We start from the raw sequence: 144,179 nt of genomic DNA, 5'->3' as shown, positions 1-144,179 counted from the left end.
ATGGAAATGGCTGTATGTTTTAGTAAGTCTGGTGGACGCCTAAGTTTTATTTAGCATTCGAAGCACAAATACTTAACCACTATCTCAGTAACCCAATAATATCATGGCTAACTTCCATTACATTTAGGAACAGGCAAACTACGTCTCATAAACTTGCATGCTTTACATGTTATGGGCCTTGCATATTTCTGACCTCTTGTTTAGCTGAAATACAGGTATTGTGAAAAGGCGTTCTCCTTTTCATCATAGCTTTACACGCCCACAAGGACATATTACAATAGGAAACAGATCTGGGGCCTGCTGAAGCTAATGGCAAAATTATTTCCAGTTTCATTCACAGAATGAGGACACGTGGTAGTGCCTTCGCTAGTAAAAAACTTCCACCTGATGTCAAGTGTCATTGCATTTGAAATTACCGATGCCAGTAAATATGCTTATGCTCAGACTAAAAGATATGCAAATACCTCCTTTTGACTTCCGTCATACAAAGCATTCTCATTGGAATTACCTTCCTGCATCTTAGTCTAAGGATTACCAATATTACTCTTTCACCACAGCACTGCTCCCTGTAGAAACTAGTATTCAGTCTCAGTGGGAAAGGAATTAGGCAAAACACCAATTTTGAAAGCCCCACCTGCTTCATAGAGTTTATTGATCATTTTGCAGAAAAAATTATTTTAATCACTAAAAATATATTCTAGTGGTTTAGCTTTGTTAAGTTTATTAATATTTCCCAATACACTTAATGACTAAAATAAAATGGGAATAAATACACTTTTCAATCCGTCAGTACTGACACTGTACCTGGGGACTGGACTTACAGGACTACAGAGTATGCAACTATTTATGTCACCTTCAGAGAAGCAGATGTAAAAAAGGGCTGAAACCAGAAAATCTTTACTGGGAATAACCCACAACAAAACAAATGTCATAATAAGCTATAAATACATACATACATATATACACAAATACATAGTCCTTCATGTGCAGGAAGATAAGTCAATAATAAAAATATTGGAAAAAATAATTCCAAAGCAAAATGAACACCTTCCCCAAAATGTTTTGGTCTGGTGCTAACAAGGTTATTGGGGGGAGGGTGGATAAAAACATTCAGCATCTGAGAAGCAAGAGCTCTTCATCTCTTTTAGCACTGTTTTCCCAAGATGCTCACATCATGACACAAGATTGTAGAGATACTGAAGAGAAGTAAAACTCCTGGAAGCCTTTTCAGAGACCTCTTGTAAAATTACAGCATGATTATATTACCTCTTAAATTAAAAAATGTTTCTTACAAAGTTCAGCCTAACTGTCAGAGTTGCCAGGATTAGATCTGGGACCAAATGTATTATGACTAAGCTCAATGCTGTATAAATATTAGATCCATTATTCAAATAGCCCACAGGACACCGCAAGCTTGACTTTACATTGACAAAAACTCCCCATGAAATATCTTTCCTGGGTTTTTTCCCTAGTAAGGGTTGTGGCATGGGCCCCGATCTGAGCTGAAAGAAAATGTGAACAGCAGGTTCCTGTTAAAGAAGTTATATCATGTATGTAGCCTCAGACAAAAGAAATCCAGTGTTCGGGTTTTGTGAGTTATTAACAGCAATCTGCTCTGTAATTGTCGGTGAAATAATCTCATCGACACATACAAGTTAGGAAATAGAGGTCTCATTAACAAAGCCTCTAGCCTTTATTAGATCATATAAATAACCAAGAGAGTCTGCAAAAGATCGATTACAGCCTTTAAACGTTTACAGAATCAGTGTTTAATTAAGACAATTTTAATATGCAAATCAAGCCTAATTATCATCATTTGTTAATGTTAGTCTGCCCGGGCTCTAAATAGCTTCAGCTGCAAATATGGTAACAGTATCATATTTTTGCTGCTGTTTCTTTTTTTTTCCTGGGAAGAACCGCAGAAGAAACAATCAAGTTATGCTACCATTACATACAAAGACTTTCAAAACCACATTTCCATTTACCATTTGGAGATGAAGGTCAAAAAAGTGCTCAGCGTAGCATAAAATCTAGCTGAAATGTTATGCATTTCTTCACCCACTATTTTGTAGATTGCTTTAATTAATGCATTTCCTTCAAAGTAACCAACCCCTCCGGGAGCTTCTTTTGATGAAAATCTGCCCTTGTCCAATGCAGTTATTGAATAGATGGGATTCTAACACAGACCATTGTCGCCGAGGAGCTTATTTTGGGACTTCTTTTCTTCCTACCTCCTCCACCCTGGGAATGGTAGGTAATCTTCCTATGCTGAGAAGCCACAGCATTATCGCAAAGCCCCTGGAAATTAAAGTGTGAAGCAAACAAGAGAAGAACACAACCTTCAGCAAGGTGTGCAGGGATGGGAGGAGAAGACAGGGAGGAATACAAAGCAGCAGGGGAGAAAACTAATGTATGTGTTCTGACTCTTGACGAAGTAAAAGTAAAGCCTTGAAGCCCCCGTAAATTTGTTTTGGGAAGGAGGGTGGGGCAGCTGCAACACAATACTCGTAAAAATCATTACCTTTTCCCGACACTGCTGTGCTCCTGCCACCACAATGAGCTGCACAGATTAAAATGAAGAAAGAGAACCACTCACCATTGGGTGGTATTGATTTGTTGTTGAATGCTTACACATTGACAGCAGGGGAAACATGAAATGTTACTGTTTATATCATTTTACAATATAGAGGGTCACTTCTTTATTTTTCTTTGCCATTATGTTTTCTTTCCTCATATTCCCAACACTTTGGACCCTGTAGCTGCCAAGCCCTCAGCTGGTTGACGGTAAAAGAAAAGCTTTCCACTTTTACTTATTCTGTAATATATTTGGTATTTCTAAGTAAATGAAGACATAGAAGAAAAAAAAAAAAGAAAAGGACTTGCAGTTACAATAGGCAATGAGTCTTTCAAGACAGAATGAATGAAAATGTAATAATCAGAGTAGAAATCAAATACAAGAGACAACTTGAAAAGCCATTAAAATGGGAGCAGAGTGGCTTTCACCCAGCATCTTGACTGACTAGTGGCTGAAAGGACATCATACCAAAACTGCATTTGGGTACAGCGCAGAGCCATGGTTGGGTAGACATCTGTCAGGCGACCACTTCCCAGCTCCTTTTTGAAAGGTCCTCTGGAGATGTACCTGGCTTTGGAGAAGGGGTGTGTTCAGTAAAACCTGTGCACGCTGTTGCCGTCACAGCAAGTCCACACAGAGGCTGAGCTAAGCTAGCGGACAAATTTGGGCTAGGGAACAAACCCTTATATAGCAGGAGTACCTAACACTGCAGGCAATGAAGAATCAAGCTATGGAATATAAAGCTGTTGAAGGGACTGCTGAGACAGCTGGCAGGTGCTGAAGCTGGATTTATAGCGTGTTCCCACCGAGAGCTGTGTGCAAAGGCACAGGGTTTCTGCACAGACTAATAATGACTGTGGGAGCTGCTATTGTTTCTGGGTGAATATCTGAACCTGAGAAAACCACACAAATTTGAACTAACCATACATGAAATGAACTAACCATACACCTACAAAGTTTCTTTTTCTAAAGCTCTCTATTAACTGTAATGAAAAATGTTGACACTTTCCTCCTTTTTCTTCATTAGATAAAATGGCCGGTATTTTCACAGGACATATGGAAGCTTGAATTTCAATGGAACTTTGTGTAATGAGTGAAACAAGTATGTTTTCAGGAAATACCTGCAAACCCAAGAGCCGGCAAGAAAGACTGGAAAATAAATGCAAAGTAAGGCATGTCTAGTAGGCTTAGCGGAGAAGTTTTGTATTCAGACACAGTATACACATACAGATACGCCACTGAGCTCTGACCTACGCCACCAGGACTAGGACAGGGAAGGAAAGAACAGAGGAGTACTTCAGAAGTTCAGTTCATTCAGTCATTTACTACAGTGCTGCAATACTGCGTTGGCTGGTTTGGCCCAGTGGGTGTTTTCCTAAAAGGGGAAGTCCACAGCGCTGATTAACTTCATACAGAGAGTAAACTGACAGCAAAGGGAAGTGAAATGACCGAGGCAATACTTGAGCCACTAATGTGCAGCCGAGGGTTCACAGTCATTTTCCAGGCCACCTTCACGCTACTTGCTAACACTGGATAAGAGACAGTCCTTTCTACCCCAGCTGAAGCTTCCCAGACCATGGGAAGTGCTGTGCCCCATTGTACGTGCTCCAGTTTTCCAATGTAGTTGCACACAAGACCAGTTACTTCTGAGGAAGGTTCTCTTAAGGAACAGGTGGTTACGCTGTCCATAAATATAATTTCATATTCTCAAGACTAACCTTGCTATCCATATTAAAAATATATGAAATATATTTTACGTTTGACACATTGTATGGTCTCATTATGCACATAAATGTCCATTCACTTTTGCATCCTGCTAAAGTCTTGGCCTTACTGTCACAAACCTGCCTGCAGCTCCAGTGATGGAAAGTTAAAAACATTCCCAAACTCCCTTCTATTTCTCTGAGTGTTGTCATGTGCACTGAGCAAGATGAAAGAGTACCTGAGTCAGACAGAGATCTGATAACTTCCTAAGATATATAGACATATCTCAGAAAGCAGATATTACTGTCAAAAACCAAAGAGTTTTAAAAAAATTAATTAAAAAAAAATTATCTGCATTAGACATGCACATCAACAATCCTGCTCCATAACAACGTTCAGGCATCTACCAAATTAAATTCTACTTCTTTTGTAGTGACATTCTCAGTGTTCAATCATTTGAACATCCAAATTTCAAGAACATTGTTATAAGAATTGTCATAAATAAAAAGTACCACTTACACAACATTTTACACCCTGGAACAGACTGAGCCTCTCTTGAAGTCTTAGTCACCAATGGGAATTTTACCACATGGAGAAAAGGAAGTACGCTGGCATACATGGCTGAAAGCTGTGGGAGGAATCCTGACACTGCGTTTAAGCAGAGCAGGGCAAAACATTTCATTCCATTTCTCAGATACAGTGAGCACTCAGCATGACCCTTGCCCTATTATATGTTTTGCAGGTGAAAATTTTCAACCACATGATTTCAGTTATGAAAGGATGTTTGTCTTTTCAGAAGACACCATTATATCTTTTTAAAATTAAAAATGCCATTTTAATTTTTTTAAAATGCTTTAAGTGTGATTTTATTATAAATCCCCAACAAATATAAAACACTCTTTTCTTTTTTGCTCATTCTCCTTTCTTGTCTTCTTATCACTAGGACAGTATAAGTAGTTAATCCTAGATCTGAGAAGTAGAGCTCTTTCATTAATTTTATTGGGTTTGTGATTTTTCAATTTAAGCCAGATCTTTCCTGATTATTGAAAGAAAGACAAGGATTTTTTTTTAATTAGAAAAAATATGCAGTAACAAAAAGAAGCTCAAAAGGAAAACACATGAAGCGCTTTAAATGCCAATAACTTGCATTCCATTCCTGCAAATTTTCAAATAAGATTTTAAAATCTCAACCAAACTACTTTGGTTTTGTTTGCAGCTAGCTCCGCTGGGCTTGTGTCCTTCTCAACTGGATTCCCTGCAGGGAATTTGCAGGAAACGGGTTGCCCTGGGCTCCCCCACAGCAGTGCAGGCTGGACCAGGTTTGCGATCCCTGATGTAGCAAGGTTCTGCCCTTTGTGCAAGCCGTGGCACTGTACAGCAGGGTCACTGCAATGACATGGCAGATCTAGTGTCTGAGCTCAAAAATAAATTCATGCCCTTGCATGTCTTCAAGCCACATACAGAGCATCTCTTATCCATGGTAAGAATATATGGCCAGAATAGCCTCTCAGGTCTCATCGGGATGTATATCTACCCACTGTACAAGACAAGATGGCACAAGAAGCATTGCACTATGAGATATGCTCATTTTCTCTTCAGTGAACTGAACTGCAAACAAATGACTCAGAAACCAGCATGAAATGAGGACGTATCACCAATGGGGTTTTATAAACATTATTTGTTAGAAGTAGTAACTCTCTTAACAATATATGACCCATGACTAATTTCAGGGGGTCAAGGTGATCTTTGCCCTCCACTGTGTAGAGTATTATTTTTTTCTAAAGAAGTTCAGAGGCTAATGAATAAAGTGTCAGCAAAGAAGAAATGAGACTAAGCAAGAAAATACTCGTTCTTGGGCTCTGCTATAAATAATGCTCTCATTAAAATTCTGCCTTGGAAGAAAGGCAAGTCCATTAGTCTAGGAGCTAATTTTTACTGGCTCCTTAGATGTATGCATATTAAAAATTCAGCTTTTATAATTGCCAGCCATCAACCACCTAGTCAGTGCTGTTCTTGGAGTTTTTAATTATTTACTTCATTTGCATAGACACTCCAATTTATGATCAACCATTTAGTTATCAAGGGACAGTTTTAGTAATTCCTCTTTTACATTTTTATTTATTCCTTTTGTATCCCTAGCAGGAGCCTTGCCTGAGTTGTGTGGCAGTAGGACATGCCCACGCCAGCACCTGCAGCCTGCCGCTGCGACGCATAGCTGCGCTTCCCCGCACCTCCTCTGTCTGCCACACCTATGGTGCAGCTACGCGGCATCTGCTGAGCTCCCACATCCTACCTCAGAGTGCCACAGCAGGGTGCAAGGACAGTGCTCCTACCCAATACCTTAACCTCTTCCTCCTCCTCAGCTGCTGAAGGCTCTTGCCTAGCACTGGGCCTCAAGAGAAGGGAAGAGCTCACACTTGGGAACGTGCTGCCTCTTTGCTACGAGTGCTCTGGCACTTTGCCCCAAAGCTGTTCTCTGCATTTTCAGTTTGGGGCTGTTCCCTCCTCCTCCCACAACCTTGCTTTGTTGTCTGAGGATAGTACTGCTGCAAAACCTTTTCCAGTACCGCCCTTCCTCAATACAAACAGGTCCCAACCTTTTCTATTCATACTTCTAAGCAGACAGTTCATGTTTCTCCTCAAAATGCTGTCTGCCCAGCTCCTTGGGCACACAAAAAGGAGAGGAAACATAGGAAGACAGAGGCTTTGAAAAGAATCAGTTCTGCAGTTGCACAGCAGCACGGCTGTCCCCCCACTCCCCCCTAAGCACACACCCTGGGCAGCCAGGCTGCGCTACAACCACTAATGCACGCTTCAGCTGGACATTGACCCCCTGGGCACCAACGGCCCAGAGACAGCAGTGAATCTTGAACAGCCAACCAATTTTTTGTTCGTCCTTAAAAACAACTAAATTATCGAACGAAAGACATGTTATCTGTCTTCAACGTTCAACGGCAGGCTCCAGCAACAATGGGAATGATTGATCTGTAATCCCTGGCGTCAGTGTGCTCCTCCCCGGGTACCATCTCTGATGGCATTTTGCAGACAGGATACCAGACAGCAAATGCAAAGGGAGCAAAGCAGCCTTGCCTGGCAGGAAGGGAATTGATTACCAATCCCTCTTTATGCCAGGCAGAATTTCTTCGCTGCAATTCATACTTTTCAATGGGCTGTCTACAGACAGCCTCCAGATGGCTTTGGGGGGAAGTGAGGGCAATGACACTAGAGATTACAAATCAATCACTATTATAGAGCCTTTTATTTGGTAGAAGCTTCTGAACAGAAAACAGATACCAAAAATATATAATACGTCCTGATTTTTTATTTGCTGTTTCCTTTCCTTAAGCTGTTTTATGTCCTCTTTTCCTCCTGACACCACTGCTTTTCTCTTCTTTCACTGCTTTTCCTTCCATCTTCTTTAGTACATATTTCTCATTTATACTTGATTTTATCCTTCTATCATCTTTCTCACTGCTAACCTACCCCATCCATAGTTACCTCATATGAAAGTAAAACATGATCTTTCTGCTCTACGCTGTTGTCTTCCCTTTCTTTCACACCCAGATCCTTCTTCTCAAAAAATGGGACAGTAACACTGACAGAGAATGGAGCAAGGTCTACCTAATTTTTATTGTCTTGAAGCCATCTTATATATCATTCTGATTGCTTTTGCTCATAGCAGTATGTTGGGTTTAGTATGATAGGATCCATGCAATACGGAGAGAAGGTAACAGCGAGTCTGGCAAAAGATGATTGTAGCCCCTCAGCCGCATTATAAAACATCCAGAGAAAGCTCCCCATAGATCAGGGTACACCCATGCCTCTGCGCATTGAAGCCACGGCTGCCATATGTGACACTTCTCATCAGTGCATTCATTTTACAAGCGAGATCATGGGCAGAGTCTAATCCAGCCAGAAGAAATCAGAATATAGTTATTCCAAAGCTTTCACATGAGAACAGCCCTGAACATCCAGCACACAGGTCTGATTGTACTCGCTTTTGTGCTTTCTTTCAGATTTTACTTCATGTCCTCTTATCAACAGAAGTGTTGTCAACTGGAACAAGCGAGGTAGGTATTGACAATATCTTTGTGTTTGGGGGAAATAAAGACCTTATAAGCAATACACCTGATCAAGATACAGGTCAGTTTAAATAAATCAACTGACGTGCATTTGGTAAAACAAATACCAGAAGCGTTGAAAATCACCTTTAAAAAGCTTTGACTTACAGATTCAAAACAACTTGATGTCCTAAAACGTTAACAAGTTTAGATTTAAGTATATTTTTAGAAACTGGAAAATACATATAAATTGTTGAAGAAGAATATTTCAAAATTGTGGTGACACTGTAGTTTGGTTGGTAAGAACAGAGATTTTATCCATGTATTGATACACAGAAAGTTTTCAGACTATTGAGTTTTCATCCTAATTGAAGTAGGAAGGGTTTTTTTTCAAAATCTCAGAAATATGCTCGATTATTAAAACCCCACTTCCACCCAGGAAGGATGTCACTTTATTGTTGTTCAGAGATCCAAAATTAGGGGGGAAAACTTGGACACACACCTCTCAGAACCAGCATTTTCCCTGTGCGAAACATCCCCTACAAATTTTCAAGCACACCAGCTATTGCAAGCGACACTTCTGAGTTATGACAGCACTGCTGTAAGGCAGACTACACAACTCAGGTCAAGTCAGTCATGTTCTACCATCAGATGAATTACTTCAGCCAGAGAGTAGCGCTTCTGTAATAACACAAGAGCACAAAGCAGTGGGCTAAAGACTGCAGAGGAAACTCTTTCCAGCGGGGTATGAGAGTGCCATGAAAACAGCATGGCTTATACAGCAAAGAGTGAAGCAGAGATTTGATGCGTCTTGCTAAAGAAACCAACACCGTGTCCCTCCTCATCTCATTCAAACTCTTTAGAAACACAGTGAGACACTGGAGGATGTGTTTGTTCCATTTTGCTGTATCTCCAGTTGCGCAGTACTATGCTGAAGTCAAGAAGTGAAAAGAAAAAATTTAAAAAAAAATTTAAAAAGCCTGCATGACTCATTTTATGCATCTAATACAAGGTATGAGGGTCCACATTTCTATTTATGATAAAATTTTTACAATGTCAATTCTCGTCAGACATACTTGGGCTCCCCAGCAGAGCAGCTCTTTCGTGCAGCCCATGCCAGGACTGCATGCTCCAAGGTCTGTGCTCTGCCCACCACAGAAGCCCTTTCAGGGGGCCAGCACTGAAACCCCCCTTCTCCCTCCAGGGGATAAAGAACATTTTCACTCGGATTATGTCTAGCATAAAAGAGAACCTTGTAAAATAAATTTCCACAGAAATATTTGGGTCAAGCAGCATTTTATTATTAAATTCTCTTTCATCAGATAATTTTCAAACAACTTTATGAGAGATTTTGTGTTTAGGTTTGTAACACTTTCTTGATCTCTATCATCATTTGGAAAACTATATACAACAATAATTGTGTTTACTCTATTGATTCAGCTATTGGAAATCTTGAGATTTTGACAAAATATCTCTTTTTATTATGCTATTTCTGACAGCTGAATATTGCTGAAAATAAATATCAGGCAATTATTTTACTATACTCTTACTGCACATTACTTCAGAAGATTTTTCTAAAGAGCTAAAGACAGAACCAATTTATCTAAACAGAATTATTTAACACCAGTATGGATTAGCATTATATAGTCAGGTAGGCAGAAATTATGGATAGAAACTGCAACTGTTTTTCTACTTCTTGTCTTAAATTAAGAACAAGAGGGCTGCTCTAGAATAAGTCAAAACATTGAATTTTATACCAGAAAGAACACGTCCTCCTTCAAAATCTCTGGTAAATTGGTGATGCTCATAAAGCAATTTGGTGATATTCAGAAAGCTTATATTATTAGATACTATTTGCAAACCATGTTACCTGCATCTGAAGGCTTGATGGTCTCCTTTAAGCTCATATACACAAGGGGAGAAGATTTATAGGAAAAGAGAACATTTTTTGTGTTGTTTTTTTTTTTTGTCTGTGAATGCTGTGTGTAAGCCACCGTTTTTCTGAATCTGTAATTTTTATGCCTCTATGTTAGGCAGATGTTTATCTAAATCATTTTAATCTCTGTCTTTTCTGTTTTAGACATATTTAGTATTAAGGGATGCTCCCTGAATAACAGCATACATTAAAAGTTAATTAAGAGGAAGTTAAAGGAGAAGGAAAGTAATTACTTTTTTCGTACCCCCAGCAGACATTTATTTCATTTTGGCAGGTTAAAAATGAGAAAATTTGGAATAAAGGTGTGAAAATTGGCAATACATATTTTTAGGGAAAAGCTTTATTACCCATTTCCTTACATACTAATTAGGAAATGCAATCCACTTGCTAATGTTGAGTGAGACTAGTAAGTAATATAAGTTGCTTCATTAATTTAATAACCAAACTTTTCAAAAGTAGCATGTCTAAGTCAAACAGCAGGCAGTTATGGGCCATCATCATAAAGACAACCCGTTTTTGAACATTACGCTAGTAGACAATATTTACTGTTCTTTTAGTTATTACAAAGTGTCAAATAATAATGTCTTTATAATTTTAGGTTTAATACAGCTATTTATTTTTGACTACTGATTAATGTTTCTGAGAGCAAAATATATCTAGACAAATGTGTGCCCATGTACTCCCCACACACTCATAGACATACTTTAACTTGCAGGTACACCTTCAACAATTGTTCAACTTTCATTTAGAGCAAGTCACACTCTATTGGAAATACTAGGATCTAAATTAAAAGTAAAATCTTGATAACAATATGCACATTTTTCCTCCAGAGAAAGAGTAGTTTCTGGTTTTAAAACAAAAACCAGAAGTAATAACACAAGAATGTGACAAAGAAAAAAAATATCAGTCTTAGCCACAGCAAAGCTGCTCTATTTAAAGTAGGACAATTATTCCTCTAAAATAAAGCCTCAAGCTCCAAAGATGTTATGTGCCCTGATGCCAGGTCTCAGAAAGGCTGTGCTGGAGAGGAGTGCATGTGTGCCCTTAAGGTTGATCAGCTGCGTGGTGTCCTCAGCCAGCCCTGGCAAGGCAGTCCCCCATGGGGGAATGGCATCCCTCTCCCTGCCTATGCTCGATTGAATCCAGCTGAACTTCATCATCATGGGTCATGTCTGCTGCTGTCGGTGGCAGGGGAATTTGAGACATGAGGTTCTGCATTATTCAGAGAGGAACTGACAACGGGCTAATTTTTAATAACATGATTAAAAGGCAACCAAAAATGGGAATACTTTGCAAATTCATGGTAGATCCTGCAAAACCCATTTTCCAGATTTGGAAAGGAAAGATTTTAGAATGAACCAAATTCACAAAAACCCCCATCCCCAAACCAATATTATTCAAATATTATTCCCGAGGTACAGGCTCTGAGACAGGTGGACATGCTACCTGTATTTCCAAAAAGCATCGAGTCCCAGCCTCAACTTTCTAGGGTTCCATCTCAACTAGTAAAACCAGTTGCCTGTCATTACTGGATAAGGCTGGAAAGCTGGACAGGTTTGGCAGCAGGATTGGGGTGGATCTTGCAGTGCAATGTGCAGAGGGTCCCACCTCGCCTTACTTTAGTCCTGACCACTCCTGCTTTTCTGTGGACTCTTGCTAAAGCAACTCTTTGTTGCTTTTGCACAAACCTAATATAAAATAGGAGAGATTTGAATAAGAGGAGGACTGTGGCACAGTCATATCAGCATACATCACCGAGTACCTCCTTTCCCATGCTGAGCTGAGCTTGTTCACAGTGAAAATTGGACCATTGATATTTATTCTCGTCACCGACAGGGGAAGATTACGTACAAAGGCTTTGTCACATTGCTAAATTTTGCATCTCGCCTATCAGTTTTGTCCCAGTGTTTCCAATCTGTGTGTGATAAATGTCTTCTTTCTGAAAGATTATTGCTCTTCTATAAAACATTTCTGAGGAGAAAAAGAGGGGAAAGAAACAATCAGCTGAGGGACTGGCATGTAAAATACTATCATTTGCAAAACACTGGTATGAAACCCACTTGGAGGCACAGAAGCTAGGCTTGAGCCACAAAAGAGGAATAACAGGAATGCAATAATTACGTATTTATTTTTAGAGAAAATTAAAAGCTAAATAAACTACAAAACCAGTGTTTACCAGTAAATCCTTTCTGTCCTAAAAACCACGCTGAGTGATGCAGGAACAGTCAGTTCTCAGGGGATCAACTGGTGGTACCTTTTTGGCAGTGTTTCCTTCCTCCTGCGTTGGTGCCAGGACACTTTAGGTGCTGAAACAACTGCTTTTAGTAGTGCTGCAGCAAACTATTGCCAGAAATCTGAACGTGAGAGACAACAAAGCTGCCGCTGAAGCTTGTTTTTCTGCCCTACCTCTGAAATCACCTCACAATCAAGAAGGGCTCTGAGATTGCACTCCTGAAAAGAAGCTGACAGAGCTCATCCTGCCAGGAAAGCAGGACACAAAGCATCCAAACATGGCATGTGTGAAGGGATTAGTGCGCTCACGATTGGATTTGGCATGGGATAGTGTGACTGGGATTTATGGTAGGGATCAGGAATTGCATGCTGACTGCTTTGATATATGTGCATCCTTGAAGTATGCCTAATTGTTCTAAGAAAACAAAGGAGATACCATTAACCACAGGAGGAAGAAACACAACCAAAAATTCTGTAAGAGATCCCACAGCACTCTGAGGAGGAGCTTGTCTCCAGGCAAAGAGCCTGGGCAAATGTTACAATGCAAGAAAACCCGGTCGTTAACTAGAATGAGGCAGCAATTCACACCACTGATTGGAATACTGTCCTGTTGTTAGGAAGTCCAGATCAGCACGGTGACGGAGACAGACCTCTTTTAGTTCCTTCACATAAATGACAGCATGTAATTAGCACTGCCATCACTGTATTCATTGCTGCAGAGCTGGGACACTTGGGGTTCTCAGGGCAGCAGTACAGACAGTTCTCCACAAAGTGAGTCACCACTAGTTTTGACAATTTCATTATTACAACGCCGTCACATTACCTTGTCTGAAAGACAACAAAAGACCATACATTCCTATTTCTATAGGCAATACGAAATTTCATCAGGGTAGTCTAGTGGAGGAATTTTAAATAGAACTGTACAACACAAATTAGGTGCTGCCTCATTGCTTCTCCTCTCCAATAGCCCGTGCTAATGTCTCCTCACATCCACATCAGTAGTATACAACACCTGAAACTCCTTCTCGGGACAACAATTTTTCATTCCACCTCCACCATTCTAGCAAGCAAGTCTATCTCTCATTTGCATCAATTTAATCCTTTCTGCAGAATAACCCAAAAGACAGGAGTGGAGAAAAAGATTCCAGAGACAGAGAGAATTGAATATGTTTGTATTTTAGGACTTCAGCTGAATCATCTTTAGATCATTAGTACAGCACGCTGTGATATGGCAAGACTTATTTTTTAATGTGTTTTTTTCATGCCCTATACTGTAGTCTACATGAACAAGAAAGGATGAAAGGGTAGATGGAAGAGAGGTGAAGTGATATGCCTGCTACACATAAGAAAATTCCTGGCTGTGTGAGGAAGAGAAGCAGCATCTCCCAGATTTCATATCAGTTTCACAATAGACCAACCAGGCTGCCTCTTAACATAAAATGTCCTCAACTGTTTATCATGCTTATAAATATGGAAACTGAATTCAATTATAATCAAAGAGTTGAATTTTGGCCTTGGATCATAAAACCTGAACACTTCTCTGTGCTGTTGCCTTGAGGGTATCAGAGCATAAAACTGTTTTAAACCTGTGCCTCCCTGCCAGTGCTCTGTACATTAAATATGTACTACAAAAATTCTATCATATGGGAAATATTTGAAACATGAGTTGCCACTGCAAACTTCCACTATCCATCGACGCTGCATGGGGCATCCTACTCAAAACCAATTTGACAGCCTGCAGCTTCTCCTTCAAAACCAGGACCCTCAACTATTTTGCAGATGACATTTAAAATTGACTACTTGAGCTTTCTTGAAGCAGCAAGAAAATATTTTTTAAGCAAATATCTTGCAAGCTCCGAAATTCCAATTTTTTGAACATACAGCTGAAGTCATCCCACAGGCCTACCTGTTTCTCAGTTCAAGCCATTTTACGGACAGTATCTCTTTTGCTATTATGACAAGGACATGTGGACAGGAAGTCTAAAGAAGCCACCCACTGAGGCAGTGGGGAACCAGAATGGCAATAAACCTATTCACAAGCTGTAGCGGTTAGGAGGGACTAATCTATGCAAAGCAACAGACTGATTTACCACCAATGCTTTGATTCAGTATTTACCAAACTGGAAAGCTATTTATTGGAAATATATCACTTACTTCACAATGTTACTTTTAGTAGAAAGCAAATGGATTTGTAAGGTTTGGGGGCTTGTTTTTTGTTTTGTTTTGTTTTTTTTTTAATAGACCTCTTTGAGAATCTGTAGGCACAGTCACCATGTCCTCAGACTTCTGAAACTTAAGTTCTTACAGCTATGCCTGGAAGGGACAGTGGAATACACGGTTTGATATACAACAGCTCATGCTTGGAGTAGAGAGTCTAGTGTAGTCTTTGAATTTGAGAAGTAAAAACCCATCACAGCATATTCTGTGTAGACGAGTGTGTCCAGATGCCTTACTTTAACCTGACAGAACAGCAGCTGTGTACCTAGTAGCACACAAAAACAGCTCATGGGGAATCCAGATAAAAGGAAAGATAACAAACTATCCACTCCTTTTATTCAGCATAACATGGCAGAGCATTTTAGGTGTGCAGGTGGGGAGGCAGACATGCTGATCCACTAAGAGGACCTTTCATAAAAAGTTCACCTCTATAATCTGCTTTCCTTAATTAATAGGTGAAGAAAAAGATTCCACAATTCATTCTGGAAAGGAAAAAGAGCATTTAAGATGCAACACCTTTAACTTAACAGACTACCAGATTTATCTATTTCTCGTACAACCTGATGGCATAGTAATCTTCCCCCCCATTGCCACATCAAGAACAGGATTTGGTTCTGAGCAAATGTGTTGAAGCCAAATCTAGCTGTAGCAAGCACAATTACTATCTAGAGAAAGTGTTTACAGTTGCTGTGCACAGTAACTATTCATGGGAGCTCAACTCCCCAAATGTCTACAAAGCTCACAATATTAGACAACTTCCAGATACCCCTGACATGTATTTCTTTGATGTACATGCTTATCTGAATTCTGTCTCCCATGGTTTAATGAAATTCCCTGTGCACAGGAATACATGTGTTCTACAGGCACAGGAGGAGATGAATATGGCAGGTGTTTTCTTAGCAAATTTCCACATCCATGCTTAAAAGTTTGGCTTAGTTTCCAATTAGCTTGCGTGTGCAAGCTGTATGCTCAACTACATATATAACAGGCTCCAGAACAGGCTGTCTTCATACCTATGAGCTATCACACCAATTAGCTACTTTTGCAGTGATATTTAAGCTAGACTTTTAATCCTGAAAGATTTGTGGCAGAGGGCGAAGAATTTGTAATACAGCTTTCATCTCAAATGTGTTTCTTTCCCGAGCTTGTCAGGACATGATAGCTAAATTTCAGAGATGATGCAAAAGCTGTGACTGATTTTACTTCATATAACATTATGAGCACCTTGTGAAAAGCCCAGAGCACAGAATACAGTCGGTACAAAACTCAGTAGTTCTCCGTTCAGGGGAAGGCGAAGAGTGCCTGGCTGTGTACCTTGCTTATGAGTGACTATTTTTTGCTCAGAGATTCCAAACTTTCTATCAGTTCTTAAATCCTCCAGTGTCACCTCTTCCTTCTGCTCTGCCAAAGGTGACAGTATTAAGTGGTCTTTTGAAAACTTTCTGGCCAACACCTTTTGTGCATTCCTCCCTGCTACGTTTCACACCTATAGATATCCATGGGCCAACTTGACTGACCTCTAAAAATGTCCCCTTCTCATGCCTGTAAAAAAGTTGCTAATAAATGGTCTGTGTAGTACAAAGCATTGTTTATCATGTTAAATAATAACATAATGGTTTCACTGAATTTTTGTGCTCTTTTTGGCTGAAGCTTGTGGGTTCTGCCTTGATTATCAGCTGTCTAGAGGAGAAGCATGTTATGGCTATGTAACTTCTACCCCTCTTCACACAACAGAGGTTTGGTCTAGATGAAGAAGTGCTAATATAATATCAACTAAATAAATTTAGCTATTATTTTTAATTAATTTAGGTATTGTGTGGCCAGTGGTAATCTGGCAGGAACATTATTACACACATACACAGACTAAATTGCTTTTTTACTAATGACTCATTTGTTTTATCCTTGCCTCTTTCAAAAAAGCGATTAAGTTGAAAATGACCTTTTGAAGATTGTACTTGTGGACCGATCTTTTCATTTTTAATTACTTACTTTGCTTTAATTATTACATTAGGAACTATTAAGAAAGCAGCCAGCTTCATAATCAATAATTTAATTAGAGTTTTAGGACCAAGAAGTCAATGCAAATGTTATTCTGCAGTCAGGCCTTTCCCAAAGCCGTTGAAAGAACTTTACTCCCAGTTTGTTTCAAAGTGACACAGGCGACATAAAAATTAAATTCATACTTACTGCAATATATCATGCACGCACATTATAGATGTACACAGGCAGCTGGTAAGAGGTTCAGATTCAGGTCAATCTATTTGCTGCCCAGACAGGAATACAGCCTGCTTCTCTCACTTCATTTCTAAATAATCAGTGACACAGCCAAATGCCATTACACTGCACACTCTGACAGAACCCACTCCTTGTATGGCACGCCAGGAGCCACGCTATCTAAGCGTTTACTGAAATCTATAGCCAGACTTTTCCCCTGGCTAGAACTTCAGATATTTTAAATTTATTTATTTATAGCACTCTAATTATTACTAATATTCTAAGACAACCAGCAGCAACTGAAAACTGTTCCACTCTAATTTTACAGCTGATGAAATCTGATTCAATCAGTAGTGAATTTGTACCCTCCTCCATCCCGCTGTTGCCTCTCTGCCTGCCCTTGCAAGTTTACAACACATCAGCGCCAGTGATACATCACAGGAAGCTGTCAGCAGAGCTGTGAATTGCATGGCCTGCTGCCTGGAGTATGGATGTCCCTCATTTGTAATTATAGGCATGTGTTTCACATGACTGCATCACCCCAAAATGCCCTGCCGAGAAGCAAGCCCCTAGCTGGTAAGGCATGAGTAAACAGAACCTAGTGCACTGAGACACACATGGCCAAAAGCACCTCCCCACTACCCATCATTAGACTAGGGGGGGCCATCTGGGGAATGCGAGGGAAACACGGCACATGGATGAAAGAGATCCCTGAACGGAACAGGAGCTTTGGTGAAAGACGCAAAAGCTTGCAGAGGGGAAGGGTGGCTGCAGTGACCTGCTAGGAGGGAGGGAGGCAGGCAGTCAGGCGTGCTGGGAGGTTTGTGAGCTTGGCAGCAAACAGGAATTCAAAGGCAGGTACACCGACAGCTTGCTAGGGAAAGATCAGAGGACTGCTCTGACCGTAGGAAAGGCACCAAGACTCACTCAAAGACACAAAGAAAGTTAAAACCAGGCCAGGGTGCACTGCAAGAAGCCATGCCTGAAGGGTGCAATGGCACTTCTAGCTACAGGAAGAAACTCAGGCAGAGTCCTTGGGGAAACCACAACTGTACAGCAACAGAAGCAACAGACTGCAGAGGACCCTGCTACTCTCTAGTAGCAGCTTAGATGACTGTGAACACCATGATGAAAAGTTGTTATTTTAACTAAATAACTACATCCCTGGCAAGATAAAGCCATTTATACATTTCACATGAATTAGGAGTCAAGCTGGATATTAAGCTTTAACATACAGAACTGTCCTGTCTTCTTGAAGGCTCCTCCTTGAAATGAATTAAGAATACAGCTTTTCTACATTGTGGAGACAAGGCAGAGGAAGACGTGTTAAAAGGGGCTGCCTTCCCACTGGCAAAAAGACTCTGACATCCAGTGGACAGGACCAGGCATGTCAATGAACAGTAACAGCTTTATAAAACAATAATTATAACCTCTTAAGAGCCACTAATTCACCTGGACCTTTGTAGAACAAGGTAACTTATCTGATCTAAAATGTTTAGAGTCTAATTTCAACCTAGTTTAACACTGGAGAAAGCCCATGAGATCAACTGATTATACAGTTTGCTAAACTTTGGGTTTAATGGTTTTATTTGGGAGCAAAGTCAGGAAGGCAGGGAAATGGAGGGACAAGTCAGTAATGGCAGGCCGAATGAAAGATCTGTCAGAGTTTCAGTCTGAGGGTTATTCTTGGGAGAACAGCCAAATACAGCTTGAAGGGTAATGCTTTTTCTGCTTTGAAGGAAGAAAAAAAACCCACCCCAAACCCACAGCAAAACGTCAACGTAGGATACTTTCCCGCTTGCATTTGGGTCAACTGATCTAAATCGCATGGTTATATGATCATTATTTGAAATATTTTCATCTGTCTTTTTCCACAGAAGTTGTTTTGGAGAAAAGTCAGAATGTATAATTTTTAAAAATTACAGTGAGCATATCAAGCTTTTTTTCAATTATTTTTCAAGATTAGAAAGAAATTAAAAAGTTTTTCCTCAGCCATATTTTTGATTTTGAAAAAATTGGCACTAAGTCTCTAGGAAAGCATCCCAAGCAGATTTAACATAAACCTTTTCAAGTTCTGCTTTTGTCTTTCGTGATATTACTTCTTGGAGAAAACATAATCTGTATTCATAGCTATTTGTTCTTGATTTTATATTTTATTGTGACACATAAATTCCTTTTCATATTAAGACAGGGAGTTTTAAAATATAAACCCATTATTTACAAACACATATAACGGAATCAGGAACACAAAACTTCTTACAGTTCATGCCAGGAACTGGACTTATCCTTGCATGTGTTTTACAGCAAATTAATTCAATTACACTAGGAGATTTGAAGTTTGCATGGAAGAGCTCTTCATCTCCTATACTGACGACTTCAATCTTTGACTTACTTTTGAAGAGGATTGACCTGAACCATAAACTGCCTGTCAAAGATTTCTTTTTTAAACAACTCATCCTGTCTATCCACTCAGCTCTTGAATTCATTCCTCAGGAGTTCAAAGGGGTTCAAATAAAACTGACGAATCCAATACCCTGAGGATATTCTGACTGATAATTTTGTGTCTAAGGTGTTTACTCGGGGATAAATCAACTGGACTTGGCCAAAAATGTGAAGACGACCAGATGGGTTTTCAAAATATCTCCCTTTGGCTGCTCTATGCCTGTCTCATATGCCTGATTCTTAAATACTCTTGACATTTTTCCTGAATTTGCCTCGTGAATGTTCGCTCCAAATGAACACCGGCATAAAAGCCCCCACCACAGATAGGCAGCATACCTACAAAGATCTGGGTGTTCCCACATAATTTAAAACTACTGACAAAAAAGTTCTGATAAAATCCATATTGACAGATAATTTACATTTCACTGGAAGAAACAAAAATAGAACAGGCTATTTCAGGGAATTACTAATTAGAAAATTACTAAATTCTGACAATTCTGACAAAAACTGAAAAATAAGTGGCCTAAAATATAATTTCACTGGAAGAAAGACAAAAGGTTAGCTAAGGAAATTACCAGTTTGGAACAACTCCACTGAATTTAATCAAGGAAGAGTTAAGTAGCTTTCAGGTACCATCCAGTTGCAACAGGAACCACAGCAGGGTTGCCCCATGCCACAGACATCACGTGGGGGCGGAAGATGGGCTTACTGTGAAGAAAAAAATGGCAAGACTGGAGCTTAGATCTGCATTGTTGTAATTATCCTACATCCATATGAAATACGTAAGCAGCTAAGCCCTCATCATTAAAATGCCGCACCACAGCTGGCAACCTTAGCAGAGAGCTCAAAAACTGCTGTATGTAAGTATTTATTCTCTGTTAGGACAGTGTGAAAAGTCCTTTTAAATAGCCACTGTCCTTAAATGATCTGTATGCCTTAAATCGGATGCCTTCCAGAAGACTGTAAAAATGCAAATCACGCCACTCCAAATGCTTGGGGATTTACTCTGCTATTTCTTTGAACTCACAGACAGAGCAATTCAGGATCTAAAAGTCTGTGGAGCAGACCACAAAAAGCCAAGAAAGAAAAGTCCCAGGCAGCATCCTACCACTTCCACCTGTAACCACTCTGTACAAGGGTGGCAGGGTTGCTGTGGACCACAGGAAAGGTGGTGCCTGATAGCAGGGCTGAGCGCTGAGCACTCACTGCCACTTCTCCTACCAGATGGGGCATTTATTTGAGTTGCCTGCTGTTTCCCAGAGACCTAATTGCATGGAAACTTAAACTCTATCAAACCTTGGCTAACATTCAGAAGCCATTACCGGAAAATGATAAGCAGACATCATGAGTACAGAACTCTCAATTTATTAGGAAATAATGCTTTAAAAGGGGATGTACATAAGACCCTTTTTTATCCCATGTCATATTTAAAGAAAAAAATTCTGCCCTAAAGGAACACCCAGCTGCCTCTCACTCTTTTCACTAACACTTCTTCCTAATGTCTTTCTCTGAGTGCAATGGGGTCCCAAAAGTCCAGCCTCCCCTACTATAAAGTGTGGCTGTACCACACTCATGAACCATTTCCAGGGGCTAAGAGGGAACTAATTTCTTCATGCCCATGAAGAGATACCCCTATATTAGCCTGAAAGGAGGCTCTGCCTGGATTCCTAACTCCCCACCTTCGCTTTGGGGCCCGGAGAAACTTCACAGCAGGCTTTGAGGAGTATGATGGCCACAGCCAGGTTCTGGCTCGATGAGAATGAGTTATCAATATTGGGAGCTATTTGCTGCTGTTAAGGCAGGATTTTGGACAATCTCATTCTGTTTTTTCCTTTTTCCTCTGAGATGCCTGTATTTATATTTGAGATGCATGTATACGCTGAGGTGCCTGCATTATTTATCAAAGACCACACTACCTTGGAGCTTCTAGCTTTTGATTGTGCTGTTCAGCCCACGAATTACCGTCAAAGATAAAATTTGATGCATAGAGCTAGAACTTGCATCTGGTCACTGTTCCACTGCTCTGTCTTACCCCTATTTAAGTCATCTTTGTCCCAAATAGTAAAAAGCTGACATGCTTGATGCTTTCCTATCTGGATGTCAGCAATATTAGTTTGATAGCGAGGTGGGAATGGGATCCTTTCATTTGTGTTACATGCTAGCAGTCTCCTGCAAAAGGAATGCAGAATCACTAGGCAGTATTGCATAAAGTCAGGAATATATCCTGGATAATTCAAAAATTAAACTACAAGCACTTGAATATCAGTGATCAGTAGAGACCAAAATGGACAACGATTATCAAACAATATCTCAAAGGCTTAGTACTTCACAAAATCAAACAGAAAACCAGCGCATTGTATGAATCTAACTTTTTACAGAGCTGTGCATGTGCTGAACTTTATTCACAAGAATAGAACCACTGATGTGAATGGACTGTCCAGTTAAGTACACACTTGCCAGACATGTTCCTTAGGGCATTACTACTGAACGCTGACTTCTAAATGACAGTCACTGCACAACTTTTTAAAAAATGAAATATCCAGTTACAGAACCTGACATTTCAAAAATCAGAAAGCAGATGAGATAGTTACTAAATCAATAAGTTTCAAACATGTAGAATGAAAAATGTGAGTACTCTTCTTTCCTCTATTTAATTATTTAAGCGTATAAATATTTGGCATTTTATCTGTCTGAGAAAGAGCAAAGATTCAGAAAAATCTGACTAGCCCCAAGAAATTATTCATCAGAACGTGGGAGATGCAGATGAGTGGCAGACCACTTATCATGAGAAGAATTAACTCAGGCAGGTGAACCTGCACTCTTGTGGTCTCATGTTCTTTTGCACCTCTCACATTTATCATTGGACACACTTTGCAATTCATGAGTAGAGATGCTCGCTCTGATGTGTCAGTGAGAAAGTATTCTGGTGAAAAGCCAGAATATGCTTGTCTTTCTATGAAACTGGTATAAAGAGAAATAAATTCTGCAGCTTATCTTGGCACAAGAGCCATCAGCTTTACTGGCAAAAAATTCCTACCAATGAATTGCAGCCTCAGCCTCATACATCTTATCTACTGGGAGTCTGGCACTGTATGAGGATGGTTCCCATCCAAATCCAACACCAGCTCCGTATTTTCTCCCAGAATATTTGGCAAGAGCCATATGTTCTAAATACTATTCATCCTCCTATGTTCTCATTTCCCTATAGGCAACATATATATCTTACTTTTAAAATTATAGTCAGTGCGCTGTAGATTTTTCCAAACCACTAGATATGACCCTATGTTACCCAGAAAAAAAAAAGAAAAAAGAAAAAAGAAAAAAGAAAAAAGTCATGTTATGTGTTTCAGAAGTCTGAAGGCTGCATTATAGCTTCAGCTTAGTAGTTACAAAGATTTATGTTCCATTCTGCCCCAAATCCACAGCTCATTGTCCATTCAACTTGCACTGCTTTGACTTACAGTTCTCTGCATCCATTATCTTTAATAATAAAGAGCTGACTAAAGTTAATGATTGAAGAGCAAGATGTGATTAATAATACGAATCTAATTTATGAGAAAACAAACTGGAGTATGATTTTCATGTTTCATTAAAATTATCTTAAATGTACTCCTTAATGCTAATTGATCTCACAGAGGTGAGAAAACATCCCGTTCCAAATTAATGGGAGAAAACCATTCATCTTCTTTCTGGAGGGAACAGTTAATATCATTCAGTATTTAGAGGGAGATAGCATCTTCACAGTCATTTCACCACTTAAAGTGATGTGTCAGCGTGGGCACATATCTGGAATCTGCAAGATTTCCCACTGAATAGGGAAACAATTCAACAGAATAAATACACAACAAAATGCCACATACAATGTTCGCTTTTCGCGAAAGATCTTTGGTACCTTAGCAAAATTACCCAAAGCTGAAAAACAGTGCTGGTGAATGAAAATTGAGCAGGCCTTTTTCGTAAGTTTATCAAAGAAAAACTCTTTTATAATTCTGTTAATTTGCTATGAACAGGAGATTACTGAGACATTTGCAAGATAAAGTTCCTTGCAGAAATGTATTTTTCCACTGAGTTTTTAACTTTTGTTTGTATGTCAGTATTTTTTTATCTTTTTGAATTATTAATATTTAAATATCAAATATTCTTACAAACCAATGCATTTAAGAATAATGAGTTTTGACTGGCGTCATTTTAATTTGCTGTGCTTTATGCCCCGGACTATTATTAAATGACCTTCTATTCAGTTTGTTTCTATGATCCATAAATAGGAATTATCTAATGAACATCTCAAATATTCCACCGTCATCTTCATGTCAGTTTTTCTTATCTTATGCTTGTATAGCTGTGATGACAACACCTATTAGTACAGAGCAACAGCTCTTTGCCTCCTTCCTCTCAAATCCCTTCCATGAATGCAACTTTCTCTATTCTGGGCTGGAATCTTGTATCTTTACACTGTCTGAAAAATGCAAAGTGACCATAATATCAACTGAAGTAGCAACTTGAGAATTTCAAGAGTTGCTCTATGAGAAATACCACAACAGCAGCAATAATTATTGACTGTTGTGATGAAAGAGAAGAAAATTCCTCTTGCCTCATTCTCATATTCTACTTGAATAGGATTTATATATTTGGTCTGCAGAGCAGCAGGGACAAATACACTCTCCAACGTACTAAATCCATTTATTCCTACACCAAAGAAAGAAGGTAGAGAAGAATAAAGGAAGAGATGCAGAGTTTCTGACACTACCTACAGTGATAAATCATGGAGAAAATTATACATATTCCATGCTAAATCAGCAGTGAGTTCTGGCGGAAGGTCCCTTCTAGAGGAAGAACTTGATGCAGCTTGTGTTTCTCCTATGGCTTTTTTCCTCATTTCCTGTGTACGGAACTTAAAGCACGTGCCAGCATTTACAAAAGATGCCTGACAAAACTGACCTTCAGCTGCTCCATCTATTGAACTGACAGAGCACAGCGTTCAGCAATGCAGTCTTCCAGACCCCGACCACCAGTTTCTAAAAACAGCAACACCTAATTAAGTCTACCTGTTTATTCAGTGATCTCGGTGCATGTCCATTTGTTGCACTGTGAGGACTCTGTCATTTCCGATGTCAAGGAAATGTTATGGTGATATTTTTGGTCAAAAGATAATAGCTGTGTTAGTGAATATTCTATGGCCACATCACCCTTTGTCATGGTTTAGCTGGCAACTCAGACCCACACAGTCGCTCGGCTCACTCCCCCACCGGTAGATGGGGGAGAGAATCAGAAGAGTAAAGTTCGTGGGTTGAGATAAGAACAGTTTAATAATTAAAATAAAACAACAACAACAAAAATGCAATGGAAAGGAAACAATGAGACGCGTGAAACCCGGGGGGCAGGGGGGAAGGGAATGAACCACCGAAACAAACCGCACATGACACAGCCACTCACCGCCTGCTGACCCAACGCTGTGCCTCCCCGAGCCGCAACTGCCCCCCCTTAATGGGGTCACATGGTAGGGAATGAACATCCCATTGGCCAGTCGGGGTCAGCTGCCCTGGCTGTGGCCCTGCCCCTCCCAGCCCCACCGCCACGCGGCAGAGCGCGGGAAGCTGGAAAGGTCCCCAACCACCACAGGCACCACAGCGAAGAGAATTAACCACTTCTCAGCCAAAATAAGCACGTTCTCCACCTCTTATTCCATACCATCTACACCCATGCCCAGGACCCATACAACCTTACCAACCACCACCCCTCCCCTTCCCATCCTTTAACACAATGCACAGACATCATTCCCTTAGTTCATGGACCTTCCCTGTAAAATGTCCATTAAAATGTCCATTGAGTTCACCCAGTCCATGACTCTGGGCCCCGTCCGTTGTACCAGTCTTTCAGGGTGGGAGAGATGGTGTGTGTGGTGTTGGGTTGCTGCATACCGAGTCAGTCATCGTTCCATCACTGCTGCACTTTGCTTGTTTCATAGTTGATCTTCCATGGATTGGGAGGTTTGTACTATGATATCATTGATACAACACAGAGATGACACACAATATTATATAGCAATTTGCATTGTGCCATTCAGTTCATTGGCTGTTTTCACCCAAAATCCAATCCCCTTGAGGCACACAGCGGATTCCTCCATCCTCCCGCATCACCCACCAAGTGTACCCAGGTCCTCGAGCAAAAGCAATCCCACGAATGGGTTTGCCTTTGCCTGAGGCAGGAAGGACCCAGACTGTTTTGCCCAGCATATTTTTTGTGTGCCCTACAGGGACTCTATCCCCTTCCACAGTATGTAGGATTTCTGACAGGGCAGGGCCAGCTCAGTTGGCAGAACCCCTCGTGTTGACTAACCACATGGCTTTTGCTAAATGTGTATCCCAGTGCTTGAATGTCCCACCCCCCATTGCTCTCAGTGTAGTTTTTAACAGTCCATTGTACCGTTCAATTTTCCCAGAGGCTGGTGCGTGATAGGGGATGTGATACACCCATTCAATGCCGTGCTCTTTCAGAAATGAGTCCCGTTTTCTGACTCAGTTCTCTCTGGGGTGCCATGTCGCCACAGGACTTCTTTTTCGGGACCCAGGATAGTGTTCCGGGCAGTGGCGTGGGGGACAGGATATGTTTCCAGCCAGCCAGTCGTTGTTTCTACCATTGTAAGCACATGGCGCTTGCCTTGGCGGGTCTGTGGGAGTGTGATATAGTCAATTTGCCAGGCCTCCCCATATTTATATTTCAGCCATCGTCCCCCATACCACAGAGGCTTTACCCGCTTTGCTTCCTTGATTGCAGAGCATGTTTCACATTCGTGGATAGCCTGTGCAGTAGCGTCCATGGTCAAGTCCACCCCTCGATCACGAGCCCATCCATATGTTGCATCTCTCCCTTGATGGCCTGAGGTGTCACAGGCCCACCGAGCTAGAAATAGTTCACCCCTATGCTGCCAGTCCAGATCCACCTCAGCCACTTCAATCTTGGCAGCCTGATCTACCTGCTGGTTGTTTCGATGTTCTTTAGTGGCCCGACTCTTGGGGACATGAGCATCCACACGACAAACTGTCACAACCAGTTTCTCTACCCGGGCAGCAATATCTTGCCACAATGTGGCGGCCCAGATAGGTTTGCCTCTGCACTGCCAGTTGCTTTGCTTCCACTGCTGCAGCAAGCCCCACAGGGCATTTGCCACCATCCAGGAGTCAGTATAAAGATAGACAACTGGCCACTTTTCCCGTTCAGCGATGTCTAAAGCCAGCTGGATGGCCGTTACCTCTGGAAACTGGCTCGATTCACCTTCTCCTTGAGCAGTTTCTGCTACTTGTCATGTAGGACTCCATACAGCAGCCTTCCATCTCCGGTGCTTTCCCACAAGGTGACAGGACCCATCAGCAAACAGGGCATATTGCTTCTCATCTTCTGGCAGTTTGTTATACAGTGGGGCTTCTTCAGCACGTGTCACCTCCTCCTCTGGTGATAATCCAAAACCTTTGCCTTCTGGCCAGTCCACGATCACTTCCAAGATTCCTGGGCGACTGCGGTTTCCTACTCGAGCCCGCTGGGTAATCAGTGCAACCCATATACTCCATGTAGCATCAGTTCAATGATGTGTAGAGGGGATGTTTCCTTTGAACATCCAGCCCTGCACTGGCAGTCGGGGTGCCAGGAGCAACCGTTCTTCAGTACCAACCACTTCTGAAGCAACTCAGACCCCTTCATATCCTGCCAATATCTCTTTTTCGGTTGGAGTGTAGCGGGCTTTGGACCCTCTGTATCCCCGACTCCAAAACCCTAGGGGCTGACCTCGGGTCTCCCCTGGTGCTTTCTGCCAGAGGCCCCAGGTAGGGCCATTCTCCCCGGCTGCAGTGTAGAGCACATTTTTTACATCTTTCCTGCCTGGAATGGCCCAAGAGCTACTGCATGAACTGTCTCCTGTTTAATCTGTTCAAAGGCTTGTCGTTGCTCAGGGCCCTTTTGAAATCATTCTTCCTCTGGGTCACTTGATAGAGAGAGCTTACGATCAGACTGTAATTTGGAATATGCATTCTCCAAAAACCCCCAACGCCCAAGAAAGCTTGTGTTTCCTTTTTCCTAGTTGGTGGAGACATGGCTGCTATTTTGTTGATCACATCCACTGGGATCTGATGACGTCCATCTTGCTATTCGATTCCTAAGAACTGGATCTCCTGTGCACGTCCCTTCACCTTACTTTGTTTTATGGCAAAACCAGCTTTCAGGATTTGGACTAGTTCCTCTCCTTTCTCAAAAACAACTTCTGCTGTGTTGCCCCACACGATGATGTCATCAATGTATTGAAGGTGTTCTGGAGCTTCTCCCTGTTCCAGTACAGTCTGAATCAGTCCATGGCAAATGGTAGGACTGTGTTTCCACCCATGGGGCAGTCGATTCCAGGTGTACTGGACGCCCCTCCATGCGAAAGCAAACTGTGGCCTGCACTCTGCTGCCAGAGGGATTGAGAAGAATGCATTAGCGATATCACCTGTGGCATACCACTTGGCTGCCTTTGACTCTAGTTCGTACTGAAGCTCGAGCATGTCTGGCACAGCAGCACTCAACAGTGGATTGACTTCATTCAGGCCATGATAATCTACTGTTAGCCTCTACTCTCTGTGAGATTTCCACACTGGCCATATGTGACTGTTAAAGGTTGAGTGGGTCTTAATGATGACTCCTTGGCTCCTCAGTTGGTGAATGAGTTCATGGATGGGAATCAGAGAGTCTCTGTTGGTGCGATACTGCCACCGGTGCACTGTTGTGGTGGCGATTGGCACCTGTTGTTCTTTGACCCTCAGCAACCCCACAACAGAAGGGTCCTTTGAGAGGCCAGGCAAGGTAGACAGCTGTTTAATTTCTTCCTTCTCCAAGGCAGCTACACCAAAAGCCCACCTGTACCTTTTTGGGTCCTTGAAATACCATCTCCTGAGGTAGTCTATGCCAAGGATGCACGGAGCCTCTGGGCCAGTCACAATGGGGTGCTTTTGCCACTCATTCCCGGTGAGGCTCACTTTGGCCTCCAATACAGTTAGTTCTTGGGATCCCCCTGTCACTCCAGCAATGCTGATGGGTTCTGCTCCTATATAGTTTGATGGCATTAAGGTGCACTGTGTGCACTGTTGTCCACTAAAGCTTTATAATCCTGTGGGTCGGATGTGCCAGGCCATCGGATCGTCCAGTAAGCCCGGTTACCCCTTTACTCCACCTGGCTGGAGGCAGGGCCCCTCTAGTCCTGATCAAGGCATTTGCAACTCACTTCCTGTAAATGTGAATCAGGAGTCTCTCTATTAAGCTCAGAAATAAAATCAGAGCTTCTGCTCCTCTGTCTGGGGACCTGCTCGCTGGAAACTGGAGCAGCAGCTTTCCTGGAAGAACCTCCCTGAGTGATTGTTCTTCCTTGCAGTTCATATACCCGTGCCTCTAAGGTCGAGGTAGGTTTGCCATCCCACCTCATCATGTCCTCTCCATGGTCATGCAGGTAGAACCATAGGGTGGCCTGTGGTGTGTATGCTCTCCTTTGAGCAAAAGAATGCTTATTCCTAATGGCTGAGACACTACTCTGTAGGTGGGGAGCAGGACATATCTTCTTTAAGTTGCTGGACCTCTTAGGACAGTTTCTCCACAGCAGAGACTAGTGCGGAAGAGATATTTGTTTCATAATGCCGGAGTTTATCAATCACCTCCGCCACTGTTGGTGCCTTGTCCCCTCTCCAGGACATTACTGCCAATGAGTCTGCATACGAGGATTGTGCGCTCCGTACAAACTTCCGCCACATGGGTCGTGCACACTTGGCTTCATCTGGATCTTTGGATGACCGTTGATCGTCCAGGTCACCATAAATCACCTCAAGCACAGCTAATTCCCTTAGATATTGGATGCCTTTCTCCATAGTTGTCCATTTTCCTGGGCAATATAGAACATCATCTTTGAAGGGATACCTTTCCTTTACTCTGGTCACGAGTCGCCTCCAGAGGCTGAGGGCTTGTGTTTTTTTTTCCAATTGGTTTGTCAACGCCCCCTTCCCCAGAAAGGGATCCCAGTTCTTTGGCTTCTTTTCCCTCTAATTCCAGGCTACTGGCCCCATTATCCCAGCATCGGAGCAGCCAGGTGACAACGTGCTCACCTGAACGACGGCTGAAACCTTTTCGCATATCTCGCAACTCACCCAAGGATAGGGATTGGGTGGTCTCCGTTTCATTTATGACTTCTTCCTCCTCTCCCCGTGACAGCCCTGGTTCTTCATCATCCCGATCTTAATGAGTTGACGTCTGCTTCACATATTTCTTCTTGTGTATGGGGTGACAGATACTGGCATGGGTTGATTCTCTGAGTCAGCTCCAGTACTTGTCATGGGGGTTTGAGTGGCCGCAGTGCCTATTGTCAGGGCTGGAGCGACCACAGTGCCTGTCACTTTGCCTTTTGGTCCAGAGACCTTCTCTTCCCCCTGAGAGCACTGAATCCTGTTGAGCAGGGCTCAGTACACATGGGCCTGGCCCCAGCACATTGCAGTTTTCTGTGTCTCTCTGGAGTTCCCAGCATAACAACATACTTTCTCCAAATATTCTACTAGCTTCTCAGGATTCTGCACTTGTTCAGGGGTGAAACTCCAAAACGCTGGGGGTGCCCACTGCCCTAGGTATTTGCCCATGCTATCCCACATGCCCTGCCACTCGTAACTGTCAAGCCTTGGGGCAGATCTCTGGGTGATATTCTTAAGTTGCTTAGTGAAAATCAAAACAACATGCCCAAAACCTAACAATAAGTATATCTTAACTACCCAAGGATGTTCAAGATACAAAAAGGTTGTTGTAATAAAGACAGAGGCATCATAGAAAAAAGTTGCAAAGACACCATTCTGTATTTCCTCCATATAAAATCTCTCAGAGGAGGAGGTATAATAGCTAATGGCCTCTATGAGGTGGTATCCAAAGTACAGAAACGGTTTCAGCAAAACCCCAAATACGAGATAAAACTGAAAACCAGTGTTTGAATAATAACTCCTGTAAGAAAAACATCACTAATCACAGCAGAACACAGCAGACCAAGCAAACTAACACTAATCTTTAACACAAACTGCAAAAATGAGAACATGGTGCCGTGACCAGCAGCTGTTATTATCTCCAGCGCTTGAGCCCCACGTTGGGCACCAAAAAAGACTGTTGTGGTTTAGCCGGCAACTCAGACCCACACAGTCGCTCGGCTCACTCCCCCACCGGTAGATGGGGGAGAGAATCAGAAGAGTAAAGTTCGTGGGTTGAGATAAGAACAGTTTAATAACGAAAATAAAACAACAACAACAAAAATGCAATGGAAAGGAAACAATGAGAGGCGCGAAACCCGGGGGGCAGGGGGGAAGGGAATGAACCACCAAAACAACCTGCACATGACACAGCCACTCACCGCCTGCTGACCCGATGCCGTGCCTCCCCAAGCTGCAACTGCCCCCCCTTAATATACTGGTCATGGGGTCACATGGTAGGGAATGAACATCCCATTGGCCAGTCAGGGTCAGCTGCCCTGGATGTGGCCCTGCCCCTCCCAGCCCCCCGCCGACAGAGTGTGGGTAGTGGGAAAGGTCCCCAACCACCACAGTGAAGAGAATTAACCCCTTCTCAGCAAAAACCAGCACACCCTTACTTTCTCTTTTGATTTTACATTGGCTTTCATTTTTCTCACACCATACATGCCATCCTGTTGCTTGAATTCAAGAAAGACCAAGAAAAAGACTGCTTACCGTTCTGGCATCCCAGAGAGATAAAGTCTTGTCAGCAGAGCTAGTGAGAACAGAAGAAACTCAGTGCTATTGACTAAATCTTCATGGCCACACATCATATATCTGCATCTCACACTGCAAAAGAAAATAACAGAAATACAGCACTTGCCATTCAGAATAATAAGAACAAGAGATGAGTTTAGGTCAATTAGTAATGCAGTTTAGATACCTTTCCTAGCTACTTTTTAGAAGAAATGAACATTGACATGCTATTCATCACCCAAGCACTACACCACAGAGAAAATAAAAACCCCAAAGCAGTTAGTGTTTGCTTCCCATTAATGAAGTCTATAGTAGGAAGGTAAAAAGAAATGCAGAAGAGGGTTTTAAAAGATAGATTGAATTGCAAGGAACCACAATGAAAGCACCACTTTATGTTTCCTGGGTGCATCCTCAAAAGTCTTGTTGATGTAGAATTTAAAACAAACATGGATGAAAAGGTAGGACAGGGACAGCACCATTTCCTTTTTAAAGGTATCTTATTTCTTTTTGCCTGCAAAGTGCCTAAGAAATCTATAGCACCATGCCAACATGCACCCTGAAGAAAGCCAGAGAGTGCTGGCAGCCTGACTTTCTTCTCAAGGTCTGCAGAAAGACTTCTAGAAACCAAGTGATGTCTGGGAGTTCTTCACTGAGGGTAAAGTCTTGTCACTGTGGACACCCAAGAGGCCTGTTCCTTGAAGAAGAGGTCTCTTACTATGGATGAGCCCCACCAGTAGCCATTAGAAGCTGTAAGTTCTTAGAGGAGATGTGAGGAAACAGAGGTGAACCCAAAGCCTGAAGGTCTTTACCATGAACTGACCACAGCTCAGATGGAATTACTGTGACATGGTTCTGGAAGTTCTTTCAAGGCTGAAGACTTCCAACTATTCTGCCTTCTGCCAGCTGATCAGCTATGAAGTAATACCCTACAGGTTCTTGTTTTGCTTTCTTATGTTTTTGTTTTCTTATCTTTTAATGAGTTAACTTCTGAAACAACACTATTGATCCTTCTCAGTTCAGGGTATGAATCTGATACAGATCTGATACAAGGTGGGAAGCTTTTCCTGTTGTAAAGAATAGACACACAACCACTACGACACTGCTGTAGAGAATCAGTCCTCTCACAAAACAGCTGAAGTTGGCTATATAGTTATGATCTTATAAAAGTTTTTTGGCTTCTGTTTTTTCTGCATGCACACCAAAGAACGTTCCTTAAACTGGAGTCCAGGAGAAGAGAAGGAAGAGCCCAAGGGTGCCTCACCAGGACAACACAGAACATGACAAACTAATCCGGAATTACTCAAACTGAACAGAACAGCAAAGACTTAACTCCTACACAAGCATGTCAAGAGGGGAGACAATTGAAATGAACCGGCGTTCGCCACTCATGGCTTTATACAGGAATTGCCTATGCTGATATGGGCTTCAGTCTATGATTTTGTTAGATATACATGAAACTTCATGAATTTGCAGTGTTTGTGTTGTTATATCCTGTGAAAACATACAGGTAGGTGAGTAACTATGGAAAAACGTAATCAATGTAAAGTCAGTAGCAGTTCTGTCCTCTTTCTTCAGCTAAGTCAAAAATAGTATGAAAAAATAAAAGCCAACCACCATCATAAATTATTACAGCTTTCAGCGAGACCTCTGAATTTTATTCCCTGTCCGTGTGATTCTGACAGTAGAAACACACCTTCCCTGAGCTGGCTGCTGAATATATCATTGGGGCTTGCAAATTAGATGACTGGGTGGCTCTTAACTGAGAAATTTCTTACAATATTTATTAAGGAAGCTGTCAGCAGGGGGAATTAAAGATGTGATTTTTTTTTTCTTTTCTTCCTGCCTGTATGTCACCAGAAGAGTCTTGGAGCTCTTGAAGGTTTCGTATCAACAGCACAGAAGCTCACTATCTGCAGATCAGATATAAGCCAGTAGAGCTAAAAGGTTTTGAAGGGCACTACCCCTGATCACTGATCTAACAAAGGGACTTCCCAGACCTATTTTGTTGCCTTTCTATTTCCAAGACTGAAATGCTGCGCTGAGCTGAACGCTGAGCGTGTCCCTGCAGAAGGGATAGCAGAAGGGAGATATGTTGTTTCTAAGTCGAAATATTATCCAGGAAATATATTTTGAAGGAATATTGGATTCCACTGGCATTCTTTTAGAGAATCTATGTTTTTCCATTACAGATAATACATAATACTGTTCAGTATTATCTGTTATATAGACCACATGTGTGATTTTATCACAAGGAGTCATTTTAAACTAGTTACAAAGTATTGTGGCTGTTAGAGCTCAATGCACAAGATATTCATGATCACTTGATATACAACAATAGAATAATTTCAAAAATTTATTGTTTCACAGTCTCATAGTAATGCTTTACACCACAGAATATGCCTTTCCCATCTCAGATCATATACTTTTATTTGTGTATAGGTGTGCTATTTTTTAAAAGTGACCAATAATTTCCTGCTTGCCTGTTACGCTGTAAGGACTTCCAGTTGCTGAACAGATTCTGACAAGAAAATCCTGCTGCTGTGTATTTTTGTGGGCACTTATTAGTTTTGAAAACATAGACAACTTTACATACCCCAGTATGACAGTGTTCCACCTGAAGAAAAGGTGATATTTTCCTGTAATAACAGGATGCATCTATATCCTTTTCAAAGGCGGGGGAGAACATCTTCAACCTGCTTGAGGGAGCTTGGGGTGAAAGAACATAGGAAAAGTAAGGAAAGTAACAGAAAAAAGAATATTTTGTTTGTGAGTCACTGACATAAGACACGGACCATCCCAGGCAGACAGGCTGCAAGAACAGGCTTGTGAGAGATTAATTAGGTGCCAAGGCAGGAAGGCCCATTCAGAATCCCTTAGCAAGGTGAAAATGGACTAAAGTGATGGATCATGACAGCAGCAGAAGGGAAGGAAATGATTTGTATTTTTCTATCAAGAACATAAACACCCAGACCTGATGCAGTTGTCTGTCTCTCTCCTCACCACTTCCATATCACTGTGTACTGATGAGTGAGCTCGGGCTCTCAAGATTTAATTTACCACTCTGGTAACTGACTGACTGATATTTCTAAGAACCTCCAACTGCTACATTAAATAAACTCATCTTTCCTTCCAGCTGAGATATAATTTCAGCAAGACTGCCTTGTATACACGCTACCTTTTGGTCAGAAAAGGGAACATTTTATTTAGGTCTTCTTTTTCCACAAAAAAGTAGTTGATAGGAAGGGTAGAGCATCACCCTATTTTTCATGGGAGCTCATATTTTTATCCAGTGGTTCGAGTTTATCTACATTATAACAAATCTGTAGCAACACTCATTATCTAAGTTTTTTGCTTATTATGAACACAGCCTCATGGATATAAGCTTCACCATCTCTGAACATTTTTAGTTCAGAATAGAGAGGGACTCATCTGTGAATACTAGGTTAGGCACTTGCAGTACTCTTATTCCTTACAGAGACAGAGAAAGGGGTCCTGTATAAATTATGCCATGGTACAAATACTGCACAGTAGTTCAGTATTTTGCAGATTGCATTCTGAACCTCACCTCAGACACCGATTCCAACCCTTATCCTTTACCTGTGTAATTACTACTTTTTCAAAGTAAAACATCAGTTAACACATTTTCTTGACTCATGACTAATTATCCTCAGCATTCTCCTTTTCTGTATAAAGTCAATTTCCCTTCCGTTAAATCCAGGTGAGGTAATGGTGTCCATCAATAAATCAGCCTTTATTCTATCTCACCAGGTTTCGATTTTTCTTAGCAGGTTCAAACAAACATGGACAAACTGTTATAAGAAGCACACCTATACCATGAATGTTGGCATTTAAATTAATCATACCATTATCGATACCACTAGCTCAACAGTGATGGGAAAATTCTACTTGCTCAATTTTGAGAGACTTCTCTTCTGGGAATTGCATTCCAGAATGGTTCATTCAAATTCAAAAGGGCTTTCAGTAAAATTGCATTGAAAACAGAAGATATGAAATACTTCCACTTACATAAGACTTTGCTGAATATTAACAGGCTGCCACCTCTATACTAATGTACAATAGCAACCAAATAATGCACTACTTAGATATTTCATCAACTGTACAATAACTGAAAAGAAAATGCAGACAGTGGGTAGAATTCTCTTACCCTGTATACTATCCTACCTACACAGATGGGGTTAAAACTCAGTAAGGACAACAAGCTGGCACACCCTGATGGGAACATTTTACAATTGCCTGGTACATATTTATTGCTAAAGACTATACAGGGCACAAAGCATTGGACAGCCTGCAGTGCTCCACGCCAGCTTAGTACTCATTTCCAAAGACACACAGCAAACCAGAGCGACAAGTGAGATTACATGTTGCCAACTCTATTGCTATTTAAAAGTGTTTTAAAAAAACCCACAGAACACATGCTTACTAGCAATCCTAAGAAAACAGGACAAGCTCTTCCCCCTTTCTTGATTTTTTTTTTTTTTTCCTAAAGCATGTGGTTTCTATGTTCAGCTCCAGTTGGAAAAATTGGGGGGTGGGGGGGTGACACCATTTCAATGATTAGTTAGGTAGTCATAGCTACTTATTTTATTGCTGTGCCATATTAAATCTCATTTCAAGCATGGTAATTAAAAGCACCTATACAGCCAATTGAAATTAATGAGATTTTAAGCATGCACTTTTGAGTCAGTGCCTCTATCAACTATCTTTTTACATGCCTTCCAAAGGAAGACATTAAATGCACAAACACTCTCAAACTGTACTATCTTTCCCAACAGCTACTCTCTCAACTCATCCCACAGAACAAACACTAAACTAAACCCTTTCTCACATCTATTGAATAACGTTCTTCCATGTAACCTGCAATCATCAGCAGGTAAAATGTCAAGGTAAATTACACCAGAAAGTCACCTGCTGTGAAGGTAGACACAATATTTCTGAGCAAGTTGTGTAAGGTCACACAACCACCAGTGATATAATTGTAACAGTTAAAAGGAGCATACTTCTAACAAAACCAAATCCTATCACTTTCCCATTATATGGCTTTATCTCCAAAATGTGTTTAAATTAGGCATAGAACTTTTCTAGCCAAGATCAGTGGGCAAGTATAGCAAATGGGCTGGCTTAAGGCGTTAAAATGCCAGTTTGTTTTATGCTGTTATAAATGCATCCTATCATATCTTTACATTTTATGACCTCTATTTTATTTCTAGGTAGCTTCACATATGACACATCCAATTATTCATGTCAAGAGTGTAAAACTACCAGTATTTCAGTAAAAAGTGCCTACCATCATTTATGACAATGATTTTTTTTCCTTGCACCACTATTTCAGTAAATGTAACACATTTTATGACATTGACATGTGGGGACACTTCCTCTATAGCGGACATTTGTCTCTGAAAAGATACGTGCCAGCATGATGCTGTCAGTATAAGCCACTTCGTTCAATTATTGCTTATCTTCAATAAAATGAAGCTCTTTTCAAATTGTGAACATTCATTTGTGCCCTCTTTCAAACTGGTGTTTGACACTTTGAAAATGAAGTGTTAAAGTATATGCTACTACTGTTTGTGTGAAAATCTAAACAATTCTTCTCAAATATTTATATTTAGGAAGAAAATACAAATTAAATCTTTCTCTGTGTAATTTATCTTAACACTCAGCAATCATGGAACTTTTTAATCGTGCAATCTCAGTGCTCTGCAAAACAAAGAGCAGTGCCCCAATTTAAAAGAAGCAATAAGTTAGGGTTTCTGTAGCAAAGGTCAGTTTGCAGTTACTTCTGACTTATTAAATCATGTGAAATCACTTTATATTGTGGGTTTCAGATAATTTTAATTGCTACACTTTTTAAATTCACTGTGAGCAGAAGCAGGATTAAGTATTAAACCTTTCTGTCATCACTCACATCAGAGGCTGCTTTCAGCTCAGCCAGGTAAGGCTGGCTGAATCAACGAGCATGGTGTGTAAGTCCTGCTCCCACTGGAAGCAACACAAGGTTTGCCATTGATGTCAGTAGGAGCAGGATCAGATCCAGGTTTATCACCACAGGAGCCTGACAGCTCATGCTTTTGGTCTAGTGCACTGTAAATTGACCATGTAAAAGGAAACTGATCTCTGAAGCAGTATGGATTTAACTGGTAAGTTCAAAGGTGCAATTCTTTCCCTTCCTCCAACCTTTTCCTCCTCCTTCTGCCAAAAGCAAAGGCTTAACAACTAGGAAGGCTTAGCCAAGGAATGAAGAACTCCAAACATGATATAAATGTTTTATTAATATTTTCTAGGTATATAAACAAACATTACTCATCTGACTCGCAAGTTTACAAGTCTGCAATAAAATACTGTTACATCCTTCTCTTAGACCTCCTTGAGAAACATGAGAACTTAGGAGTCATAATCTTAAAACATGGAGCTTCTGAAATAGATCAAATTACTTTTAATTAAAATGACATTTGACAACTTTAATAGTTACATTTTTGTCTTGCTCGATAAGTTTTGAAGGGCTGTAGCTGTTTATTTTTCCTAATGCAGATTTCTCCTCTGAAATTTAGCAAAGTTCTTTTCCCCTTGCTTTTCCCCTTTTCTCAGGAGCTAACTGAGCATGGCAGTTTTCCTTTAACACCGATTTATAAAGACTCAACCAAACCGTCACCAGCCCTGCTTCAGTTCCTGTTGAAATCAGTAATAAAAACTACAGTGATTTAGTAGCTGAACAGATACCACCGTGCTGCAAGTGGGAACTGTCACAATCCTCTTCTGGTCCTGCTTGCATAAGGAACACCTTCCCGCACAGAGCAGGCTTCTGTGCTCACACAGGATGCAACTCACCTTCAGGTAAGCCCATAGTCCGGACTGAATTTGTCTAATATATTGCAAGCCCTCCCTTTTAGCAAAACTCTAAGAGAAAAACTGAAAGGCAATGTCTGAGCATGACTGGCCCTTAACTTTGGATCTCATTTTATGAGGTCCGAGCACACTGAGGGCTCCCCAGCCCAGTCTAGTCCCAGATATTTTGGGGTTCAATCTTGCAAGCACCATGTAAGTGTTAAAATCTACCTACAGGAGGGATGTAGGCCAAAAGCAAGTCCATTATAGTGTGCCCATTAGCTTGTGTTTAAACCTTTTGTCCAACTCAAAATACAAATATGGGCTTCTATGGTGCCACCTCCACTAGTGGTGCACAGCCTTACTACCATTTACGCATTTGTGAGCTGTTAACAAGCTACTCAGTCAACAGCAACATCCAAACAGAACATGAAAGCTATTTTGTTGTGTTGCATTGGAAATTCATTTCATCTCCAGGGACCTTGCCTCCTTACATATTTTGCTGTTCTAAAAATTACTTTGTCCTGTTTCTATAACTTGAAAGAGCCTCTTGGCATACAATGCCCAGAAAGGGAAAATTGAACATACCTGAGAACATAAAAAATACAAAAAAGCACATACACAACAGAAAAACAGGGCAATGTATTACATTAAATGAAGTCTAATAGCTTGAACTTCAGATGCAGCAAGGTCTAATAGTGAGGGACATTTGGCGAAAACTCCCCTAATAAATTTATAATTAACCAGCAGAAAGCAATGCTCCAGTCAGATTTCTATTCTGCAGTGAAATTAGATAACAGCCAAATAATCACAGTCCTTGAAATAGTGTTCTATAAATGCAGAAGAAAGAGGCAGCAAAACTTCATGCCTTACCTTTGGGATTAAAATGTTTATTTGTCTCAGTTCCTTGTAATTTATGTAACAGAACATGTATTACTGGAAAAGTAGCCAATTATAACACCATATTAATTTTTCTGGAAGAGCTTTACTATACATATTTTAGTAGAAGCTGTGTATTTATTGAGTGTCTGGAAACTTCCACTACTAGTGAGATACTGATCAGCTTATTAATACATATCACTGAGAAAAAAATACTCCCAGACAAAAAGCCCAAAGGCAAAGTTTTAAGGACACACTAGTGTTGGACATAGATTTGACTGCCTGATGCTAGCCTGAGAAATAATAAGAACCATTCTTCTCTACCATTGATTACTGAGCATGTTTCTGTACAGAGCACACACAGATAGTGGTTGGTCAGGTTTTACAGAACAAGACTTTCACAGGTACCACATTTGGTTAGAGCTATCTAGCAAAAGCAGACAAGAAAGAAATATAAACAGTTACATTATCTTCTTTCAGTGATTTGAATACTACTCAAAATCAGGATCTATTCTGATAAACATTGAGAATAACAAGTATGCTTAACGATGGCTTTATATGTTTTTTATGAGTGAAAAGCGCAAGTTTCTGAATTAATAACGTTCTACTTAAGCTTTCACTAGAAGGTGTGAAAAACTAACAGTGTATGCCAATAATCTATCTTCTTTCTTATTGGCTTGAAACATGAATAATGGATCTGCTCATAATAATACTGAAGGTTTAGCCTCGTAACATTTTACATTTCTTTGAAGAAGTGAAGTGTTGTGTAAGGAGTACTATTATGTATATTATTTTCTGTTTCCAGATAAAGGGTTTTTGGTGTGAAGCTTACCTTTTTTAAAAGGAAAGATAAAACAATAAGGTGTAAAATCTCTACTTAAGAATGGTTTAGAGTCTTTTTGTTCTAACCTTCCCCGTTAATGGTATGATTTCATGTCAATATAATTAAACTTATATAATCACAGTGTGCACCCAAAAGAAGTGTCATTGTATAAGAAACACGGTATCCACAATTACAAGATCAGATTGATTTCTAAAGCAATATAGTGACGCTGTAGAATCCCTTACAGATGCTATCTGGAACTAAGCATGTCTTTAAATGTAAGTATTTTCTTAAATGTTCAGCTGAACCAGGACCAGAAGATGCATCACTCTGCCAAACTTAGCCTAAAAATAGCAACAGAAATTAGTACTTCCACAGCTGTCTCAGACACACCAACAAGCAATCATCATGAATTGAAAGAACCATTTTTTCATGTGTAGCTGTTCTGGATCGAGTCACAGTAGTAAGGGAGGCCAGAGAAGCCTGAATGCCTCGGCAGCTCACCAGGTCCACCCTAAGAGCAGAAAAAAGGTTGCAGTTGCCAGGTCTGTCTTCTGGAGGGCAAGGAATACGTTTATAACATTGCAGTCAGTTCCAAGAGAGCAATTGCCAAGATTAAAGGTTTTGCAATATAGCACATATATTTTTATACCAGATTGTAATATATTCTTCATTACTTTTTACTCTGTAGGCTCAGTTGAACTCTGTACCTTGTCAAGGTATCTTTAAAATCTCACTAGTCAACACCTAATTGTTGGCAGCACCAGGCATCTTTCAGCTCATGGCAACAGCTGTTGCAAAAGCTCACTTTCCATTGAAATTGGCCTCCAAATCAACTTTGATAATTTATTTCAGCTATTTTAGTTTGAACAGAAGCATGTTACTTTTAGTGCAAATTTTTCAGAAGTGAGATGCATTTTTATATGCTTCAGCTTTGGATTACTTTCCTTTTGAGAAGGGCTGTTTTTTTTTCCCAAGGTTAGAATCAGGTCAATAAAAATGCCTTTGAAAGCCATGGGACAGGAACAAGATTTAGGCATTTATATCCAAAAACTAGATCTTAATAAGCACTCTTTCCAAGCAACCACCTTGGTCGTATACAAAACGACTGTCTTGTAAATATCAGTAAAGGACTGGTGTCTGGGAACGGTCTAAAGTATTGTTATCCTGACAATATTTAGCATTTTGTAATCTGTCAGAAACAATGAATTTGTTAACACTAAGGATCTCAACTTAGCAGGCATTCCCAGAACATCTGTAACATATGCCTATGGGATTTGGGATTTGGACCCCAAACAAAGTGCATTGGTATGAACTCCTAACGTGATGCAGGAGTGCGTGCCCTAGATTCCTCAAATTTCCAACTCTAGGTTTAGTTCTTCCCTCTGCCCCAGAAAAGCCAACACATATGTATTAAATCATCCATTCATGGCTATAACTTTCTAACCTTTTCTCTGAGTCTGACTATATGATGAAAATAAATTCAGTCAGCTGAAGAAAAAAATTTCTCAAGACCAATGGTCACAGCACTCAGAGTGACAAGATCTGAAGCTGTCCCCCGCCAAGACCGGCTCTTATATTTCATAGTTATTGACTGAAATGCCATTTCAGTCCTTAGGACAGGAACTAGAACACAGTCTTCTCTTCCTCTGAGATTCCTGGTTCTCCCTCACAATATACAGAAAGCATAATCATCTATCCCAGAGTTACTGACATCAATCCAGGGGCAAGGTGCACTCAGGTTCAGAAAGGTGCATGGTGATGCTTATATTATTTTCTGACTCTAACCCTTGCTCAGCACTTTCTGCAAATCAAGCTTCCTTAAGGGATTTTTTTTTGTTGTTGTTGGACAGTTAAAGACAGGAGCACCAGAAATCACTTATTGAAAACCATAGCCTTATTTTATTAAACAATTATCTCCTACTCCCTCAAGGCATATGGGTACTAGATAATCAGATAAGCGCAATCTCAGTAATAATAAAATAGATCTAAACCATTTAAGCAGACATTAAACACTGCAGAACTACTAGGAGCATGTTTTCTGCTCAGCAGTTCTGCAGCCAAATAAGCAAAGTCTCAGTCCCTGGTGACAGTGGGTTATCCTCAATTATCATATCAGCTGACATCAGCATTGAACCAATGTACTGTTTTCGCAGTCAATACAGAAGCTGCCATGTTTTTATAGTTTTTGACCTTTTTTTTTTTTAATACAAAAACTTTACAGGGAGGAGTTAGCCTTTTCTGGCTAACTCTGAACAACTAAACCCAGATGTCCCTGGATTTCATCCAAGATCTTACTGCTGTTGATTATGAAAGATAACAGATGGATCACCGCCATGTGATTTAATTTTTTTGCGTGTGTATATTAATGCTTATGTTAGAACTGTTCTATTCAAACAGGTTATTGTACAGTTTTAGGCTTCTGCTCTTCAAATAAAATATTGGGAAAAGGTGAGCCATCTAAACTGAATATTCAGATCTCTGTTATGGTGCATTTCAAGCACCCTGAAGAATTTCTTTGTAATTTCTTTTATTGTCTTCCTTTTCATCACTTATTTCTCTCTGCTACTTGATTAGGTTGGTAGATACATGGCATCATATCCACAACTATTGACTGGTCACACATAATACAGAAAATGAGAAATGTGAAAACAAAAAATAAAATTTGAAATATCTTTACACTGGAAGACCAGATAAACTTACTATGCTACACTGGAATGAACAATTTCTGTTGAATCCTGATATCTTACTGTGAAGGTAATTTAATCTATTTCTCCTGAAAAGTCACTGACAAATGTAATAAATAATTGCTTTTCATAGGATTTTAAGTCTGTAACAGTATATAACAGTACATTTTAAAAAAATGCTACTCCTGTAACACTAAAGTCTAAAACACCTTGCCAAAGCCTACTCCGAGTTCATCCCGTGGAGATCTATCATACCACATTCTCTATAACTTTGTACATTTAGGATGAGATTTCCGAACTTTCCTGACAATGCCGTGTCTCAGATTCATATAGCCTTTGGGTGTCTACATAATCAATTAGATCTTTAATGGGATTTTCAAAAGTGATAATGTGCTCGCTCCAACAGATTTTCAATCAACCCTTCAGGCACTTTTAAACACCCAGCTCTTCATGCCTATCAAATGAAGGGAGCCCACCCTCCAACATCTGCTTAGGTGAGAACTTTGTTACGTGACTTTACCAGAATTAGGCAGAAGCTGAGAAGGAGATGATTTGTCTCACTGAAGAACAAGAAGTGACTCTCTCAGGGCTTCTGTTTGCTAAGACTAGACGTTACTCTGCATGAAGGATGACCTAGGTTTTCACTGTTTCTAAAACAAAATCCTTGCCTTCCTTCCAAAAATAACCGCTGTTGTAAAACTACTGACGAAAGTTAAAAAATGAACAAGAACTATATAGGAGACCAGCAGAATAAATCTAAAGAACTCAACTACATACACACAGATTTTATACAACTGACTTAATTCAGCTATCATCCCTCAAAAAAACCCCAAACAAACAAACCCAAAAACCAGCCCCACCCCTACAAAACAAAACAAAAAACCCAAACAAGAACTCCACCATTAATTTACCTCAGAATCCTTTTGGTGGTTAGTGATGAAATGCCATATAAGATAGAAAAAACAGTAATAGCACTTCACAATTTAATTTCACCAGCGGCCTTTTTTTTTTTTTTTTAATATGATATTAGATTGACATCTCTATATCTTAATCCCGACCCATATTCAGGAAGACTCATGTAAGCAACACGGGTAACTTACAGTGTACGACGCACACATAAAGGGACTTCTGCAAGCTGTGTTCACTGAACATTACACACAAAAGCGTTAAGCACCAAAACTATACGTACACCATGAATGATTCTACCAGAAGCTGTCTTACTGTTTTCTGATATATAAAAGAAAAGCCTTTTTTTGATAAAAAAAAGTCAGATAAACAAAATCCTAATGTCTTAAATTCAAAAATGCAATGGCAAATGAATGCTAGAGGCCCCTCTTTATTTATTACTATATTGCAAACGAGGGACGTTAGTCCTTCTCATTTTTCAAATAAAAAACTATTTTATTGGAAAAAACCCAACAGTCAGTTGCAATAGTGCAGAGAACCACGACAGCCTGGGCCAGTACTGTGGTATTGTAAATTAGTATGCAGTTACACAGAATATTAATGGATGGGTTTAATCTACAGAGTGCAGATTCACTGCATAAAAAGCAGTGTTACTCTTGTCATATGTTAGTTTATTTTTTCCATATTTTAAATTTACTGAAATTCTTTTAGACCTATTAAATGAGCAAATCCTTTTTGAAAACAGTACAACATGGCTGAAATGCAATAAATATAAGCACTTTAATATTTAAGTGAGGAAAATGAATTTCAGTGTGTTTTCAAATTGGTTTTCTTCAGTGCAGAGTTTCTTTATTTGTCCAAATAAAATGGATTTGAGTGGGTGGCAGCTTTAAGGAGATATGCAGCACCGTTCGATGGCTTTGTGAACTTGGGAAGATATTATGAATAATGGATTTGCTGTGCTCTTAGACACGGAGCCGCAACAAAAAAACCAATATCATTCTAGGTTCTCTAATAATCAGCTGCCGGAGTAAGGAATGAAAAGCCTGCCCTACTGATTTAAGCTACAGGTGCTAGCATTTTTGTTCAGATCGTCATAGCGACTATGGGACTGGCTCTGTTTTCAGCAGGAAAACTACTCAAACACAGAGTGTGAAGGGCTAAGTTCCAAATTCCACCACTCTGCTTCTTTCTTCTTACAAGCCCATGTTTATCTTATACCTGTCCCCCTGCTCCAAAATAGAACTGGAAAGGGCTGTATTTCCCTCTGTCAACAGCTGGAGGAAAAACTTGAAACACATGCACAATATAAGAATACTGGTTTAGTTTCCTCCTTTTATAGATCTGAACATATACCCCACTTCTCAAGGGGAGAGAGTCCTTTGCTTTATTTAGTAATTAATTTTTAAAAATACTTAAATCTTGTTAGCAGATTACTCACTCTTAAGCATGAATGGAAACAACATCCAACAATTTTCAATGTAGACAGATTTGACCAAAATAAATTTGAGAAGTGTAGTTCTCAGTCCTTTTGAAAAGAATCTGCTCTCAGTCCGATAGAAAATCAGAACAGTTTTGGACATCTAATCCATTCCTAACAGTGTGCAAGATTTCAATGCTTGACACCACAGGACTGAAAAATGCAGCAACTTCTCTGAGAACTCGACACTTCAGAGTAGGAGGAGGTAAGATACCTACCTACTGAGGTGGGATGATCTTATGCTCATTTTCTTCCCAAACTTGCAAATGCAAAAACTGTTCACTTTACATGCACAGGCACATAAAGTAGTTCCTCATATGAGTATGTCTAAAACCATATTGAAGAGAGGCTAAGTGATCAGGGTCTCAAATTCTGGTCCCAAAAGCCCAACTGGTGTATTTAATAACTAACAGATCAGTACTTGCCAAGATTTTAATACTGGCATTGTTCTTCTAGAGGTTGTGACATCATCTTATCCTGTTGGTAAACGTATCGCCAGCAGGTCACTACTAAAATCTTCAGCTGCACATAGCAACGCTTAGTTTATACTACTGTTGTAGGTGCTGAATATGTAATCAAAGTATTGTCAAGTCTTGAGTGATAACTTGATAAGAATTAAAGGTTGACACACTTAGAATTAGGTTTTTGTCAAGCCACAGTGCTAACTGCTAGTTTCACACCTAGTATTGTATACTGCGTCCTCAAGCCCTTATTTTCAACTTAACTTTCCAAACACAGTTAGCTCAGATCTGTATTACCTATATTACTATGAAAAAAATTCTGATCTAAAAATGATCTATGAAAAGGGCTTTTTAACTGGTAGAACAGAACTGCTGAAGATCACATACAGTATTTTTATTTTTTTCTTAGAACTTCAGAGAGAGATACAAGCATAACTTCAACTGTGTTCACATTGAGCAGCTAACTGGCATGCCCTTTATGCAACAGAAATGGTACATGACTATCTGCTCCGTATTAAATAATTCACAAGTTTTATTGATATTTTATTGCAGTCTCAATATTAAGACTCTATTACCTAGAATTTTGTTTTGGTGACAGAAATGTGTTTGAAAGAGATACTAAAATATAAAGAAATTCATCAGGTTTTCATCAAATGGATAATTCCAATACATATTTAATAGGTTTCCCACAGATACACATGCCTTTGCAGGCTCTGAGTTCAGTAAACAGATGCATAAAAATTGTCTTTCAGATGGTGAACTGATTCCTAGCTGGGAAAGATATTGGCCAGCCTAGAATGAGATTTTAGCGTGATGTTGTGTCTCAATTCACATCAGAAAACCTACTCTGAATATTGGAAGTGCAGAAGGGAAGTTGTCAACATTTTTGTTTTTTTCATCCTGATCTTCACTTCCATTAAGGCAACCCCCCTCCCCACCCCCCATAGTTTCATGAGAAGCATCAGACTGGCTTTGTAAACAGTTCAAAGGCTTAACCACTTGTGGATATAGGCTTTATAGCTTTCAAAGTCTACTCTGAAGATTCTGAGATCAGGCTCAAAGAAAAATCCACACAAGGTACCAAAGAAATTGTATTATATGTATGGTGTCCTACCATTTAGGGAAATTTAAGATTTAGGACAGAAATGAGCCCCAAGGCTTTTAAAAACTGTCACTGGGAAAAGAAACTACTGTTGGGCTGAAAATTATATTCATTCACATTTTAAGAATGTACAAACACAATTCCATGTCTTCCAACTTCAATACAAGACCCAGGAGAACCTTTTTGTAAGTTAAGACGTAATTGTTTAAGGATTAAGATGAGACTCGTGTTCATATTCCAACTGAAGCTAATCAAAGATGAACGTAGTTTGCTCTAACAGGGTACACATGGTAGACAACTAGAGTTCCAGCATTTAGAAGAGAAAATAATCTGGCAATACAAGATTTTGTGTGAAGTCTGAACCCTTAAAAAAATAAAAAAGAAAAAAAGAAAAAAAGAAAAAAAAAAGACAAAAAGAAAAAAAGAAAAAAGGATAGCAGAAAAAATTAAACCCCCAAAGCATCACACACACCCCTCTGAAGACTGCCTGGAGCCAGAGGACAAGAATTCAAACAACAGGAATTTATATGTCTAAAGGCATCCATTACAGCAGACTTTTAATTTGCAATCAAATGACCAACTCATCGAATTCAAACTAGAAGGCATTAGCAGCTGAAAATAGTTCAACATCCAGGTGGATATACCTATCAAAGTACTGCTGCTTATGAATAGTAAGAGGCATTCCTGTTCTTGTTAATTCACTGGAGATATAAGCAGGGAAAAAATCTACAATTACATGTGTTGCAGCACACTGTGATTTTGCACTTCAACACATATCACAGACTATATGTGTAATATTTGGACAAACTGGTACTGACAGGATATGGTTGTGATGATTGAAATACATCATTTTAATGAACTGTTGTCTTCACTGAATTCTATAATAATATCTGACAGCTTCCACTGCTGTATGAATTACTCTGTTGGTACAATTCATTTTTGTTTTGGTTGGTGATACCGTAAGACAGTATTTCTAGGAAAACAGGTTAGGTAAAGAAAAGAGTGCCAGTAATGAGTGAATGTAACATGAAGGAGAAAGAAAATGGCTGGATAATGAGCCTGGATACATAGTGAAAAACTATACTATGACTGAAAATGTGCTGAATGTCTGCAGTGCTGATCCTTTGCATTCGAATACTGATTGTAGGACAGTGGAAACACCCTGTCAAGATCTGAACAATATTTTGCAGAAGCCGTAGTTATACCTGCACACTTGTAAATAAGACAAGGAATTCAACTTGCACGTTGTCAAAGAAGAAAAAAAAAACCCTGAGCCTACTACAGTATACAAGATCAAAGTGGACTAAGTTTTCTGGACCTGCCAAGGTGGTTTGGTTAGGATTTGATGGAAGGAAGCCTAAACATTACCTTCATAATTCATCCTGCTCCTGAACTAGCTGTCAAGGAATCTAGGAGGCGTTTTGACAAGGTAAACCAAGCAGAAAGGTGTCCACCTTACAGAAGATCACTTTACCTCAGCAGTTCAAACAAATAAAGCATTCTGCTGTCCAAGAGGAATCTCTCAGCAAACCATACATAATTTAGGAAATTTGTGCATCCCTGAGCTGACAACTGGAACATAAAAAAAAAAACCCAACCGCATCGAATAAGTTTTTCCATACCATATTGGATGCTGATATAATGGAAGCAAGGAAACTGATGAGATAAGAAAAGGATACAGCCTTTTATGGAAATCAAGTGCAACTCTGCTATGTTTCCATAAAAGAAGGTGGAAATCTTAGGTAGGTAACTGATTGTAGAGTTCAGATAAGCCTACTAGAAATATTTGCTGAGAGAACTCAGACATTTTAGAAAGCAGCTCCACTCACCACACCCTAATTTTTAAAAAATATAGTAACTTGATTCCCCCCCCCCGTACTCAAAAACTGCTGTACATTTCAAGACCAGTAGCAGAAACCAGAACGCAAAGCTGTTACATTTCTGTCTTTTCAACACGTTAGAAAATAACTAAAAATATTTTTGACATTTAAAAAAAATACTGTCATTTAACTACTAAGAAATTCAAATATGCTTTTTATGTACAAGCTAAATTGCCATAGACAATTCCAGTAAAAACCGCTGAGAACATTCATTTATCTAGACCAGTAGCCAACAACCACCAATACAAACATTTCAGTGGAAGCTACACAATTCCTGTCGTGTTTAACAGTGTAAGTCCATGGAGACATGTTTCTACTGTGTCCTAAATGGCAATCAATTTATGTCACATAGTGTGTCCCTAATGGTGATTAGTTTATGTCAGAGTCTTTGTAATATCGCTAATGGCAAATGCTTTTAATTTCTCTAAGTATACATGTGCGTTGAACATTGCTATGCAACTGCAAACAAGTCCAGTGTTGCTTTACCACTGCATCCTTTAAGTGACAAAGAAATAATAATCATATAAACATGTTTCTCATTAAAATATATTACTGCTAAAAATCCAATTCTGATTTTTCTTCCTTCTCACCTTGTAGGAAAGTTTGAAGACAATTCATTTTGACATTTTTCAACGTTGCCAAGGAATGGAGAGTTTGGGGTTTAATGATGGCTTTAGTACCAACTGACTCTATTGCCTTGAGTAAAGCACTTCACCTCTTTGCTTGGTTTCACCAAATGGAAATACTTATATCACTTCCCCGTTCAGACACTCCATGGGAATTAGGTGACTCATCTGTTTTTTTGGACTTGCAAATATGTGACAATATTAAACATTTCTCATTATTAATGCCTGTTGTCTTGTACTAATTCTGTAATGTGATTTAAATAAGTTTACAATACCGAGTTCAAGCTACACTTAAGTTTTGTATTTCAAGGTTCATGTTTTTCAGTATTATGAAGATTAAGCCATATTTTCCCCTTATCCAAAAATCTATGCTTTGGATATAATTTTTTCCCCTGATAATTCACATCTTCAAATTGATTGTTACAATTGGCTCTCTGGGAATTATAACAGCTAGGTTTTAGACTTTCTTTGGTCCTGAAAAATGTGTTATGGAACTCTAGCATAATTATAAATTTGGAGACCTGGTCATGGGCCTCATTTTGATTTGAGGGATTAATAGCAGGCTGTCTCTCTAGTACTCCTCAGAGGATTCCAAAGGGAATTCTCCTTTATCAAAATGGCAAGCATTTCCTGATGTGCTGTCAGGACAGACATTACAAACTACCCAAAGATGGTCCTTCCACAGTTCTTCTGAGTTCTTCTACCAGCCTTCTAATTTCCTGGAGGAATTTGTCTATTCTGAAAATAGATTAGCTTCACTTTTACTGGAATCAATTAAACATGGTACCTGGCCAGAACAGCTTGTGGCTTCTGTCCCACTGAAAAGCGAGTCAGATAAGTGTCATCTGAAAAGAGGTATTTTGACAGGGTCTGGATACACACCCTCATTCTGATTGAAAATGTGAAAGTATGGCTCCATTCTGAAACTGGACGATCTTTATGAGTTTCTTCAAAGGAGATTTTATAGAGTCCTGATACAGATACATTTGGTGTAGTGAAAAATAACTACAAATCTGATAGTAAGTATTTCATTTAAAAGCTGTCCATTGCCTAAGGGAAAAGGAAGAAAAAGAAACAGAGTATGAATGTAAAAGATGCCAAGAGAAGTCAGGCTAAACTCTGCCTTTTCACACCGCTCTGATGGTACAAAGCAACTCATTTGACTAGCCAACTTGGCAATTTAAGCAACATGAACTAACTTCTTTACTGAGAATACAGAAAAAAAACCAACCCCAACCTCAACCAAAACTGTAACAGCAGTGTAATATCACCCCGACCATGTCTTGCACTGCACACTGTCAAGATGTGTTAATAATAAAAAATGTGCAGTGTCATCATTGCATTGTGCCATTTCAAGGAAAGCTATAGTTGATTAGGGCCTTCTAATTAAATGATAAACAATATCCATCCAAGCTTTAAATCTTTAAAATGCATACTAACCCTAAATTTCCCAAAATTAAAATGCTTCTTATGAGAACAAATAAAACTACAATCAGCAGTTATAAAGTGGAGAGAAGTTGTAACAGAAGCTAAGAATCTCAAGGTAGGCTTAAGACCAAACAAAGGAATTATTTAAAAAAACTAGGAATTAATTTGTGTCATATACGTCTGACACTAGCTAAAGAAGTGAAAATTCCCAGTCTTGTTTTAGAAAAGGAAAAGGTGTCAACAATTACTTTTGTATGCATTTGGAAATAAGTATAAGAATATATTAATACCTTAGTAACAAGACACTACATTAGTGGTTGTACAGGATAATTAACAGTGTTCATGATAGATTAGTGTCTTTTTTAATTTGCACCTGAACAAATGCACCAAAGGATGGTAGCAATGACTGAGGACTGATGTACACGAGTACATTTTCCAGAATTTTAAAATAAAATTTTCATTATGACAGAAATTTCAGGGAGCTATACAAAAGTTACTGTATTAAATGAAAAGGAAAACAAATAAGGGATAGCTTAAAAAGCAGCAAACAGAAAGCAGCAATGGCTCCAATTTGCGGACATTTATTTATTCACCCTGAGGTCTGCTGCAGGACAGTACAGAACTGCATTCCTCTGTGGCCTAATTCTGCCATATTTTGCAGTACTGAAAGAAACCAGAGAAAAATGGAGAACTGGCCCAATGACTATATAATGGATAAATTGGACAAAAAAAATTCTGAATGTTCTGACTTTGATGGAAATAATTTCACAGGCTTAAAGCATAAATGACAATGTTTGCATTTAACATACAGTCTACAGCATATGTTTGCAAAACTAAATAACCGCCTGTGTTTACATGAGATATATGATGTTCAGTTTGATTTGCATATCAGAGATCAAGCTGTAAATCTCTGACGATATTTACAGTTGGATAATTGAAATTAATCCTGCCAAAATGACTTTGACAGTCCTGAATTTATGGTCTGAGAAAACAATCCTGGAACTGTTTGCTGAGCTATTAACATGACTGGCTATATATTTTCAATCTGAGCTATGCGCTAAATAAAATCCTATTCACAAATTATAAGCCTCTTCCTTCCTTCCCCCACTTCGCATTCAGGTTGTTTCCTATAATCACTACGAAGATGGGATAACCTCGAAGACAGGAGACATGCATGTGTTTTGCTGGTTTTGTTTTTCATGTTTTTCTAACCGTGGCAGGTACATTACCTATCCTTTTTTTCCCCCACCTGTAGATGCTATGCCTTCTTCTTTGTAATTTCCTTTAAAAGCACCCAATTCTCCCAGCAGAAAGTATCAAGAAGTTCCAACACCAGAACTCAGACTCCCCCAAATCCTTCAGTAACTTGGAACGTGGTTGCATCTCAGCATGTAAGGGTGTCTTCAGGGAAGATGAAAGGTGCTTGGATTTTTGTTTGTTTGTTTTCATTTTGTTTTTTAAGCTCAGATAGTATCTTTAAGTAGAGGGCACATCAGTTTTCAAGGAGAGGAACACTTAACTACAAAGCTAACTCACATCATCCTACTGGTAGGAATGCCATTTGTGGCTAGATATATGACAGAAACTTCCAACATACAAAGAAAAATGCTTGTGGATAACATCCATTTAAATAAAAAAATCAGCAGTAGTTTCACCTAGTAAAACAAAACCCAAAAAAGTAGCAGGCTGAATTTTCTTATCATTGGCAAAGAATTACATAATTTATTAAAACTGTTGGCAGCCTTTTCCTCTTTAAGAGATGTTGCACCTTGTATTCTTTGGACTCCAATAATGGATTTGATGATTGTCGTGGTTTAGCCGGCAGCTCAGCCCCACACAGCCGCTCGCTCACTCCCCCACCGATAGATGGGGGAGAGAATCAGAAGGGTAACGCTCGTGGGTTGGCATAAGAACAGTTTAATAATTAAAATTAAAAGAAACAACAGTAGAAATGCAATGTAAAGGAGAACAACGAGAGGCGCAAAGCCCCGGGGGAGGGGGAAGGGAGGGGAGAGGGGGAACGAACCGCCGAAACAAACCGCACACGCCGCAGCCGCTCACCGCCCGCCGACCCGACGCCGCGCCGCCTCCGTGCTGCCACTGCCCCCCCCAATATACTGGTCATGGGGTCACATGGTATGGAATGAACCTGCCATTGGCCAGTCGGGGTCAGTCGCCCCCACCATGGCCCTGCCCCTCCCAGCCCCCCCCCCCGCCACGCGGCAGAGCGTGGGAAGCTGGAAAGGTAGCCGACCCCCAGTGAGGAGAATTAACCCCTTCTCAGCCAAAATAAGCACATTCTCCACCCCTTATTCCATACCATCTACACCATGCCCAGGTCCCATATGATGCAATACAACCGTACCAACCACCACCCCTCCCCTTCCAATCCTTTAACATAATACACAGACATCATTCCCTTAGTTCATGGACCTTCCCTGTAAAATGTCCATTAAAATGTCCATTGAGTTCACCCAGTCCATGACTCTGGGCTCCATCTGTTGTATCAGTCTTTCAGGGTGGGAGAGATGGTGTGTGGCGTTGGGTTGCTGCATACCGAGTCAGTCATCGTTCCATCACTGCTGCACGGCTTGTTTCATAGTTGATCTTCCATGGGTTGGGAGGCTCGTACTCTGATATCATTGATACAACACAGAGGTGACGCACAATATTATATAGCAGTTCACATTGTGCCATTCAGTTCATTGACTGTTTTCACCCAAAATCAAATCCCCTTGAGGCACACAGTGGATTTCTCCATCCTCCCGCATCACCCACCAAGTGTACCCAGGTCCTCGAGCAAAAGCAATCGCACGAATGGGTTTGCCTTCGCCTGAGGCAGGAAGGACCCAGACTGTTTTGCCCAGCATACTTTTTGTGTGCCCTACAGGGACTCTATCCCCTTCCACAGTATGTAGGATTTCTGACAGGGCAGGGCCAGCTCGGTTGGCAGATCCCCTCGTGTTGACTAACCACGTGGCTTTTGCTAAATGTGTATCCCAGTGCTTGAATGTTCCACCCCCCATTGCTCTCAGTGTAGTTTTTAACAGTCCATTGTACCGTTCAATTTTTCCAGAGGCTGGTGCGTGACAGGGGATGTGATACACCCACTCAATGCCGTGCTCTTTGGCCCAGGTGTCTATGAGGCTATTTCGGAAATGAGTCCCGTTTTCTGACTCAGTTCTCTCTGGGGTGCCATGTCGCCACAGGACTTCTTTTTCGGGACCCAGGATAGTGTTCCGGGCAGTGGCGTGGGGGACAGGATATGTTTCCAGCCAGCCAGTCGTTGTTTCTACCATTGTAAGCACATGGCGCTTGCCTTGATGGGTCTGTGGGAGTGTGATATAGTCAATTTGCCAGGCCTCCCCATATTTATATTTCAGCCATCGTCCCCCATACCACAGAGGCTTTACCCGCTTTGCTTCCTTGATTGCAGAGCATGTTTCACATTCGTGGATAGCCTGTGCAATATCCATGGTCAAGTCCACCCCTCGATCACGAGCCCACCTGTATGTTGCATCTCTCCCTTGATGGCCTGAGGTGTCATGGGCCCACCGAGCTAGAAATAGTTCACCCCTATGCTGCCAGTCCAGATCCACCTCAGCCACTTCAATCTTGGCAGCCTGATCTACCTGCTGGTTGTTTCGATGTTCTTTAGTGGCCCGACTCTTGGGGACACGAGCATCCACATGCCGTACCTTTACAACCAGTTTCTCTACCCGGGCAGCAATATCTTGCCACAATGTGGCGGCCCAGATAGGTTTGCCTCTGCGCTGCCAGTTGCTTTGCTTCCATTGCTGCAGCCAGCCCCACAAGGCATCTGCCACCATCCAGGAGTCAGTATAGAGATAGACAACTGGCCACTTTTCCCGTTCAGCGATGTCTAAGGCCAGCAGGATGGCCTTTACCTCTGGAAACTGGCTCGATTCACCTTCTCCTTGAGCAGTTTCTGCTACTTGTCATGTAGGACTCCATACAGCAGCCTTCCATCTCCGGTGCTTTCCCACAAGGTGACAGGACCCATCAGCAAACAGGGCATATTGCTTCTCATCTTCTGGCAGTTTGTTATACAGTGGGGCTTCTTCAGCACGTGTCACCTCCTCCTCTGGTGATAATCCAAAACCTTTGCCTTCTGGCCAGTCCACGATCACTTCCAAGATTCCTGGGCGACTGCGGTTTCCTACTCGAGCCCGCTGGGTGATCAGTGCAACCCATTTACTCCATGTAGCATCAGTTGCATGGTGTGTAGAGGGGATGTTTCCTTTGAACATCCAGCCCAGCACTGGCAGTCGGGGTGCCAGGAGCAACTGTGCTTCAGTACCAACCACTTCTGAAGCAGCTCGAACCCCTTCATATGCTGCCAATCTCTCTTTTTCGGTTGGAGTATAGCGGGCTTCGGACCCTCTGTATCCCCGAATACAAAACCCTAGGGGCTGACCCCAGGTCTCCCCTGGCGCTTTCTGCCAGAGGCTCCAGGTAGGGCCATTCTCCCCGGCTGTGGTGTAGAGCACATTTTTTACATCTTGTCCTGCCCGGACTGGCCCAAGAGCTACTGCACAGACTATTTCTCGTTTAATCTGTTCAAAGGCTTGTCGTTGCTCAGGGCCCCATTTGAAATCATTCTTTTTCCGGGTCACTTGATAGAGAGGGCTTACGATCAGACTGTAATTTGGAATATGCATTCTCCAAAAACCCAAAACACCCAAGAAAGCTTGTGTTTCCTTTTTGCTAGTTGGTGGAGACATGGCTGCTATTTTGTTGATCACATCCATTGGAATCTGACGACGACCATCTTGCCATTTGATTCCTAAGAACTGGATTTCTCGTGCAGGTCCCTTCACCTTACTTTGTTTTATGGCAAAACCAGCTTTCAGAAGGATTTGGACTATTTTCTCTCCTTTCTCAAAAACTTCTTCCGCTGTGTTGCCCCACACGATGATGTCATCAATGTATTGAAGGTGTTCTGGAGCTTCTCCCTGTTCCAGTACAGTCTGAATCAGTCCATGGCAAATGGTAGGACTGTGTTTCCACCCCTGGGGCAGTCGATTCCAGGTGTACTGGACGCCCTTCCATGTGAAAGCAAACTGTGGCCTGCACTCTGCTGCCAGAGGGATTGAGAAGAATGCATTAGCAATATCAATTGTGGCATACCACTTGGCCGCCTTTGACTCTAGTTCGTCTTGAAGTTCTAGCATATCTGGCACAGCAGCACTCAACAGTGGAGTGACTCCATTCAGGCCACGATAGTCTACTGTGAGTCTCCACTCTCCATTAGACTTCCGGACTGGCCATATGGGACTGTTAAAGGGTGAGTGGGTCTTACTGATGACTCCTTGGCTCCTCAGTTGGTGAATGAGTTTATGGATGGGGATCAGAGAGTCTCTGTTGGTGCGATATTGCCGCCGGTGCACTGTTGTGGTGGCGATTGGCACCTGTTGTTCTTTGACCCTCAGCAACCCCACCACAGAAGGGTCCTTTGAGAGGCCAGGCAAGGTAGACAGCTGTTCAGTTTCCTCCGTCTCCAAGGCAGCTACACCAAAAGCCCACTTGTAACCTTGTGGGTCCTTGAAATACCATCTCCTGAGGTAGTCTATGCCAACGATGCACGGAGCCTCTGGGCCAGTCACAATGGGGTGCTTCTGCCACTCATTCCCGGTGAGGCTCACTTTGGCCTCCAATACAGTTAGCTCTTGGGATCCCCCTGTCACTCCAGCAATGCTGATGGGTTCTGCCCCTATATAGTTTGATGGCATTAAGGTGCACTGTGTGCACTGTTGTCCACTAAAGCTTTATAATCCTGTGGGTCGGACGTGCCAGGCCATCGGGTCCACACAGTCCAGTAAGCCCGGTTATCCCTTTCCTCCACCCGGCTGGAGGCAGGGCCCCTCTAGTCCTGATCATGGCAGTCACAACTCACTTCCTGTAAATGTGAATCAGGAGTCCCTCTATTAAGCTCAGAAATAAAATCAGAGCTTCTGCTCCTCTGTCTGGGGACTTGCTCGCTGGAAACTGGAGCAGCAGCTTTCCTGGAAGAGCCTCCCTGAGTGACTGTTCTTCCTTGCAGTTCATGTACTCGTGCCTGTAGGGTCGAAGTAGGCTTGCCATCCCACCTCATCATGTCCTCTCCGTGGTCACGCAGGTAGAACCATAGGGTGGCCCGTGGTGTGTATCCCCTTCTTTGAGTCAAAGGACGCTTATTCCTAACAGCTGAGACACTGCTCTGTCGAGGTGGGGAGTAGGACATATCTTCTTTGAGTTGCTGGACCTCTTGGGATAGTTTCTCCACAGCAGAGACAAGCGAGGAAAAGATATTTGTGTCGTAATCCCGGAGTCTATCTATCACCTCTGCCACCGTTGGTGTCTCGTCATCTTTCCAGGACATCACTGCCAATGAGTTTGCATGCGAAGATGGTGCGCTCCGTACAAACTTCCGCCACATGGGTCGTGTGCACTCGGCTTCATCTGGATCTTTGGATGACCGTTGATCGTCCAGGTCACCATAAATCACCTCAAGCACAGCTAATTCCCTTAGATACTGGATGCCTTTCTCCATAGTTGTCCATTTTCCTGGGCGATATGTAACATCTTCTTTAAAGGGATACCTTTCCTTTCCTCTGGACAGGAGTCGCCTCCAGAGGCTGAGGGCTTGTGGTTTTTTTCCAATTGCTTTGTCAACTCCCCCTTCCCCAGAAAGGGATCCCAATTGTTTGGCTTCTTTTCCCTCTAGTTCCAGGCTACTGGCCCCATTATCCCAGCATCGGAGCAGCCAGGCGACAATGTGCTCACCTGAACGACGACTATAATCTTTTCGCATATCTTGCAACTCGCTTAAGGACAGGGATCGGCTGGTCTCTATTTCATTTATGACTTCTTCCTCCTCTCCCCGCGATGGCCCTGGTTCTTCATCATCCCGTTCTAAACGAGTTGATGTCCGCTTCCAATATTTCGTCTTGTGTATGGGGGCAACTGATACTGGTACGGGTTTATTTTCTGAGCTAGCTCCGGTACTTGTTGTGGGGGTTTGAGTGGCTGCAGTGCCTGTTGTCAGGGCTGGATTGTCTACAGTGCCAGTCACTTTGCATTTCGATCCGGAGACCTTCTCTTCCCCCTGGGGGCACTGAATACTGTTGAGCAGGGCTCAGTATGCATGGGCCAGGCCCCAGCATGTTGCAGTTATCTGTGTCTCTCTGGAGTTCCCAGCGTAACAACATACTTTCTCCAAATATTCTACTAGTTTTTTAGGATTCTGCACTTGTTCGGGGGTGAAACTCCAAAACGCTGGGGGTGCCCACTGCCCTAGGTATTTGCCCATGCTATCCCACATGCCCTGCCACTCGTAACTATCAAGCCTCGGGGCAGATTTCTGGGTGATATTCTTAAGTTGCTTAGTCAAAACCAAAACAACTTGCCCAAAATCTAACAATAAGTGCACCTTAACCACCCAAGGATGTTCAAGATACAAAAACGTTGTTGTAACAAAGGCACAGACATCATAGAACAAAGTTGCAAAGGTATTATTCTGTATTTCCTCCATATAAAATCTCTCAGAGGAGGAGGTATAATTGCTACTTGCCTCAACAAGGTGGTATCCGGAGTACATTAACGGTTTCAGCAAAAACCCCAAATACCAGATAAAGCTGAAAACGAGCGTTTGTATAACAAATCTTGTAGGCAAAACATTACTAATCACAGCAGAACACAGCAGACTCAACAAACCAACACCGATTTTTAACACCAACTGCAAAAAGGACAGCATGGTGCTGTGACCAGCAGCTGTTGTTATCTCCAACCCTTGAGCCCCACGTTGGGCGCCAAAATGACTGTTGTGGTTTAGCGGCAGCTCAGCCCCACACAGCCGCTCGCTCACTCCCCCACCGATAGATGGGGGAGAGAATCAGAAGGGTAACGCTCGTGGGTTGGCATAAGAACAGTTTAATAATTAAAATTAAAAGAAACAACAGTAGAAATGCAATGTAAAGGAGAACAACGAGAGGCGCAAAGCCCCGGGGGAGGGGGAAGGGAGGGGAGAGGGGGAACGAACCGCCGAAACAAACCGCACGCGCCACAGCCGCTCACCGCCCGCCGACCCGGCGCCGCGCCGCCCCCGCGCTGCCACTGCCCCCCCCCAATATACTGGTCATGGTGTCACATGGTATGGGATGAACCTGCCATTGGCCAGTCGGGGTCAGCCGCCCCCACCATGGCCCTGCCCCTCCCAGCCCTCCCCCCCCCGCCACGCGGCAGAGCGCGGGAAGCTGGAAAGGTAGCCGACCCCCACAGTGAGGAGAATTAACCCCTTCTCAGCCAAAACCAGCACAATGATCGAGGGGTTACACCTGGGGACTGGGTGCTAAAACATAGCAAACACCCTCCCCACTTCCCTGATACCAAGTTTTTAAGCACAAGGAACTCTTGTGGGTATTTCAAAAAGCTATGTTTATAGATAAAAAAAGTATGGAAAGAAAAAGACAACTGCTACCTGTTACAGAAATGTACGTATTTATATTTGTAGCATTTATTTATAACATATCTTTTTTAGAAAGGTGGCAGTGATAGTTTTGATATTCATCTTGCTTTCTTTTTCCCGCTACAATATGCTTCTTTCCCGGACTATTCAGTTTGAAAGCAGGCATCCACCCAAATATGTAATATTAAGGAAGAAAGACAGCTCTCATTTATAAAATGTTAATTCCTTATTAGTGGAAAGAATAAATCACTAGATTTATCTGAATAACTGCGATCACTGATTATTATTATCCTACCACAAGTAGATTCTCTTGTGCTCTGTCCCCTATTCGGGCAGACACCTGGAGAGGGAGAAGTCTAAAGATGACAACTAGATAAGGACATATTCTGTGAGGATGGGAAGAAAAAAATTTTCTAAGCATCAAATTCCTTTGTGATAAGCCTGCTCCACCTTCCCATTTTGTTGCACACACACACACTGTAAAGCACTCTGAAGGGGGTTACATATTTATGTGGTACCTAGCACAGCTGGCTTCCTTCGTATCAGAAAACTCCAGGCACATAACAAATTTACAGGTGACACTCTGGGAAACATCTAGGATTAGTGGTGCCAAACTCAGCCGATTAGCTTCGCAATTAGTACTGCCAAGCCAAAATGCACTGCAGGCTCTTTTGTATAGCATTTCTGTATATAAGCACCAGCAAATTAACAATCCAGACTGGAAATTACCAGCCTGGTTAATCTGTCAATAGCTTTCCCATATTTCCACTTCTTGCCATATATTCTGCACGGGCTGATTTTTCACTTGAATTAGTCAACGTGGGCATAAGGGTCAATTGCAGCTGACTGTTCTGCAGAATTAGGTCTTCAGGCGGGACGTCTTAAGCTTGAAACAGCCGTGTCTTGTCATCGAATCCTTTTTCACAGAAGCTTTTCAAGAGCATCCAATTTTTCCATTGTACTCATTTTGTACTAAGTGCATATACCACATACACTTCTACCGCACATCTTGCAAATTCATCTAAACAGATTAGCTAAACAGAACTCAGTTGTCTTTTGGACTTAGGTAATGTAATGTAAATGAACACACGGGCTTTCATTGTGAACAGACTGAAAGGCCATCAGTGAGGACTCCAAGTGAGGCTGTTTTATTTGATACTCTGAATACTCCTACTTGAAGTATACTATGCCATATTTTTGTGGCACCTCCTGCTCCCTTTAGCCACTGAGATTTTTTCATGACTTAAGGTTTCAATAACTATATGCTGATAACTAGTCTTTCACATCATGGGTGTGCTCCTTACTCTCTTATTTTTGAATGCAAAATGCACATCAGATACACTGAAGGTAGAAATGAGAGTTGGTAATGAGTATGAGTGGGAGGCATGGGTTGGTGATGAAGATTTGCTTTGATTCCTCTGACTACAAAAGCTTCCTCAGTAGAGGAGATATTTTAAAGTGTCTAAACAAAACCTTTGTCTATGCAAATTCAAAACCATTCTGACATAAAATTAAACCTATTCTTAGTGTTATTTCTTAAAGGTCATGAATATGCCATAAAGGATGATCAAAGTATTAAAATCCTACAGCAGGTTAAGGAGAGGCAACAACACAATATATTTCCAGTGTTTTCATTTCTAAGCAAAACACTGACCATTAATTCTTATTACTGATAGTAATGGTGGAAGCATCATCTGTTATCAGAATTGGCTGACACTTTCTGTTATAAAACCCACTTCTCAGCTGTCTTGAACTTTGCCAAACTTTAACTCCTTTGTCTATGATTTTATAAAAATTGAATATTTGTTTCAAGCTTTTGTTTTAAGTAGTTGCTTTCAGCTTAGCCAAAATAATTTGGAATAATTAATGAAAGGATAAGTTGCTTATCCCATTTTGAAACAATGTTTTTATTATTATCACATGCTTCCTCAATTCACGATTTGAAAGCAAGACTGAAAATGTGGTACTGATGGAGTCTTAATTAGCTCTCAGAAAAATCTTGCTGAATTACAACATTTTGTAAAATCACAACTCATACATGCTTATCAGAGAAGTACTTCACTTTTGCAACAAAACCCCTCAACACTCCCGCTTCACCAAACACACCCTTAAAACAGGTCTCCAGGTCTTGATTGCAGGGCTCAGTGAAATTGCAGCGGACCAGGAGTGATCTAGACAAAAGGACCGAAAGAAGAGAGCTTCCCTTGCTTTTTCAGTGAAGCTTCTTTCCCCTGCAGTGGCCAACAAGCTTGAAGGAGTATTTTGCCTCATTCAAATGCAAAGGAGGAAAAAGACTGAGAGGAAATTGAAAAATCCATTAGGACTCGATAATAAAAAAACAGGGAAAACACCTATGAGACTTGAGACTTGTCTGTGGACTGATGACAATTGGTTGTTAAAAATCAGACCTAGTACAGTACAGTGGTGTCAGTAATGCTACTCCTAAGTCATTCAGGAGTCTAGAAGGAACAGTTTGGAAAAAAATGCATTCCATTCCTTTAAAGTGTAAATTAATCAAAATATGTCACCTCAAATATAACTGAAGCAAGTTGAGGAACTAATAATTAATTGGTAAGCAGGAATATACTAATACTCTAGAATTGCCTTCACAAAAATGCATTCGCCTGGATAATAAAGAAAATTAAGAGGTATCTGTTGATTTATTAATCAGGAGTCACCTTGCCAAAACTTACATAATGAATAAAATTTCCACTTGTCCACCCTTTAATTTAAGCATGTTGTATACTCATGAGCTAGAAATGCTATCTAGAACACTTACTTAAATTTTGGTTTGGTTACTTATTTAAATTATACACTGAAGTTCCACAAAGCTGTGACCCTAAGAAAAAAACAGCACAGAATAACAGATGCCAAATAAAAGCAAATAACTTTCTTTTGCACTATCTTAAATGAAGTCCTTCCCATTTAGTAAAGCCATTACCTAGTAAATCACATCAAAGCGTGGTTTTTGCACCACTCCCTTTAATTTAGCTATGTTCTTAAAATGAAGTCCATAAATTGGTGCTAGACACCTCTCTCTCACTGGGCTAAAACATAAACCAGTGGTTATTACGAAAAGCTCATAAAGAATCTCCAGTAACTCCATACCTGTTAACGTCCCATATTTTACTGGTGGTGTCCTTGGAGGCAGAAGCCACAAAATCACCACAGGAATGCCACGAGCAGTCCTGTACAGTGTGGGCATGACCTTCTAAAGTCAGAATGCATCCACGGTTTGAAAAGTCCCATATCCGCACTGTGGTATCCCGACTTGAAGTGACCAGCTGGGTGCCACTGTTACAAAGAATAAAAATAGCAAGTAGTTTTTAGCAAGGCTATAGGTGAAGATTTTTCAAAGCATACAGTAAAATATTTTAAATATATTCAGAAAAAGGTTAAGTTGCAATTGTTGATGTTACATTAAAAATACATGTGAACAAAAAATTGTGTTTGAAAACATTCATATTTTTATTTTACAGTTTTCTGATGAAGCGGTCATGTATTAAATATGCTATCAAAAGAAAAGAAAAGGAGATAGGAAGTGGCTATCTTCCACAGGAAAGCAAATATAGGTTCCAAAAATTACATTCTTACCTTTTGTAGTCTATTTATGAGCTTATCAGTAAAATAACTTAAGCCCAGAGAACTGCTTTCAAAATAGAATGAAATAGCTTCAGGGAAGCATATTTTCTTATTTCCAAAATCCATACCTTTTTCTACATATAAATTATTATTTAATCATCACTATTCTGAGTCAGAAGAGACAAAATTAAGACTTTAATGCATTCACTATCTCTTGGCGTCATTGATGTTATATAAATGAAAAATACAGAGTTTAACTCATATTTATTTTGCCAAATCTTCAGATATAAACTAATATAGTTCTATTTAATTTAAGCATTTCATTCACACTAAAAGTCCATCTGGTTCAGTAACCTGTTACACAACAACTAGTAGGGCATTCTTAATAAAAAGAAAATAATAAGAAAAACTATGTAGAGTGATTCTCCTACTAAACTCTCCCAGACCTAGCCTGTGGCTCAGGATTTCTTTGACAGAGACAGAAGCTTTGTGCTTAACGAGCACCTATGGAGTTTTTTTCCATGACACATTAATTTTTGAACATATGCAAACCTTTGGCACCCACAATCTCTTGTGTCAATGAATTCCAAAATTTAATTATGCAGTGTGTGAAAAACTATTTTGGGGCCTTAAATATATTGCTCCATTTCATTTGATGCTTCTAATTCTAATACTGTGATTAAAGTAAACACTGACTACACGTTTACCAACCAATTGTCATATTATAGGTCCCCAACATATTTTACTTGCAAAGCTGAAGACTCCTACTGTATTGATTCATTCCTCATACAGATGTCACTCCATCTCTTTGCACTTTCCATCTTTTTCAGCACCTTTTGAGATGAAACTGAAGAAAGAAATACCCAAGGAGGCACACAATGACACAGTAGTGTTTTCTGGTTTATTCTGTATTCTTTATTCTGATTAGTATTTTTGGCACTACTACACAGAAATTTTCAGGAAACTGACCACAATGACTCCAAGATTTCTTTCCTGAAAGAAAGTTCCTAGTTTAGACCCATTCTTATCCATGTACAATTAGGACCATTCTTTCTTATGTGCATTACTTTGCATTCGTCTGCATTGACTTTCATCTGCCGCTTCACTGTCAAGTCAACTGGTGCAACAGGAATTCTTTTCCTGTAATTCTTCACATGCAACCTTCTTTTACTGCCCTGACTAATTAGCAAACTCATCCACCTCATTCTCTTCCCCAATTTCTAAGATCGTCTTAATAACTTAGGTCCCAGCACAGATCCCTGTGGGACTGAAATAATTATTTCTCCATTCTGAAAGTGACATATTATTCCTATCCTTTCACCAGTTTTTAAACTCACAAGATAAATCTCCTTTTTATTCAGGACAGTTTTGCTTCTTTGAGAGTTTTTGTCAAATGACCTTAAGAAGAATTTACTGAAAATCCAAGTATATGGAATTTACAAATCTCCCTTGATCAAATGCTCAGCAAACCCTTCAGAGAACCATAACAGATTTCTGAGACTTAATTTCCAAAGCCATGCTGAGACCTCCCAATGCTTCACTATAACAAATGTATCCATGTATCCTGTAAATTTGCTTCGTAACATAATTTCTACCAACCTTCCAGTATAAAAGTTAGATCAACTGATCTACAGCACCTTCATCCCAAACACTTTAAAAATATTGAAAAAAAGTTAATGCAGCCTTCCCAAATTATACCAGGAATAATGAAGGTTTTCTACTGTGTTTACTAAAAAAACCAGGAAAAACGTTTGGCGGTAATACACAAAAAATACAGGCCCAAAATATTTTAACCTTAGGTTTTCAGACCAATTTCTGCTGTTATCTCACCAACATCGATAAGAAGATCTTGCCTTTAGGATCCAATAAAGTCTGCTTTTTATTTGAATAATGGAAAATGTGCTATCACAGGCAGTAGCAATCCCTCTTCCAAATCTCTGGATATAAAACTGTGGGAACTGAAAACAGCTCAAGGGTTGATCCTAAGCACTACTGTAAAACTTCATCCTAGGAATATACTCAGAGATATTTAGTTCACTCTTGCAGTGTAACAAAAAAAAAAAAAAAAGGCCTGGGAGGGGTGAGGGGTGGTGTCAGACTTTTGTTTTTATATTCTTTCTTTCCTCCTTTCCAATAGATGTCCACGAGATTGTTCTGTAAAAGTACCTACTAAGACAGCTTGAAAAATGTGCATCATTTACCTGATAGATCTTAAGGGAGAACTTGCCATTATGAAATATCACCTACCTAAACTTTTGACTATTTTTAACACTTACGGTTTCGATTGCTATTTTTTTGAAAATATCATTATAATCCTCATTAAGGCAGTTACACCCCCATGCCTAAGACAAAGCTTTGAAAGATTAATCTCTCAAAAATGTTAATATTGCACAGGAAAAGTTCTGAAGCTTTTTTCACATATACCAAAGCATAAAGGCTTGAAGCCTGAGTAAGGGTTTGGAGGAGACCCTAATTTTGTCAAGCTGCTAGGAATAAATGTGATTTTATTAATGAAACACTTGTACTTTTAATAACTCAAGCTAGATCTCACTTCTGGAGACAGATAAAATTAGTGAAATGACAAATTATCATAACCCTTATACATTTATGAAATAAAAGCTATTTTAAAACAAATTCAGAAGTGGGTATAAAGTGGGACTGATGAAATCTGTACTTGATTCAGAGGGTAGTATGCATTGCCACTGTTGTGAATCGCGAAAAGAGATTTATTGCTTATACATTTTTTAATATATAATCCCCAAAATGCTACATGAAGAACCAGTTTCTTGGGCTGAATTTTAAGAATACAGCATCCAGGCAGTGATGAAAATCTTTCAGAAAACAGATATGAGCAGGAAGGTAGTCCAAATGGATTCAATTTGGCAATCTGTGGCAGGGGAAAGAGTTACAAATGAGGTTTAGCACTCCTTACAGATAAAAGGAGAAAAAAGTGGAGATTGAAAACAAAAGTGTAGCTTGTGCAGGAAAAAGTTTTGAAGGACAGACTGACAGTGGAAGTAAGGGCAAAAATACTCATGAATAGAGGGACCCAATGCCCCAGACCCCTACAACACAAGCTCCCTAATATTCCCTGGGCATAAAAAAAAGCATCACTTCGCTAAAGAAAGGGGAATTGCATCAGCTGAGGATCTGCAGTTATGCATGTACAAACTTAATGTCAGCAGTTCTGCGAAGCACAAACTGCTGCTTATAGGAATGATGGCTGCCAGAGCTGTTTTAGCACTTTGTGATCATGAAATCTTTCCTGCACACTAGTATTCAAACCAGACACACACACAATGAAAAAAAAACCTGCTGTGTCAAGCCAAGTCAGGCATCTAAATCAAAATGCTGCTCTTAGAAAAAAAATCCTATCTACTTAATAGCTGATCAATAATGACATACTTTTTCTGATTTGCAGCTTTTTTTTGGTTCTGGAAGAATAAAGAAATGCTGGTAATGTTTTGTTTCCCACAGCTACAACTTTTTTTTTTAACTGCACTATTTCTCTATATGTATTATATTTTTTCCCTCAGATAATATTATATCAGGAAAAGTAGATGGTTTTAATAATTTAGGCTGTCAGCTTAATCGTCTATGATACCCACACAGTCCTCTGCCATATGACTGATTTTTAAACAAAAGGCATGCTGATTTTTACATTAAAAACATATAGAAATGACATTAGATGCTCAGCCTTAATTATCAGCAGCTATATACATAAACTCCATTCGAATTTAAGATTGATCACTAACCGAGAAGGCTCAAGTAATCCTGTGCAGCGTGTCTACCTTTAATTCAGAGGACAGTAAAACACTTCAATTTTTTTAGCAAACAAATCAAAGAACAAGACAACATATTAGGACACAAGAACAACGTAAATCCTATCTTTTCATGTCACTTGAAACACATTCATATATATGCAAATAACTTCGCCAACTTTTAGAAATTTGGTGTTAGTGATTTGTTTTAAAGAAAGTAGCACTATATTTGTGTACGGAGCTCTATGGACCCAATCATTTGGGTTTGTATGGTCTGGCTAGGTCCATTTTGGGGATTTTTCTGTTTAGACTTTCTAGTAGACCAAAGCACTGTAAGGGATGAAATATGCCTGTATAGTTCAGAACAAAGTATTTGTAAAAAAACTTTCAAAAGGTCTAGGCAATGGAGAGTCTATGACACCTGTAACACCTGCATTGTCTCTATGGATAGATCTTTTTTCTTAATACTAAATACACACACATTTCTACCTTTCAACTGATTTCAGGTATTCCTAACTGATAAGATATTCCATTCCAGAATAAGCCATTCCAGAAATAATTACAGTGGAAAAAAACTTTGGAAATGTTAATACCATGTCCCACAAAAGCAGATGGAGCATTAGCTTCTCAAGCCCTAAAAAATCTTTCCCCCCTCATATTCTGAACACACACACACACACACACACACACACACACACACACACACACACATATTTCCTTTCATTCTTTCCTCCAGTTTCACTGTCCTCACTACAAGATGCCTCTCCATTAATACTTACTGACTTGTAGACATAGCAATCATTAAGTGTCATATTCAGCAACAACGGGTCATTCTACAACATTTCAGGTGACTGATTAGCTTTCTGGAATACCAGTCAAATGAAGGCAAGAGCTACACTGATTGCGTTGCCCTGTAAATATATCAAACATAATACCAACAGTCCAAGCAGCTTAAAATATTGCACTTCATTCAAATATTTCTGGACAAAGGACTTAATTCTGAGCCTCGAGCTACTCCGGGGGATTACTCAGGTTACCTCTAAAGACACTGTGAAATGTAGAGCTAGCAAGCTATTCTGCTTCGCAACATCAGCTGCCAAGCAGGACCACAGATCCCATCCTTCAAAATTTACAAGACTGTCATTTTGCATCAGCCAAAAAAACTGATAAAGCCATATGTATTCTTAGATCTACCTGCCTAGGACATCCCTCTTTCTACCTCTCATATCATTGACTGGAGCAATACCTCTTCATAACCACTGAGCATTCTCCATCAGCTTTATTCTGAATATTGGTGGAGAGAGAGAACACCTTGCTCTTCATTTTAGTTGGTAAATAACAGTAAGATAGACTTCTCTGTCCAACATATCCATCTTAAGAGTTAATCGTAGGAAAATTATTTTTAGCAGTTGCCAGGTACAGTTCTGTGATTCAGACAATTTTGTTGCCATATTCTGCATGGCATTAAGTGAACATAGCAACATGTGTGCTACTAGCATTTGTATGTGTTATTTATGTAGCATCGTGGACACGTCCAGTGTTCTGCAGACAAACTAAGATATGGCTTCCTTCCCGAGACAATTACTGTCTAAATCAAAAGGCAGTGAGCAAAGCCTTACACACAGTGCTGTCAAATAAGGGTTTGCAAAGCAATGCACTAAAATAAACACAACTTGTTTTATAGTTTTGTGTCCTAAAAGAGCCGCAGCAACAGGTAGCATCTGACTGGAATCTAACTGTACAACATAAGCATCAGTAACAAAACAACAAATTTTAAACCTGCAGTCTAAAACATTACAGGATTAACAGCCTTTTACCATGGCAATTGAAAAACACACTAAAATCAATATTCCAATTGCTTAATTGGAAAAACAATGTCTCTTATTTACCTCTATTCATGCAATTATTCCAAAGCAAAATTCTAAAAGCTACTATATTATTTGCAATATCAGTGCAAGCAGACCCTAAGCACAGCAAACCCCAAGGGAAGAACTGCAAATACTTTATAGATTACTTTAATTTTGCCAACATTTTATGCTCGGCCAAAGAGGAAAGATAAAGAAAGGAAATGTCTAGAAAAACTGAGTTATTCCATGAAAAACAGAACTAATGAAGCCTGCATGCTTATGGAAGTATCTTTTGCCTCTTTGCTCCATCATCTTAGCTCTTAATTAAATAAATATATCAGGCATTGATTGATCCTTTAGACTTCTGTCTTCTGAGTTTTGTCAGAATTAGCCTGTGCGTTAAAAGTTACTAGAGAGTGTGGGAGAGGGTGTAAGGAACATGTGCAGAAGAAGCTAGGGGGAGGCGGGATCAGGGGGATACTTGTAAGCTTCATTTTCCTTGGGGACAAGGTTAAAAATGATGATCCAGACAGTTACTCTTAGGAAAGTGTATACTTACAAATGAGGTCCCACCTTTGGTTATGAGAGCTGTGTTTAAATGTTCTTTTTTCCATTTGATACTAAAAACAATGTAAGGGATGGAAATACTAAACAATGGTTCAGCTGTTAACTATTCTTTATTTTCCTACTCGGTCATGGTATGTTTTTGTCATAGCCCCTCATTTTGTTCTCACCAAAGAACAAAAGGTTTTGAAGGTGAAAGCGATGAGAAGCTGAGAATTAGGTAGATTTTAAGTGAGAGGTGAGAGAAGGTGAAAATCAGGCTGAATTTAAAAAGGGTTGGGGTCAACATAAAAAGGGTCAACGTAAAAAGGGTTGGGATCAACATATTATTTTAAAAGTTCTCATAAAATATATTGAAAGGACAACAGGTGATTTTTTCCAAACCAGGTAGGAGACTTGAACAGTTCCTTGACAAAGGATGATGTGGATCCAACTCTTTGTGAATACAAAGGAAGATGGGACAAAATTTTGGAAGAGGAATAAATCAAGAATTACATGGAAACCACATTTGGCTCAAGACCCTTTGAAATAAGAAGTAGGGTACTAAGAATAAACCTCACAAATTTCTTTCCTGTTCCTATCCATACCCAGGCATCCCTGGTAATCACTCCTGGGGAAAGATAATGGTCCAGAAGAATCTGGCATGTGCAGCCATCCTTATGTTCTTAGTCTGTATTTGAACAAAACACTCAGTAGCTGTTGCGGTTTAGCCGGCAACTGAGCCCCACCCAGCGGCTCGCTCGCTCCCCCACCAGCAGGATAGGGGAGAGAATCAGAAGGGTGAAAGTGAGAAAGCTCATGGGTTGAGATAAGAACAGGTTAATAATTAAAATAAAACAATAACAACAACAATAATAATAATGCAATGAAAAGGAGAATAATGAGAGAGGTAACACCTGAGGAAGGGGGAATGAACACCCAAACCAAACCGCATGTGATGCAGCCGCTCATCGCCCGCTGACCCGACGCCACCAGTCCCCGAGCCGCAACCGCTCCCCGCGCACCAACTGCCCCCATTAATGTGCTGGTCGTGGCGTCACGTGGTGAGGAATGAACGTCCCGTTGGCCAGCCGGGGTCAGCTGCCCCGGCCGTGGCCCCCCCCGCCGGCCTCCCGCCCACGTGGCAGAGCGCGGGAAGCGGGAAAGGTCCCTGACCACTATAAGCGATACTTAACAGCAACTAAAGCATCAGTGTGCCATCGGCACTTTACCAGCTACAGTGAAGAGAATTAACTCTATCCCAGCCAAAACCAGCACAGTAGCAAAGATTTTGTTTCTAATAGATTTTGTAACCTTGAAACAGACTTAAGATACAGTTAGCTGTTTTTGTTACTGGAACTCTGAGTCACATTAATTATTTACAGTGACATTTCTTATGAAAACCCCTAGGTTTCTTGGTACCTATGGTTCATTTTGGGTGTTGCTTTCATTATCCTCACGGACTCTGTGTCTAAGACACATTTTATGTAGTAACTGTTATATGTTTCATCCTTCAGAATAACCTTAAGACCAACTTTACTCCTGTTTTATTAATAGACATAAAATGACATTTATGCAGAAGGTGAATTGCAGACTACTCAGCAGTATAAATATGAAAATACCTTTTCCTCATTTATCATCAAAACTGAGGGAAAAAAAAAGAAATAAAACCCAAAAATGCAAAATCAATAATACACTGACAATCTATAAACCAAAGAAGTTTCAAAGCCAGGAAGCATGGCAATATCAGCAGATGGTGGACAGTACATAGGTACATGGTGTTTTGTCTGAGAAGAAAAATGCAACCATCCTGCAAAAACCTGTCACACAAGGCTCTTGGCTGGAAATCTTCAGAAAAATATCAATGCATACTATGCCAAGTGCAAAACGCAAGGTAATTTTTCATTCTACATTACCTAATTGCCAGATCTTTTTATCATATTTCATGCTTATATATTGACCCAAGACAGGATAACTGTTTCCCCCTGCCATTCTACCTGTCTGGCAGCTGGGTGTGACATCAAGGGAAAAAATAAAGCAGTCTTTTGGCATAGCACCGCTTGTCACTGCTTCTAGATAAGACAGACCCTGGGACTAGGCATCATAATAGTAGTAATCTCTTGTTTTAATAAAGTTCACCTTCTTTATTAAAACTTCCTTGAGGTGACATTACACTTCAAAAATGACATTTCACATCTGTGATAATTTAAATATATCATGCTCTGACTACCAAAAAGAGTCCCGGTATGGTATATATGAATTTTTCAGACAATGAATTCAAGTCATCTATAAACAAGTTTCAACCTAACAAGTCCTCCATATTTTAATACATTTTCCCATTTTGAACTGAGCAGTGACAACAGAAGCTGGCATATCTAACCATACACACACAGAGAAATCCTGTTTCACCCGGCACCTTTCCCATTGCTTTTACCAGCTTGTCTCTGTCCCAGCACACAATTATTCCTTCATTTCAAGGTTTTGGCCAGCTCTAAACACAGCCTATGTTTCTGCATTCAGGGTCATGATGATGATGGGGTTTTTCTGTAACGTCCACAAGGTAGCAGATTGCTCCAATTCAGGTTACAATCTATGCAGACCACGGTCAGGCCTGCTACATTCAAATCCATTAGCTTGCTAAGATTAGCCTGGTACCCCCACAAAAACACTGAGTGAGTTACCATTCACTGCAGGATAGTCTTTTTAACATATATAAAATGAGATAGCTGTCTTTCAGTGCTATGTAATTAAAATATTTAAATGAGATTTTAAAATAATTTAGGTACCTGGTAGAAGGCAGTTTCTAGTACATGTAAAATTGCCTTTCCGGAGGCTTTGGAAGCACACCAGGTAAGGAACAAAAATGAAAAGACAAAATACAAACTAGTTACAATACTTGGAGATTAGATGTAGCAAAATGCAGGTCAGCAGGACAGCAGGCACTAGGCAATGCAGGGCTCTACACAGGATTTTAAGACCAATTAATAATTACCTTTTTAACAACAACAACAAATTTTAATAAAACAAATTATGTCTCTTCTAAAAGCTTTCTGCCAGTGTATGTCAAGCAACCCACACCAAAATCCTATACCTATTTACCACAGAGTAGGAGCATTTGTACATCCTATTTGAAGCAGGGAGCTCATAGGAGCCTAGCCAGTGATCTCTCCAAAATTATGAAGGCTGCTTATGCTGAAGGCAAACAGTGTTTCTGGGCCTGGTTGTGCTGTCTTGCTTTAGGTTATTGCCAAGTAAGTTCTTCTCCATTAACTTAATGAGAAATAATTATTTTACCTGAGATTAAATTTAATGAGTAAACATTGCAAAATTACCATATTTTCCAGAAATGGTATCTATTCTGTACCATACCAATACTTTCCCCATACCAACATTTTCCCTCAAACAATCTCAATGTAAGTTAAATTCTTCCTATACACTATTGCATTTTTAAATTAGTGTACTTAGCCCACATAAAATCATGCATAGTACCAATCAATATCCATAAGATACATTAAACAGCGTGTTATTACTGTGTGATACTTGATTTCAACACCCATCCCGTCCAGTATGGGTCATTTTTCGTCCACTGGAATGACTCCAAACCCTCAAATTTTAATGAAGGGCTGTTGAAGTAGGGAAAAATGTAGTTTGGAAGGAGTTCAGATACATGAATTCCATGTACATCACAGATTTATGACCTATCTTAACAATGATAATCCTGTGTCACAGTTCCTCTGAAATTCAAAGTTGTGGATCAGTCATTTCAAATCCATTATCATCCCCAAATGGTTGTCCAGTGATGTCTAATCTCAATCAATATCCACTAATAAACGACAGCCATTAATCCATTTGCATGTTTGTACAAAGCATAATTTTTAAGCTGCATATTCATATGCATAGAGTTCAGTGAGTGCATAGCCCGAGTCACAGCCTTTGGAAAGTTCTGCACTGGGATTTGGACATTTCTCAGGCACCTGGAAGAATATTTAACTCACGATGTGTAATGATCTCAATAGTGAAGCCCAAGAAAACACACAGAACAGTGCACTAGCCAAGTATTTGTATTTTGGGCAACTGATGATCTTGCTGAGCCATGTGCTGGGCTGGGGCATGTGAACATAACCAAAGGCAGGGAATTAGTTAGTGGAGACAGTGTTTGATAACAATCTGAAGTCTGAGAGTGGAGGAGGAATGGAAATGCTGAACATGAACAGAATCCTGGGCGGGTACAAGAGAAAGCAGCATACCAAATGTAATATAATCTTCCATCCTTTCATACAAAGCCTTTGTATGAAAACTGAATTTCCATTCATGAGGCCATGCAATCTGATTGCTCAAGAAAGGGGGAACACAAAAAAACAAAGCCTCAAACCCAACAACTCTCAAAGCTGATATAAAGTGTGGACATATACACCAGGGCCTGCTTTCTTTCTTTCTGTTCCCCATTCATGTTATATACAAACTACTCAAATGCAAAGAATACAGTTACAACAAGCTAAGAACATGATGTTGCGTCCACATCCTTCAATGGATGAACAAGTCCCCATGCTCGTTCACAGTTAGTCAACTCCCCCTGCTACTGCAGCTGTTTTATAGCCAAAGTTATCCAAATTACTGGATACAAACAGCTTGAGGGGAACAAACAACAAAACAGCTTGAGGGGAAGTATCTGAATACAACAAATACATGACAACTGTACAATTCTTATCTGGAGTTTGTACTCAAGACAAATTTCCCTTACTTCAACCATTACACCTTATCACATGCTAATGATGATTTTGAAATAACTCACAACTGAAAGCAATAATGTACGATCTAGTCCGAAACAAGATTCATGCCAGGAAATCCCAAATCACAGTGAATCAATCCCAAAACATACTGTCCAAGAGTTAGGGCATAAATTCCACATGGTTTACTAAAACACACCATATTAAATACAAAAGAAACACATTAGTAAAAGCTGCAGATGTACAATGAAATTAAATAGTGTCCAGGACTAAATCCACCATATTTAAATCCTTGCAAGGATAAATCTTACATATTTGAGTTAAAGTACCTAATTAAAGGCAATGCATCACCAACCTGCAAGTACTCATCATTCCAACATCTACTGAACTGTACTGGTTAGATCATTTTTGGCAAGATGAAATAAATGAAAGACACTGACGCTATGGTATGAAAGGAAAGGTCCTGACTTCAAACGTGACAAACAGGTAATCAAGTTTTTCCTCCATCTAATTCAGAATGCTATTCTTCATCCTGGATAGATCATTGTGACTAGGATGAGGTTTCACATTATGTTCCTCAGCCACATATTCCCCTTGTTAGCATTATATTAGCAGAAAATTAATGCTGCAGAAAAAATGGAAATTAAGCTTCCTGGCAGTCAAGGTCTCCGAACGGGCTCACTCTGCACCAGAGCTGTTCGAGGCCAGGACTGGAAGCAAGTGGCTGGACACAGATTGAGGAGGAAAGGCTCAGGATCCTCCACTTCCACAGCAGCTAGCCATAGCACTGGCACGGGCATAGCAAAAACCTGCAGCATCAGGCAACACAGGAATTTGAACCTCTGCCTAAATACTTCAAGACAGAAATGTAACCAAATAAGGCAGTCATACTGATAAAAAAGCCCTCTCACCTTCTAAAACGTTTTTTTTTAAATATCAAAGCAATATGTATATGAAACCTAAGCCTCTACCTTGAAAAGTGACATTTCACAGTGCAATTCAGTTTTTGTAAACAGTCTAAATATTTGGGGTTTATTTCCCATTCAAATATCTTAGACATTGCCTCAATTGAATTACCATTCTCTAGTCAACTCTAACACTAATGTTTGTTATTTTAACAGCTACACTTTAGGAAACGCACATTTTAACAATATAACAAACATGGATATCTCCTTAGCTACTCCACTAGAACCCTTGCAGCAGACTTTAGGGAAAAAACAATTGCCTTTATTGCACAGAAAAAAACCAGTAATGAACCAAGAACGTTAAAGGCATCAAGATTATAACTGCACACAAAGAAACATAACAGAAAAGATTCTATTAAGAGAGACATTTTGACGTGTATAACAACCCTGAATAGAATGAGAGTAACACATTCAGCAGAAACACAGGATCAGGCCAGTGAAACTGAGACCCAGCCAAGCGAGGCGGCAGCTAGCTCTCTGTAATTCCAACTCCCCATCCTCAAAGAGGGGTGTTGATGAAGCTAGAAGAAAACCTAAACTACTCCAAATCTGAAGCCACCAGAGTGAATGGCATCTTGTTCTCACAATCTAAATAAATGAATTGAAGATCCACAAAACTGAGTTGCTTCTGGTGACTGTATCAGTAGCTGTATCGGGACAAGCAGAACCTGAAAATCACGGTAATGTGTAGGAAAAGAAACCCAAGAATTCCTTGAAGAGCAGGCAAATTTTCTGCAAAACTTTCACAGAACATATTCATGGCTTCACTGAAGCTGAACTAATAGGTTTAGAAGTATACCGTTTTATTGGTACTCTATAAAGAGATTTCAACTGCATATTCCTCCTCCCTTTCTCTATCAAAGTGATTATCGTATAGAAATTATTTTCATTCTTTCAAGTAAACACCAGATCTAATTACCCACACAGCTGATCAGAAAGTTTGCTCTTAATTTCTGAGTCAAAACAACCACATCAAAATATTACTGAATTTGAATAACTGAATAAGCTTTTGTCATAAAGAGAATGATTAAACTTGACACCTGTTTTGTGAAGCCAATAATCACAATGCCTTTTCAACCAATATGATTAGACTGGTTTAATGCTCCCATTATTAAATATGGCTGTTTTCAGGCCTAAAATTCAGATAATGAGAGAATGTAGAACACAAGAATTTAAGAATAATGAGATTATTCCTATGTAAGCAAAGCATTCAGTACATTTGAAAACTATTTACCTTATAGACCAGCATAAAATTTAAGTGACATATTATAAAGATAAGAGAGCTAAATAATAATTTAAATGATACTATACAAAGACTAGCTATCTTTTTATTCCCATTAGGAGTTCAGGAGTATCCAAGGTCAAATACTTCATACTTGGGTATGAAGATTGAGGTCTTTTAAATAGGAGGCTTTATAGAGATTTTCATATTTGTGATGGAGAGGCAACAAATTAATCAGTGAAAATGGCATTAGTCATTAAAAAAAAAAAGAAAAAGAAAAGAATAAGGATAGCAAATGAACAAGATTAGACAAAAGGAACTACAGAAGCCCTGTAAGAGCTCCCTAAGAAATTCTGTTTGAATTAAATGGTTTGATTTGACCAAAATGGAATCTGCTATTATCATATTAATACTTTCAGAAATAAACCTAGAGTGTTGACATACCAATCCTTTGACATCCCCTTCTCAAATTCTCAGGGAAGATTCTTTGAAACATTGTGGCCAAGGGTTCAATTTCCTTTGAGAGAATGTCTGTTTTTCAAGCTGCTGACATTTCTGGCTGAGTCCTTCCCTCTGGCCCCTTGTCTCCCCCTTAGGAGTAAACCAGCTTTGGGTCTTCACTCAGCACCAGCAGCTGAGTGATTGCCAGAGCAACAACTGCTCCAGGCGGGTTGAGCTGGAGGGATGTGCTGCTCCTGGTGTTACATGTGGCTACAGGGGTGGTGGGGACTGAGCACCCTCCAGCAAGCACAGGGAGCCGGTCAGGGGCTGACGTCACTCATGTTTCCCTGGGTATTTCTCCAGGTGTTTTGTATGTCTGAGGAACATCCCTTTGAAGCAGACTGCCTCAAACTCTTTTCTTTGCCCTTTTACATACACTTGAACTGTCTTTCCTAGCATAGCCTTTGCTTTCACCGAAAACAAACTGCTGCCCCATAGCTCTGGGGAAACGCAGGAAAGTCATGTGATTTGGTACCTTGCTTGGAAGCAGGCCTATGCTCATATAAATGCCCTGTGAAATGGGATTTACATTTCAGAAGCCACATTCCTTTCTCCCTCCACCAAGACAAAGAGAAATGAAGTTTCTCCCTATGTATCCACACAAATGAAAATTAACATACAGGAGACAGAAAACATACAAACAAATGAAGAAACCAACTATGCTTTTCACAATGTTTACAACTACAGCTCCGTAGCAATACACAAGCAAAAAAAAAAAGAAAAAAACCTGTTGGTGTCAGCGTCCTATCATAAATTTCTAAAATGCAAGAGACCTTACTTTGTTTCAGTTAAAACAATGCCTTAAAGGCTACATCAAAGCACTTAAAATACCACAACCAGACTCCAGACACCTTTTAACCAGCTCCCACTGTACAAGAGCTTTTTAAAAATCTGAGCCATGCGTGCCAACTACCAGAATATATCTAACAAGACAATCAACAAAATGGCTGTGATATAAAATCTTTGGTCTTCAAAATAATATGTCGTGGTTTATCTGAAATATTGGAAGGTTTCCTACTATTTATTAGTTTTACACAAAAAGTTCAATAATTTTTCAATCACCAGTTCTGAAATTCAGTAAGAGTGTAAAGACACCTGTGAAACTAACTACAGAGCTGTTTCATCAAAGGACAGCATTTTATTACAATATATTTTCTTCCTGTAATTATTTCAAATACACATTTGAATTGCTCAATAGGAGGATTGCTTCTTCTGTCAGCCAGCTTCCTCCCTTTCCTGTCTTCAACTGTCATCAGCATTTCTCTCTCCTGCTGCTTGCTGAATTACTGTAATGGAGATATTATTAGTGAATCACTCTAACTTTGAGTGGTCAATATTTCCACCAACCAAGAAATAGAAGCCAAAGGTAGTTTCTCATTAAAGCATGGTCATTCTGGATGAAAAGTGAAGCCTATTCAGTAACCACACCATGGAATTGCAGACTGTTTGGTTTTTAAAATCAATATAATGATAGACTCTTAAGGTTCCTGATATAAAAGAAAGAAGTTGCATTTTGTCCTGCAAAGTATTTCCAGTTTAGGACACCTTTCAAGGACAGTTATGGCAACTGAAGGATATATTTAAAAATAGAAAGAGTGATGCAAAGTCCAAACAAATATCTACAATTAAAGCAGCTGTGACTCAACTTCAAAATGCACGTAATACCCTTTTTTTTGTCTTCCAATTGATGTGGAAAACAAGTTCTTTAAAGGAGAAGTAAGACCCTTGCAGAACGCTAACAGTCTAATGATTAACGTTTCTAAAATCAAATGTTCCAGATGGCCTGTGGTCTGCTGATAAAAGCGACGCAAAGAGAGAGGATCAGAAGGACTGGGATACAGGAGGCACCTGATGATTTGGCAACAATGAAAATCTCCAGAAGTCTGGACACCTGCTGGGTACCTTGGCCTGTGTAAGAAAACACTGCTCAGCATGGCAGTAGCAGCAGAAAAAAGATGACTTCTGCACAACAAAACAGGATCTAAACGTGTAGCAAAGTTACAATTACTATCATCCCGTATTTTCCAAAAGTACATTGAAGACCTGATCTCTCTAAAGAAAAATGAGACACAAACATTGCTTTTTCTGAAAGTAGATACTCACCAATAGTTAACACAGCCCTCTGAAATTATATAAAATATATTATATATATACATCCCCAAACCCACAGAGAATAACCAACAGTTACACGTGCCAGACGAGATTAGTATGGGTAGAAACATTTGGCTTGTGGGATTGGGTGGAAGGGGCAAAATTTTAATCAAATCCATTACCTGGTTATTGATTTCTCTTTGCCAGACTGATGCTGCAGAATACTTATAATGCCTTTGACATTGAGACGTTTGGCCAAAGATATTGGATTAGACTAAGCAAAAGCTGAGCTCCTCATGTAATCTCTCATATTTCATTTATATGTGATTTATTCCTTTGTCCAGCAGAGGCTTTTTATTGATAAAAATAATGAGATTGAGAATCCCAAAGGAAATGTAATGCCCACCCACTCAAACATGTTTGTGAAGTAAAAATAGTAGGCTTTGTAGGCCTGAGGGAGAATGATGTTATGTGAAGACTCTTTCCTTGTATAAAACACATGAAGCTTGCCAAAGATTTTGAAATAAACAAAGCTACTATGGAAATTAAAACTCTGTTATACTTGAAAACACCAAGCACACGGTTAATACTGTACACTAGGGAACTGACTGAAAGACTTCTGAAATGGTTTTTGCTTTGCAGAATAAATGAATACAACTTTTTTTTTTTCAACTTCCTGTATAAGTTTAGTTTGATAAAACATCTTAACAAATGTCTAGTCTGCTAAATATGTTACATAAAGCCAGCTACAGGACTGAAAATTAATAGTGTCACTCAAAAGAAGTTTCTAACCATTGTCAAATTTAACATGTAATCTGGTAACTAAAGGCTTTGTTGAACATATGAGAATCCAAGATTCTCTAAGAAATTGAATCATTATGCCTTTTCAATACAAATGCTGTTAAGAAGTCCTAAGTAAAATGTAGCAGACTACCTCGCATTTCTTTAATAGCTATCAATAGCAATAAAAGGATAAATAAAAACCATCTGTTTCTGCAGTGAACCCTGAATTAGGTTTTAAAGTCTCTATTTCAAGGCACAAATCAGAATAATTCTATTCCACTGATAGCCAGAGACCTTTGTGATTAACATGAGTCTTACAACTCTTTCTTATGTTAATGCTTAAAGCGGAGTTAGTGGCTTTTAAGTCTCAGCCTTGTTTAATGTATGATGTGGAACTCAGCATTTATGACTCAAAAGCTAGCAGAAGAGGTCTTCTGAAGATCACTGTTTATGGGCCATTTATTAACAGTAATCTCTGAGATCCTTTCACAGAGAGGACCATAAGTCTGGTTGGCTCAGTGGTCAGACAGAAAGGTTGAACGCTGACATTTTTCTTCCTCCTCCTCCCTGTCTCTCAGATGTACACAGCAGGTTGCCTGACCAGTCTTACTCTTCATCTGAACACAGAGCTGCTCTTATCAATGACCCCTGTGAAACCTCCTGGGGAAGTGAGCTCCTGTCCTCCCCCATGTGTATCTACAGGCCACAAGCCATGGGTATTGTTACCTACTAAGGCTCATTTTGCCTTGTTTCAGCTCCTTACTCTCAGGCTGAAAGATACAATTAATGGTACTCCGTAAGTTAAAGAGTGATTGATCATGAAACTGTCTCAGCATTTTTTCCAGGATTTCTCTGTACAGAAACCTCTGTGGTCCATAATGAATTCTGCAGTCCCCTGGCTGGGTAAAAGGCATCTCAGGGATGTGTTGCACTTGCTGCACATCTGCAGGCTACCTGGGCAGCATGTGCTCAGTACTCCTGACTCATCTGGAAGTAGCTGACAAACTGGAATTGTATTGCAGAGCAATACAGTGCCTACACAGTGAATTACCTGGGAGGCCCAGGGCCTGTGTAAACAAGTTTGGGATAGGGCAGTCATCCCATGAAAACACTCAGAACTCTTTAATGCCACCAGAAAAACCATCTGAAGCACAACAAACAGGAAGGTACCTGAGCACATCACAGCTGAAACTTCTCCATAATGGAATTTGAAAGGGTCCCTGATGGAGCCGAATTCTCAGCCTGTTCCTTCCTCAACATCTCAAAGAACTAACTTTGGCCCTGAGTGGGTTAACACGTATTGTGTTACCTTAGTGTGACTGTTGACCCAGCCTGGGCAGTGGCTTTATGGGATGGGTGGTAACAAAACCCAACACTTTAAAATCACTGACTCCAAACTTCTTTTTTTGTTCCTTTTGGCAGATTTTTTTAAGAGTCCCAAAAGCGTATGAGAAGTTCTAGAATTAGAAAGAGCCTCCAGTAGCATAGTCAAATCACAACTTAATGTTAAATTACAGCTTACGTCCAGACAAATGCTGCTGTATTTAACTAAAACTAACAAACACTAGCTTGTAGCAACATATTGTAGATCCTGGAATTATAACTTAAGCAGTAACTGTTTCATCTGGAAGTCTCCCTAGTTTCAACAAATAACTATAGCATGAATATTTGAAAGTCAGTATATTAAACAAAATGGCATAATCGATAATTCCTGTTTCTTCTCATAGAAATAAAAATATATGTATGACTGGCATTAGGAATTATTAAAGTATGAGGAGGAATATATTTGATGTCAGCAGAATTTTTTAACTTATCCTGTTATTGTGCCTAAAGAACCTAGTCACTCAATATGTCATCAAATCCTTTTCATTTGCTGAGGTTTCACGGGCCTTGTACAGTTTTAGTTATTTAAAAAAATATTATTTGCAGTGTGTAACCAAAAAGAAAGCAGCCATTTATTTTTAGTTTCAGATTGTCTGTTTAACTCTCTTCATAAATGGTTCTCACCACACATTGATATATGGGAATATTATAATTGGCAAGATGATTGGTGTGGATTGACACATAGGCATCTACCAGCAATGGGACCCTGCTCACCAGTTCAGTCTGTAGGGGGCTGAGAGCTGCAGAGGTGGGGGACGAAAAAAGAAGCATGCTCCCTGCTTGTAATTCGCCTTGATAATCAAAGCACTACAGGCTCTCAAACTACAAACGCATGTCCACTGTGGAATTCTGACATTGTACATGTACCTGTCAAGCTGTCAAGTCTGAACTTTGCTCCTCAAAGTTTCCCTCTTTCTCCAAGCACTAGTGCTCTGAGATGCAGTGAGCAATGACCAATGTCAGATTCTGCCTGTTTCCTATGAACAACTGATCATGGCTGGCTTGAAATCCAGCCTGCCTCTCCTTTCTGTGAATGCCTTCCCTCCTGAATTTTGCTGCTCTCTCCCATCATTCCTCAGAGGTTTCTCCACACCCTCCCTCCATTCCTCGATCACTGTTCTGCTGTGCTTTGCAGTCTATCCTTTTTTCACATTGAAATTCATCTCTGGATAGTTTCTTCACAAGCCAAGCGATGACATGATAAAATTAAAATCATCAGGGACTTACCTGAGCAAGAATTCATTTCAGTTTCTTATTTTACTCTGACTTTAATTCTGCTCAAAATTTACTTTTTTAAACCTTAAAAGCTTTTGTATGATGAGGAAATCACTTCCACTCTGACTGAGTCTTACTTCCACAATTCCATATTTATCAGTCATTGCTCTTTAAAACACTGAGAAAATATCACTATTCCAGCCCCTTTCTCTCATTCAGGATTGTCAGCAACATTTTGGACTTAGACTTGAGATGCCACCACAGTGCTTAGTCACCCACAACACAGCAGATTTTAAGCCTGGAAGAAGTTCTGAGCATCCAACCGGTTTTTGCAAATTGTATCCTGTATTCCCCATCTCGAGCCTTAAATTTCCGCTACAGACAGGGCATAGCTAAAGTCAAGACCAGATTTCATGGCTTTTAGCTGCATATGTGTTGGCCAACTTGAGTTCAGCAGTGATTTTGTGCTGCCTCAGCTTTATGCAGCTGAAGAGACCTTGGTTTTAGAGATACGTGCTAAAAGCTTTCTGCAGACCAATTGTTCATAAATGTTTCATTGCTGACTACCCATAACCCCCCAGACAGGGAGCATCAAAATCACTGCCCCCCCATAGCCTGTTCTGATGTGCTACAGAATTCCCCTAAAAGCATCTTTTTTGAATTCAAGCCCACCTGGAGTTGCTATTCCCTTCCCAAACCATTCAACCACTCCGAGTCCTCTCATCCATCCTCAAGATATTTTGCTAATTCCTTCTGCACCCTCTCTCTACGAGGTTGTCCTTCTCATCTATCCAAGCATCTGTTTTCATCAGGGTAACATCACCTCCTTCCGCTTTCAGAGATGCAATCTAGAACTGCTTCTGTTCTTTTAGAACATAGATTGTTGTTTTAGCCCAGCACCTCATCTTTATCTTGCATCCCCTCACTGGCACCTTTTTCTAGGATATCAAACATTATCTACCTTTATTTTCAAGACACCTGATGCATGAATGTACTTATCCTATCTTTTTTTTTTTTTTTTCCTAATTACCGAGGAGACAATACCCACCTCCAGTTTTCCAATAGCAACAGAACTTAAAGAAAATCCACACAATTCAAGATAACTGCTGTGGCATTTTTGGTATAAAAACAAATTGATAACAGTTTTGATTTCTTTCCTCAGTAACTGTGAGAGTTGAAATAGCAACAGAAAGAATAGAAGAAATTCTGCTTCTGTCTCAGGTGAACAGGACGTTACAAAGGAGTTGACAATTTGACAATTTTCAGCGCAAGTTTTAAATAGCTTTAAGAACCTACAGTTTGTACTTCTTTTCAATTCAGAAATCCATTGTATTCCATAGGGTTAAACAATGTTTGCACAAAAAGGGCTACAAACGTTTTAGAAGAGTTGACTTGATTAATATTTATGAATATATTAAGGATGTTACATATTATACCAGCACACATTCAAGGCAAGAACACAATATTTTACTGGTCACCGGGATTTTATCGGATATCAACAAACCCACTGCTAGGCTGCAGAGCTTGATTCTTTAGCCACCTAGGAAGGTTAGTAATAAAGATAAATAAATCTAGCACATGCCATGAAATATCTTAGTGTAATTAGAGTATGGTCTTAAAGGTACAGCATTAACATCCTCAGCTTATTATGGAAACTGGCAGAAGATGCAGATTTTTGTCTGCTATTCTAATCCTTTGGGCCACCTGGTACCCACACGTACATGACACAGCTTTTATCCAGCTATCCAAATATTTAACATGAAGCCCGTGTGGATGGCTGTGCCAGGAGTCGTTCTGATTCCCCTCACTCCTTCACACATATAAAAGATAAGACAGAAAATATTCCTAACTTTTCAATAGTATCAAGAACTTGCAGCAGCTAATTCATCTGCAAAGTACTATTCAGCCAGACCAGAGAAAAATAGTGGGTTTTTTTGAAGTTTGACCAGGTGTCACCTGAGCTTCAAAAAGGAAGCACTGTTCTCGTCCCTTCTTCCAGCTGCTGCACTCTGTAGATGATGGGACCTGTTTGAAGTTCTACTTTTATTCAGAAAGCTTAAGGCAAAATTCTACTCTCAGATCTTCAGAGAGCATCACAACAGAGAGGTTCTGCTCTCCTCACATGCACAGAGCTAGTCTGCTCCCCTCCATCTACTGTCCTGCGAGCCACTGCCACGTGGGGAGAACACATGGGGGACTAAGACCCTTTGTACAGACTAAAGTGCATTGGGCATAATGTAAAAAAGTTATACACCACCAGGCCCCAGAGCTCCAGCAAACCACGCACTCTCACCTCTCGCTACTTTGCTCAGATGTGAAGGAGATGTGTTTTTAAGCAAAATTAATTGTGGAATGAAGCACATTGTCAGTGAGGGGGAAAATAAGACTCCTCCATCCCTTCCATCCAACAGCTCTTCAGAAACTCCGTGGCCTTTGCCCCTAAGACTCAATGGCATTATGATACTTAAGGTTATTGTTGTACATCAGTACTGGGAAAGATTCAAATTACAATCCTCATCACTATTGAGTAGAATTCAATTCATGAGTATTAATCAGTGGGCAAGGTCCAGAGCCTAAAACATGCCCACATTCTCTCATTGTCCTTGGAGAAGCTGAGGTTATATAAACCCAACACCACCTTTAGCTTGAGGATTATAGATCTTCACAGCTACCAATGCAACTTGCAACTTTACCCCTATTTACACAGTGGTGGCACAAAGACAACCATGAGCAAGACCCTTGTTCAAGTATTAGTACACTGTGAACATGTAAAAATGGATTTCTGGGATTTTAAGTCATTTATATGTGCAGAAGCACCAGTTAAATTCACATCATAGCTTTAGATTTGTTTCTCCACAAATTATTAGTACACTTAATGTCAGTGTGTGGATTATCCTGATGCTGTCCAAAGATAATTTGAAAGTGGACTTTTGTGTGTGACTGTGCATGCATGCATGTCCTGTGGCTACACATAGGATATTTCTCAGACCAGAGGTAGAGATTGTTCCGAACACTGATTTTACAGATGGAAGGAAGAAACATAGAGGAGAAATGATCTAACAGAAGACAAAAAGCAAAGAATGTAAAGGCGTGGAAGTTCTACCAAGATTTCTGGATCACAATTTAACAGTCCGGTTTTTATTTTCAACTTTTGGATTAAATTCATTTTAAATCTTTAACAGGAACAAAACTAGAGGCAATCTACATTTGATTCCAGAATAATTCTATGAACACTTTCCATCTTTATTTAATTGCTTTTACTTCCAGAACACCTGATATATAGAAGTCCCGTACTTAAAAAAAAAAAAAGGAAAAAAAAGTATGATTAAATGTATTCTGTCACAATATATATATTTTATCCAGTAACAGAAGACAATATTTTAACAGCACTGTTTTTGAATCTCTCCACAGCATTCAGCAGGAGTCAATTTATACTGCAAGAGAATAATCATGTACCTAAACTCATTTTAATTTCAATAATTGAATGAGAAATAGGAAAGCCTATTGAAAGGACTGTATTCTGGTCAAAGACTAATGAGAAAATAGTTTTGAGTCTCTGAGTCAGCGGGTGTCATGGTAACAATGCATTATCGAAATCTGATTAGCATGCCCAGCAGCTTTATAAATGATAACATGCTCTTCTAATTGTGTTTCCCTTTCTTTCCCTGTGATGAGTTTTATCTTCATTACAGGTAAGAGGTAAGGCAGCATTCTGTTTACCTCAAAGTAAAACTTAGGATGTCCAGCATGCTCACAAACTCTGTGCAACCTATCATTCAGTAACAGAAATTTTTTCCTATCACCTTAAATTAAGAAGCTGAGTCCTCCATTTCTCTCCTCTTGTATTATATGTAATTAAGCCAAATAATATTGTCTTCTTTTGAATACATAAAATTATTCCTAAGGATATATACACAAAGAAGTGAATGTTGTGAAACACAAGCATCTTAAGCAAAAGCCTATGTTTTATAGGAGAAAGAGATGCAAGAAAAGAGTAAGTGCACGTTTAATTCATCCCAGAAAACATGACTCCATATTCTTGAGGTTTTCAAAACAGGGAGGGGATTTTTCATGTCTGTGCATTTGCTAACTCATTACAATATCAGAAATCAGGAGGAACCATGACATTAAATACGGTACTTTTCCATCTCATGAAGGAAGGAGCCAATATTGCTTCATAAAATAAATACAAAGAAAATACAGGGTTGGAGGTTTAATAACGCTCTTTTCATAAGTGAACCTTAGGTGAGTAGCCTGGCAGACCTTTATCATTTTAACAAAGAACTCCTATTACTACTGCAGCCTCACAAAACTGATGCAAAATCATGTTACGTATATAGAGGCTCAGCTTTAACCAATGCAAACTTTTTTTTTTTTGGTGAGAGAGTAAAATGGCATTCTATTTTTCAACAGTGACCAAGAAATTTACTTCATGTTTGGACCATTTCCATGACCCTTGTAACCTAAATATTTATTTCTTATCTTCAATGTTCACTTTCATTTATTAATTCAGCTGCAAATCTGTATAAAGTGAAAGGAAGAAAGCTCATATTCTCTAGGTAAACTTGAATACTCATATTCATATGACAAATAATGCCTAATACTTTTCTGTATTATTAATAATTGAATCGTGTTTGTCATAGTGCATGAACACAGAGAAAATGCATACAGTGAGACCTAAAAAGCTTATTACTCCTTGTTACATGCATTGGCATGTGGACAAAGTTTAAGATGTACAAAATACTAAAAGCAATCAATCTTAAGTCAACACACTGAAAGCCAGAGGAACATTTATCTACATGTTTGGAAATTCAGCAGAGAGCGCAGGGTTACACTGAGAATAGAAAGTCATCAAAGCAGGCCAGTGAACAAAGAAAGAGCAAACAAGTACTCCCCAGAAGGGATTAATGCTGGTTCAGGGGACTGTTTGCACTAACCTTGGGTGGAAGCAGCAGCCCGAAAGCCAATCAGTGTGACCTTTACCCGTCATGATGATGTTGCCATCAGGTAAAGCCCACATTTTGCAGAGGTGGTCATCACTGCTGGTGACTACAATGTCTTTTCGAGGATGTAAAGCCAAGCTACAACAGAAAAGAAAGGCAGATTGTATTCTGTATCAATTTGATTTTATGCAAAATACACAGTAGTGAGATTCATTGAACTAAGGGCAATAGCTCCAGAGGACTCTGATTCTGGAGGGACTGAACAAGCAGTGATGCTTTCTATAGTCATAAGAATTTAAAATATATGCTATGTTGATGAATTTCTGCTGCAACTGAAGAAAACAACAAAACATGACTGAATTCTGTGAAACCAGAATTGTTTTCACACTTTCTTCAAGTTCCAGTTGATTAAAACACTCAATTATGTTTTAAAATACTTTGTTAGATTATGTTCTTAAAAACCTGCAACAGGACAACATATGAACAAGCAGAATGATTGTGAATCACTTTTTCCCACACCCAAAATAACTTCAAAAGCACTGGCTTGTCAGCCTGCTGTGGATGGCCAAAGGGAAAAAGGACAAAAGGACTCTCTCCTTTTTTCCTTTTAAATTGTGCCCACAGGTCTAAAGTCTCCTAGCACTGAGAAATAACTCAAATGGTGATTACAGTCCAGGAGCTATAGTCTTTGCCATCACTTTAGCACCTATTCACTGGGACTAGGTCAGAAAATCCATTTCAATTCTATACTTAAAATGTGTTACATGTTTTCATTTTTTATTATTCAGCACACTGGGATGTAATGGAAATCATACACTTATCACACCCCTATACTGAAAACACATTTTACTTTTGATTTGGCAACCACAGTGCAGCTTAAAATGGATCCAGGGAAGAAAATAAGTCTATTGGAAAGATAACAAGTATTGTACTTCATATGGATTTGGTTATTTGATTTAAATTATTGTAATGCTTTACTATTTGTTGAACATCAGAAAGCATCTAGGAGTTGACTTAAGTCCCAGGAGCAGATTATTTAAATAGATTACATCTGGAGTTCACAATCAAAATGCAACAATGGGGAGAGGAACCACAACCTGTGTGTGCACCTATTTCAATTGTGCATCAGAGCTGACAGTTTGCGGAGAAAAATGCTTATTAAAACAGAATCAGAGCAGAGGGAGATGATGAGAAACACCCAAATAGGAAGAAAAGAGAGGTCTTAGAAGGCACACTATTATAAAAGTCTCTTTTTTTAATAGTACCTTTTTCCTGCACTGAAATTATTTCATAAAATTCCTAAACCAGAACCACAGCTTCGACTATATTGGGAAAATTAATTCCCTCTACCGAATCCATGCTAAAACCATATTTATGTCAACTATATTTTCATCAGAAAACACATCTATTCTTGAAGTTTAAGGCACAGTCTAGGAAGATTCTGAAAGATTAATCAACTCAACTCATCTGCTCGACCAAGGAGCCTGGGTTTTACTCATTCTCTAGTTTCTTAGAGAGAAAAAAAAAAATGTTTTCTATCTTTGCCTAAAGAAGAGAAACTTCCCTTGCATTTACAGGGAGAAACGAGAAGGAAGGAATGATGCTGTTTAAATTCTCCCAAGGTGCACAGAGAGCAATTGTATCACTTAGATTGGCCACAACGGATATCTAGAAGAGCAAGGAGAGAATAGAGATAAAAGGAGAGAATTAAAGGCTGAAGGAAGGCACATCAGTGGCCTGCAAACTACAGGATGAGAACTCTCTCAGAATCCCTCTACTATCAGAGAGCTCTGACACACCAAAAATCCCGTTGCTGTTTTCTGCAACATGCACAGGCATGTAGCGTTGTTATTCTGGGGACTGCTAAAAAGGAGACCACCTTCTCAAAAAAAAGGAGTGGGCTAATAACTATAAAGATAAATCCTTCAGGGCTGCTATGCACACTCTTCTCTCAGCCTCTAAAAGAGAGGATCTTTGTCACCGGCATGCACCTGGCTGTGCACTGCACAGAAGCGAGACCAGCGCAGGAGTTATCTTTTACTTGTTAGCAACGTGGTCCTAAGCTTCTCTGGGTGTAGCAAGGGAATGGCAAGGGAAGAAGAAAAAGAATTGGATTCAGGAAGACTAGGAAAGGGAGGAGAGGATGCCTGCTGAAAAACCACTGGCAGCACGTGCTAGTGCAGGAAGCTTAATCACTGATTCAGGCCTGTCTATGATGCAGTTAACAAGACTTGATTTTTCTGTTTTGGGAACAACTTTATTGCTGTGTTATTTGGAGGAAACAAACAAGCAAGCAGTGCCATATAGATACAGTTTCTATTTCTCTCTTAATCTATTTCAGATACTTCGGACACCCTCCAGGTTTTCCCTCCAGATATTTCTGCTATTAGTCAAGGCATGCCTATTGTGAAGATTTTCCATCAGCTCTCTCTCCTAGAGTCTTCCTAAATACCTGTCTTTTTAGTTCCCAAGAGGTATTATACAGTCTAACTTAAATCGCCTTCAGTTCACCTTTCACTCAAAGAAAAGTTAACCTACTGGCTTCCTCCAGATCCTGACTCACTTTCTGAACAGTCCTCACCCCCTGGCTTGGCTGCAGCTGCCTATGGATGCAAGCTGCGCTGTCCTTCACCCGCCTCAGCTCCCAGAAACATCCTTCCTGTCCTTAACCTTCCCAACACACTTCCAGTCCAACTTCTGAAACGTCCAAACATCTTCAGTGACTAGACATTCCTAAAGAGTTTTGAGACAACCCATAAAGTGAATTTCATATGAAAGAAAATATCTTGCTATCAGTATGAAGCCACAAGTTTATTTTTCACAGGCATTTCTTTTAATTGCAGAGCTCTTGTAAAATGCTGCTGCTGTCCAATTTTTTTTCTCCATGCCATTTTTACAGGCACAGAGTAAACACTATTTAATTAACAGCAAATTTGTGACATAACCACTGTTGAGCTCCTTCTGAGAAAGGGAAGCCCATTCACCCAAAAAGCATTCTATATGCAACATTAATTAGGCACCCTTGTCTTCCTTTCTGGCAATCCAGCATTGTATAGGTTTTTGTTTCATCTCTGTTCGCAGGTTCTAATTATTTCCAGCACAGAAGACTTTGGGTAGATTGGAATGGAAATCAATAATGGAACATGCATGATAGGAACATTAGTTTTCTCCTCCTCCTGCTTTGGGATAGAAGAGGGATCAGAGGAGACTCGGCCAAGAAAAAAATAAGACACAAAAACACCCAAAAAAAACTCTCAGAGATTTGCTGCTGTTGTGTATATAAACACCCATGTTCACACAATTCATTCTGGCATTATAAGACATTCTCATCTCTTCAGCACTTGCCATGGTAGATATACAGCGCTCCCAGTAATTTGCTTTCAAAACAATAGTTGATTATTTTAATTTATTTTGACTGAACCATAAATAAAAATATTATATCCTCAGATGCAAAATACTTTCAGTCTCAGCATGTACTACATTTGATCATTTCACAGATAAAAAATCAACCTTCAGGTTAAAAAGTGTGAAATCCAAAGCTGTCTGGGTAAGCTTAACTCTGTGTTTGCTTTAATACAAACACTAACTACATGGCGGGGAAGATTTCAACTAGAGGCGAAGGAAAACTTTCTGGCAATAAGGTTTCTGAAACCTTCTGGAGCCAATAGCTATCTGCCATCATTAGCCGGTTCTGAAAGCTGTCAGCGCACCTATCATGCATTACCTAGGTAGATGACTTCCATCATGGTTAGGAGAATGTACTGGTTGGTGTCTTGAGGTTCCTTCAGGTCCTAAGGCAGCAATATTCCTACTGAGCCCTGGTTCATTCGATGCACAAAAGTGCTTACATTTGAAGGGCAATTATAAAACAATAAAACCATCACCTCAAACTTCTGCTACAGCATAACTGCAGTTAAGCCCAGTTGCACAGATGCAGGACACCAAGGCATACAAAACCCCCTAAAATTTTAAAATAATTTTAGTGGCTAAAAATCTCACAAAATCACCACGTATTCAGCCTTTTTAACTAGCTTCCTACAGATCTCAGGAGACTGAGGAACAGGAGTCCAGAAATAAAAACCTAAACTAAACATTCTCAAAATTAGGCATTCTGAGAATGAAGAATGCAAAATTAATTGCTAACTCAGTACACAAAGTGAATTATCCAGCCTTACCCAACTGCTCTGTGGCAGAAATAAGGACAAAATCCACTTTTCTATGGTTTCACATACAGGAGTTAAACATAAAAGTATGTTCTCAATATAGACAGTGTTTAGCTGCCAAATTCTAATACAGCATTGTACTGAATATCACTTGCAATATGTAATTTTTAGAACTTCATGATTTGATTAAATTTATTTGCATTCCCGGATACTGGCAAAGAGGATTGTTATTAATGCCAGTAGCTGCTTTCAGACTAGAAAGCTCTTCTGATGCTTTTCTTGCTCCAAAAATATGAGAGCAGCAGAATTCCTCCAAGATTAAAAAAACCCAAACACATTTTTCTTGGTCACAGAAACATTTTAGCTAATGTTTTCTTACACAAAAATTCAGCCTTACTCATGACACCTAGCATGGGAAATTTCAGTCTGAGCAGTTACATTTGGGTGAAGTTATAAATGGCTGAAAACCTCAGTTTTATAATGGAAACTGTTGAGAAATTGCATGTATTTCTTCCTCTACCACCAGGCTCTCTAGGTGAGTTGGAATGGAAGAACAGACCGTGTTTTGAAGGCAAGGACATAACACACACTGAATTCTAGAGGACAGCTACTGATTATGGCCTCAAACAAGGACAAGTATGTGCCTAAATATAAAGACATCAACAGCCCTGCTGACATCAGTGATATCGTTCACATGCATATACTTAATTGTGTCACTGGACTGTGCCCTAAAAATCTAAAGAATTTGTAAAAGCCAAAATACCATTCCAGTCCCAATTTTGCTGGTCACTAGCCAGTCGCACTGAGACCCAAGGCAAGTTAACCAAGCCATTAGGAACAGTTTCTGTAGCAATGGATAGGCAGATTGCATGACCTAACCACATTAGGTGACCTCCTGTCTTCACAACAGCTTTTGAGGCAATACATCTGCCACCATCCAGTTAGGTCCCAGGTGCAGCTGCTACATGCTGCACTGCTTCCTCACCCCTGCAACCGTGTCCCAAGGATCTAATTATAATCAGGGTCAATCTCTAAAATTATGACAGGTAAAGAGGTAGAAGACCACACACACACACAAAAATTCAGATCAATAGTAAGGCCAATTATTACCTCACGATGGACTGAAAGGCAATAGCTGTCAGTCATGAAAAGCCCACCACTTTCTCTTTATGAGCAGAAATGGAGCAATAAGAAAACATGTAGTCAATCCCTTTGTTTGCTGCACCTTTTGGCATCCCTCTTATTTCCCTCCTTACCTATGTAATGGTGGTGCTGTGGGGGTGAGAAAAAACAAAAGTAAACAGAAGCATTTTGTACAGGGTATGAATGGGGAGCTGGCAGCAGGGATGGCCGCGGCATTGCCTCCTGTCAGGAGGGGTGGGGGCTGTCACGTGCCAGGCCATGGGATATGGTGGAGCCTCTGGGAAAACAGGGCAGAAAACACTGGACAGAGAAGAGGAGGGAACAAAAACAGTGAGAAACACTAAGGTTAGAGAAGCAGGAGGAGGAGCTCCATGGTGCTGGAGCAGGTTACTGCCTGCAGAGAGCCCATGCTGGAGCATATTTTCCTGACAGGAATTGTGACCCATGGAGAGCCCATGCTGATGCAGACTTTTCCTGAAGAACTGCAGCCACAGGGAGAGCCCACACTGGAGCAGGGGAACAGTGTGAGGAGGAAGGAGCAGCCGAGATAAACTCATGGAAGGGTTGATGGGTCCGCAGTGAAGGAGTGAAGTAGAGCTGGAGAGCAACAGGGGAAGGAAAGGTGCTGCTTTCATGTTTGTCTTTGTTTCTCACTACCTGAATCTATTTTAACTGGTAATAAATGAAATTAACTTTCCCCAAGTCAACTCTGTTTTGCCTGTGATAATAATTGGTCTTTACGTTCAGCCAGACACTTTCTCAGCCTATTTTCTCCTCCTGCCCTGCTGAGGAGGGGAGTATGCGAGCAGCTGGGTGGGCATTTGGCCCTCTGCCAAGACTAACTCACCAGTAAATTAAAACCAAACATATCACAAAAGCCTAATCAATCATTTTGTCCACTACATCTTATCCTAATATGCCTTCTTTGAACAACATTTCTCTAATATAGTTATTTCTACCACCTTTTTATCTTGACATGAGTTATCCAGACTCACCTGCCAGCGTACTTCAGCAATAATTATAACCCTGACATTGAACTCAGGGTTTTATTTCTTATGCAAAGGTAGCATAACTGAGAAGCTTTGCATTCCTGTTTAAGGTCTTAAAATTTATCTTTTCATGGCAAGATGGAATAGGGAAAAATGCTTTTAAAAGAGAAAATAAGAGCTAAAACAAACAAAAAAAGGATAAAGCAAAAAACCACAAAAAGAACATAAGTAGGGGAAAATACTCATAGCACAAAGCTCATATCTTTTGTTTCATTTATGTAAATGCCCATCTGGAAGTCAGTGATAGATCTCACTCACAGCAATGCTTAAAAATCTCTATCCTGTCTAGTGAAATTCCTGGCTGCTTCCCAAGCTCCTATGAGAGGAGGGAGAAGACTTGCTAGGATCTCAACATACCTAAAGTTAACCTTCTAGACTGCAGATCTTTGTACACTTTATAAAATAATTAGGAAATAGTCTTCCAGAAACTTAAACTATATCTCTAAAAGGCCAAAATACTTAATAATTTACAGTTATAGCTAATTTACTTATTCACCATGCACACACAATCTTCAATCTTAGCTGTATAGCATTAGCAAACATATTTATTCTTGAAGAAGCACAATAAAGAGGATTTTCCTAGAACCTATATAATAACATGCAGATTGTTTATGTCATTACAGTCTCACGTTGTGAACCTCTGCAACCTAACATTAAGCCTTTTATCTAGAATACTTGTACAAAAACTGGCATGAATCCATATCACCTCTTAGAGAAACTTTACTTATTCATTCCTTCCTTTTGCTTACAAGGTTGTTGATAATTACTGCTGGCCAAAAAAAAAAAAATTACTTAGTCTACAATGTCAGCTGTTACACATTACAGAAACAGTGCGTTTCTAACCTGCCTTAAATCAAAGTGGCAGGCAACTAAGAGAGCTCTACCTTACTCCACAGAGAAAGCCACTGTTTATTTTGAGTCTGCAGAACCTCTGGGTTTTTTTGATTTGGGTTTCGGGTGTTGTTTTTTTATTTTATTTTTATTTGAATTGTCATACAGTTCAGAAAATGACAAAGAAAAATTGACAGATCAAATAATTTGGGGTGTTTGTTGTAAGACTGAGGGTGCTTTTGAAAAAACCATCTAACTCAGGAATCATTCCTTGTGATTCAAGTAGCTCACAAGAACTTTTTCATATGTATCTGAATCAAGTTTTCAAGCTCAATCAACTTACTAGGTACCCAGCATACTTTAAGGAGAAGTAATTAAGCCAAAAAGAAGAGAGAATGAAAGTAGCAACAAACAACTAGATGCAATTAAAATGTTAAAATATTGACGTCCCTTCCTAGTATCTTCCCACTGCAGTGACAGCTGTACTTCCTCACCTGAAATGATTTCTACCATGATTCATACTGCCCATCACCACGTAACTAACCTTTTACTACCAATTCCTTTATGAAATATGCTAAATTATTTTTGTTTAGGGAAAGGCAGTCCCATATGAGTATTAAATTACAGCATTCAAAATAGTGTTGAAACAGGATTAGCTTAGATCTGCACAGTCTTGAAGCCTATTCTGAAGGAAATTGCAGCTCACAAGACAACTTTCTAGAGCAGCAGAGAAGAGGCAACAGAAAATCAGGGTTAGAGCCCACGCAAACCTTGGCAAAGGAACAGCTCATATATTTTTACATTGTACCTGTGATTGTGAACCACTTCACAGGCAGAGGAGCAAAAGGAAAGGCAACATAGGCAAACTTGCATAAGATTTTCCCTATTTAATATATAATTGTTGCCTATTTTTTGACCTGTGCATGAGATACTTGTTGGGGACTGAGATAATAGCTTGTCTTCCTTTGTAATGAAAGACAATCTGCATCTCTAAAAGGCAATTTTAGATTGACCAACTTGAAAAGATGCAGATTGGTTTTGCAAAAGCTTCTACCTGTGGCCTGGTTTGAATTAGTTTTCATCATTATTGTTAGCAATTCCCAGTCTTCTGTTGCATGGCAGCTTTTTCACAGATGACTAGGAGCAGTGTTGTGGTATATGAGCATTTGGAATGAAAACTACTTGAAACTTGCCAGTTAGTAAATTCTGTTAAATTATCAAGGTCGATAAAAGAAAATATTTTAAAATATAATTTGCAATTAGAGCATCAAACTGTCAACTCACATTTCTAAATTAGTAAAAAACCAAAGCACTAACTTTTCAAGGTCAGTTTTCCTCTTGTGTTTCTCACTTTTGAAGGCAGGGAAGGATATTATGCTCTGTGCTGCATTTCAGTACCGTAATGCTGAAGAATGCTTCCATCAACAGAATTAATGGAAACTCTTGTGGGAAGAACGTTACATAAATAAATAGTTTCTTCACAGTTAGAACTAAGAGGCAAAGCTGATTCCTATAAATCATATTCTTTCTCTGATGATCTTTGTAACTGGACATATATGTCTGAGAGAGAAATGGATTTTAGGTTCAGAAAGGATCATGAAATTCTCTAGTACCATGATTCCAGAGTTGTACGCTGCAGACCCTGGATGGCCTGCAAAGCTCTGCTGAGTAGCTTATCTGCCTCAAAGACTGTGCAATTTTCCCCACTGAAGGAGGCCGTTCAACTTTTCTATGTTTCAAGAGAAGTTTTTCAAAGTATTTGCTCTACTCTCATCTCCCGCACAGAATTACAGAAACATATGCTGAAAGGCACCTCCTAGTCTTCTGCTAAGGAAGAATGTGTAGACTCACCCAATACACATTTGTACATCTTTTCCTTAAAAAAGAGGTTCTACAGCAAGTCTAGGTGGCTTTTCTCTGGGGTTCATAGTTCAAAAAGTGTTTTCAAAAACACAACCCTCATCTCTCCAAATGCAAATTCCATAGATTTCCCTTATTTCTTCTCTCAGGAATATGGAGAAAAATATCCCTCTACCTTTTGTCTTAAAATCTTCATATAGCAGATGCTTGTTTCTAACATTGTCTTAAATGAGGCAAACTCAATTCTCTAACTGATCTGGTGTTCTAAACTTTTTTAAAAGTCATGACCAAACATGGATACAATGTCAGCTCAAACCTCACTAACCCTAATTTGAAATAATTACTCTATATTATAGATACCACATCCCTCTTCACACATTCCAGAATTACATCTCCCTAGTTTGCAACAGCAATTCATTGTAGACCTTGGTACCCATTTTCTCTCCTGACAAGTATTCCCTAACTTGTATTTCTGAATCTGTATCCTTTTTCCTAAACATATCATATGGCACTTCACTTTATTGAATTTTACCTCACTGATTTCAGACCGTCTCTCCAATTTGCCAAGTTTATTTTGAATTCTGATCTGCTACAGAAAGGTATTTGCAACTCCTAACAGCTTGGTGTCATCTGCATATTTTATAAGTTATTCTGTATTCCAACACCTTCACTGCTAATGAAAATGCTGAACGGAACTGATTTCCTAAGCAAATTCTCAAACTGAAACGCAGGCTGTGGTGTTCAGCCAAGAGGTCCCTGTGCCCAATCCACCTCATCGGTTTGTCCTAAAACTTAACATTTAGAAAGGCACACAATACATACTTCAAAACATTAAATGCAAGAAAAGCTACCATTTTCTTTGCTAAATTGTTGCAATAGTTAATTATCCTCTTTGTATTTTTGCAGAACTTTAAAATCAAGCCAGCTTCACTCTGCAGCTGCATATTATACTGTTTGCTTTTTCAGAGAGAGAAAACCCATAGAAACAATTGACTTATAGAATTATAGACTTACTGATAGATTCTACCATATCATTCCTTAAAAAATCTATGGATTAATCTTTACAGACAGTATTAACTGAGTTTAAAAACTCCTGAAATGTTTAGTGAGACTTGAACAAAGTAATGCCATTTTAGGAGAATCAAGTAATATTTTTTGTTTGCACTTCCTGGAACTGCTAAGGAATTATGTACAAACACTTGCAGAAAAAAATATTACCCTACTGGGCAAAGCTAAGCCCTTTAAGGCCATGCAATTTCTAGGATATTTGCTACGCAATATTTCGCATATTTGGCAAATTCTCTCCCTCCCCTGCCCCCACACCCATTTTGCTGTCCAGAGGCATTACAGGAAGCAAAGCAGAAAGCAAAGCTCTTCAGCACTGGAAAAAAAAACAGATCCACATTTCTTTACAAAAACTAGAAATAGGTCTCAGGATTCCCTTCAATTTCCAGCATGTGCAGTGAAAAAGAACTTGGGATAGAAGAAATATGAGACTTCTTCATTCTGTTTTCCCACCCTTCTCTCAGACAAATTCCATTTATACTATTATCATCTTAATATCATAGCAATGAATTCAACATTTACATTTTGAAAAAAATCCAAAAATATTTCATATAATGAACATTGACCGCACATAGAATAATAATCTCCATGGTCAAATCTCCAGATTGCGCCATATTTCTCTACATTCCCCTAGACCCAAAAACTGTAACATGCCAGACCCTGTAAATTCTTCAGTAAAGTGTTTCTAGCCTGAAATCATGTAAATATATACATATTATATATATTTTATATATATAGACATTATTATTGCTGGTAAGCATGAGCCCCTGGAATATATATGGGAGCCTTATAGCCAAGTTGCATGAGTTATTTGAAAAGTATTATCTGAAGTTGCCTTCATGCTGCTAAAGGTGTGATGCTTTTCAACACTTACTGATATCTACAGAACAAACCTCCAAAGACTCAGAGTCGCGCAAGCTCCACATTTTCTTTTCAAAGCATATTCGGAAGAAAATGCCTTTTCCCAAGTTACACCCAAATGAAAATGATGGGATTCCAGATTTCAGTTTTTCACCTTTCTTAGCATTCTCACTATCTGGTACCATTTACAGACCCCAGCTGTATGTTCAGAAGCAGTTCTAAATCTTATGGTCCCAACAACTTAAATCTTCTGCTGTGCCATGGAATTAGCCTGTTAACTTGCTTGCTGCCATTAACCTCCTTGAACACAGTATCATACAGTATCAAGAAGACTTCCCATCCCTCCTTGTAACCATTTTGTTAGCTGTTCTTGTCTGTGGTAAACATTCAAAAGCAAGACTCTGCCATGGACAGTGCTTACGTAACCTGTGCTGGAAGGGTGAAAACGTACAAACAACTAAAACGATGGCTTATTTTCAACAACCACAAATTTATAGCAGTAATAACACCTCAAGGGTCAGCATTTATCCTGCTTCCAAAAGACTTTTGATTCACTTCAAACTGGGCTATAACGAAGGATAAAGATCAGTCTCAAAAGACGACTGCTGCTTTCTTCAGTGCTTGTTAATGAGAAGTAACAAATATGTACTTTCAAAGTACACTACACAGTCCTGCTTCTGGAGCAGGAAAAAGAGGGAGGAAGTTGCATGTCATAGTGCTGAGACTCCGTCATCATTCCAACGGAAAGAAACATAGAGTCCATCTATAGGAAGATGTATGGTTTTCTAAGTGTTTGGTATCCTATGTCTGAGTCTCAAAAGAGCTAAAAACATCTTGGTTTCATTTTGCTGCCACCATTTAGTGTCTTGCAGCATGTGCATCACACAGCTGTTTATGAATGAGAAAAACCCCACAGATTCCTAAACTTTGGTTTGCAGACCAATATGAGCCTGCAAAGAGCTAAGGACCTCTGAAAATGTGACCAAATTATAAAAAAAAAAACAATAGCAATTTTTATAAAGTCATTTTTTTATGCATGTAAATGTTAGTGCATCATTAAGGTGCCAGAGAACTATGAATTGAGAGGTTTCTGCTTATTTTTGACAAGAGAGAGACTAGACTTACAGGAATTGTCATTATTATGCCATCTATTCTGTAAAAAACCTAAAAATATCCTTAAGAAAAAGATGGATGAACTGGGGCACCACATCTTGCACAAGTCATTCAGAAAATCTCATGTATGTATTACAAGACTTGCTTTTAATGAAGCAAAGATATGAAGCACAACCTCAAAGAATAGTTTCCTTTTGAGGGTTAACATATCTGCATTGCTGCATATTTTTACCAAGACATTGGCTATTTAGTTAACAGAATCTGGCACGCTACATATGAAAGGTTGCTAACAGCCACTTCAGAGAACCCTTCTGGATGAAATGTTAGGATACTCATTGGTTGCCCGTTCAGTCATTGATGAGTCTGTATTTTCCAGCAGTATCTATATGTATGACATCTGTATAATACCTCCAGAAAGACCATACAAGGTTTTTTTTGAAGTACAAACCCCACTCGCTCTAAACTCGAAATATCAGAGTATTTTGTACCACTAAAAACAATCCCTTTGTACTAACTAAAAACCAGCAACCTAAAAGCCAATTCTTGATCAGCTTTACAAAAATTGCTGATCAAGTATAGTATTATCTCTGTCACACATTCTAACATCTGTATAATACCATTTACATTTGATCAGTATGTACTGCAGACTGACCCCCCCCATCATGTCTACTGCAAGCTCAGTACTATTGTAAATTTAAGAACTGCTAGGAAGCAGAGAGCACAACAGAACTCTATAGTTTATTTGTCATAGAAAAAATATCATCAATACAGTAATTGTAGCAGTGCAAAATGCAGTTTAAAGACCAATGCTGGTAATTTTTTTATTCCACCTAGCAGGAAAACTAATGAGGCACATCTTAGATTAGTTTAGGGTAATCCTAAAAGCACTAAGCAACACTTCCTATATAAGTACTTTAAAGTAGATTGCTTGAAGTGAAAACAACATGAAAGATTCTGCTCTAATGTTACAAATGCAGAAACATAAGAGTTTAAATCACCATTAAATCAGAAATTACATGGATTATTTTTATTACCATTAATTACTCCAATTTGGCAGACTACTTTACATCATATTAACTTCAATTTTAATATGAATATGAATATTTTCTAATTGAAAATGATTTAACAAAAAAACCACCCCAACCCACAAATAAATAATAATATCCAATAGAGAGAAATGTCAAAAAAATTCAAACAATAGATTTTTAGGGGAGCCACTCTATATAAAGCTAATCTAAATCATCTAAAAGGACCCTCATCAGTTCCCCTACCATGTGGAGTAAAAAAGGAAGCAATGTGAGTAGGAGCAGCTTAAACTCTCTCTCTTAAAATGGCAACTGTACAGACAAAAACCTCTTACAATAGCTACAGAGAGGTGGAAGTAGAGTCTCAGTCAGTAAATGAGCTACACCGGTACTCAAGTTCAGCTTATCAAGTAAAGGTGACAGGCACGCTGCACTCTCCCATGTGGCCTTTCAGTATCGTATTATACAGAGCAGAGCAGTTTGGTTTGTGTAGTGGAAGTTCATAATGCCAGCAATGGAGATGTTGAAATCCTTTTTCCCCAGCCCGCACCAAAAGCGTCCAAAGGAACATCCATAGCGAGTCCAGGGCCCGGTTTTGCAAAATGCCTTCTGTGGTTTGGAAAAAAGCAGCAATTATAGTAGTGTACAGGTACTTAGTACCACTGTATACTGCAGAGCCATACCTGTAGCGTGCAGCATCTGCCCTGAAATGAGGTCTTTTCTAGGTCTGTTCCAACAAATTCATTTTTATCCGTTGGTCTCATTACAGCTTACAAGTGGCCAGCAAGAGGTACAGTTTCAAAGCGGAGTTTGGGGTTATAGCACAGGAATTTCTAACATCAAGAGATTTCTTTACATACCAAAATATTTTTTTCCTTTGCATGTAACACAGAGAGTGTTTTTCAGTGTTCATGCTTGAATCCCTGCAGCCAGATGCTAAAACTAACGTAATCAATAGAAATCCTTTATTCATTTAACCGGACTTGCACAGAGAATTGCTTGCAGGAAAAAAAATACCATTAAAGTTCATAGGAATTTGGACTGACTTAGTATTTCAGCATGTAGCACTGTGCAAACAATTGCTTAATGTGCTAGATTCTCCCTCTGTAAATGCCACTGATCAGCTGTGTGTACTGAGCAGCAGTGCAAAAGGAAACAATACCCTATGTCCTATTCCATGAAATAACTGCACTTACAGTAATAAAACAAGGATTTATAGAAACATCTACTTTAAACTGGTTTTAAAGCTTCTGAAATATATCTGGTCTAGTTTATTTTACCTCTGCAAACCCGTACAAATAAATGTACTCAGGCCATTAAGGCTTTACAAGTCAGAAAATGCAGAAAGTAGCTGTACCAAAATGTTTCAGTCTGTTAAACCACACCTAAAATCTCTCTTAAAAATAATAAATAAATCAGATGTTATGCATGTACATGGCTGTATAATAGTGGAACTTTATAATGCTTTTTTTAAGACCTACTCCTGCACATATAATGAGCTGAATAGAGGAATCTGGGCTCTTTGTACAAAGTCAGGTGTTCCAAACAAACAAATTTGGAAGAACAAGGCTAATCGAGGGGGATACAGAAAGGGAGCATTACTATGATATTTTAAATTATGAGCATGTATTGTGGTTTAAGTTCCAATTGTAAGGAAGTCAAACACTCGAGTTAGATGCATAACTTTATGCACACAATTAGCTCCACAAAGCAGAGCTGAACAACAAACTACAGCACTTTATTTTGGTGTCAGTAAGATTAATTACACCCTTAAACTTAACTATTGCCCTGTGTACTTATATCACTTGCGCAGAAGAGCAGTTGATATCAACACAGCGCTGTGCAGTTACGAGACCCTATTCCCAGCTCCCTCGTATCCAGTGAGAAGATATTCCAGTTCTTGTCTGAGCTGTACACAGTGGAAAAAAAATACGTTTTATGAACCTGAAAAATAATACATCTTGCCCTTGTTATTGTGTGTGTACATATATTACCAGAGCTTGCTATTGAAGCTGGACTTCATATTTGTATATAATAAAGTAGAATATTAACAAGTATCTGTGTAATTAGCACATCAATCATGTTATCCTTTAATATAAACGAAGTATTAATTCAGCCCTCCATAAACTCCCTCACCATAACTAATGCAAATTATTAATTAGCTAACCATGAGCAAAAGAAATGCAGAAAACTACTGGAAATAAACAAATTTCAGCAGCCATAGCTAGGACAATATCCACAGTAGTGACCCACCACCCCACCAGCCACAGCTGTGAACAGAGTCATGGGGCACCCTGCACACAGAAGTTTGCCAGCTTCAGCATCAAGTTGGGCATCTTCATTACTTGCCAGCGCACAGGTTGCTGTGAGCTGTGGTCCTCTTTGTTAAACTACTGCTAGAGCTCCCATTTTTCTTGTTACTAAGAGCCAAATATTCCTTTTTCAAGGGAAGCAAGAAAGGTTTAAGACATGTCTTTAACACTTTTTATGAGGGCCCTGTGAGAGTGTCCTGCAGGAATACCATACAACCATCTTCCTAAAAGACTTTCCCAAATTCTTCCGAAGCCACCGCTGCAGTATTTTGGGCTTCTCTGCAGATAATACCATGTCTGCACAAGGCAAGATTCAGGTAGAAGGTTAAAGCAAAACCACATCACGAAGAGCAAGACTGGCACAGACACAGCACCAGCAACACACGCACTGCCATGTTCCACAGATCCTGTGCTTAAATAGAGACAGTTCACTCCACTTAATGACTTGTAAAGCTCTTATTTGTGTAGCTGCAGGTAATATCTACTTTCCTTCCCTTCTTCTTATTCAAACTCAAAAAATTATTCTAAAAACTAAGCTAAGACCTTCACAGTAAATGCATACCCACCCATGAAGCAAGCCTTTCCAAAATCAGAAAGGAATAAAATGGAGAAAGTTGTTATGGTGTTCACGTCTGTGGCCATAATGCAGCTACACACTGCTCTCCCAGACGACAGCCTTCTTGCTCTGCTTTTACAGATATCAGTATCTATTTCTAAAAACATCAACTTACTGAACTCCATTTCTCCATTTCTTCTGGTGCATGTTTCTCCCTACACCTATAGTGTTTTTTCACACTGCCTGTGACGGGGAATTTGCCTAGCATTTTTCAATGCCATACCACCTAAGAATTCAAATCTCTTGTTGTACAATGCACACACATACTTTGTACTTGTATTTTTCACTATGACTCATAGCAAGAGACAGCAATATAAGACCATCCTTCCATTTTTTCCCCAAACTACACATTGACCTTGTTTAGAGGTCCTGAGAACCTCAGGAGAATTATTGTACTACTGAAACTGGATACCATGCTGAGACATAGCTCTCTAAGCAATACAGCACAGATATCTTATCCCTTAGAGACATTACAATTTTAAATGTCATTTTCCTTACTTTTGTTTGCAAGAAGAACCATTTTCCTCTTTCTATGTGCATTAGCAGCAAATAAAAAATTTAATTTCAAGAGAGGTTTTGAAAAGCTAGCTCATGAGAAACAGAGCAGCTTTCCCCATTGGATCAGAGCATGATCAACCCATCAGATTTCACTGGCACATTGTGCTGTGGCTGCATAGCACATCCTACAGGTTTCAAACAACATGTGGGCAAGTTTGTCGTCTCATTCCCCTGAAACAGCTTTCTTTTACATTAAACTTTATTTTTTTGCTAAGGTTTTTAGCTCTTACAAAATTTTATGCCTACCTTTGACTCAAAAGATATAATGGAAATTACTTTTCTTTTATACCTGCATCCTTAGCAGCTACTGTCCACTGAAGATCAGCAGTGCACTGGTCATTAAGTCCAGGAACCGTATTTTTATTTATTTATTTTTACACCAAAAGGGCTTTGAGGAAGAACACTGTCTGTTAATCACTACTGTAGATTATGGTAAATAGACTTGAAGAGTTCTTTTCGAAAACCATTATGTTTATCCTAAGAAATAAATGTTATCATCCCAGCACCCCCAGCTAACTGTTACTAAAGTCATTGGACACCAATAACTGCTGAAGAGCTCCAGTGCCATCCAGTCAGCTGTACAGGGTCACTTTTTATGGAAAAAATGAAAAAAATGCAGTTTACTAAGAAAGGCAATAGCATAAATATTCCACTGAGGGAAAAAAGGTGAAATTGTTTCTATTGATTTGGCTAGCTTCAACATGATTTAGCAAAATAGCAAAATCTTCCAAAACTTATTTACACCAGGAGGATGACAAGTTGTAAAACTCTCTGCCTCAAGAAACGTCTCTCTAAAATAGCTATCAAACCCCCTGTGGCTTTGAGCGTGCAGGTACAGGATTATTCAAACACCTTGCCTGAAATTCCTTCTTTCACCCACTACCTGCCATGGCAGAGCCCTGGAGCTGGCTGGGGCCCACTACACACGTAGGTGATTTTAGGACTGGAGGCCTTTTCTAAACACAGACACGTGATTTGGTACAGCCTACACAGGAAATACATGATCAGTTTTGCCATTTTGTTCCACCGTCCTTGATGCTTAATTAAACAACTGTTTCTCTGCCTAATAGATGAAAAAATTGACCTGAGGTTAGATTAATGCTCTTTCAACTTGCCTGAGCTTCCTCCTCCTTGCAACTTTCCTAAAAAGCAAACAAAACAAATGAGCACAGCTGAGTACACCAAGCACATCCAGGGGCACTGAAGAAATCAGCCAGCAATGTGCTATCACTCTGTTCTCATCAGCTCTGAATTTTGCAGCTTCTGTGCAGCACGCAGATACCTACTGCAGAGAGGGCAGGATTACACAAGAAGGACAAGGAACACTGTTGCGGAAGCAGTGGTAAAAAGCTGGTTGGATTAAGAGCTCCTTACCCACTGTTGTAGAGGAAAAATTAATACCAGTTCTGGTGCTGTGCATTCATCAGGAATGCTGTATCAAATATTCCCACCAATTAGAAGCAAGGTAGAGCGTAGTTCCCATGCTAGCTCAGTCCAACGAAGGTGGCTGAAGGGAAGGGGAGACAACAGCAGGAGCACAGCTGGAGGAATGTTGGGAGCATGAAGGCAGCAGGAGGGGCATTCGGTGGGCAACAAGGGGAAAGAAATAATGTATGTGTAGAAAGAAAGAGAAACTGGGCAGGGAAAGGAAAAGGCGGAGGTAGCAAGTTTTAGCTGTAACAAGGCTACAAGGCTGTAAGCTACTATGCTGCAGTTTACAAACATCATAAGTACATAGTGTGGGCAAAGAAACTGGCAAGGTTCATCCTGAAACATCTGGCCGTCTTTTGCAGCTGTTGAGACTGCTGTAAAAGCACAAGGTGGCTCCGCTGAATCTCTGTCCAAAATCAAATTAAGTGCTGTATAATATACAAAGAAGGTCCCATCACTGGAAAAAAGGAGGACAAGTAAAGAGACAGTAGGAAATTCCCTTTCAAAGGGTCAAATTCCGTCAAAGCAATAACCCCACATATATGTCGGCAATCACCAGATGGCAGAATTTACTTACTAAACTGAAAACTATCCCCACACCTTTCAAAAGCAGTAAGGCAGTGAATAAGCACACAAGTTGCTCACCTACCGCAGTTACTAGCTAGGGACAGAGGAGAGGCTAGAAAGGTACTAATTAGAGATGCAGCAGTGCTATTCAGATCTGAACTCATTCTGTTCTCTGAATTCCCGTTGAAACACCCATAGTTCAGTAACTTTTTCCTATTAACATACTTTTTTTTTCCACACCGAAGGATTCTAGATCATGCTTCCATGGAAAGAGTGAGGCAGAAAAATGCAACATAAGCCTACTTCCAAAATATTTTTCATTTAACTTCTCAGATATGCAAACAAAAAAATCAGTTGTACAATACCTGACATTTTTACCTAGGATTGAATGCAGGAGATTCTAAAAAAATACTAATCCAGTTTTGCAAGTCAGGTCTTTTCTGCTGTCTGCCTTCAAATTATCAAATGATAAATGATCACATGACGGAGGGGTTGGTTGGTTAGTTGGTTGTTTTACAATTCCCTTTGAAGTGACAAGGCTCAGCATAAAGAATTCTGTGAATAAACAAATGCTGCCATTTCTATCTGCCATTTTACTTTATGGATCACACGTTTTTCACATTTTCCCACGTCCTAATGGCTGAGTGTGGAAGTCATGCTGGATACACACATAGACAATTTTTTGCTGAGGGTGAGAATAAGGGTTGCAGAAGATCCTTTTCCCAGTGACTCTCTGATGCAGAAGTTGCAGCTACAATATATACATACGGGAGAGGGAGAAGACAAAGTACATTTGAAATACAGAATGAAATCTATGTGCAATCAATGCATAAAGGACACACTGACAGATACTTGAGCAGAAAGTCCCTGTAAGATAAGGAATGTGAAAAGGGCATCTTTTCAAATAAACAAAACTGTGACAGCTTTTTTTACAAGAAAGAATTGAGGAAAAGATAGGCCTAACAGAATAAAATTGGAAAGATGGAATCACGTTTCACAGCAATTGACACAGGCGATAAATGATCACAGGAGGAAAATAACCTCAGAATGAGAGATACTACAGAGTTCTCTCCTGTACTCTGATGCTGCCAAAATAGCTAATTACTCTGATAAAATATTATGCTCTTTATATACATATACAGGCACACGCATATACACACAAGAAAATCTATTTTCTAGCAGCCTTGCATGAATTCAAGCAAACCACTACCAAAGCACCGCAACACTGTTCCATTTAATCCACCAACACCACACTAAGCAACCCCAAAGACCACTCCTCCTTTCATGTTAGCCCTATACTTGATTTTACATGTCTTATGGTGGGAGCAGGGGGGAAGATTAGTTTTGTGTATAATCTATATGGCAGCTTGTTAGAGTCGTACCATTGTAAATAAAGGAATAGTCTTAAAATTGAAGTGTCAGAGAGAAAGAGAAAGAAAAGTGTTGGATTCTGTAAGGAATGTTTTTTCAGCAAGGTGCATATACACATACATAAAAAAGTACCACTTTCCAGCCCTTAAAAGGGCCATTTGGCATTTTTCCCCATTATTTATTGATACCTGATCACTGACATACTCACACCAGTGCTTGGCACAGGTGCCATAGAGAGATCCTGGTACACAAACTCACTTATACTACTGGGAAGAAACAGTTCGACTACACATGACATGCTGGGAGAATATTCCCTGGAGGCTGAAGATGAGGAAGATGATGGCCTAACTCCCGTGGGATGCAGAAGGGTTTGGAACCATGCAGCACAGAGGAAGCAGAACTCTGCAGCGCAAGGAAACTGATGTGTCACACTAAATCTGGTACACTAGAGAGGTATGAATAGAGAGCATCCTCATATTTTACACAAATTAGAATTGGTTCCTTCTGGCCAGTGCTTAGGGGTTTCTAGTGTCAGGCTTCTTGCAATTGTCTATGGCAGGAGAGAACAGAGAGACAGTATTACCTATTTCTTGTTAATTTGTAAACTTTAAAAAAATTCAATTGCAAGTTGGATGGGAGACATTTAACATACAGAAATTTGTGTTTTCTAACTATTCTGCAATGCCTAGAGCTGTGAGCTGGTGTCCTAAATATTCAATAAATATATAAAAAACTCAAATGCTTCATTTCCAGAAAAGTTATTTCTGAGCTTAACACAGTAAATTTTCATTAATTTCTTCCCCTAGGTTAATAGGAAACAAATTACATTTCAGAAAACGTTAATGGAATTTCCCTACAGTTTCTCTCTTATGTACTTGCACCTGTAAATGTTTAAATATTATAAAAATATATAAGTAGGGTGAAACAACAGACAATTTATTCTACTGTAAGCACAGTCCTGCATAGGATGGATTGAAAACATGAAAACAAATCACATCTCTTAAGCCATCTGAAAGGTCTAGTGGGCTTGCTGCAACAGTTTCCTCTCCTTAAAAGAATCGTTAGAATAATGAAAGCATTAGATAGTGTCTTGAAGCGTTGGAGCAGAAATGGGTGGGGACGCAAGGTTCAGTAGAGAAGAACAAATGGGAACAGGTACAGAAATAAGATCAGGAAGACAAGAGAAACAAGGTTTGGGGTGGCTCATCTATAGCAGAATAGGCAGAGAATAACACTGACAACAAATCAAGAAGTCCAGACGGTACTCATTACTATAGAGGTGTAACAGTACATGATTTCATGTTATGTTTAAACAGGACAGTTCTGTTCCTCCAAACTTAGGATAAATCCACTACTGAGTCAATACATCACCTTTCAAAATTAGTTATGTATGTTATAATAATGTTACGTATTTTTTATCTTTTCTGTTTTGACATATTCACCCACAATGAGAATACTTTCATAGAATCATCATAGACTGGTTTGGGTTAGAAGGGACCTTAAAGATCATCAAGTTCCAACCCCCCTGCCATGGGCAGGGACATCTTCCACTAGACCAGGTTGCTCAAAGCGCCATCCAACCTGGCCTTGAACACTTCCAGGGAGGGGGCATCCACAACTTCTCTGGGCAACCTGTTCCAGTCCCTCACCACCCTCATAGTGAAGAATTTCTTCCTTATATCTAAATCTACCCTCTTTCAGTTTAAAGCCATTATCCTGTGTCCCACCACTACGTGACCTCATAAAAAGTCCCCCTCCAGCTTTCCTGTAGGCCCCTTTCAGGTACTGGAAGGCTGCAATAAGGTCTCCTGAGAGCCTTCTCTTCTCCAGGCTGAACAACCCCAACTCTCTCAGCCTCTCCTCATAGGAGAGATGCTCCAGCCTCTGATCATCTTTGTGGCCCTCCTCTGGACTTGCTCCAACAGGTCCCTGGTCCTTCTTATGCTGGGGCCCCTCTCAATGATCAGGATGATCAGATCCTGATCCACCTCTGGATGATCAGACCAATTCTCCCTGCAAGCAGCATGATACACCTGGGACAAATTGGTGCCTGCAGGTATACACAAAGTAGCAGTCACTGAACCCACTATTCTATAATGAAACAAGTAGATACTTTTGTTGTGGGATCAGTCGTATAAAAGTGAGTGTTGTAAAAGAACAGTAATATTGGCAGTTTCAGCAAAGTGAAGTACCATCTTCAAAATGGTATTTCCAGAACCAAATTCCAAGCAAACTGGAAGAGTGGGGTAAGAGGCATTCATGGTCTGTGTGTGTCCTGCACTGTTCCATACCATTTCTGCTGTTGTCAGTCAAGCATCTTCCAATAAGCACCACCTGCAGAAATCTGATAAAAGCACATTTATTTTGCTGAGTGTGCCAAGAATGAAAAAGGACAAACATGTCTCCTAGAAGAAGTGCCAAGGCAAGGAGAGATCCAGCAAAATACAGCCATCGTGGAATGTGCCCAACTGCGGTGGGCATTGCTGTTGTATGGCTGTTCTGATGATAAGTACGCAATTGGCAGGACCGGTTTCCACAGTCCTGCAGCAATAACCTTGCAAACCACTTCACAGGTGAAAAGCCATTAAGTTTCTGCATCCTAAGCATTCTTAAGGTCACTTGGGACTAGCCTGACCATTCCTTTGTAAGGCACATGCTCTTACTGCTCATTGCAGTATGGCTGCAGTCACAGAGCTCTAAGTGGCAAAGGGTGAGAATGCGGAGCAGCAGAAGGGGAAGGAGAGGTGGAAACTGGATGCTTAAAAAGTACAAAGTAGGTGTCACAGTAGGAGCTACCCATCTGCCCTGCAACACCCGAGGTTATTCAATAAAGGGTTGCAGAGTTAGTGCTGGGGCATGCAGCTTCTACAGCATGACTGCTAATCAGATCCCGTGAGCTCCAGTTTCTCCACCTGGAAAATGGTAATTGTAAAGTGAGATCTGAGTCTCAGCCATGTTGTCCTGAAAAAATTAAATAAAAACATATATATATGTATGTATTAAATCCTACAGTGTTTGTATGTCCTCCCTTAGAGTGTAAACTTATTGTTGAAATCTTTTTATTCCAAATTGACTTTGCAAGTACACAATTTAACAGACAATTCTTCCTTGTATATCCACAGGGCACAAGAGATAATCTCAAAGCAAAATCTTTGAAGGTTTATTAAGATTTTATATATTCTGACTACTAATAAGCTAATGAGGAAAAAAAAAAAAGATTATTTAAAGAAATTTGTTCTACAGTAGAAATTAGCGATAAAAACACCCAAAGAAATCAACATTTCATTCATCACGATGCAATAACAGCCATACACAGGGATGAATATAGCTTGGAGGCTCAAGCATTTAAAAGGTTGTGTGTCGATTCCGAAAGGACTTCTGAATGTAATCTCCTTCCCACAATATAGGCAGAGTTATAGTTTTGCTTGGAGCCAAACTGTCATAAAATAGTTCATCCTAACACACAGCCATTTGGCAGCAGAATTATGGTATGTTGCATGCCACAGAATAACAAAAGAGTATAATCTTCTCACCGGGAGACTGCTGAATCAATTTTGAATTTTACACCTGAACTGTCTGGATTTAATTAGAGTGTTGCAGTATCTCAATGTTGCTACCAATAACAATATCACCAGTAAACAGATATAGATATTAGAGGACCCAGAAAAACCCTGCTATTTACTGCTTCTAACTAATCACAATGCAGAGACGTGTACATGCTATTTAATCAGCAGGTAAGAGGTAACAATTTCACTAACTTGGAGGCAGCAGTTTCTGCTCATTCATACACAGAATATCACAGGCCTGAGTTTATTCCCAACTTTTTACTGTTCTTCTCTGAAGAGTTGAAATAAATCTGTGCTTTTCATAAAATTATCATTGCCTTCTCATAAAAAAATTACCTTCTTTGTTATCTCTTTGGTACTTTCAGCAATATTTACTTTCCAAAATGCACATTTTGAAAGGTGACTGGTGCTGAGGGAAGACATTTCCAAAGCAGTCATCCTGAAATACCTTCAACAGTTTGATTTGCAAAATCACAACTTTGAAATCCTCTCCCAGCTGTCACTACTTCAAGCCTAATATTAATCATCAATTTTAAAAAGAAAACATTAGCTTTACCTAAACAAACCAGTATTTTGTATGTAATTACCAAGAAAACTAACAGTAGAGGGCCAACAGCAGCAGCAGAGGCAAAGAGCTTCCTTGTTTATTTTCCTTAAAACCCATCCACCATTCAAGCAAATACAAGTATGAATGTCATACTATTAGCTTAATTTTACTTAGGCTAATATTTGTACTGAGCCTCTGAATCTACCACTGTAAACATGGCTTTTCCTAAATCTGCAACAATCTGAATACGCTTTATGCTTACACAGTCAATAAATCTCCTCTTGATAAACCTGACTCCTAAGTTCTTACTAGGTGTCTATAACACAGTGTGGAGCATTTCTTTTATTCAGGATTTAGATGAATGGAATCACCAAGAAGCCAATTGTGCCTACCTAAAAAAAAAATCAGATCCAATCTCCCCTTTCTCCAAGTTTTTTTTTTACATCTAAATGATTAATGCAAAAGGAATCCTTTAAAATCAGCATGATTTATTGATACTTTCTAACACTGGCCTGATTACCATAGCTGACACTATTCATCTGTCAATAATATAATATTAACAACACTGGAAGCTGTGTAATTAAAAAGAAAAGAAACACCTGCTGTAACATCAGAATATTGCTGGCTATGCATTACAATTTCAACATACTCATCACACAAAGTCTGTAAGGTCAATTTTGTAAAAAACGGCTTTCAAGTTCCTTAGCCAATCACGACAACTGCAATTAAAAATTCACGTAAAACAGTTTCTCTAGGTTTTTGACCAAAGCAGCACAAACACAACCTTGTTTTCCAGACAAGTTCTTATCCTGAATAACTATAAATTCTTGAATACCAAACCCAGAGACTTTAATGGTTTTTGGTTTGGGTTTTTTTTTAATCTTGACTGTCATAACACAGCCAAGGCCAGAAGTCCCCATCATACACCTGCATGCCATTCTGCTTTTCGTACATGAAAAATACTATTGTAAAGATTTCACTGCTGCTGGCTTCAGGCTGCGACAGAGCAAGGCCCTTTTTGTCTTCCTAAGCTGCTTCCTGCCTTGATTCACGTCGAGATGATACCACTAGAAAACAAAGAGGACAGCACAAGGAGGTCAACCTCAGCCTGGGAAGATGGTTGAGGAAAGTTCCTTGGGCTTTTCTACAAATGTAAAGAAAAATACATTTTTCTGTGGAAACTGTGAGTGCTCCCAAATCTGCACATGACCTACTCACCTTAAAACCTCATTCCAGCCAATATTTACACAGTAACAGATTGGAGGAAGCAAGTAAACACCAAAATGCAAATTCAAACTAATGTGATCTGAGTAAATGAGTAAAACCGAAGTTGTGAAATAATGTTATCCTTCCCTGGCATTAAAAAAATACAGTCCATCCCCAAAGAATCAAATCATGCACTCCTGCAGAAAACAGATAAGTAAATAGTGAGACAATATAGAAATATTCTAAATTAATATTCCACTCTGCCCTTTCTCTCTCACCTAAGAGAGTCAAGATGCCCCGTTTCCAAATGATGTCAAACGAAAAACCTCTCTCAGGTAACATTCAGCTTTTCACTTGCTTTTCAATACACAAGGAGAGAATCAGCTTTTTTTTGGTTGAAAGAACCTTCTAGACTTCTTAGTGATAATGGCTGACAAATTTTAGTTAGACAAACTGTAATACACTTTCAGAAAGAACTGCAATTTGCTATGTATTTGCACAGCAAAAATAATCTAAATTTTGTTCCATTAGGTTTTAAATAGTAATAATGACCATAATTTATTGCTGAATATAACACCTTTGTACCATCTGTACTGCAACATATACTGAAATTTATATGAAGCCTACCCTCACCTTTCCCTCCAATGGGCCCTTCTCATTTAAAAAGTAAAGACAGTACTGGAAAGTATAAAGAAAGGCTGAGAGAGTAGGGGCTGTTCAGCCTGGAGAAGAGAAGGCTCCAGGGAGACCTCATTGTAGCCTTTCAGTACTTAAAAGGGCCTTATAAGAAAGATGGGGACAAACTTTTTAGCAGGGCCTGTTGCGATAGGACAAGGGGTAATGGTTTTAAACTAGAAGAGGGTAGATTCAGACTAGATATAAGGAAGAAAGTTTTTACAATGAGGGTGGTGAAACATGGGAGCAGGTTGCCCAGAGAGGCGGTAGATGCCCTATCATTGGGAACATTCAAGGTCAGGTGTAGGGGACTCTGAGCAACCTGATCTAGTTGGGGATGTCCCTGTTCATTGCAAGGGGGTTGGACTAGATGGCCTTTAAAGGTCCCTTCCAACCCAAACCATTCTATGATTCTATAAAATCCATCCTAATAATGGCATGTTAATTATCATATCAAGACCCCTGTCCTTGCCCCCAGTATGATTGTTTTGTGCAGATCACAAGATAAACACTCCCAGTTAGCAATTTCCTATCTACCATCCTGTTCCTGTATGTATATAATTTTAATTCTCAAGACCAAATGCATCTGCATTACTTTTGACACAAAGAAATATAAATTGAAGGACATGGAAAGGGCAATAATTTGACTATCACCTAGCTGCCACCAATTCAGCAGCTTGGTAGCTCAGTTCACCAACAAGCATAAAATTGCACATAAAATCTAGGGTAAGATTTTGGAGATAATAGACATCGGCTTTCTTCCTTTTCAATACAAAGGGAATAAACAGTACCTACAGGACCTGCCAAAATCCATCCTCCATCAAGTCAACTACTAATTTGCTTATATACTATAAAGCAATAGTTACAACTATTGTTAGTATAGTAGTAATATAGTAATACTAATACTATTGTCATATTTCTCCTGAATTGCTAGTTGCAGGTAGTAACAAAATTATTCTGCGTTCTTGGTATAAGTCCTTGGCTTTCATTCAAACCAAAGTTGGATCTCCTTGACTGAATTATAAAAACACCAATACCACTCCATAGATTTGAAAGGTGGTTTTTCTGCTTTCATGCTGTTGAAGGAATGCTTCATCAGATGCTCTGAGGCATACAAATTGCTACACGTTGCAGCAAATGGACCTTGTTGAAAACCTGCAACTGAGAGAAACACTCTAGAAGAAAATGGAAAAATTAGCTTTGATCAAAGCCTTTAACAGATATCATCTTTAATGTGGTCATTCAGGTGAGCAGAGCTTTACATGGTGCCCATCCTAAAATTATATATGCATACCCAGCACCCACCTGTGATCCTTGTATATTCTGTGACACCTCTCTCTTCCCTTCCCTGCAATTTCAGTCTTAATCCGCAAACCCCCCCCTTCTTTTTTTTCTTCAAGAAAACACATTCTGCTTTTCAATTATGTTTTCTCTTTTGTAGAGGGGTATTATTACAATTCTCTCTCACCCAAAAGAGATCATACACATCACCTTGTGTGGATCTTTCCCCAGTGTACAGGCTACAACGGCACTAACCAGAGTCAGTAGAAGTAACCCACCCAAAGCATTTGAATCCATCATACAAGCAAATTAAGTCTTTTATTTTGTCCCCTGCTTTACTTGAAAAGAAAAACGTTACTGCTTAAAATCCCTGACCCTTCTTGCGTCCTGTAATGGGTCTCATTCCATTGACTCCTTTGGGTCCTGGCATTCATACGAAGGAACACTTGCGGGTATACACACCTTTTAGATAGATTTTTTTTTCTTCTTCTCTAACTATGCATAGCATTTTGGCTTTTTCAGTAAGTTTCAGAAAATGCTGTGTTTCTGCTTTGACATTTTTAGGGGTACAATACGAATGTAAAGTACATATATTCTTAATGATAGAAAAAGTAATATAAAACCCTCAGTGAAAAAGTTCTTTACCCAAGACTAAAGGAAGCCTGTTATGTCCTGACCTTCACTGATATCCTTTTAAAATCTCCAAATGGTTGCAGCTGCCATGGTTTCTTTTACGGGTCAACAACCTTTTTTGATTAACTGTTAAAAGAACCCTTCTCATTACTTTTGGAAGACAGTATTTCTCCAAGGTTTGTTAATATAAATGAACATTTGAGTTTCTATCTTTTAAAGGCTGTTATTTTCTACATCCATTTTCTGAACTTAGAACAGAAGATCCCTTTAACTCCTTTAATCTTCTTGTTAGCCATACCCATCTGTCCTTGCAAGAATCTTGCAGAGTAGCAAGTCACACAGTTGGCAATTTGAAACCAACATGTAATCATTAGTTTCAAAGTCACATTTTAGGATTTTCAGCTTTAGAGAAAAAACAGCTTTTCTCCCTTGATTTCTGAAACTTATTTTAATTCTGACAACACCAGAAACTGTGGTTATACCAAAAGCATTTAAAAGTTGAAATTAAGTTACTGTTATGCACATAACAGAAATCCTGGCCCCAACAGAATCCTCAAATAGAAGAGTAAGTGAAGGGAAAACATGCCCATGGAGCACAAGGGGAGAGTACATTGCAGAGGCAAACTCAAACAAGCAAGCAAGCGAGAGTTTTCCTGTTATTTGTCTTATTGCAAACAAGCAAAAAAAAAATGTCCTGGTCCAACAGCCGCTACTTAATTTACTGACACCAACGGTTTCAGATTCATTCCCACTGGCCCACAAAACTTGCTAATATAGACATACACACTGAAAACCCAGCTGGCAGTATGACTAGATCCACTGGCTTGGCTTTGCTTTCCTGCAGTTGTTATCCTCATCTGCACTCCAGCTTATCTTTCTAAAATAAGAAATGGCATGTCTTATTATGTCACATAATTCACTAGGAGTAAGCAAGCTCCAGACTGGTAAAAAGAAAGTGAAAGGACAAAGCGACACAGAACCTATTTGCATTTGAGACATTTGCTGTTTAAAACAGTGGTTAAGCCTCCAAGGGGCAGTCATTTATCAGGCAGCAGAGAAGTTAAATACCAAGGAAAGACTTTTATTTTTTTTTCCTGAGAGGTCTGTGATTGAGGAGGCTGAACTGAGTGAAGGACTCAGCGTATAATCCAGGCAACAAGACAGCATTGCATAAAATGGAATTTATTAATTAAACAGCAGTTGATCCAGTTCAACCCCCCAACAGAAGGCCTCCAGCACCAGGAGAGCCTCTGTCCTGGAACAAATCACAGAGAAGTTAATACGCATGACTGGGGCTGGCGGAAGGATGCAGCACAGCAGTACTTCTTTGCATCATGAGGGGACACATGGTTCTGCTTTCCTCTTAAAGGCTGAATACAGGCAACCAAGTGTATGAGGAAACAGAAATAAAATATATGTATAGCACATATAGCACAAGCTTATGCGCTATGAATACAGCATGAGTTTGTATTTATAGCATGTTTTGGTATAAAAACCTGCACCCTACTGATTTTTATACTAAAAAAAATGAGCTAGTGATGTTTTGTCTTTATGTTTTCTTAACAAACTTATAGCTAGGTAAAGTGAACCTGAGATTAGGTTGTTCCAACAGAGCAGCAACTTGCTTGTCAACTGACAAGTTACCAATAATGAGCAAAGCTTTGCCTTCCACTTATTTGTCTACTGCCTCAGAAAAATCAGGCTATCAAAGACCAAACCTCCTGAGGATATACAAGTTTTAAGCGAATCAGGAAGCCAGTTGCATTTTGACTTATGACAAGGTAGCACAAATTCTGGGATGGTTTACAAACAATGCACATCGATATTAACATATGTGAAAAAACTATTTAACATCACTGTAATTCTTATTTAGCACATACTTATCTTTCAACCCTAGAATGAAAGTGATAGTAAACCCAAGATGTCTTCAATGCTTCTTTTCCTTCCCCAAGAGTAAGTTGTATGAAAGCTCAAGAAATTACACCAGAAAATAGTAGCCACTTGCTAGCGGCATTCCTGGCTTTGACTACTACATCACAAAACAGATGGTGCAAACACTGAGAAATTAGAATGATGGTGCTACTTCAAATACATGTACAGTGAAATAATAATGAAAGTAGAACTCCTGACAGGACTTGTATTTGGAGAAACTCAGTGGGAGCCCAAATAGCTGTGTCCCTTAAAAAAGATTTTTCCCTTCACAGAGATACACTGAAATATTCAGAACTGTATAAATTAAATTACAAAATTAATTGAAGTACAAATGCAAATGAAGGAGTCATATGCTGATACAGTTATTAGCAATTTGCAGAGCTTCCTTTTTGAGTTATATACACTGAAGAAACATGTTCTTTGCCTTGTTTTTCTGCTGATTCTTATTAAGATTTGTCTTCTAGATACACTTATTAAATTTAATCAATTGCTAAGTAATAAAATAGATTGCTCCTTTTAGAATCACAGAAAGTCAGGAACACAGGTCTCTAGTCCAGGCTCCTGCTTGAGGCAGGTCTATCACCAACACTATATCAAACCAGCTGTGGCTTTCTCTAGCCACCTCTTGGAAATCTCCAAGAATGGATTTTCCGTCACCTCGCTGGGTACCTGTTTCTGGGCTGCACTACCATCCTGGTGACACAGTGCTTTCTAATATCCAGTCTGGACCTCCTAAGCTACATCTTGTGGCCACAGTCCCATTTTATCATCTGCCACTAGCAGAAAGAGTTTGGCTCTGTCATCTTTGTAATCTCTTTAAAAGTAGCTGTAGGTCAACTGAAGTTCCCCCTTCAGTCTCCCTTTTGTGGACAACTAAGTAAGACCAGCTCCCTCAACCTCTCTTTCCAGGCTGTGTATCCTATGAGCCTACTCATTTTGGTAGCCACCTGCTAGGCCCTCTCTGGTTTCTCAAAACCCACTGGGACATGGCCCAAAACTGGATATAGTTTTTCAAGAGTGGCCTCACCAGCACCAAGTCAAGCGAGGACAACTGCTTCCCTTCTATCTGCTGGCCACAGTCCTCCCAGTATCTCCCAGTATGCTGTTTTCCTTCTCTGTGATGACAGCACCTGGCTGGCTCGTATTCAGCTACATCTTTTTCAGCAGGGCTGTGACTAATCCAGCTTCCATCCTGTACAGATGCATGGGGTTATTTATCCCAGGACAGAATTTTGATCTTGACAGATGCATCTCCACGTTTTGTTGTTGTTTGACCCTTCACTCGTATCAGGTTTTTCTCTAGCTCCTGTGTCCCGTGCCGTTCCCTCATGCATTATTTTCAAGAGCTTCAACTGCAAATCAGCTGAATAACTTTGTGCACCTGGAAAGATGATGAAAATGCATCAAGCCAGGCAAGGAATTAGTTTGTATCTTTAAGTGTCTCTGAACACTGGGTTACACGACTACATAAAAGTGAGAGTTAGCATATATTGATCATATAAGTTACCTGGAAGATGTCACTGATCACTTGGGTAGCTTGTTGTACCTGCCTAAGCCAGCACTGAAACACTGACTGATGGGAGTCAGTGAATGCTTTTTATTGACTACTACTTCTGTATATTCTTCTCATGACCCCTAGCTCTGTGCAACCTATATGGAATATAAAATTATAATATTAAAACAGATTATTTTGCCACCATTTTAACTGATTAAAAGATTCATTAAGCATACGTTCCTGAAAACTCAGAAAAGACAGCTAGAAGGGTATTTGGGATAACAAGGCAGAAATCTAAAAATGGGATATTAAAAAAAAAATTCTGGATTTCTTACTTCACTGGTTTTTGGACTTTCCATTTCAGGATCCAAAATGAATAGTGCAATAAACACCACAAAGCCTAAAAGACTGAAGCCATCATTCTGCGCCCTGAGCATAGATTTTATTTTGTAATTTTGTACATGCTTTACAACTTGCTGCAGAGGTTCCACACTATTATCAGTTCATGTTCTTAGCATAAAAGAAATAAATTCTGCCAGTTAGCTGAATTTCCATCACAGTATCTAGATGAAGTAGTATTAAGACAGAGCTCAAGAGAAAGATAATGAATTTTTGTAAGACACTAGATCAGTGATCATCATCACTAAGCAAAGCAGATAGGTCAGAAATATGTCCTGAAATACGGAAACAAAAAACCTAGATCTTTCATTCAAGCTGCAATTCATCTTGGTTAGCATTATGTGTTGTCTGTTGGCATCAGTGTTAGGACTGCTCATCATAATACTTAAATTCAAAAGCAGAGCATTCACTCATTAGTAAAGAAAAACAGCGGGAGGGGAATCTTTTTTTAAGCTCTTCAATTATTTCTTTATTATTTTAGGTCTTTGGCAAATAAATTCAACTCTTCTTTGAAAGCCAGAGTTGTCAACGCTGGCAGGAGATGGAGGAAGCCCATAAATCAACTGCTACCTCTGCCTTTGTGCACTTCACAGTAGATCATACCAAGAACTACACCAGTTCAGTCAAACTTCCAAGACAGATAAACGGAGTAGAACTATTTTAGCATCCAGCTATGGGTAATTAAACAATTAAATTACCCTTTCAGACTATGACTAATCACTCTGAGAAAAGGAACTTGAGCCATTTGATGCTGTGTAGGTCCCAGTATACAAGTGCAATGCATTAAAGGCCCTTATAGCAGTACATCAGGAGGAGCTGTGTGGAATAGCAGAGCTCAGAGGTATATACTGTAGCACTATTGTACTGTATGAAGACATATAGACAATATTTATGATTGCAACACTGACTACAGAGCTCATTTATCAGTTTCCATGAAAAGTGGAACAGGTTTTGATGTTTTCTTGAAAGCCAAGTGATCTTACTACCCATGTAAATATTGTCTGGTTCATTGCAAATTTCCTGTCTAGAAGTGCTTTCTTCTCAGCTGATCTGCCGTTATGTCAGCATTCCTCCAGTAAGGATGGATAAAGTTTTTTTTTTTGTTGAACCTGGAGAGTCCTCCACGGTTAATCCTTTGCTTTTCAGGTGTGCTGGTTTTGGCTGAGAAGGGGTTAATTCTCCTCACTGTGGGGGTCGGCTACCTTTCCAGCTTCCCACGCTCTGCCGCGTGGCGGGGGGGGGGGGGGGGGGGGGGGGCTGGGAGGGGCAGGGCCATGGTGGGGGCGGCTGACCCCGACTGGCCAATGGCAGGTTCATCCCATAACATGTGACACCGTGACCAGTATTTTGAGGGGGGGCAGTGGCAGCGCGGAGGCGGCGTGGCGTCGGGTCGGCGGGCGGCTGCGGTGCGTGCAGTTTGTTTCGGCGGTTTGTTCCCCCTCTCCCCTCCCTTCCCCCTCCCCCGGGGCTTTGCGCCTCTCGTTGTTCTCCTTTACATTGCATTTCTACTGTTGTTTCTTTTAATTTTTATTATTAAACTGTTCTTATCCCAACCCACGAGCGTTACCCTTCTGATTCTCTCCCCCATCTACTGGTGGGGGAGTGAGCGAGCGACTGTGTGGGGCTGAGCTGCCGCTAAACCACAACAGTCATTTTGGTGCCCAACGTGGGGCTCAAGGGTTGGAGATAACAACAGCTGCTGGTCACAGCACCATGTTGTCCTTTTTGCAGTTGGTGTTAAAAATCGGTGTTGGTTTGTTGAGTCTGCTGTGTTCTGCTGTGATTAGTAATGTTTTGCCTACAAGATTTGTTATACAAACGCTCGTTTTCAGCTTTATCTGGTATTTGGGGTTTTTGCTGAAACCGTTAATGTACTCCGGATACCACCTTGTTGAGGCAAGTAGCAATTATACCTCCTCCTCTGAGAGATTTTATATGGAGGAAATACAGAATAATACCTTTGCAACTTTGTTCTATGATGTTACAACATCGTTTGTTTTTTGTTTTTTGTTGTAACCTTTGTTACAACAACGTTTTTGTATCTTGAACATCCTTGGGTGGTTAAGGTGCACTTATTGTTAGATTTTGGGCAAGTTGTTTTGGTTTTGACTAAGCAACTTAAGAATATCACCCAGAAATCTGCCCCGAGGCTTGATAGTTACGAGTGGCAGGGCATGTGGGATAGCATGGGCAAATACCTAGGGCAGTGGGCACCCCCAGCGTTTTGGAGTTTCACCCCCGAACAAGTGCAGAATCCTAAAAAACTAGTAGAATATTTGGAGAAAGTATGTTGTTACGCTGGGAACTCCAGAGAGACACAGATAACTGCAACATGCTGGGGCCTGGCCCATGCATACCGAGCCCTGCTCAACAGTATTCAGTGCCCCCAGGGGGAAGAGAAGGTCTCCGGATCGAAATGCAAAGTGACTGGCACTGTAGACAATCCAGCCCTGACAACAGGCACTGCAGCCACTCAAACCCCCACAACAAGTACCGGAGCTAGCTCAGAAAATAAACCCGTACCAGTATCAGTTGCCCCCATACACAAGACGAAATATTGGAAGCGGACATCAACTCGTTTAGAACGGGATGATGAAGAACCAGGGCCATCGCGGGGAGAGGAGGAAGAAGTCATAAATGAAATAGAGACCACCCGATCCCTGTCCTTAAGCGAGTTGCGAGATATGCGAAAAGATTATAGTCGTCGTTCAGGTGAGCACATTGTCACCTGGCTGCTCCGATGCTGGGACAATGGGGCCAGTAGCCTGGAACTAGAGGGAAAAGAAGCCAAACAATTGGGATCCCTTTCTGGGGAAGGGGGCGTTGACAAAGCAATTGGAAAAAAACCACAAGCCCTCAGCCTCTGGAGGCGACTCCTGTCCAGAGGAAAGGAAAGGTATCCCTTTAAAGAAGATGTTACATATCGCCCAGGAAAATGGACAACTATGGAGAAAGGCATCCAGTATCTAAGGCAATTAGCTGTGTTTGAGGTGATTTATGGTGACCTGGACGATCAACGGTCATCCAAAGATCCAGATAAAGCCGAGTGCACACGACCCATGTGGCGGAAGTTTGTACGGAGCGTACCATCTTCGCATGCAAACTCATTGGCAGTGATGTCCTGGAAAGATGACGAGACACCAACGGTGGCAGAGGTGATAGATAGACTCCGGGATTACGACACAAATATCTTTTCCTCGCTTGTCTCTGCTGTGGAGAAACTATCCCAAGAGGTCCAGCAACTCAAAGAAGATATGTCCTACTCCCCACCTCGACAGAGCAGTGTCTCAGCTGTTAGGAATAAGCGTCCTTTGGCTCAAAGAAGGGGATACACACCACGGGCCACCCTATGGTTCTACCTGCGTGACCACGGACAGGACATGATGAGGTGGGATGGCAAGCCTACTTCGACCCTACAGGCACGAGTACATGAACTGCAAGGAAGAACAGTCACTCAGGGAGGCTCTTCCAGGAAAGCTGCTGCTCCAGTGTCCAGCGAGCAAGTCCCCAGACAGAAGAGTAGAAGCACAGATTTTATTTCTAAGTGTAATAGAGGGACTCCTGATTCACATTTACAGGAAGTGAGTTGTGACTGCCATGATCGGGACTAGAGGGGCCCTGACTCCAGCCGGGTGGAGGAAAGGGGTAACCGGGCTTACTAGACTGTGTGGACCCGATGGCCTGGCACGTCCAACCCACAGGATTATAAAGCTTTAGTGGACAACAGTGCACAGTGCACCTTAACGCCATCCAACTATAGGGGCAGAACCCATCAGCATTGCTGGAGTGACAGGGGGATCCCAAGAGCTAACTGTACTGGAGGCCAAAGCGAGCCTAACCAGGAATGAGTGGCAGAAGCACCCCATTGTGACTGGCCCAGAGGCTCCATGCATCCTTGGCATAGACTACCTCAGGAGATGGTATTTCAAGGACCCAAAAAGGTACAAGTGGGCTTTTGGTATAGCTGCCTTGGAGAAGGAAGAAATTAAACAGCTGTCTACCTTGCCTGGCCTCTCAAAGGACCCTTCTGTTGTGGGGTTGCTGAGGGTCAAAGAACAACAGGTGCCAATCGTCACCACAACAGTGCACCGGCGGCAATATCGCACCAACAGAGACTCTCTGATCCCCATCCATAAACTCATTCACCAACTGAAGAGCCAAGGAGTCATCAGTAAGACCCACTCACCCTTTAACAGTCCCTTATGGCCAGTGTGGAAATCTCACAGAGAGTAGAGGCTAACAGTAGACTATCGTGGCCTGAATGAAGTCACTCCACTGTTGAGTGCTGCTGTGCCAGACATGCTCGAGCTTCAGTACGAACTAGAGTCAAAGGCAGCCAAGTGGTATGCCACAGGTGATATCGCTAATGCATTCTTCTCAATCCCTCTGGCAGCAGAGTGCAGGCCACAGTTTGCTTTCGCATGGAGGGGCGTCCAGTACACCTGGAATCGACTGCCCCAGGGGTGGAAACACAGTCCTACCATTTGCCATGGACTGATTCAGACTGTACTGGAACAGGGAGAAGCTCCAGAACACCTTCAATACATTGATGACATCATTGTGTGGGGCAACACAGCGGAAGAAGTTTTTGAGAAAGGAGAGAAAATAGTCCAAATCCTTCTGAGAGCTGGTTTTGCCATAAAACAAAGTAAGGTGAAGGGACGTGCACAGGAGATCCAGTTCTTAGGAATCAAATGGCAAGATGGTCGTCGTCAGATTCCAATGGATGTGATCAACAAAATAGCAGCCATGTCTCCACCAACTAGCAAAAAGGAAACACAAGCTTTCTTGGGCGTTGTGGGTTTTTGGAGAATGCATATTCCAAATTACAGTCTGATCGTAAGCTCTCTCTATCAAGTGACCCAGAATAAGAATGATTTCAAATGGGGCCCTGAGCAACGACAAGCCTTTGAACAGATTAAACGAGAAATAGTCCATGCAGTAGCTCTTGGGCCAGTCCGGGCAGGATAAGATGTAAAAAATGTGCTCTACGCCACAGCCGGGGAGAATGGTCCTACCTGGAGCCTCTGGCAGAAAGCACCAGGGGAGACCCGAGGTCAGCCCCTAGGGTTTTGGATTCGGGGTTACAGAGGGTCTGAAGCCCGCTACACTCCAACCGAAAAAGAGATATTGGCAGGATATGAAGGGGTCTGAGTTGCTTCAGAAGTGGTTGGTACTGAAGCACGGTTGCTCCTGGCACCCCGACTGCCAGTCCAGGGCTGGATGTTCAAAGGAAACATCCCCTCTACACATCATTGAACTGATGCTACATGGAGTAAATGGGTTGCACTGATTACCCAGCGGGCTCGAGTAGGAAACCGCAGTCGCCCAGGAATCTTGGAAGTGATTATGGACTGGCCAGAAGGCAAAGGTTTTGGATTATCACCAGAGGAGGAGGTGACACGTGCTGAAGAAGCCCCACTGTATAACAAACTGCCAGAAGATGAGAAGCAATATGCCCTGTTTGCTGATGGGTCCTGTCATCTTGTGGGAAAGCACCGGAGATGGAAGGCTGCTGTATGGAGTCCTACACGACAAGTAGTAGGAAGGAGAAACTGCTGAAGGAGAAGGTGAATCGAGCCAGTTTCCAGAGGTAAAGGCCATCCAGCTGGCCTTAGACATCGCTGAACGGGAAAAGTGGCCAGTGCTCTATCTCTATACTGACTCCTGGATGGTGGCAAATTCCCTGTGGGGCTGGCTGCAGCAATGGAAGCAAAGCAACTGGCAGCGCAGAGGCAAACCCATCTGGGCCGCCACATTGTGGCAAGATATTGCTGCCCGGGTAGAGAAACTGGTTGTGACAGTTTGTCATGTGGATGCTCACGTCCCCAAGAGTCGGGCCACTGAAGAACATCGAAACAACCAGCAGGTGGATCAGGCTGCCAAGATTGAAGTGGCTGAGGTGGATCTGGACTGGCAGCGTAAGGGTGAATTATTTCTAGCTCGGTGGGCCCATGACACCTCAGGCCATCAAGGGAGAGATGCAACATACAGGTGGGCTCGTGATCGAGGAGTGGACTTGACCATGGATATTGCACAGGTTATCCGCAAATGTGACACGTGCACTGCAATCAAGGAAGCAAAGCGGGTAAAGCCTCTGTGGTATGGGGGACGATGGCTGAAATATAAATATGGGGGGGCCTGGCAAATTGACTATATCACACTCCCACAGACCCGCCAAGGCAAGCGCCATGTGCTTACAATGGTAGAAACAACGACTGGCTGGCTGGAAACATATCCTGTCCCCCACGCCACTGCCCGGAACACTATCCTGGGTCCCGAAAAAGAAGTCCTGTGGCGACATGGCACCCCAGAGAGAATTGAGTCAGACAACGGGACTCATTTCCGAAATAGCCTCATAGACACCTGGGCCAAAGAGCACGGCATTGAGTGGGTGTATCACATCCCCTGTCACGCACCAGCCTCTGGGAAAATTGAACGGTACAATGGACTGTTAAAAACTACACTGAGAGCAATGGGGGGTGGAACATTCAAGCACTGGGATACACATTTAGCAAAAGCCACGTGGTTAGTCAACATGAGGGGATCTGCCAACTGAGCTGGCCCTGCCCTGTCAGAAATCCTACATACTGTGGAAGGGGATAGAGTCCCTGTAGGGCACATAAAAAATATGCTGGGCAAAACAGTCTGGGTCCTTCCTGCCTCAGGCGAAGGCAAACCCATTCATGGGATTGCTTTTGCTCAAGGACCTGGGTGCACTTGGTGGGTGATGCGGGAGGATGGAGAAATCCGCTGTGTGCCTCAAGGGGATTTGATTTTGGGTGAAAGCAGTCAATGAACTGAATGGCACAATGTGAACTGCTATATAATACTGTGTGTCACCTCTGTGTTGTATCAATGATATCAGAGTACGAGCCTCCCAACCCATGGAAGATCAACTATGAAACAAGCCGTGCAGCAGTGATGGAACGATGACTGACTCGGTATGCAGCAACCCAACGCCACACACCATCTCTCCCACCCTGAAAGACTGATACAACAGATGGAGCCCAGAGTCATGGACTGGGTGAACTCAATGGACATGTTAATGGACATTTTACAGGGAAGGTCCATGAACTAAGGGAATGATGTCTGTGTATTATGTTAAAGGATTGGAGGAGAGGGGTGGTGGTTGGTACGGTTGTATTGCATCATATGGGACCTGGGCATGGTGTAGATGGTATGGAATAAGGGGTGGAGAATGTGCTGGTTTTGGCTGAGAAGGGGTTAATTCTCCTCACTGTGGGGGTCGGCTACCTTTCCAGCTTCCCGCGCTCTGCCGCGTGGCGGGGGGGGGGGGCTGGGAGGGGCAGGACCATGGTGGGGGTGGCTGACCCCGACTGGCCAATGGCAGGTTCATTCCATACCATGTGACACCGTGACCAGTATATTGAGGGGGGGGCAGTGGCAGCACGGAGGCGGCGCGGCGTCAGGTCGGCGGGCGGCGAGCGGCTGCGGCGTGTGCAGTTTGTTTCGGCGGTTCGTTCCCCCTCTCCCCTCCCTTCCCCCTCCCCCAGGGCTTTGCGCCTCTCGTTGTTCTCCTTTACATTGCATTTCTACTGTTGTTTCTTTTAATTTTAATTATTAAACTGTTCTTATCCCAACCCACGAGCGTTACCCTTCTGATTCTCTCCCCCATCTACCGGTGGGGAGTGAGCGAGCGACTGTGTGGGGCTGAGCTGCCGGCTAAACCACAACATCAGGTAACACAGCTATTTATCCCCTCACTGTAATTACATGTTGGAGGTTTTGTTGTTTGTTTGTTTGTTTTTTCCAGTTTCTTTAGTGCTTCTGCAGTTTGAGGAAATGTATATTCCCTTCTCTCTCTGCCTCCCTCCAGACTGTGTAGGTAATGCTTCTCACATAACAGCTACATATTGAACATGGGCATTGACATGTGCAGTGCCGGGAAAGCTGCTTCCAGTTCAAGGCAAGAGGTTTCTAAAGGAAAAGGATCAAAGGTTCCTGCAATTTCTCCTGTTCTTTGAATGTAAAGATTCATCAGGATATATTATACATGCCATTTTATAGCAAAGAGTAGAATTGTGGAGGCTCATTCATTTCCGACAAAGAAAAGGCTTCCCACGCAATTACTGCAACCATCCGTATTGTAGAAATGGACTACTGGGCTGACAAATGAGGCCATCCTTTACAACATTTGGGCACCATTCCAGCTCACTTGCTCTACTCCCCCCATCAACCCACCGATCATTTGGAGACAGATAATGCTGCTTTCCAAGAAGTCAAGCCTTCGCTTGAATTTTTAGAAAACCTGATAAGGGGATGTTACAAATCTCATCAAGAGGAATATTGTCTACACATATGATGCTATAAACTAGTCATTGCAATAAAGAGAAGTAGCAAAATATGTACTATTCTTTGCCTTTCACTGAGCCATGCTACACAGCAGACTTCCATGCCAACAGTCGTAGTACTAAAACCAGATTGCAACAAAAACAAGATCATCATGTACCTGAAGCAACACAGAGATAAGGAAAACTAACTAAAATGCCAAAAAAATCTATAAATATCATTTAACTAAGATCGTCCAATTTATCATACAACTATTTTAAGATTACTGTGAAAATTTAATAATATCTTATAGAAAAACAATAGAAAAACAGCAATTTTGAACATTGAACTGCCTGCAACATTCATTCTGTGATCTTGTGTTGTGGTTTAGCCAGCAACTCAGACCCACCCAGCCGCTCGCTCACTCCCCCACTGGTGGGACAGGGGAGAGAATAGAAGGGTAAAGCTCGTGGGTTGAGATAAAAAGTTTCATAATTAAAATAAAACAACAACAACAAAAATGCAATGGAAAGGAAAACAACAAGAGGCACGAAACCCAGGGGGGGGCAGGAGGGGAAGGGGATGAACCACTGAAACAAACCGCACACAACACAGCCACTCACCGCCCACTGACCCGACGCCGTACCTCCCCGAGCCGCAACTGCCCCCCTTAATATACTGGTCATGGGGTCACATGGTAGGGAATGAACATCCCATTGGCCAGTCGGGGTCAGCCGCCCCCACCATGGCCCTGCCCCTCCCAGCCCCACCGCCACGCGGCAGAGCGCGGGAAGCTGGAAAGGTCCCCAACCACCACAGGCACCACAGCGAAGAGAATTAACCACTTCTCAGCCAAAATAAGCACATTCCCCACCCCTCATTCCATACCATCTACACCATGCCCAGGTCCCATATGATGCAATACAACCGTACCAACCACCACCCCTCCCCTTCCCATCCATTAACACAATGCACAGACATCATTCCCTTAGTTCATGGACCTTCCCTGTAAAATGTCCATTAAAATGTCCATTGAGTTCACCCAGTCCATGACTCTGGGCCCCGTCCGTTGTACCAGTCTTTCAGGGTGGGAGAGATGGTGTGTGTGGCATTGGGTTGCTGCATACCGAGTCAGTCATCGTTCCATCACTGCTGCACTCTGCTTGTTTCATCAAAGCTTATCTTCCATGGATTAGGAGGCTCGTACTCTGATATCATTGATACAACACAGAGATGACACACAATATTATACAGCAGTTCACATTGTGCCATTCAGTTCATTGACTGTTTTCACCCAAAATCAAATCCCCTTGAGGCACACAGCGGATTTCTCCATCCTCCCGCATCACCCACCAAGTGCACCCAGGTCCTTGAGCAAAAGCAATCCCATGAATGGGTTTGCCTTCGCCTGAGGCAGGAAGGACCCAGACTGTTTTGCCCAGCATATTTTTTATGTGCCCTACAGGGACTCTATCCCCTTCCACAGTATGTAGGATTTCTGACAGGGCAGGGCCAGCTCGGTTGGCAGATCCCCTCGTGTTGACTAACCACGTGGCTTTTGCTAAATGTGTATCCCAGTGCTTGAATGTTCCACCCCCCATTGCTCTCAGTGTAGTTTTTAACAGTCCATTGTACCGTTCAATTTTCCCAGAGGCTGGTGCGTGACAGGGGATGTGATACACCCACTCAATGCCGTGCTCTTTGGCCCAGGTGTCTATGAGGCTATTTCGGAAATGAGTCCCGTTGTCTGACTCAATTCTCTCTGGGGTGCCATGTCGCCACAGGACTTCTTTTTCGGGACCCAGGATAGTGTTCCGGGCAGTGGCGTGGGGGACAGGATATGTTTCCAGCCAGCCAGTCGTTGTTTCTACCATTGTAAGCACATGGCGCTTGCCTTGGCGGGTCTGTGGGAGTGTGATATAGTCAATTTGCCAGGCCCCCCCATATTTATATTTCAGCCATCGTCCCCCATACCACAGAGGCTTTACCCGCTTTGCTTCCTTGATTGCAGTGCACGTGTCACATTTGCGGATAACCTGTGCAATATCCATGGTCAAGTCCACTCCTCGATCACGAGCCCACCTGTATGTTGCATCTCTCCCTTGATGGCCTGAGGTGTCATGGGCCCACCGAGCTAGAAATAATTCACCCTTACGCTGCCAGTCCAGATCCACCTCAGCCACTTCAATCTTGGCAGCCTGATCCACCTGCTGGTTGTTTCGATGTTCTTCAGTGGCCCGACTCTTGGGGACGTGAGCATCCACATGACAAACTGTCACAACCAGTTTCTCTACCCGGGCAGCAATATCTTGCCACAATGTGGCGGCCCAGATGGGTTTGCCTCTGCGCTGCCAGTTGCTTTGCTTCCATTGCTGCAGCCAGCCCCACAGGGAATTTGCCACCATCCAGGAGTCAGTATAGAGATAGAGCACTGGCCACTTTTCCCGTTCAGCGATGTCTAAGGCCAGCTGGATGGCCTTTACCTCTGGAAACTGGCTCGATTCACCTTCTCCTTCAGCAGTTTCTCCTTCCTACTACTTGTCGTGTAGGACTCCATACAGCAGCCTTCCATCTCCGGTGCTTTCCCACAAGATGACAGGACCCATCAGCAAACAGGGCATATTGCTTCTCATCTTCTGGCAGTTTGTTATACAGTGGGGCTTCTTCAGCACGTGTCACCTCCTCCTCTGGTGATAATCCAAAACCTTTGCCTTCTGGCCAGTCCATAATCACTTCCAAGATTCCTGGGCGACTGCGGTTTCCTACTCGAGCCCGCTGGGTAATCAGTGCAACCCATTTACTCCATGTAGCATCAGTTCAATGATGTGTAGAGGGGATGTTTCCTTTGAACATCCAGCCCTGGACTGGCAGTCGGGGTGCCAGGAGCAACCGTGCTTCAGTACCAACCACTTCTGAAGCAACTCAGACCCCTTCATATCCTGCCAATATCTCTTTTTCGGTTGGAGTGTAGCGGGCTTCAGACCCTCTGTAACCCCGAATCCAAAACCCTAGGGGCTGACCTCGGGTCTCCCCTGGCGCTTTCTGCCAGAGGCTCCAGGTAGGGCCATTCTCCCCGGCTGTGGCGTAGAGCACATTTTTTACATCTTGCCTGGAATGGCCCAAGGGCTACTGCATGAACTGTCTCCTGTTTAATCTGTTCAAAGGCTTGTCGTTGCTCAGGGCCCCATTTGAAATCATTCTTATTCTGGGTCACTTGATAGAGAGAGCTTACGATCAGACTGTAATTTGGAATATGCCTTCTCCAAAAACCCACAACGCCCAAGAAAGCTTGTGTTTCCTTTTTGCTAGTTGGTGGAGACATGGCTGCTATTTTGTTGATCACATCCATTGGAATCTGACGACGACCATCTTGCCATTTGATTCCTAAGAACTGGATCTCCTGTGCACGTCCCTTCACCTTACTTTGTTTTATGGCAAAACCAGCTCTCAGAAGGATTTGGACTATTTTCTCTCCTTTCTCAAAAACTTCTTCCGCTGTGTTGCCCCACACAATGATGTCATCAATGTATTGAAGGTGTTCTGGAGCTTCTCCCTGTTCCAGTACAGTCTGAATCAGTCCATGGCAAATGGTAGGACTGTGTTTCCACCCCTGGGGCAGTCGATTCCAGGTGTACTGGACGCCCCTCCATGCGAAAGCAAACTGTGGCCTGCACTCTGCTGCCAGAGGGATTGAGAAGAATGCATTAGCGATATCACCTGTGGCATACCACTTGGCTGCCTTTGACTCTAGTTCGTACTGAAGCTCGAGCATGTCTGGCACAGCAGCACTCAACAGTGGAGTGACTTCATTCAGGCCACGATAGTCTACTGTTAGCCTCTACTCTCTGTGAGATTTCCACACTGGCCATAAGGGACTGTTAAAGGGTGAGTGGGTCTTACTGATGACTCCTTGGCTCTTCAGTTGGTGAATGAGTTTATGGATGGGGATCAGAGAGTCTCTGTTGGTGCGATATTGCCACCGGTGCACTGTTGTGGTGGCGATTGGCACCTGTTGTTCTTTGACCCTCAGCAACCCCACAACAGAAGGGTCCTTTGAGAGGCCAGGCAAGGTAGACAGCTGTTTAATTTCTTCCTTCTCCAAGGCAGCTATACCAAAAGCCCACTTGTACCTTTTTGGGTCCTTGAAATACCATCTCCTGAGGTAGTCTATGCCAAGGATGCATGGAGCCTCTGGGCCAGTCACAATGGGGTGCTTTTGCCACTCATTCCTGGTTAGGCTCACTTTGGCCTCCAGTACAGTTAGCTCTTGGGATCCCCCTGTCACTCCAGCAATGCTGATGGGTTCTGCCCCTATAGTTGGATGGCGTTAAGGTGCACTATGCACTGTTGTCCACTAAAGCTTTATAATCCTGTGGGTCGGATGTGCCAGGCCATCGGATCGTCCAGTAAGCCCGGTTACCCCTTTCCTCCACCCGGCTGGAGGCAGGGCCCCTCTAGTCCTGATCAAGGCATTTGCAACTCACTTCCTGTAAATGTGAATCAAAGAGTCTCTCTATTAAGCTCAGAAATAAAATCAGAGCTTCTGCTCCTCTGTCTGGGGACCTGCTCGCTGGAAACTAGAGCAGCAGCTTTCCTGGAAGAACCTCCCTGAGTGATTGTTCTTCCTTGCAGTTCATATACCCATGCCTCTAAGGTCGAGGTAGGTTTGCCATCCCACCTCCTCATGTCCTCTCCATGGTCACACAGGTAGAACCATAGGGTGGCCTGTGGTGTATATCCTCTTGTTTGAGAAAAGAATGCTTATTCCTAATGGCTGAGACACTACTCTGTAGATGGGGAGCAGGACATATCTTCTTTAAGTTGCTGGACCTCTTAGGACAGTTTCTCTACAGCAGAGACTAGTGCGGAAGAGATATTTGTTTCATAATGCCGGAGTTTATCAATCACCTCCGCCACTGTTGGTGCCTTGTCCCCTCTCCAGGACATTACTGCCAATGAGTTTGTATATGAGGATGGTGCGCTCCGTACAAACTTCCGCCACATGGGTCGTGCACACTTGGCTTCATCTGGGTCTTTGGATGACTGTTGATCGTCCAGGTCACCATAAATCACCTCAAGCACAGCTAATTCCCTTAGATATTGGATGCCTTTCTCCATGGTTGTCCATTTTCCTAGGCAATATATAACACCTTCTTTGAAGGATACCTTTCCTTTCCTCTGGACAGGAGTCACCTCCAAAGGCTGAGGGCTTGTGGTTTTTTTTCCAATTGCTTTGTCAACGCCCCCTTCCCCAGAAGGGAACCCGACGCCGTACCTCCCCAGGCCGCAAACATCTCCCCTAATATACTGATCACGGTGTCACATGGTAGGGAATGAACATCCCATTGGCCAGTCGGGGTCAGCTGCCCCGGCCGTGCCCACCCCCCTCCCGTGGCCCCGCCCCTGCCGGCCTCCCACCGACACAGCAGAGCACAGGAAGCTGGAAAGGTCCCTGACCACCACAGGCACCACAGCGAAGAGAATTAACCCCTTCTCAGCCAAAACCAGTACATCTTGGTATTATGATAAAGTAGAAAAGTGCTTAAGTTTTTGTTTAGTACTTTTCAGGGTGATTACATAAACACCATAAAGGGAAGATCCAGTGAAAAATCAATATCCACATTCAATTTGCTGTAGTGAGATCACCGAAGTACAACACTTCCATTAAAGTTTGAAAGCTATTCCTGTATTACCAATGACAAAACATTCACCATCAAAATCAGCTGGGACATCTGCAGGGTTTTGAAGCAGGGCTTCACATAATCAAGAGCCATAATTTGCATTTACAAGAAATAAAGGCATTCTTTCCTTACTTTGATGTGCTAAGTGAGAAGTTAACAAGATAGTCACTTCAAAGATACCTTATTTCACTGAAGGACCTTCAATTATGCTCTCAACTGGACAAGGATTCCTTCTTCCCAGCAGTCTCTGGTTATTGGGTAGTACACTTTTTAAGCCATCTGTTCTCATAAAAAACACAGAGCCCTTTGTGTAAAAAAAGGTAAGTAAAACATGTTGCCCATGAAAGTTATGCTGTAGTACATTTTTGTTCCTCCTCTATTTAATGCAGTCTTTTGACCTCTGTTTCTGTAGAGAATAAAACACTTTTTCTACCACTGCTGTTGCAGTTTATTTCATGTATGCATGTTAAAGCTCACAAGATACAGTAATTTTAGCCTTACAGGCTAATGGAAGAGTGTAAATGTCATGTGCTGCTACGTCTTTTAGACAAGTTATTTTTCCTGTGGTCAGTGAAGCCAAGGGAACCACCAGTCTAGTTCTAAGGAGCCTTTATATAAATGTCACAAGAAAAAGCAATTAATATGTGCTATTCAACAATCCGGATAGATGAATTCTACAGGAACTGCCATGTAGATTGAAAATCTTAAGGAGTCTGTACTACAAATGAGGGTTAAGATCCATTGTTTTAAATTCTGTAATCTGCATTATTGGAATTAATTTTTGAAGTTAAAATCTTGAAATTTAAAAATGGTATTTTGTAACATTTAAAATAATAAATGCTGTACTGTGAGATCAAAGAAGTTTTGTGGATTAGTGCTCTTCTGGTTTTAAAGTATTAACTTTTCATAATCATTTCCCAATCCTTTATTTCTCAGATGTGCAGACAGCCAAGCTCCAAGATGCTATGTCATCTGAATTCACTACACTAGCAACTTTGGATTTTTGTATCCCATGACAATCTGGTCCCTGGAGAGATCATCTTAGACTATAAAAATTAAAAATACCCTATGACCATGAGCACATTACATACTAGTGACATGTGCCTATGTCCTCAGGAAGCAGGACCACGCTGAAACACAGTAGCAGTTTATGCAGTTTATCCAACATGGTTCCATAAAAAGAAAATGTATTTTTCACTCCCTGGAAACTCAAGAACAGTACATTTAGAACAACTGTAATCTCATCAAATCAAAGAAGAAAAAACACCAAAAAAAATAATAGAGGGAGAATGAAGTCACCCCAGTACAATTTACCACTCAATACACAACCCCACCCCTCCCCCAAGAAGGTCTTGAAAACTACAGCCACCGATACATGAACACCAGAATATCCCTTATGACTATTCACCTGTGCTTCCTAGCCCAGAGCAGTCACTCTCTACAAACACATCCAGGTAAGTGTGACTCTCTTATAACAGCCTTGAGAAGTAAAGAGAAGCCTGGACATTTTAATGACATAATGTACAGTGATGGTTGCCCAGCTCAGTATTTTATGAGGTATCTTACGATAGACAGTTTCATAAAAATAAAAGCAGAGTTACACAACCGCACCCTAAGGGATAAACGTAAAGAGATTATAACAGTCTCAATTTTTAATCTGTAAAGAACCCATAATTCTAGAAGCAGTCTCTGAAGGATCTTTTTAAAAACCCGGATGTGTAGTTGGGCATGGTCAGTTCTACTGAACACTATGTGCATAATTCAAATATCTCACTAGAAAACATTTCAGGTATTCACCTCAAAAAACTATTTTTCTCTCAAAGAGAAGCTCTGAAATTATTCATTCAGGCTGAAATGTGTGTTTTCAGATGAAATTTTCCTGAGGAAACAATAAGAAAACAAGCATCTTTTCTTTAGTTCTAAATATTACTAAATCTAACATCCAGCTGACTCACAATTGCTCTCCATTTTTCCACCTGAAACAGCCAAGACCCACATTCCATCTTGATCATTGAAAGGGATACATGTTTCACAACTTACTTGCATGAGAACTTCTGTTAAATGAACACTGATTTTTAAAAGGCATACTTAGCAATTTAGCTTATAGCTCATTTAATAATTATTTGCAAAGTTAACAGAATAAAAAAGACTCAAGTCTTAAAATTATTTCATTTTGATGGGAAAAAAGGCTATATTATTCCTTACTCCACTAGTCTTTACTCACACAAGTAACTGCAAGAATCTGAAATATTTTTTTCTTATATAACAAAAAGGAATTTGTTCTCATTTTTCAGAATTCTTGCATAGTCCAGGCTTCCTTCAAAAAATCCCAAAAAACAAGGAACTATGCCTGATCTTTACAGCGCTACATTTTTCCTGAAAGTAATTCCTATATTCTTAGATACCATAAAGTGAAAGGTAAAAATGTTCTCTGTTTCTTTATTTTAAAACCTCTCATTTTTCACACAAGAAGTGAAGAAAACTTCAGAAAAAGTTTGTAAGAAAGCCAGTCTTAAAAATTAAACAAATTTCACCTGCTCTGCAATGGGTTATTTTAAATTTTCAATACTTTATACTAATATAAGTCTGCATGCTGTAATTTAAATAGCAAGAAGTTTTACATCAGTCTGATGGTCTTATTAGCCTTAGTAGAAAAGGAAAACAAAGAGGAGGTAGCTAATATGATGCACACAAGCTTTCTGCATCTCTCCCCTAGCTTTTCAAACTTCAAACTTTGAAGGGCCATAGTATTTCTAAGAAAACCTAACTAACTCTTTATAGCTTGTTACTTGTGTCCATTCTAAGGCCACCTTTAAATCAGTGAAGTTTGTACCCAAATATTTAACACTGCTCTGTTTTTTAAAAAGCTAATAGAATAATCAGTATAATATGCTCTTCTCCTTGTGTAATCTCATTTTTCTCTGTTCTGTTAGTAACAAAACAAGTACACGCCTAATATAAGAAAATGGACAAGGGAACTTTTTGATCATAAATAAATTAGTTTCTTCATTCATTAATATTAAAAAAAAGAGAACAGCTGCTTTGTTGACGTTTACAAGCAAACTCAGATTTAATACTACAGGTTGTTTTCCACTAGTAGTTAAATAACCGATAAAAAGCATTTCTATTATTCAGAAAAAGAACCTCACCATGAGGTGGCTGGTAAGTACAATCCTAAAAGTGAAAATCTGTATAAATTCACACTCTCAGGATTATTTACCAGGGAAAAAAGGTTAGTTGATTTACCACCTCCAGCCAATAGTCTTTAGTTTCCCCAGAATTGCTAAATAGCAAACACTTTTTCAGTATGAAAAATCATAATTTTACAAAAATCATAATTTTTAGTATTCTTGGCAGACTGTTTCTCTACTCTTGTCTCTCAGTTCAATCAACCCAGCAAGTCTCTTGGATATATTACATCTTTACGGGATACTATGTCATAGACCAGTCAAGCCATACACTTTATATTCTCAGACCCAGCTATGAAATGATGAGGATCTCCATAGCAGTTCCTCATCATACACATTTTCATGGCCTCAATTCATTGAAGAGTTATTACATGTTTGGTTTTTTTTACTTCCTAAAGAAACAAACAGTATTATTTACACGTACAAGAGGAGGAGAACTAGGCCTAAAATATAACAACCTTAGAAGTTAAAATAAAAAGCTATTTTCAGGCTAATAGTAACAGATTCTATGAAATCATGTTCACAAAATTTAAGTAGAAGTGCTATCCAGCTGAAGAGGAGAAACAGAATACAACCTTAATTCCTTTAACTGAATGATGCAGGAAAACAAACTATAAACACAAATATATGAGCTGCCGTGAATTGTCACAGCTCCATTAATTTTCACTTGCCACCTGGAAATGTTCTTACCTTAATGCTTAGATACAAATATCTGCTTTGTCTGCCTTCTTCTGAATTTAAAGTAGCTGTGCTGCTAGTTCAGGCATTATAGTTAATGCAAATTCACTTATTCTCATTTGATCTGTGAAAAATGACCTTAAGCCTCTATACTACAATGCCAATCTGTTTTGGGTTTGTTTGTTTTTTTTTTAAATACAACTATAATGCAATACTTTGCAAATTCCTGAGCTCTCCTTTCTTCTTACAAATAGAAAAGGCACCATCTGAATTAAACACCCTGCTGGAAAACCCCAAGGTCTACTATAACACATGAAACATACATCTTCCAGACAGTGGCTTATGGAGATAATTAAGCAAAAGTGGTGAACCTTCAGCACAAGTTCATCATTAAGAAGGACTCAGATCACTTACTGTGATATGCAGATTATGTCAGACAAAGAAAGTAAGATGATCAACATTACTTTTATTAATAAGATCTTGTTATTTAAAAGAAATGTGAAGGAGCTATGCAGCCTGAAATGGATTGATGAAAAACATAGCGTACTGACTGCTACTGCTTTAAAGAAAACCTTTTAGAGTGAAAAATGATACCACCATTCTACTCTCACAGACAAAAATAAAATACATCATCCACATATTCACCATAGTTCCTTCTCTGTGCAAATGAAAATGTGCCACCCATGCAGTTTCCAAAGAACAGAAAGTTAACTTTTAAAAATTAAAATTCGTTATTGATGATAACCAAGTGTATCCTTTAAATGCAATCTTATAAAAATACAATTGCTCATAATGCCTGAACCAGTAATACTGCTCTGATCAAAGATCCATATAACCCTCTAGCCTATTTTTGATACTTGCCAAGAGTGGATGTCTGGGGAAGAAAGAATAGGAAAGTGTTACCTCCCAGCTGTCAGCCACTTGCAGCTCAGAAACTTCTTGAGCCAGATACATGTTCTGTGAACTCCAGAAATTTCTGTTCCATGAGCTTTGTCTAATCTCTTGTTGAGCCTCTGCAAATCTCCACAATGGATGGTTACAAGAAGAACAACCACTCTCTTATGTTTGCTTCCAACACACCTCTTTTTGGTTTAACTTCCTATATTCTAGTTCTTGTCTTAGAAGAGACCGCAAAACCCACCCAAAACAAAACAAAATCAACACCAAAAAGCCACCAACCTCTTTTTCACTTTTCCCAAGCCATTCATGACTCTATAGCCACCTCTGTTCCAGGCTGAAGAATCCTGGCTTACTCAGTTGTTCCCTATAAAGCAGCATTTGAACAGCGTTGTTGCTCTTCTCTGCATAGTTTATGAACCCACCATATTGTTCTTGAGATGTGGGGACCAGAACTATACAAACTATTTTCAGTTGTGGGCAAACTATAGGTTTATTCAGTCATGTCCCCTGCTTTATTCTCTATTTTGTTCTAAAGAATTCTTAATATCTGATTTACTTTTTGATGACTACTAAGCGCTGAGCTACCATTCTCATACAGCCACCTATTATAATCTCAAAAACTTCTTCCTGCGCAGTAATGGTCAACTCAGAGCTCATGTTGCTACTTTTAAATTCTCAAGTACTAGGGAAGTATTAAGGAGGACATTATGCATCACAATTAGTAGTTAAACTGTTTTGGTTCCAGTTCGTTAGTCAATAGGATCTGATCTTGGCGACTCATTACTATTCCTTTTGTTCATTTATTCCATGCTAGATAATCCCATAATCTCCTAGGAGACATTTAAATTTGAGACAGATAGTCTGCTAAATCCTCCACAAGGAAGGATTCCCACGTGGGAACTTCTCAAACTTTTTCCACAGTGAACAGCGGTAAAAGTAATTACTTTAGGTTCTTTGCTATGGCCTTACATTCCTTGACTGTGTACCTACGTATCGCGTACAATAGTGGCTACGGACATCTACTGGCTTTCTTCTTAAGTGATTTTGCCAGTTTACTGGACAAAGGAATGGCCACTGTCTGTCTACCCAAGGGGCACACGCAAAAGTTTTCCATTGTTTTCCATTCACGGATCTCTGTGTAATTTAATTTCAGCAAGTGTATTTTGTATATAGTATATTATGATCTTCATCTTAACAATTATGTCTAAAACCCATTAGAGTGTAGCTGTGGAGAAAAGAAAACCTATGAACTATTACTGATAACGATTTAAATATCTACAGTGTCTTAATAGTATAAAAACCCACAACAAACAGAGGACAGAGTAAAAACTAAGTTCTTGGCCTTACCTTATTAAAAAGATTAGACAAATGCTGCACAGGTGGCAAACAAAAGAGATATTTATGCAAGGATATGTGAGAAAGTCTCAAAGCCACAAGATTAAGAAAATAAATTTGAAGGGAGAGAGCTATTTGAGAAAGCATGAAAGCACAAAGAAAGAAATACTGAGACCCGAATAGTTAGGAAAACATTCTAGAGAATTGGGCAAAATAAGGCAGACTCCTAGCTACATAAGAGATGTCTCAACAGTTTTATAGATGAAAAGAGCATGAAACCATTCAGTGATAACTTGGAACAAATGCAGAAATTCTACTCCAGTGAGCCGAACTGTCTCAGATAAAAATGGTCCTGGCAGGAGTGGCTAGAATGGACTAGACTGAAAACAGTGATTAAATACTCAAAGTGTAACTTTTTAAACTACAGGATGCCTTTTTGTTCACAGCTGAAGAAGAGAGAGGAAAATAGTAAGAGCTAGAAAGAATCTAAACAGAAGGTTTAACAAAAAAAAGGATACACTGGGGACACACATTCTAGATGATGGAAGCGATAATGGTGATGTTAAAGCTAGAGGAGAAGAATTCATAACTGAATGTGTCTAGATAACAAACACCAACTGACTGTGGTTGTTGGTAATATGATGAGGGTGGGATAAAAAGCAAGGGACACAAGAGAGTTTTGTAGGGGGAGATACAGAGATCTGTTCTACCTTTGTTATCAGCAAGCTGTCAAGCCAGAAATGCTGAAGACGCTAGATGAAATGCATGCCTGAACAGAGGCAAACAAACCGTGGGCTGACAAACAGATTTGGAAATCATCTGCATAAAAATAGTACCTGACTATGTATGAGGAGAGGAGGTCAGCTGGTGATAAGATTCAGGGAGAGAAGACAGTCAAAAGCAACACAGCATTCCTACAATCTAAAGGAAGGAACACAGAAAATATCTACAAAAATGATGATGCAAGAAGCTGGAGAAGTAACTGCAGAGACAGAACTGTACAATAACAGAAGGAGTAAAAATTATGAAAGAAGGGTGAATGAGTGATCAGTGTTACTAAGAGGAGCAACAAGACCTATGAGAAAGCACGAAGCAAAAGCTGTAATCTTTGAAGAAATCATTCTTTTAGGCTTGCTGAAACAGTTTCTGTTGTTAAAAACAGATGGAAACTAGAGTAGGGTGTTCTTTGGAGTAAATTTGAGGAACACAACATATTGATATGGGGGGAGGACAAAAAGGAGGAGAGATGTGGACTAAGAGAAAGTGATAGTGAGAAAATAAGGCAGCTGTATAAGGTGAGGAAATGGATCCAGGTAGTGAGTGGCTAAACCCTAAAGAAAAGTAGTAGCAGTAGTTGTTCCTCAGAACAGACAGGAGAAAAATCTCCTCCAGTGAGCTGTAAAACAAATAGATGCAGAAGCAGAGGGAGAAACTAGCACTCTGCTGGGTTTGGCAGTCTGATGGAAATACATAAACATAAAGGAAGTACTTGGCTATGAAGAAAAAGTAACAAAGTTGAAATGAAGGGATTAGGGAGTCTATGTTAAGAATACAAATTTACCTATATAAGAAAAACATAGTGGCACTGGAACAACAGCACTGAAAGCAGCTGTACAGTACGAGTTATGAGTCTTGCAGGAAATTTGGAGAAACCAGAGTTAACAGTATTGACTACAAAATTAGTAACTGTACCAGGCAAGGTGAGGAAGAAGGAACTAAGAGATGCCCCGAAATGAAAAAAAGATTAGTGGGTCATTAAAAGATACTCTATTTATTATAAATTAGGGAGATGAATAATTATGAAAAAAATTTGAATCGTGAAGAGAAAAAAAAGTCTATTAGTGCAAACGGGTGAAACCAAGAGATAATCTGGTGCAAGAGGTAAGAAATCCAAATTATGGCATCAAACAAGGAAGGCTGGAGCAAAGTGCTAAATTGTCAAGTGAAGATGAAGGATGAAGGAATCATTGTGAAGCCAAAAACTGGGTGGGCCCTCAGAAGATATCCCAGATGCCCTCTGGAGATCAAGATTTGTACCAGCGGCCCATGGTGATGCTATGCGCTACCTCAGAGAAGGGAAGAGCCCAAGAACAGCCAAAAGTCAGTGTGACTCTCACTTTATCAGACTACAAGAGGCAAGATGACATGATCAATATGACGGATCAAAGAATTTTATTTGCCTTTAAGAATATGAAAGAACTCATGTGTGTTAGTCATGGCAGATCTCCTGAAATTAGGGAACCTGTGCAGTTTACATTAGACAATATCCAGTTCTTTTTCCTGTAACTCATTGTCCTGTGATTCCATCATTTACCTTCCCATGCTCAAATCCCGTTTCCTCTCTCTGACTGCAAAACTCAACTTCTTCCTTCTTCAGCATGAAATCTACTGTTCGTCACAAAAACATTCTGCTAATAATGAGCCTATAATTTACAGGTGTTTTCCAATCCCTGCAGTCAATGTATTTTCTTATTACCTAAGCAAGATTTATTACAATAGCACTTCATTAATGAGTCTTAGGAACAGAATGTAGCATTGCAAATGAGAAAGCCCAGAGCTTAAGATCCTTCATGTATTCTCTTGAATGTCTTCTATGACTTGTTAATCAAAACTCCTAAACACACTGGGGCCAGACTACATCCTTACCAAATTACCTACAAACTTTCTTAAAGAATAGCCCCATAAAAAGCAATAATCCTGTTTATGAAGTAAGGTGCTATTTGGCATGAAAAGGAGAAAAATGGTATTGCAATACTTTTATTAGTGCATGACTGCAATTCCCTCCCACCCACCAATGGGATGTTCAATAAAGTTTAAGAACAAACAAGTTTTCAAATAACTGATTGCTTGTAACTACAAACTGAAACGCATAAAGTTAGCGATAGGTGTTCTGGAGCAATTCAGTGAAAACTTTCTATTACTGATTCTAAAATGAATCAAAATCCATATTGGTATTGAAGGATATAACATTTCTATCTCACTTTGCTTCCCTGGTAGCAGGCAATTTATCTTGCCATTATCTTTTCAAAAATATATTAAATTAGCATCTTGGAAGCTTTGCTGTAAGCTGATACACAGGTTTGATATGCTACAAGAACAAACATCTTAAAATACCTCAGATTTTTTCTCCCATTTCCCTAAATACATAGAGATCATCCCTATTGTGAGTTACACAAAGAGCAACATTTAAAAGGAGTGATGAACAGCTTGACACATAAAACTTTAATCAAAACCCAGAAGCTGTAGATTTACACTGGTATAAACGAACCTCATCAGTCGTTCTCAGAATTGTTGTTTAAATCACTTAGCTATAGAGTAAAATCATGCTAATCTGCATGAACAAGTAGGAGAATAATTGAGGTCTTTGTGGCTGTTTACACTGTATTTACAGTTGTTTTCCAGGACTAGAGCAGCAGAAAACAACTGGTGCATGCTAGCTGATCTGGCTCATTTATTTGTTCGTTTATTTTGACCACTGTAATTTGTTTCACAACATTAGTGCTGTAACATAACTCTATAGTAAATGTAATATAGAACATTCCATCAAGTCAATAAAGTCAACTGGAATATGAGCCCTTGGTACAACATCCTGCTGTTAAACCTTTGTTAAACAGCAGGAGAGAAAGGCACATTTTCTTTATGGCAATTATAACATGAGAGGATTATGAGGTGTTGCTGTAACATGCAGACTAAGCTCAGCAGCTCCCGAGTATTTGTTTCCATCTTAAAAAGGTTTCATTTATTTCAAGTGAAGCCTGCTTTCTCTCCAGCATCCTGTTTTTCTCCACTATCTGTGGACTCCTCACTTGAAATAAAAAAACCAGAGAATCTACAAGACATTCCGGTTTTCTTTTTTTTATCATGGCAGCAGTACTTTATATTTAAAATCAGTTAAGTGAGGCCTGCCTTCAGTTCACCAGCAGGATTTTCCTCTGAGACTACTATTAAACTCACTTGGTAAAGCAGTTGGCTCCAAGAATGTATGGGAATAGGGCATTTGAGCACTCCCTGTCTCCTCCTCTCTCTTTGAAGTCCATTGGAGCAATCAGCAGTAGTTTCTCATGTTTAAAACCTCCAGAATGCCTCCCTAGCCCAGTTATGCAGGGGGCGGAGATGTGTGAAGAGCCATAGAGCGGTGGTGTTCAGAAGGACTACACCACAGTAATAAAGCGAAAATGTGACTCAAAAATAATCTGCTGAAAAATCATGAATCGGGCTGACAGAAGCAAAAAATCATTTGTGTGTAAGATTGTATCATTGTTTTGCTGATTAGTATAGACTATTATGCAAAGACCTACTAATTGTAATACCAGAGTAAGGAAGGACATGCACTGTGTTACACATAAATATGCAAAGACTTTTTCTTATTCATGTAAGAACAGGACTCATAAGACTTATCTGAATATTGTATTGTTAGAGACTCAGTTTTCCTTTTTATAGGTAGCAAAGAAATTCCCTTCACATATAAACCGTATGAGGGGGAAATTATAATGTAGCATTATGAAAAAGGGATAATTCTATAATACTTTGGGTATTAAGTGATCAAGCATGTTCGGATCAAATTATTTCCATCTCTTACTAAAAATTGGATAGACAACTGATCCTTCCCCTCCCCTGCCCAAACACATACTACAACTTTGCAAAGAAATACATAGAGTGAAACCAGAGGGAAGCTACTAAAATAATAAATCCAATGACATACTGCAATTATCCTAGTTGAAAGCTATCACACACTTTATAAAAAACCTTCTGGCTTTCTTATTTTCAATGATCTGGGAATGGTTTTGTTAAAATACCAATGCTCCATTTAACAATAAATTACTAACATATTTAGGAAACAGCTAGACCTTGCCAGGGATTTTTAAAAGCAGTTTTTATTATTGATTAATGGACAGTTCTGCTCAAAATTGATGCTATACTACAGTCCTGAGACCTGGCTACTGGCAAACTGATCTCTAAACAAAAACACTGCGCCAATGTAAAGTCCTAATGGCTTCAAAAGGAAGGAATGTTCTCATAAATGTGATTACAGAATTAGGGCCTACCACATTAGCAAAATAGCCCAAAATTTGTCGTGGTTGCATGACGTATAACAGAACTGCATATTTATATTTTATTAAATTTGTATATTAATTCATCTTTCATTTTACACTTTTCCCCCTCCTTTTTCTCCTTCAGCATGCTCTTCTAAGAAGTCACAGTTTTATTCTTCATATATTCTAAGCAGCTTTGCAGTCAAAGTTTTATAATCATTACAAACAGTTACTACAGATGTCTTCTGGTTTAAGTACAGCATAAAGCCAGGCAATTTCAGATGCTGTCTTACCATAAACACTAGAAAAAAAATTATTTACTTTTAAATACACACTACTATATAAATGGAAATTCTGGTAAGTCTGAAATGCTGTGTGCTTCTTGGCTTAGTGACCTGTACAAGCAGCGCTCTCTGGGACTAGCAGTGTATCAGATATGCAAATCCTGTGCAACAGCTGTGCTACATTTGGAGATTTTCAATAGCAACCCTACAGCAAAAAAAAAAAAAAATATTTAGAGGCATCTATGGACACACTTGGCAGATTGCCAGTGGCAGTATCCATATGGTTCCCCATAGGTCTGGCAGTATCAGCTTTTTCCACACTAATATCTTCTGTACTGAGTTCTCCTGCAGTTCTGCACTAAACAATGACTACAAAAACCCTCTACAGGGAACTTGACTTATAGTCATCCAGAATTTTGTGGGATATATTAAATTTTCCTCTTCCACTGCCATTAAGCAGTATAAGCAGCAGAACGGGCTTAGCCTGGCTGCAACCCAGCTTATCCGTGACCACTTGAAACACAGAGTGCAATTTGTTTAGACACCTGCTGGAAAACAAGCAATTTCTCATTTTCCTTTGTTCCAAAGACCTTTGCAGCAGGCCAGTAATTTCTTCCAAGTTTAGTCTAATTGAAACTGGAGCTCAAGGTAATTGAGAGCCTAATCCAGAGGCTTTAATAAAACTGGTGTCTTTGAGGTTGTGCTGCTGGTAAAGCACTACCTACCAATTTAAAAGCCACAGTCCCACATGGAGGTGATCAATCAGAATTTTGTGGGCCAGACTATCACTTGACAGCTGCAAAGATTTCACTTTCA

The 144,179-nt window shown here is 40.3% G+C and overlaps 1 long non-coding RNA gene across 1 annotated transcript; it reads right to left on the bottom strand.

The window, feature by feature from the left end:
• Nucleotides 1–37,459: 37,459 nt before the first annotated feature.
• Nucleotides 37,460–86,405, bottom strand: LOC142057653 (uncharacterized). The gene is made up of 3 exons (XR_012660706.1): nucleotides 86,314–86,405; nucleotides 61,819–62,004; nucleotides 37,460–37,561 (listed from the first exon to the last, which is right to left on the bottom strand). It is a non-coding gene; the product is annotated as an uncharacterized LOC142057653 (long non-coding RNA).
• Between the last annotated feature and the right edge of the window lie 57,774 nt (nucleotides 86,406–144,179).

Source organism: Phalacrocorax aristotelis, chromosome 5, assembly GCF_949628215.1.
Source record: "Phalacrocorax aristotelis chromosome 5, bGulAri2.1, whole genome shotgun sequence".
Classification (NCBI taxonomy): domain Eukaryota; kingdom Metazoa; phylum Chordata; class Aves; order Suliformes; family Phalacrocoracidae; genus Phalacrocorax; species Phalacrocorax aristotelis.
The sequence above is the reverse complement of the archived record's forward strand: the minus strand, read 5'-3'. Positions and strand labels throughout refer to the sequence as shown.